At 48.4% G+C, this 141,572-nt stretch overlaps 4 protein-coding genes across 13 annotated transcripts in view; 2 read left to right on the top strand and 2 right to left on the bottom strand.

Moving 5' to 3' along the window:
• The window catches only part of TLE5 (TLE family member 5, transcriptional modulator), a 19,826-nt gene extending 12,177 nt beyond the window's left edge, over positions 1-7,649 (top strand). The window contains exons 6-7 of one of the 6 annotated variants that reach the window (XM_035118090.2): positions 1-100; positions 3,918-7,649. The exon at positions 1-100 is cut by the window's left edge and continues 5 nt beyond it. In XM_035118090.2, coding sequence (XP_034973981.1) covers positions 1-100; positions 3,918-4,136 — 319 coding nt within the window. In that variant the 3' untranslated portion in view covers positions 4,137-7,649. Of the gene's footprint in view, positions 101-3,914 lie in introns of all 6 variants that reach the window. The other 5 variants (XM_035118089.2, XM_035118093.2, XM_035118092.2 and 2 more) reach the window with 5 other exon arrangements.
• Positions 7,650-24,629: 16,980 nt separating this feature from the next.
• On the top strand, positions 24,630-71,952 carry LOC118086461 (transducin-like enhancer protein 2). Of its 4 annotated transcripts, none has more exons than XM_035118086.2 (20): positions 24,630-25,005; positions 28,869-28,954; positions 31,350-31,413; positions 33,799-33,843; positions 38,156-38,218; positions 40,350-40,424; positions 42,302-42,494; positions 45,949-45,965; positions 49,737-49,838; positions 50,638-50,682; positions 53,309-53,449; positions 58,493-58,628; positions 60,265-60,425; positions 62,504-62,580; positions 63,441-63,690; positions 66,152-66,399; positions 67,833-67,980; positions 69,144-69,294; positions 70,179-70,255; positions 71,339-71,952. In XM_035118086.2, exons 1-20 carry the CDS (start codon positions 24,982-24,984, stop codon positions 71,444-71,446), a joined length of 2,211 nt encoding a protein of 736 aa, XP_034973977.2. In that variant the 5' UTR covers positions 24,630-24,981; the 3' UTR covers positions 71,447-71,952. The 4 variants fall into 4 exon arrangements, with proteins under 4 accessions (XP_034973977.2, XP_034973978.2, XP_034973976.2 ...); XM_035118087.2 differs by having other exon boundaries at positions 42,299-42,494; positions 49,737-49,826; XM_035118085.2 differs by having other exon boundaries at positions 42,299-42,494.
• A 1,974-nt stretch (positions 71,953-73,926) lies between these two features.
• Positions 73,927-124,447, bottom strand: LOC118087457 (transducin-like enhancer protein 1). Of its 2 annotated transcripts, none has more exons than XM_035120112.2 (21): positions 124,330-124,447; positions 119,911-120,017; positions 117,835-117,977; positions 115,666-115,729; positions 112,052-112,096; positions 102,175-102,237; positions 100,714-100,788; positions 93,098-93,293; positions 91,774-91,790; positions 88,723-88,827; positions 87,047-87,097; positions 84,887-85,033; positions 84,033-84,168; positions 82,401-82,567; positions 80,839-80,918; positions 79,576-79,825; positions 78,313-78,560; positions 77,788-77,935; positions 76,615-76,765; positions 75,265-75,341; positions 73,927-74,468 (listed from the first exon to the last, which is right to left on the bottom strand). In XM_035120112.2, the coding sequence occupies exons 2-21, from the start codon at positions 119,932-119,934 to the stop codon at positions 74,361-74,363; spliced, it is 2,295 nt and encodes a 764-aa protein (XP_034976003.2). In that variant the 5' UTR covers positions 119,935-120,017; positions 124,330-124,447; the 3' UTR covers positions 73,927-74,360. The 2 variants fall into 2 exon arrangements, with proteins under 2 accessions (XP_034976003.2, XP_034976002.2); XM_035120111.2 differs by having other exon boundaries at positions 100,747-100,788.
• Positions 124,448-138,749: 14,302 nt separating this feature from the next.
• The window catches only part of PLPP2 (phospholipid phosphatase 2), a 23,319-nt gene continuing 20,496 nt past the window's right edge, over positions 138,750-141,572 (bottom strand). The window contains exons 5-6 of the mRNA XM_035120215.2: positions 140,744-140,920; positions 138,750-139,770 (exon numbers count right to left, since the gene is read on the bottom strand). Of these exons, the coding sequence (XP_034976106.1) occupies positions 139,642-139,770; positions 140,744-140,920 (306 nt within the window). The 3' untranslated portion in view covers positions 138,750-139,641. The remainder of the gene's footprint in view (positions 139,771-140,743; positions 140,921-141,572) is intronic.

Raw genomic sequence — 141,572 nt, 5'->3', positions numbered from 1 at the left:
ACAGCAGGTCCTCGGAGCCATTGAGCGAGCCAAGCAAGTGACGGCGCCGGAACTCAACTCTATCATCCGGGTCCGTGGCGTTCCGTACGGGAACTGGGCGGTGGGTAGGCGGGAAGAGAATTGGCGTTCCTTCCGCTGAGAGGGAGGATAGCATAGTGGTTAGCGTTGGGCTAGGACTCGGGGGGGGAGCCTACTTTGATAATTAAAAGGGGGAGGAGCCATGCACTTTGCTTTTTTGCTTCTTGCTGAGAATGTGCAAATGAATCACTATTGATTATTGCTTATTATTATTATTATGATTATTATTATTAGTGCTTTTTTTCTTGGGGGGTGCATACCCCTAAACATCTTGTGAATCTTTGTACTTTTGCCCGTTTACTGTATTTATCTTCCACAATTTGAACTATAAAATGGTGGTTTTCTTGAGTCAAAATGAGAGTACCGCTAAACATTATTTTTTTGAAAGAAAAAAGCACTGGTTATTTTTATCATTAATACCGTGGTACCTCGGTTGTCGAACAGGTCGGCTCCCAAACGCCGCAAACCCAGAAGTGAGTGCTCCGGTTTGCGAACTTTTTTCAGAAGCCGAACGTCCAGCGCGGCTTCCGATTGAGCGCGGGAAGCTCCTGCAGCCAATCGGAAGCCGTGTGTTGATTTTTGGATGGTTCCAGGAGTTGAATGGACTCCCAGAACGGATTAAATTTGACAACCAAGGTACCGCTGTACCTGGATTCCTGTGTTGTAAACTCCAACCTGGAGGGGATATGGGCGGACACCTACAGCCCCCAAGGTTTACTTGTTTAAAGCAAACTTTGCCTCCCAGGGGTTTTGGACTACAGCTCCCATCAGCCCCCAGTTTCATACTGGCTGGAGCGGCTGAGAGTTGTAATCTGAAGCCCTCGATAGTATCCGTCGCCTTCTGAATGAGTCACTGCTCTGGGGAGGCCTCTTCGTTGGATATGGTCCTCACTTTCCTGGGCAGCAAGCGCCATTCGGCTCCGCTTCCGAAGCAGAAGCTGTCCCAACGACTCCGTCATGCTTGGGGCCAAACTCTGAAAAGAGTCTGAAACCGGGGACTCGTGCAGGGAGGCGATAGGCATCCTCGAGGGGGGGTGTCGCCCTGCTGCGCCTCTCACTTGCTCTCGCCGCACTTGATGTGCCGCATGTATCCACTCCTTTAGCGGAGGCAGGCAAGGCAGAACAGTGACTCATTCAGAAGCTCAACGGGCAACCTCTTATGCAGGCGGGTGCATTGAGCTATTTTGAGCTATGGGTTACTTGTCATGTTGTTATCCCGGTTTCTGGGTAGCGGGGCATGGCTCCCAGCCGTTTTATCCTGGTGGCAACCCTGTAGGTCAGAGCTAAGAGGGCTCGCTGGCACCTCCAGGCGGTTGCTGAACTACCTCCCGCCTCAGCAAGCATGCCCAGTGGTCAAGGGTGATGGGGTTTGTAGCCCAACAACCTCTGGGGAGCTACCAGGGTGGGGGCCACCCCTGCTGGGTAGACTGAGAAAAGTAGCAAGCAACTCGGTGTAAACACAGCACGGACTGGGGAATGACACCAACCTTTCGATTGCTTTCTTTTGGCATTCTTGCGCCCCCTGACAACATCAGCAAGGAGCCCTGGGATGCTCAGTTTCCCATGGCACCTAAATTTGAAGTTTGTTAGTATACATGCCTATCGTTCCCCCCCCCCCAACTCTCCCTTTCCCATCTTCCTTTGCCCTCTTTTTAAAAGTACAAGCCACCATGCCCCACCTTGGCTCAGCGAGTCGCGATCCTTGTCTAGTTGCCATCAAAGTCTTCCCTCTCCAGACTGGCCGCCCAGAAGAAGAACTGTTTTGTCTGCCCCACCCAAGAATAGCGCTAACAAAAGCCAGGGTAGATTTGATTTAAATCACTAGTCAGTAAGACTTGATTTAAATCTTTTTTCTTACAGAAAGACTCATTTTTTGCTGGTATAATCTTAATACTTACCACCAGATGAAAATTTCATTTTTAGAATAATAAATTTTCAGAGTAGCTTTTACAGCTTTATCAAAAATGACTGAATTTGGTTATACTATTAGAAATACGTACAGGTGAAACTTGGAAAATTAGAATATCCTCGAAAAGTGCATTTATTTCAGTAATGCAACTTATTATTATTTATTTTTCTTTTAATTTTTACAAATGCTTTCTTTTGGAAATTCCACAGTAATAAAACAAATAATAACAATTACAACAAATAAAGGCTTGGCATATCTTGTTTTGCATGTCATGCATCTACTGTATCTCATATATTGGTTTCACCTTTTAAGTTCCGTTACTGAAATAAATGCACTTTTCGACGATATTCTAATTTTCCGAGTTTCACCTGTAATCCGGGACGGTCTTGGGAGAATTGGCAGCCGGGTGCCAGGCAGAACTGGGCTGGGCCAGCTATTTCGAAGCCCTCGACCGCCCTTGAGTGTGCCATAATTGCAGGATACTTTGCTGTGCTGAGGCGCGCTTCTAATAATAATTATTACTATTTATTATTTATACCCCCCCCAAAAAAAAAATCTGGCTGGGTTTCCCCAGCCTCTCTGGGCGGCTTCCAACAAAATATTAAAATACAGTGGTCTGTTAAACATTAAAAGCTTCCATAAATAGGGCAGCTTAACAGCTCATGTGTGATGGGAGGCAGCTTACGGGGAGCAGAGGTTATAAAAACGGACCAGAGAGGATCTAGTACTGCCATGCCTCGGAAGTCGAATGGATTCTGTTCCCGGAAGTCCGTTCGGCTTCCAGAACGTTTGGAAACCCAAGGCGCGACTTCCGATTGGCTGTAGGAAACCCCTGCAGCCAATCGGAAGCCCTGCCGGACGTCTGGGTTCCAACAGAACGTTTGCAAACCGTAACACTCACTTCCAGGTTTGTGGCGTTCAGGAGCCAAAACATCCTAGTACCAAGGAGTCCGGGAACCAAGATACGACTATATTTCAATCTGCTTTTTCGCCATTTCACATGCTGCTCAGAAAACTCCGAGGTTTTCCAAACTGGATAGGGTTTAGATTTTTTTTTAATTCAAAAAATTGCTGAGGGTAGCAAAGTCTCTCCCTCCTTCCCTGGGGATCTCGGGCCACCGAGCGCTTGGCTCATCGGGGAAATTGTACCTTGGATATTTCCTGGGGCGGCACCCCCCCCTCTGGCGTTTCCAAGTAAAATGTGGCTCCTGTGAACACAAGTTATTGGGGACCACAAGATCTTAAAAGAGGCCTTTTTCCTTTTCCCTGCAGACGGAAGAAACTTTCAGGTGTAGGACCTGCAACAAAGTGTTGCAGTGTAGTTTGTCGCTGTCCGGGATTCTGACCCTTCCCAAGATTCTCCATCCTGTTAACTCCCCCTCTTCCCCCCCCCAATGTTTTCCATTCTCCACCCCACATCAGTTGATGAACATGCCACGACTACTGTGCATGCCCAGGCCTCGTTTCGATGTCTGGTTGGGGGTGCCCTCCTGTTAACTTGCATTTGCAAACTTTTGGGCAAACTTGGGGGTTCCTTCGGAGTCTGCCTACAACTCCCTCTTGGTGGCAGGTGGTGCTGTTCGGGGGTCAAAACTTCGCCATCCCTGATGCTTCACCTGAACCAGGAACAGGGCCCCCCGGGTGTTGTTGTACTACAATTCCCATCACTTGCAACTGGTGCTCATGGAAGATGGACTTTGTAGTCCAGCAAAATTGGGAAGGCCATCCCAGAGCTTTTTTAAAAAAAACGAAGCATGCTCCCTCTGCTGTAAAAATATTGCATTTTGCCCGCATGTAACCAGAAGTGATAATGTGATTGGTTGTTTTTTTTGCAGAGGTGTTTTGCAGGCCGCTCTCTCTTTGCAAGCTCCACTCACCCATCCCTTTGCCCCCTCCCCTCTTTCTCTGCTTTCTCGTTTCCCTACAGCAGCAGCTCCAAGCTCACCAGCTCTCCCAGCTCCAAGCTCTCGCCTTGCCCTTGACCCCACTGCCCGTGGGGCTGCAGCCCCCGTCGCTCCCGGCCGTCAGCGCCAGCAGTGGCCTGCTGTCGCTGTCCGCCCTCGGCTCGCAAGCTCACCTCTCCAAGGAAGACAAGAACGGCCACGACGGTGACACCCACCAGGACGAAGATGGGGAGAAGTCGGATTAGACCCGGTTTGGGCGGGGGTGGGGTGGGGATCCGGGATCCGGGGGGGCGGTGGCACAAAGGGGGAAAGGTCAGTAAAAGTTGTGGTATCCACTCTGGCTAGCGCTCGGTGGACCTGTTGGTGTTGTTTGGTGGAGGGCGTGGTGGGGGAGGAGCTTGCCTGCCCCGCCCACCTCTGCAGCAATAACGTTTTTGGGTCTCTCCCCTTTTGGAATTCCAGCCCCCCCATTGCCGGAGCAATTTTACCCAGAGGCACAATCCTAATCGCTCTGCAAGGAATTGCAGGTGACCGCCACCCTGATTCATTTTTAGTTTCTGCACGGGAATGCTTGCATCGAAACACTAGCTTCCCTCAACAAACCCCCCTCCCCCCGCCAGCGGCTTGCACTCTGTGTATGCTCCAGGGCCACCCATAACCGCTTGCTGTTCCTCGCCTAGCGTGGCAGAAGTCCAAACAGCGGCGTTGGGAGCCTTTGGGGGGCAATGAGTGACCTGGCTTTGTGCAGAAGGGAGGGGGAGATCGTCCCAAGCCGCCGGACGAGAGAGGCTGCTTTTTTTGAGTTTTTACAAAGTGGAGAACAACTGGTCTTGGCAGGTAGCAGGGGGGTGGGAATCAGGCCGTAGGTGGGGAATCATCATGGGGTGGCTAAATGCTTTGTAGTAGATCGGGGAAAGTTTCCGAGTCCTGGTTGTCCCAACAGCGAAAAGGAACCCCAAAAATTTACCCTCTTCACATCTAGTCATTTTGAGACCCACCTGGAAGACCTCCCTGTTTTAGGTGACCGATGGTGCAGTCCTAACTGGGTCTACTCGGAAGCAAATCTTATTCAGGAGGGCTTGCTTCCAGGTAAGGGATTAGGATTCCAGCTTAACAAATTGAATAAACAAGAAGTCCAGGGGGTCACTAGTGCAGCACACACTGTCCCGTCGGGAGCTCTTACGGCACCCACAAAAGGTCTCCGTAAATAGCCCCCTCAAAAAATTGTACTGTGCGATAAACTGTTTGCTCTTCTTGCCCAGTTTGTGCTTCTACGGGTTCGGCTCTGCGGGCAGCCAATTTTTTACTATGCCGCACTCCTTTCCGCAACCCTTTCACGCCCCCAGAATCCATGCTCAAAATGGCTTGCGAGCCCTGCGTTAAATGGCACGGTTCGAATCCCCGCGATGGTGTGAGCTCCCGTTACTCGGTGCTAGCTCCTGCCAATCTAGCAGTTCGAAAGGATGCCAGGGCAAGTAGATAGACTTATAGAGTTGGAAGGGACCACGAGGGCCATCCAGTCCAACCCCCTGCCAAGCAGGAAACACCATCAAAGCATTGTTGACATATGGCTGTCAAGCCTCTGCTTAAAGACCTCCAAAGAAGGAGACTCCACCACACTCCTCGGTAGCAAATAAATAGGTACCGCTGCGGCGGGAAGGTAAACGGCGTTTCCATGCGCTCTGGTTTCCATCACGGTGTCCCGTTGTGCCATAAGCGGTTTAGTCCTGCTGGCCACATGACCCGGAAAGCTGTCTACGGACAAATGCCAGGTCCCTTGGCCTGAAAGCGAGATGAGCGCTGCAATCCCATAGTCGCCTTTGACTGGACCTAACCATCCAGGTGTCCTTTACCTTTACCAAAGTGTTAGGAAATGCGGCCTGCAGGGTGCGGCTTGTGGGGTAGAGACAATCGTTGGCGCTGCTCCCCAAGTTGCATCAGGCTCTGGTCTCCAAGCCCCCCCCCTTTTGCTGCCGCCCTTGAAGTTCTAGTAAGAAAGCAGAAAAAATAGCTCCCATCGGACTCCTGAGCACTAATATTTGCCGCACGTGATGCTCTCCTAACCACCAAACTGGAGAGGAAGTGGCTTGAGGAACGGAGAACTGTGCTTTGATGTTTTGCTAAACCGGGGGTCAGACCTTGTGGGTGGCCAGACTATATTTTTGGGGGGGGGGATGAATGAATTCCTATGCCCCACAAATAACCCAGAGATGCATTTTAAATAAAAGGACACATTCTACTCATATAAAAACACCAGGCAGGCCCCACAAATAACCCAGAGATGCATTTTAAATAAAAGGACACATTCTACTCATGTGAAAACACGCTGATTCCCAGACCGACCGCGGGCCGGATTGAGAAGGCGATTGAGCCGTATCCAGCCCCCAGGCCTTAGTTTGCCTACCCATGTGCTAAACCTTGAGCGTGCATCGCTTCTGCTTAACCTGGGAAGGAAGAACCTTCGGGGGCTGGTGGCGGCCCCTGGGACTTCTTCGTTTGGCCCCCTGGAAGTCTCCCCAACCCGCGATCCTTTGCTGACCCTGTTCCGCCCAATTCTCGAGCCAGTTTGGCCCGGCTGGAAGGTGCCCTCCGATAACACTTCCCGCTTGCCTTGATTGAGAGGGTGGGTGGTGGGTGTCAAAACTAGCCCACTGCCCGCTTGCCCTGTCCAGTTTCGCCTCTGGCCCCGCCCACCAGCAGGTTGCAATCCCGCCCCCAGATGGGAATTGTCCCTCAAGCTGCCAGCAAAGAGAAAAGGTGGGCTGAGCTGATTCCCGAACGCCGCCTCTGTTGTGTGTGGCACTTCGCATGCGCCAACAAGCACCTAGGAAGTTTTTTGCCCACCCTAGCGTTTCTTCCCGCGCTCGCCCCGTTGCCCGTCGAGAACCTCCATTATCCGCAAGACGTCTCTGGTTCGAATTTGATCCATGCGGCAACTCCCCATTGTTTAACTTTCCCACCATTCCTGCGCATAGCGGCTCCCACAAGCGATTTCTTTTTCTCTCTCTCAATGCACATGTTCTTAAGATTCCTTCCCTGCTGGTGCAGTTTTAAGTCAATGAGCACCTTTTTGTCATTTTTAATTTTTAATTTTGCATGTGTCTTGTTTTTAAGGTAGCACAGAATCGAAATTTTTTTATATATATCTATATCTATAAATATATAAATATATTCATCCCATATTCCTCCTTCCGGGTGACTTTTGACGTGGTGTCGGTTTCCCTTCCCCCAAACACCCCCTTCCTTATCTGTGACCCACATTCTTGCAAATCTAGGTTCTTCCCAGTATCCCAGCGGCTGACGTCCTTTTCCTTATTACTTCCACCCCACTCCCCGAAGGTTTGAGTTGTGGGAAAGGGGAGGAGGGTGCTGAGGGGAGAAAAATAAAAACAATTCTCAACCCCCTCCTCACTTTTTAATGTTTTTGTTTTCAACTCCTTGTTGTTGTTTTGAAAAGGATACTGCAACTTCGTCTTCTCTTTCTGTAAGCTAGCTTGACTCTCTGTCCCCACCCCCCATTTAATGAAAGAAATTTTAAGACAAAAAAGAGAGAAATTTTCGTGTTTGTATATATTCCTTTAGAGGAAGAGAGGAGAAAAAAGGAAGAAAGGAAAGGAAAAAAAAAAACTTTGTTTGCTTCATGTGTTTATTAATCACTTGACCTATATATTAAGAGGAACTGAGAGAAATTAATTCTGTATTAAGGGTGTCTTAGCTGTGCCTTTTTCAAATAAAAGAAATCAGATGGTTGGATAAAACGGCAGCCTTTTTTTCTCGTGTCGACTGTTTGTTGCCACCAGAGGGAGCCAAAACCTCACCTCAGGATCCGCTAGAGCTCCTCCTAATGGGCTGATGGTGCTGCTGCAGCTTCTGCCTGGTTGGCTGTCAGGCGTCGGAAATGAGCCAATGGGTGTCCTCCTGGCTGTCAGGTGACAGCAATGAGCCAATGAGTGTTCTTTTGGTCCTATATAGCCTCAGGCTGAATCTTTAGCTCCTGGGCCAGTTATCCCTTGAGAGAAGATGGGCGTAGACTGCCTCCTCTCGTATCAGACAGGAAATCTGGAAACTGGGACGCCCAGAACTCTCAAAGAAAAACAACTTTGGCCCCCCAAAAAGAGCTCACTAACTTTTCCATCCACATTTTCACTTTTTGTCTTCTGCTTTCACACTTCCTATTGGTTCATCCGGTGAAGCAAGACACTTGAGTTAAATAGGTCTTTAGCCTGATTCAGAACCCACACACCCTTGGAGCTCTACTTTATTAATAGGTTGTTAATAAATTGTTAACTTATTAATTTATGTTAATAATAATAATAATAATAATAATATATTGCCCTTCATACAAATATCTCTGGGTGGTTCGCAGAATGGTTTTTACTATTATTATTAATTATTATTAAATTGCCCTTCATGCAAATATCTCTGGGTGTGGCACCCGAACATGTACCGTTTTTTTCTGTGTATAACACCCCTCTGTGTATAAGACACCCCTTATTTTGGGGGACTCAAAATTAAGAAAAATGGGGGGTTGCCCCCATGTATAAGACCACCTCCCCTTTTTAAACATCTTTTTTAAGTAAAAAACAAACAAACCCTAGTCTTATACACGGAAAAGTACAGTTTTTATTTCACAAAATATTTATTTTCCAAACTCTATACACCACTTGATTGGGTTTAAAAACAAACAAACATGCACACATCCAGTTTACAAAATACAAAACAGTGAAATAATAATAATAAAATTTACAGCCCTACTTTAAAACATACAAAAGTTAAAATGCTGAAATGGATTAAAATCTACTCAGACTTTCTAAGCCTCTAGGTAGGCTGGTCTGAAGAAGAATGTTTCTTTGCAGGCAGCAGCGGAGGGTACGCCAAATTCACCTGCTTGATCTCATGAGGCAAGGAGTTCCACAGGGTCGGAGCTTGCACACTGTATGCCACAAACACTGCTTGATTGTAAGGGGGTGGCAGGTGGGGAAGCCAAAGTGGTTTGCGAAAAAGAAAACTATTGCTGAAAAAATTATGTTAGAACATACAGAAAGTCAGAACTACATGGGAATAGACCGGGACAAATCAAAACTTGTACAAACTTTCTAACAGTTTAACCAAGCCCCCTACCCACTCAAGTATCCACTGCCTCAAAAATGCAGTAAATATAAGAAATGATTGTGGAACAGCGGAAATGGGAGGCGGCGTTGCTTTCGTGGGATCAAGTTCATACCTCCAGTGAGGAAGTGCTCCAAAAAAAAACCACAATTCTGTTTCTGCAAAGACTACAAAGCGTGTGATGCAGTGCAACCGCAACGGAAACACCTGTTTGTGAAAACCTTCCCAGATGAGCGAGCAGATGACTACTTCGTACATCCCTAGCACTGAAAATATGACTCCCCAAATTCCTCACCCCCTTAAAATAAACACACAGAGCAGGTTACAGCACTGGAGTTTTTGGCTCAGATGAAAGGCAGGTAACGGAATAGGAGTCTGAAATTGATGCGGCGTGGAGAAAATGAATAGAGAGAAGTTTTTCTTCCAAACACTAGAACTCGTAGCAAGAATCAGGGTGAATAAAAATCTAAAATAAATGTTGGAAATGTAAGGAGAAAGAAGGTTCTTTTTATCATATGTGCTGGTCTTGAAGTAATTGTAAATAGGGACTAGAAACTTAAGGATCTCAAAAAGTTCCGGCTATGGGAAGCTGTTGGGTTATTTCAGCCCCGAGGGCCACATTCCCTTCCGTGGTACCATCCGAGGGCCACATGGCAGTGGTAGGCAAAAGCGGGCGAGGCAACGAATGTTTAACTTAGCACGGTAAGCTGATTTCTACCCGTGCTCTCAAACACCCTCTCTTTTTTTCCTCTGTTCAGACAGTAGAGCCAGTGAATGGGGAAGCCTGGGGAGACTTCTGAGGGCCAGATAGAGAGGAAGGGAGGGCCACATTGACTCATAGGTCTGCAGCTCTCTTCCCCTCCCCCCACAGCTTTTGGTGGAGAAAACAAGTCAGGGTGCATGAAAATAGTCTCTGTGTCCCTGGCTGTCTCCCAGCTGCCCACGTCTTGTGAAGATACCCAAGCTAGAGTATGGTGTTAGGGAATTTTATTGGGGAGGGGGGCACCCAAAGGAGGCTTCATTTGGGAATCAAGATTTGCACAAATGCCCTCAAGGGGACCCCGTCTGATCCTACAACACCACTCTGGTATCGCACCAACACGAACCCCTCGATCGAACCCCTCAAGATGAAGCCCTGTGTAATAAAGGCTCCCTTTCCTACCCTTTCTCTGTTGCCTGAGACTCTATGTAACCATATTTCTTTATGAATGAATACATGTATCTTTATTTCTAAATGAAACCCCCTTTTGCGACTCTGGCAAAGGGCTCTCAGGGATGCAGGGAACAGCCATAATCCTTTAAGCAAGAGGTCAGGTAGCCAGGGTGGTGCTACTCTGCATATCCATAATCCATTCAGGTACCATCTCCTGCCATTCCCGACCCTCCGAAGCCAGAGGCAATACTCACACCTGGACCCATTGTTTTCCCCGCCAGGTACTCAAGGATCCCTTCCCAGATACTTACTGGTACTTGCTTATCAATGTCCTGGGACATCGCACATTGTTACCTTATGCTAATCCTGTTTACCTCCTGTTTACCTGTATGCTAATGTCCCTTGCACCTTCCCCTTTTCTGACGTTTAACCTGTCACAAGTGATGTATGTATGATGCTTTCGATGTGCATTATGGGGTGGTGGTGGGAACTTTTAAAAGTTCTTGCAGCCCTGTTCACGGTGTTCAGTCTGGCATTGAACCTGCTGCGCAGTAATAAACCTTGCTGTTTGCTCTGGATCGTGGCTGGACTCCTTCCTTTTTTATACTCCGCAACGACCACAGGCCCTTGCCTGATGAGCTGCGTGGCTGAGCATTCTCGCACCCAGAATTTTGCCCTAACAATGGAAAGGGTTGTGCTTTAAAACTTCCGAAGACAGAGATTCTTGCATTGCAAGAGGGTTGGTCTAGAGGACCCTCGGGGTCCCTTCCAGCTGTTCTATGATTCTACAGCAAAAGAAAGAAAGAAAGGCTACTGCAATTCTAGGCTGCATCAACAAAAGTGCCCAGATCATGAGAAGTCATAGTGCTGCTCTAAAAAGGCAAAAAGGCAAAGGACCCCTGGACGGTCAAAGGCAACTCTGGGGTTGCAGCGCTCATCTCGCTTTCAGGCCGAGGGAGCCAGCGTTTGTCCACAGGCAGCTTTCCAGGTCATGTGGCCAGCAGGACTAAACTGCTTCTGCACAACGGGACACAGTGACAGAGACGAGAGCGCACAGAAATGCCGTTTACCTTCCCGCCACAGTGGTACCTATTTATCTACTTGCATTGGCATGCTTTCGAACTGCTAGGTTGGCAGGAGCTGGGACAGAGCAAAGGGAGCTCGCCCCGTCATGGGGATTTGTACCGCCGACCTTCCGGAAGCCCAAGAGGCTCAGTGGTTTAAACCACAGCGCCACCCACGTCCCTAGTGCTGCTCTATTCTGCCTTGGTCAGACCAAACCTGGAGCTCTATATCCAGTCCTGGTTTAAGGCTATTGACAAACTGGAAGGCATGCAGAGGAAGCCGACCGGGATGGCTGAGGCTCTGGAAACCAAGCCTGATTAGGAACGGTTGAAGGAGTTGGGGGATGTTTAGCCTGGAGAAGAAGAGGCAGAGAGGTGATAGGCCAGCCATCTTCAAATATCTACACGGAAGTTGGGGGCAAGCTTGTTTTCTCCTGCTCTGGAGGGTAGGACTCGAACCAATGGCTTCAAGTTACAAGAAAGGAGATTCCGACTAAACATCAGGAAGAACCTTCTGACTGCAGGAGATGTTTGGCAGTGGAACAGACTCCCTTGGGAGGTGGTGGACTCTCCTTCCTTGGAGGGTTTTGGGTTTTTTTTAGCAGAGGTTGGGTGCCCCCCAGGCAGGGATGCTTTAGCTGCGATTCCTGCTTTGCAGAGGGTTGGACTAGATGACCCTTGGGTCCCTTCCAACTCTACAGTTCTACAATTCTGGTGGTGCAGCTACCTTCCCTGGGGCTCTGCCTCCTATATAACTGAGAGCTTCTTGCAGAAGGTCACAGCAACTTCCTGCTTCGATAGGGCAACGCCGTCATCACAAAAATGGCCTCTCGCAGCTGCGGTTAAACATTGTCATGTCACAGAGATGCTCCCTGCTGGCAGTACCCGTGTCAGAGATTATCCTGACAGTAAGAGCTGTTCGGCAGTGGAATTTGCTGCCAAGGAGTGTGGTGGAGTCTCCTTCTTTGGAGGTCTTTAAGCAGAGGCTTGACAGCCATATGTCAAGAATGCTTTGATGGTGTTTTCCTGCTTGGCAGGGGATTGGACTAGATGACCCTTGTGGTCTCTTCCAACTCTATGATTCTATGATTCTATGATCTCCGTGCAAGCAAATCCACGGATGAGAGAGGTTATGAGAAAGAGCCTTCCCATTTGCTACGGTTCCAAAGGGCGCAGCTGCAGAGGCCGGCAGAGATGTTGGCAACCTGCTTTGGGGGGGAAACCAGAATCTTGGCAAGGCTTGAAACCTGCCCTGAAATCTTTGTGCTGGCGATGCGGGTATTTGCAGTTCTGTCGAAAACAAATAAATCCTTGTTTTGCAGACATGATCCTTCCTGCGTCCTTGTGGAAGGCCTTACTCCAGAAACAGACGCAATGGCTTTCGACCTTATCCTTCCAGCTCCTGTTTTCACTTACAGCTCCTGAGTGGCGTCTCAATTATTGATGTCCCTCCTTCCTCCCCCCCCCCCCGAGTCAGCTTCTGCATTAGTGATGCTCGGGGAGGCGAAGGCAGGCTGCTCTGCCTTGACAAATCATCCCCCGATCCACCTGCAACGCCAGGCAGTTCACAGGCAATGAAAAGAATAATCTTTTTTTAAAAAAAATGAGAAAAGCAAGATTTGGGCAGGCTTTATCAGTTGATGGGCATAACAGGACCAAATTTTGCAATGGCTCGTTTACCATAGTTAATCCATTTCTATCCTGCCTTTTCTATCAACAACCTCAGATATGCTGATGACACAACCTTGATGGCAGAAAGTGAGGAGGAATTAAAGAACCTTTCAATGAGGGTGAAAGAGGAGAGTGCAAAATATGGTCTGAAGCTCAACATAAAAAAAAACAAGATCATGGCCACTGGTCCCATCACCTCCTGGCAAATAGAAGGGGAAGAAATGGAGGCAGTGAGAGATTTTACTTTCTTGGGTTCCATGATCACTGCAGACGGTGACAGCAGCAGTCACAAAATTAAAAGACGCCTGCTTCTTGGGAGAAAAGCAATGACAAACCTAGACAGCGTCTTAAAAAGCAGAGACATCACCTTGCCGACAAAGGTCCGTGTAGTTAAAGCTATGGTTTTCCCAGTAGTGATGTATGGAAGTGAGAGCTGGACCATAAAGAAGGCTGATCGCTGAAGAATTGATGTTTTTGAATTATGGTGCTGGAGGAGACTCTTGAGAGTCCCATGGACTGCAAGAAGATCAAACCTCTCCATTCTGAAGAAAATCAGCCCTGAGTGCTCACTGAAAGGACAGATCGTGAAGCTGAGGCTCCAAGACTTTGGCCACATCATGAGAAGAGAAGACTCCCTGGAAAAGACCCTGATGTTGGGAAAGATGGAGGGACGACAAAGGACGAGATGGTTGGACAGTGTTCTCGAAGCCACCAACTTGAGTCTGACCAAACTGCGGGAGGCAGTGGAAGACAGGAGTGCCTGGCATGCTCTGGTCCTTAAGTTTCTAGTCAACAGGGAAGGGTGGGCTTTGAATAATATCCGTCGCTGTTCCTAACACCCCAACCCCAACTCAGCGTTCTCGGCCAAGATGGGTACAAGAAAGAAGGATTCCCATCGGATCTTTAAAGCCGGTTGAAGCTCCAGAACCTCTTGACATATAAAGGGGGGGGTTGTTAAGGCGTGTAAGACACCCCCTCTTCCAGACACACGGAGCAATAGCTTTTCCTTCCCACGCCTGTCTCTGATCCAGAGCCGCCACACTTTTTTTTTTTTTGGCAAAAACAGTAAATAGCGTGATTAATAAAAGATTAGGACGAAATGCGACGTATTAAATATTTAGAAGGCGCAGATGCCAGGGAGGGTGGCAGAGGCAAGTAGATCTGGCTCCTGCAATATTTCAGGGGTTGGAGGGGTCCCACATGGGGTGTCGTCTCCCCCTCAACACACCTTGCTGTCCTAATCATTCCAGGCAACAAGCTGATTAATCTCTTCCAGGGGTGAGAAAAGCCTAAGTGAATATTCTTGGCCCGAGTCTACCCTCCTTTGAGCATAGCTCAAGCTGGTAGAGCACTACCTTCTTAATCTCAGGGTCGAGGGTTCGAGCCCCACATTGGGCAAAAGATTCCTGCGTTGCAGGGGGCTGGACTAGATGAAACATGGGGTCCCTTCCAACTCTATGATTCTGTGCCCATTTAGCGCTGCCCCTTCCCCCTTGATGAGCAGGGAGGCACACATGGTCTCTGAGCATGCACAGAGTGCCCCTAGCCCTCCCAGGGATTGCCCGCATGCTCTTTCCTGTTTGCGGCCTTCGTCAGCAACCCTTCAATAATCAGATTCGTAGCGTTCAAAGGGATCCCCTTTATAGTATACAGGTGAAACTCGGAAAATTAGAATATCGTCGAAAAGTGCATTCATTTCATGAATGCAACCTATTATTTTTTCTTTTTCTTTTAATTTTTACAAATGCTTTCTTTTGGAAATTCCACAGTAATAAAACAAATAGTTACAACAATGCAAAAATAAACATCGCTATTACATTTCATTAATTACATTCCATTTAGAATTGACCTGCCTAACGACAAATAATTACAATTATAACAAATAAAGGCTTGACATATCTCGCTTTGCATGTCATGCATCTATCTCATATATTGGTTTCACCTTTTAAGTTGCATTAGTGAAATAAATGCACTTTTCGACAATATTCGAATTTTCCGAGTTTCACCTGTATATAATGTCTGGGTAATATATCCAAACGTTTTTTTTCGTTTGTTTTAAACCGAATTTTCAAGCAGATGGGAGTTTCCTCCAAACTGCAGAAAGATGTGCATGGTCTCTGAGCACAGACAGAGCGCCCCCAGCCTCCCCCAGGGAGAAGCTGAATTCCTGTCCCTTTCCCTCCCTCCCTTGATGGCATATATCCAAACCGGTTTTCTTTTCCTTTGTTCATTTTTAACAAGCCTTTAAATTTCGGAACACTTAGGGAAAGAGGGACATTTTTGCGGCAGAGAAAGTCCCATGGCTCTGCTTCCAATAGGCGCTGGGGCTCAGACAGAAAGCTCTGAGAGGCCACATTTCAAACCCCCAGGCCTTGTCCAGATTCTTTAGAAAACCGCTTTGCACGTGCTCAGAGGCTGTGGCTCCTTTTCCCTGGCGTTTTCCCAAGGCGGGGGAGGCTTTTGGTACGGAAAAGGGGGAGATGGAGAGGAGAGGAGGAGAGGAAGCGAAGCAGATTTTATTTTTATTTTTTTATTGTTGTTGTTTTTTATTGGAAGGCGGCCTTTTGCTGATGGTGGGCGCTGGGGAGGTTTGGCTCCTGATGGCAATCCTGGCTGTTCTTGGAGCTGGAGAAAGAGAGGGAGGGAGCGAGAGAGCGAGAGAGAGGAGCCATCCTTTCTCTCTCCCTCTCCCGCTCTCTCCCTGCCTGCCTCTCCTCTAATGCTTGATTGATAGCCAGCATAAAACCTTGCCAGGGTTAGATCAATGGGTTGCAATTATAGCAGCCAACCACTCAGGAGATGGGAAGGCCGAGGACCCCACGTTACTTTGATTGACAGCACAGAGAGAGAGAGAGAGGGGAGGAGGGAGAAAGGGAGGGAGGGAGAGAAGCGCGGGGGAGTGCTTAGCTATGCACGCAAGGGCTTCTGGGAAATGTAGTTCGCTGCTGCTGGTGGTACCTTACTAGCGAATCAAGTCTCTCTGCTCATCATTAATCGTCTGGCTATCTTGGGGTGGTTTAACCAGCTTCAACCCCCCCATGGGCATAGCCAGGATTCTTGTTAGAACCCCAGTAAAGTATTTTTTTAATTGATTTTTGTTGATTGGGGGAGGGCAGCTGCAAAAATGATGGTTATTACAATCGGTTTATTCACCACCCCTCTAAACAAGAGGGACCCAGGTGGCGCTGTGGTTAAACCACTGAGCCTAGGGCTTGCTGATCAGAAGGTCGGCAGTTCGAATCCCTGTGACGGGGTGAGCTCCCGTTGCTTGGTCCCAGCTCCTGCCAACCTAGCAGTCCGAAAGCACGTCAAAATGCAAGTAGATAAATAGGAACCGCTACAGCGGGAAGGTAAACGGCGTTTCCATGTGCTGCTCTGGTTCGCCAGAAGTGGCTTTGTCATGCTGGCCACATGACTTGGAAGCTATACGCCGGCTCCCTCGGCCAATAATGCGAGATGAGCGCGCAACCCCAGAGTCGGTCACGACTGGACCTAATGGTCAGGGGTCCCTTTACCTTTACCTAAACAAGGAAGCCTGCGTATAAGTAAGAGATTTAGAAACTATTGAAGTCAATATTTTGGGCCACGTGTTGCCCACTTGCTGTCTGTTGGGTTGTACATGCAAAATAGTGGGCCGTTTTGTTTATAGTGAAATTAGATTTATCAGGGGAGGCAAAGCAAAGCAAAGCAAGACAACAACAACAACAACACTGAAACAAACCACAAGCCCCAGCAAATCCATATAAAGCAGGGAGCAAAAATACGTTTAACTGTTTCCGGAAGGTGCATTTATGTTGGGTGCTTGTCATATTTCGATGGCGTGCTATTCCCTGAGAATTTTGGAACAGTGACTGGCTGGCTGTGCAAAGGGCAAGGTGGTCTCTCGGGAAGCCACCTTTGGCGAGAACACCAGGTCCCATCATTCCAGTCCCAGGTACAAGAAGAAATATTCGAAAGAATTAAACCCCTCGTTCAGGCTTCCAACAGAGTACAACGGTTATGGTGGATGGACCCTATGAAAGGGTGTCACTCTGAAAGATGTGGATGTTCAGGATTTCAGCAATGGAAAGTCTTTGTTGACTTAGGGACTCGGGCTATTGTAGTTTCGGCTGTGGTGTTTGCTTTGTATATGGTGTGATGCACACCTGCTACCACACTTTTGGGCTAGGATTTATTCAATTTATTTTATGACCCGGGGTTTTAATTTTGCAGTAACATCGGGGAAGCATCCTGCAACAACCCAGAAATTGGAACGAGGTGTGGACAGTCCAGTTATAAATCCAGAAGAATTAGTTTGCTTGCTTTCCCTATTTCAGGAAGCTTTTAATGTTTGATGTTTTGTTTTTTAACCCCTATACATTTTGTTGGAAGCCCCCCCCCCGCCCCCCCGAGTGGCTGGAGCAACCTGGTCAGATGGGCAGGGGGTCTAAGAATTAATTCTTGTTGTTATTTATGGGGTTGTGGTACTCCTCGCTTTACTGGACAAGGGAGCCAGCGTACAGCTTCTGGGTCATGTGGCCAGCATGACTAAGCCGCTTGTGGCGAACCAGAGCAGCGCACGCAAACGCTGTTTACCTTCCCGCTGGAGCAGTACCTATTTATCTACTTGCACTTTGACGTGCTCTCGAACTGCTAGGTTGGCAGGATCAAGGACCAAGCGACGGGAGCTCACCCCGTCGCGGGGATTCGAACCGCTGACCTTCTGAACGGCAAGCGCTAGGCTCTGTGGTATAGACCACAGCGCCACCCGCACTGATATAGGTTCTTTATTTTCATTTAAAAGAAACCCGGTCCCCCAGCTGTGTAGGCCCAACTCCTTGAAAGGGCGAGAACTGAAACTGGCGGATCTTGTGATCTCTACCTGTGGAAGCATATCCTGTTGAATCAATTGGACAAGTCCTCTTCCCTTATTATTCCATAGAACAGGGCTGGGACAAATTGGGTGGAAATGGCAGATGCAGTGGGACAGATTTTGGCTAAATTTCAGAACCACCCTAAGGGTATGAGCGGTCAGGACAGGCGTAGGGCTGCCTCTACCTTTTCAGGAGGTATCTAAGCAAAGGTGAGGCAGCCCACCTGCCAGAGGTGTCTCAGTTGCATCTCGAACTCATCTCTTTTCGCCATTTCATGTCACCCATCGGCGTGCTGCTGAATGGCAGCCGAGGTCCCGAGGCTGAAAACGAATCAAAAGGATGAGTTTGGTGGTATAGATGAGTCGGAACGGTGTCAACGGGGAGCGGGGCTTGTCTGACCTCAGCTAGAAGGGATCTTCACAAAATCGGTCCCACCCTACTGAACTCGGCACTCAAGCACAGATATGAGGGCTCAGCTTAAAGCAGTGCAGCCAGCGCTTCTTCAACTAGCGTGTGCTTAAACTGTGGAACTCCCTGCCACAAGAGGATGTGACGGCCACCAACCTTTAGGAGAAGGAACTGGCCAGTTCGTGGGAGGGAGCCGTGAAGGCTCTTCATGGCCAGGCAGAGGCCAGGATGCTTCTGAAAACCAGTTGGCAGAAACCACAGGAGGGGAGAGCTGCTCTCGCACTCGAGTCCCGCTTGAGGGTTTCTCGCAGACCTCGGGTCGGCCGCCGTGAGAAAAAGAGGAGGCTGGGCTTTTTGGGTCGCTGGCCCAATCCAGCAGGTTTTTATCGGGTTCTTATCGGATGGAGCAGCAATTCCACACAGAATAAAACACAGAAGCAATGGAAGGGCAATGCAAGCAATTTGACAAACTCCAAGACAGCGAAAGCAACTATATGACCTCTAAAAAATGACAGGGTGGTTTGCTCAGACATAAAAGGAATGTAGGGAACTAGCTCTGAATAGCCTTCGCCCTGCCCTTATACTCCCAATATATTTCTATTTTACTTAATAATAATAAACCATAATTTGTACAGCCCACGTACTCCTGAGCAAACAAGCATATGGTTGCAAATATAAAACTATATGATTACGACAGGACTGGGATTTCCTTCAAACGCTGCCTCTGCAAAGATAGGCTTGATTTCAAAGGCAATTTTTTAACAAGAAATGTTTTTGCAAAAAATAAAATGCAAATTGGTAAAAAGGGAAATGGTGGTTTGTTATCCACCCTTTGTATAATTCCATCATTTCCAACCATCCCTCTAATAATATATAAAGTTATAACTTGTTCCCGTGTAAAAGGTCTGCATTTGCAAAAATAAATGAAATTTTTTGCAGGTTCTTGGACTGGGAGGCTGAAGAGACTACAATACCCAGAATGCACCGCGGAACAACCCTCCCGAGCTCACACACCCCGCCTCTCTCCCAGTCGTTTAAGCATCCTGCCTCTCTCCCTCCTGATTAGTCTCCCCAAGCTCTGACGTCATAGACCCATGTGGGATCCGGCTTCGCTGATTGGCTACTTTGCCTGCCCCGCTGTAGCCAATCAGCGGAAGCCTACAGTAGCAGAAGCTCAGAAAGGCAATTTAAGGTGGAACTGAATTTTCCCTTTCCACTTACCCAGTGCTATTTTAATAAAAAGTATCTCCTGTTATTCCGTGCATAGAAATATATTTTTTAAATAAACTCTTTGCAGACGTTGTGTGGGACAACAGTGGGGTTTTATTTCTTTATTTCGAGAACCCTTCTGATTGTAAAAAAAAAAAAACACCCCCCCCACAAGGCACTTTACCAAAAAGAAGAAAAAGAAGAAAAAGATAGAAAGATAAAGTCATAAAATCACCACTAAGGAAAATGGACAACAATAATTAGAGACACCCGGAAAGTTAAAATAGCAATAGTCTGAGTTACTGTATCACGTGGGATTACAAGAGTCTTTGCCCCCATCTGCTAACAAAACACGCTCCTTCTTTTCAACACGTGAACTTAAAATTATCCCGAAAATATTCTTCCCACTACCAAAGAAGATAACTAAGCCTTCCTCCATCCAGTGCCTTCAAGATGCATAGATGCTGTCGTCCAGCTGAATATTGGAAGATTAAGGAGAGACAAGAGAAAGTTTGTCTGTGGAACTCTCTCCCACACGAGGCAGTGGTGACCGCCAACTTGGGGGGTTGGCTTCAGAAGAGGATTAGACAAAATCATGGCGGACGTGTCTATCATTGGCTACAAGCCACAACAACTCCGCTCTGCTTCCAAGATCAGAGACAGCGATACTTCTGAATTCCAAAATTGCTCTTGGGCTCAGATCCTGGGTTCCACATAAGGGGGATCTAGTCAGCCTCTGTGAGACAAGGCATGCTGAATTAAATGGGCTAACAGCCTGATCCCAGCAGGTTCTTCTTTTGATCTTCTGCTGCTAAGTGTTCAAATAAGTTAGTCAGGGTGTAAAAAGGTAAAGGTAAAGGTAGCCTTGACCATTAGGTCCAGTCACAGACGACTCTGGGGTTGCGTGCTCATCTCGCTCTATAGGCCGAGGGAGCCGGCGTTTGTCCGCAGACAGCTTCCGGGTCATGTGGCCAGCGTGACTAAGCTGCTTCTGGCGAACCAGAGCAGCGCACGGAAACGCCGTTTACCTTCCCGCCAGAGCGGTACCTATTTATCTACTTGCACTTTGATGTGCTTTCGAACTGCTAGGTGGGCAGGAGCTGGGACTGAGCAACGGGAGCTCATCCCGTCGCAGGGATTCGAACTGCCGACCTTCCGATCGGCAAGCCCTAGGCTCTGTGGTTTAGACCACAGCGCCACCCGTGTCCCGTAGTCACGGTGTACATACGGTACCATCAAATCAATTACAATCCTTTTTTAAAACAACAACAATTCCCAGGGATTCGTATTAACCACAGGGGTCTAAACTTTAGAATCTGAAGTAAAATGCTCTAGAGTTAGGCTGCCCTCCTCGCACAGCCTACTTTCAAAGCGAGCGGCTTCCTCAATTTAACCCTGGGAACCGTAGTTTGCCCCCGTTACAGGGCCTGCAATGCACCCTGAGAAAACTGCAGTTCCTTCCCACAGCCCTCCGCCGTGTGCTTTGAATTAATGGTGTGTAAGGAATAGAACTGTAGAAAAGACCATGAGGGCCAGATCTAGCCCAACCAACCCTTTGCAAGGCAGGTATCTTTTGCCCAGCGTGGGACTTGAACCCACAACCCTGGGACTGAGAGTCTCAAGCTCTACCGACTGAGCTATCCCAGCAGTCATCATTGCTTCTTTTTGTAAGCCAGTTCCCGCAATGAAAGACCTACTAAATAAGAGCCTGAAACTGCTCAGAAGTTTCCAGCAGGCTTTTACTTCTGTATCGCAGTGCGATAGAATTTTTGCAGAAGGACTTACCGCTCTAAAACAGCGAGGCGCTGTTTGTCAGCTGGCCTTCAAGAAACCGCTGTCCCTTTATAAGAAGTGCTTGCAGGATCAGGCCAATGCCATGCCTACCTATTGGTTATTGCAGGGGGTTGTACTAGATGGCCCTTGGCTGGGGTGGGGGGCATTTTCCCTTTCAAATCCACAGTTCTGCGACGGCATTTATTTATTGCAATTTGCATTCGCCTCCCACCTTTGTTCTCCAGAGAACTCAAGGTGTCCTACTTTGGCTTTCTGCCCTCCCGGTACTTAATCTCCACAACAACCCTGCAAGGTAGATTACATGCTGAGAGGCAGTGTGACTGACCCCCACCCCACCAGCAAGGCTTCACAGCCAGTTGAGGATTTCCCAGTAGGTCCCAGTCTGGCACTCTAACCACCACACTGCCGTGGTCTGTACCCCAGAATCCAGTTCTCAGGCTGGCCCCCCAGATGCACGACTCAAAACACAAGAGCGACATTTTCCAGCAGCTAGACTGGTGACTGGAAGCGGCCGCCATATAACACCGGTCCTGAAAGACCTATACAGTCATACCTCGGTTTAAATACGCCTCGATTTGAGTACTTTCAGTTTAAGTACTCCGCGGACCCGTCTGGAACGGATTAATCCACTTTCCATTACTTTCAGTGGGAAAGTTGGCTTCAGGTTAAGTACGCTTCAGGTTAAGTACAGATTTCCGGAACCAATTGTGTACTTAAACCGAGGTAACACTGTATTGGCTCCCAGTACATTCCTGAGCAAAATTCAAACAGTTGGTGCTGCTGACCTTTAAAGCCCTAAACGGCCTCGGCCCAGGATACCTGAAGGAGCGTCTCAACCCCCATCGTTCTGCCCGGACACTGAGGTCCAGCTCCGAGGGCCTTCTGGCGGTTCCCTCGCTGCGAGAAGCCAAGTTACAGGGAACCAGGCAGAGGGCCTTCTTGGTAGTGGTACCTGCCCTGTGGAACGCCCTCCCACCAGATGTCAATGAAATAAACAGCTAATCTGACTTTTAGAAGACATCTGAAGGCAGCCCTGTAAAGGGAAGTTTTTAAAAGTTTGATGTTTTATCATGTTTTTAATGTTCTGTTGGGAGCCTCCCAGAGTGACTGGGGAAACCCAGCCAGGTGGACGGGGTATAAATATATTATTATTATTATTATTATTATTATTATTATTATTATTATTATTATTATTTCCCCTCCTGCGGTTTCGAGCAACTGGGCAGAGCCGTCAGGGCACCCAAAGCAGTCCTTCATCTCAGTGGTCCCTCAGCCCATCAACTGTAAATACCATAAGATAATAACACCAGCCTACCTTGCAGGATAGTTGTACGCAGAATTTCCCCGACAGTATCAGGTTGGATATTTCAGCTGGTTAGAGCATGGTGCTGATAACATCAAGGCCTGCAGGTTCGTACAGCTGCATATTCTTGCATATATTGCAGCAGGGGTGGGCTGGATGGTGCTTAGGGTTCCCCCTCGCAACTCTACGATTCCAAGAAACGCAGAATACATCCTAACACGGCAGTTCCTAAAGCGGGTGGTCCGTCAGACTTTGAAAAGCTGGTATCAAGTTGGCCAGCTTTGTTTAATTAACGAAACAGCACGGATTGTATTTTGAACCCCTTCGTGGTCTACGGAAACCGCTGTTATGAATAATGCTTCTCCTAGGGTAGCGGGTGCTGGGGGTGAGTTTGTGGGGCCAAGGGGATGGGCCCACCCCCAAAAAAAGTTTAGGAATCACAGCTCTAAGCCATTGCACTGCTCTGGCGAGGGCAGTGTGCCATAGTGTGACCAGGGTTTGAATCTGCCCTCCCCGCATCTCGCTCAGCCATGAAGTTCACTGGCTGTGACCTTGGGGACCAATCCCAGCCACTCTGGGTGGCTTCCAACAGTTATAAAATCACAGTAAAACATCAAACTTGTAAACAAAGCTGCCTTCAGATGTCTTCTAAAAGTCAGATAGTCATTTATTCCCTTGACATCTGATGGGAGGGCATTCCACAGGGAGGGTGCCACCACCGAGAAGGCCCTCTGCCTGCTTCCCTGTAACTTGGTTTCTCGCAGGGAGGGAACTGCCAGAAAGCCCTCAGAGCTGGACTTCTGTGCCCGGGATGGACAATGGGGGTTGAGACGCTCCTTCAGGCATACAGGCTATATCCAAATATGGGTGTGAGATGCTGACTCCCCTAAATTCCTGTTTCCAGTAGGTGTTAGAATTTACCCTAGGCTTGGGGAGTTAAACTGGATGCCAGATTCCTAATCCCTGTTCAGGAGAGCACCTGGGAGATGGGCCATTAGGAGAACAAAGGAAAGACAACGGGTCATTAAGGACAAGGAGAGGAGGCTCTGCAAAATGTGTGGGACCCATCCTCCATCTCTGAGTTAGAGGACATAAACCACAGTTTAGCATTGAGAGTTGGCTGCAACGCGGCACAGAGGCTGTTAAAGGCGGCAAGCTGGAGAGAGGGCCAGAGCACAATGGCTGATTTCTGTTTGAACCTGAAGCCCCAGCTATGAGAGGAAGAGGTTGCAAGCTGTTAAAGGTGGCAAGCTAGAGAGAGGGCTGGAGCATGATGACTGATTCCTGTTTGAATCCGAGGCTCCGGCTGTGAGGGGAAGAGGTTGCAGGCTGTTAAAGGCGGCAAGCTAGAGAGAGAGAGTGCCGGAGCACGATGGCTGATTTCTGTTTGAACCCGAGGCTCTGGCTGTAGGAGAAGCTAATTACATATATGAGGTCTGACACTTCTGTTTCTAGTGTATCTGAAGAAGTGTGCATGCACACGAAAGCTCATACCAAAATATAAACTTAGTTGAAGGTGCTACTGAAGGAATTTTTAGATAAACCACAGATACTTACGTAGGGCTGTCGTACGTCTGTGAATTTCCCGGACTTTTTAAAATAGATTTTGCAAAGAAAGCTCAACGACTTTTGCATCTAGATTTCCCCTTTTTGAAACACGGCGACCCTACCTTACGACACCCAGTCGCGACTCATTCCTGAAAGGAAACACGGGTCTCCTGGAGTCCGGAGCGACTCGGGAATTGTGCAAAAATACACAAGAGCCCCTTCTACATCTTGCCGGCGACCCGTGAGGTTGCCACATCTGGGAAGCCAGCAAACAGGATCCACGCACCACCCTCCCCTCCTGCGGTCCCCAGCTCTAACCATTAGCCGCTACTGCCTCCCTTCCAGAAAGAGTGATAAGCCACAGCGGTTTGTCCTTCTTCGGGTTGGAAGATCCACCTTAAGCTTCCCGTTTGATAGATCTTCCCCTGGGCTCCCAATAGGCAGCTCCTATTGCAGACAGGGACTGCTGTTGAAATCCGGCCAGATTTTCGCCTGACCTTCTGTTTGCGTTCTCTTCTCCCTCTCCAGCTCCCTCCCTCCCTCCACACTCCCCACCCCGGCCAGCCCCCCCCCCACAAAACCCCCCTAAAACATCTCCTCCCTTTTCTTTCCAGCAATTGCACAAAATCTCCCTTTGCTCCCACCCCACTGAGTCTTCTGACCCCCACATTCCAATGGGGAGAATTTCCTCCTCTGCTACTTCCAGCCTTCGCAAAGGAAATATTGTTTTTGGCACGATTTTCTTTTAAGGGATACAATTCTTTTTAATTGATTAAAAGAAAAACAACAACAACAACAACAACCCTCTACTTAGATCTGGGGAGCTTCGAAACGGGGAGGGGGGGGAGTCTTCTCTCTCTCTCTCTCCCCTCCTTTTGCTTTTCGAGTTATTTTTTCCGGATAATCTGAAAGAAGAAAAAGGAGTTTCTCCTTGGGTGGGGTTTTGTTTTTTGGACGGGGGGGGGGTTATCCCCCAGGATGTATCCACAAGGACGACATGGTGTAAGTATCAATATTTGGATTTTTTGGGGGCGTGTGTGTTGTGGGGGTGGAAAGGCACATGCCAAAATGTCGTGAGAAATCTGGGTTTTGGTGAAAGAATCTGGGTTTTCGTGGGGGTTTTTTTTAAGGGGGGAGGAGGAGGAGGAGGAGGAGGGGGTTTCAATTGTGACAGGATTTTTAACCTTTGCAGGTTAAAAAACAGGTAAACCATTCCCCCGTGCAACCCTAGGCATCTTTACTCAGAAGTAAGGCTGTGTTGAAGGGGGATCCTCGCTCAGGAGACCTGTGCGGAAATGTAGCCTTGCTGTGAGAAGAGGAGTTAGCCCTTGAAATTCTGTCGCTTCTCTGATATAATTACGGATTAATAATATTGTGGTTAGGAGTTGTTGTTTTTTGCACGGTATATATTTTCCACCTTGCTCCAATGGAGTCCTCCCCAAAAGGATCCTGAGGGGTGCTTCAAGTTGCAGTTTAAAATACAAAAAAAGAGGGGGGAGACTTAGCGTTGTTTGGGGGACAGGGTCTGAGGAGCTGTCCCCGCTCATGATGACAAACTTAATGATGCGAGCCGCTAGCTGCAAGGAGCGGCAACTCTCTCAGGGGGTGCAACAGGGAACCTCACCTCCTGGCAGGCATAGTCCTGCTGCCTCATTTGCCTCAGCGGGGATCCCTTGATCTGGGGGCGCCTGGGGAATGGCCATGGCTGAATTAGCTTCTCCCTGCCCAGGCTGGTCGGCAGGAACAGGGACTCGCCAAGAGAAGCGACAGGCAGACGCTCCCGAGGGCAGCTACTAAGGCCGAGTTTGTACTGTGGCACCGGTCAGAACAACTCATGGGCGCAGAAATAAAGTGACCCGAAATGAACTTCTTGGGTTTTGTTCTTATTATGCATTTTGCTTTTTTAAAATCTTGTATTTTTATGTTGCGAACTGCTCCGAGATCTTAATAAAAATAATAAAAAATAAATAAATAAATTGTGCGAAGTGGAACCCCGTATCTCTCAAGTCCTAGCCTGACGCTCTAACCACTGCACAACCACTTCCTCCTTGTCCTAAAGAGAGATGTTTAGGAATCTCTCTCTCACACATACATTGTGGAGTCTTCCTGCCCAATATAACTTTTTGGGGCATCGTAACTTTTTTGGACTTGGTTTTCCAGCCGCCAAGGGGGTGGCACTCTTACCATGCTCAGGGGACCCTGCTCAGGGGCCAGGGGCCGTTCTTCTCCGCAGGTGTCTCCCTGGGAATGGCTTGAGGGGAGGGAAGTGAAGCTGGCCTGGCTTTAATTACCGAAAGGGGTTTCTGCAGCCCCCCCCCCAAAGCCCGCTAACAAGTTGCAGGAAGGTAGATTTCGGTTGAGTGTTAGGGAAAAGTTATTTGGCAATAGGGTCCATGCCCTAGAGAGGTGAGGTTGGGGCCCTCACTCGCTGGGGGAGTTGTAGGAGGCTACAAGCTGTCAGGGAACTGCGAGTTTTTAGCGTTTCCTCCCTTGACCCAGGGTTGGGGTTTGACTAGATGACTCACAAGGGCCCTCTTCCCACTTTTACAACCCTGCTGATATTTCAGAAGGGTCTCCGAGGCTTCTTCCTCAAATGTGAGGAAGGAACCAGGGTGTGGAGTTGTGGGTCCCCAACAAACTAATGTGCCAAGGAGAGAGAGAGAGAGGGAGACCAAGATGGTCTGGAAACCAAGCCGGATGAGGAACAGTTGAAGGAGCTGGGGGTACGTTTAGCCTGGGGACTGAGAGGAGATAGGATAGGTAAAGGTAAAGGTACCCCTGACCATTAGGTCCAGTTGCGGACTACCCTGAGATTGTGGTGCTCATCTCGCTCTCTAGGCCGAGGGAGCCGGCGTTTGTTCGCAGACAGCTTCCAGGTCATGTGGCCAGCATGACAAAGCCGCTTCTGGCAAACCAGAGCAGCGCACGGAAACGCCGTTTACCTTCCCGCCGGAGCGGTACCTATTTATCTACTTGCACTTTGACGTGCTTTCGAACGGCTAGGTTGGCAGGAGCAGGGACCGAGCAACGGGAGCTCGCCCCGTCGCGGGGATTCGAACCGCCAACCTTCTGATCGGCAAGCCCTAGGCTCAGTGGTTTAACCCACAGCGCCACCCACGTCCCTACTGAGAGGAGATAGGATAGGCATCTTCAAATATCTGAAGCGCTACTTCAAATATCGCAGCTACTCCTATGTCATAGATCCACTATCTTGTTACATCACATATGCATTTGTACTACTGATGAAGCCCAGGAGGGCGAAACAAGGTTAATATTCCGGAAATCCTCGTCTTAGACTTTGTGAAAGGATTCTGTGGAACTATAACAACTCTTTGTGTGGATTGCGTGGACCTAATGAACTGTGGAATTGACACTAGCACATGTTTGGAACTGATCCATGAACTGATCGACTGAGTCTTCTGCTTTTGCCGTTGTATTTTATGACTCATTTCTGTTGAAATTCATAATATTGTACAGTGAATAATATACTTTATTTATGCAAGGGTACAGCCGGTTATGTCTCGTGTGGGTTTTGAGTATGTTTTACGTAACCAAAGATTTAATGTTGTTTTGCTAAATGGTTGGGGGTTTCTAAGCAGAGGTTGGATGGCTGCCTGTCAGTCAGGGATGCTTTAGCTGAGATTCCTGCATTGCAGGGGGGGTTGGACTTAGATTAGGGTTTGCCATACAGTGGTACCTTGGTTCTCAAACTTAATCCATTCTGGAAGTCCGTTCCAAAACCAAAGTGTTCCAAAACCAAGGCGCGCTTTCCCATAGAAAGTAATGCGAAACGGATGAATCTGCTCCAGACTTTTAAAAACAACCCCTAAAACAGCAATGTAACATGAATTTTGCTATCGAACGAGACTATCGGTCCATAAAATGAAAGCAATAAACGATGGACTGCAGTCACACAATCAATCCATCAGTAGCTGAACTGGGTTCCACACAGTCACGAAAACAAAACAAAAAAGAGCTATGAATAATAATAATAATAATAATAATAATAATAATAATAATAATAACTTATTATTTATACCCCGCCCATCTGACTGGGTTTCCCCAGCCACTCTGGGTGGCTTCCAACAGAAAAATAAAGTATTTGATTAAACACTAAAAGTCTCGCTAAACAGGGCTGTCTTCAGATGTCTTCTAAAAATCTGGTAGCTGTTTTTCTCTTTGACATCTGATGGAGGGCGCCACCACCGAGAAGGCCCTCTGCCTGGTTCCCTGCAACTTGGCTTCTCGCAACGAGAGAACCTCCAGAAGGCCCTCAGCACTGGACCTCAGTATCCAGGCAGAATGATGGGGTGGGGACGTTCCTTCAGGTATACTGGACCAAGGCCATATAGGGCTTTAAAGGTCAGCACCAACACTTTGAATTGTGCTCGGAAACAAAAACGCAAAATAAATAGCAATACCAGACAGACCTCAGCGTAACACTCAAATCGGAAGCGTAACACTCCGACTTATGGAAAAAGTTTGCAAACTGGACCACTTGCTCCCGGGTTTGCAGTGTTTGGGTTCCAAGTTGTTTGAGTACCAAGGCGTTTGAGAACCGAGGTACCTCTGTATTCCCCAAAGTGAAAATCAAGACATAGAAAATCCAGGGATTTTGCAGATTCAGCAAAAATGGTACCCGGAGGTCATTTTGCTGCCCAAATCCCGGACGTGTCTAGGATAAACCCAGATGCATGGCAGGCCAAGAATAGACGGTCCTTGGTGGTCCATGATTCTATGATTCCAGAGGTCATATCTTGTCTATGTGCAAGGAGGAGGGGACAGTTTCTAATAAGCATTATTTGATCGTTCTTTTCTCCCTATGCTGCCTGGTTCCTGTTCTTTGTTCCCCCCCTCCTGCAAAGTCTGGACAGCCTTTCAAGTTCTCGGTTTTGGAAATCTGCGACCGGATCAAGGAAGAGTTCCAGTTCCTCCAGGCTCAGTATCACAGGTATTTTCAGGAAAGGAAAGGAAAAAGAGGGGGGGCCGCAAGCTGTGCCGGCTAAAGTGGAGCTTCAGAGTTCAGGAGCAGTCTACCTCTGAATGCAACCCTGCGTTTCCGCAGGGCGATTTCGGAAGATCCACCCCCTCCTTCCTTGGAGGTTTTTAAGCAGATGTTGGATGGCCATCTGTCAGGGATGCTTTGGCTGAGATTCCTGCATTGCAGGGGGTTGGACTAGATGACCCTCAGGGGATCCCCCTTCCACCTCTACAATCCGATGATTCTACATGCTTTGCTTTATTATTTATTGGTCTCCGTTTGTAGGTGGGCTGCGTTAGACCGCCCTTTTATGGATCCAAAGGCTTCTAGCCTTTTATCATTCTAGTTTTGAATATATTTATTTTTTGCATTTTGTTGCTTTGAGGTTCTATTTCATTTTAAAAAAACAGCTCACAAGTCCAATTAATCATCATCGTCATCATACTGCCGATCAATATTGGACTTTTTAAAAAATGGCTTCAATTTTTTTCAGGTTTTCCAGCTGCCTTGAACGTCCCACTCTGAGTCAGGAAGGCAGCATTCTGAATCTCCTTTTGTATTCTAACCTTATGTCCCAGTTTTCCTCCAAGGAGATGTTGTTGTTCCACCTGGTTTTAACTCCCAACCACCCTGGGAAGTAGATTAGAACTTGTCATCATCAGCTTGGATCAGGCCACAACCCAGCGGGTTAAACTGAGAGACAGCTTCTAGCCCAGTGAGATTTGTGGCTGAGTGGGAGGATTTGAACCCGGGTCCCAGTCCAATGCTCTAACCCAGTGGGTGCTAGCACCCCCCTGGGGGCAGATTACATGGGGGCGCTTAGAAGGAGGGGAGGTGTAAATAACCACCCGACTTTGTAAAGCTGGTATCCCTGACTCGAGTCCATCCATTTTGCCCAATTAATTAAACCAAATCGTTTTAATTGAACTTTGAATAAATGTGCAATTAATTGCTGGGGCTTTGAATTTCATTGTGTTATTATCTGCCTTTGTGGGTTGTGCAAACTGCTGTTCCAAATAACAGGGCACTGGGGTATACTAGGGAATTGGGCTTGAGTTTATGGAAACCAGGGTGGGCGGTGGCCTCAAATAAAATTGGGAACCACTGCTCTAACCACTAGGCTGCGGAGGTGAAGCAGGTGCAGTCTGCAGTAAAACGTTGCAGCGCATCCTTGTCTCCTAGAGAGCGTGTCTTCAGAGTTCCGGCCAGCCACAACCCTTTCTGGGATACGGAGACATAAGTGTTTTGTTTTTCCCTTTTCAAAAGGCACTCAGAATCCCATGACTATAGAGAAAGCCCTGTTACCATTGAGATTATGCATATATAATCTCCTGCTCTCATTTTTAAAAGTTATTTTTCGTTGTTCCGCAAGCCCCCTGCCCATCTTGGGGATTAGGGGGACCGCTCAATGGAAAATGCAAGAGGCATTTTCCTGTCTCCTCGTGTGTTCCTTTCATTCCTCCCCCCCCCCCGCATCCCCTATATTTTCCTCCTCTTCTCACCGTCCCTCCACCCTGTCTCAATTTCCCATCTCAACGGGGGAAATGTCAAAAACTTGCGTCTCATACCCAGCTTTGGGAAGCCTATGGGCATTTTGTGTGTGGTTGCTTTGGGGGCAACGTGGGGGCCAGGGAGTGAGGGCCTCCCCCCCAAAAAAGAGTGAGAAGGTTAATAATAATAATAATAATAATAATAATAATAATAATAATACCCCACCCATATGGCTGGGTTTCTCCAGCCACTCTGGGCAGACTCCCAACAAAATATTTAAAATACGATAAAACGTCAGACATTAAAAGCTTCCCTAAACAGGGCTGCCTTCAGATGTCTTCTAAAAGTCAGGTAGTTGTTTATTTCCTTGACATCTGATGGAAGGGTGTTCCACAGGGCAGATGCCACCACCGAGAAGGCCCTCTGTCTGGTTTCCTGTAACCTCGCTTCTTGCAGTGAGGGAACCAGCAGAAGACCCCCGGAAGTGGACCTCAGGCTGGACAATGGGGGTGGAGACGCTCCTTCAGGTATACTGGGCCAAGGCTGTTTAGGGCTTTCAAAGTCAGCACCAACACTTTGAATCGTGCTCAGAAACGTACTGGGAGCCAATGGAGGTCTTTCAGGACTGGTGTTATATGGTCTTGGCAGCTGCTCCCAGTCCCCAGTCTAGCTGCTGTATTCTGGATTAGTTGCAGTTTCCGGGTCACCTTCAAAGGCTGCCCCGTGTAGATCGCATGGCAGTAGTCCAAGCAGGTGATAACCAGAGCATGCACCACTCTGGTGAGACAGTCTGCAGGCAGGTAGGGTCTCAGATGGAGCTGGTAGACAGCTGCCCTGGACGCAGAATTGCAAATAACTGTCTCTTTTTCTGCAGCTTGAAGTTGGAATGTGAGAAGCTGGCTAGCGAAAAGACAGAAATGCAGAGGCATTATGTGATGGTAAGCGCTGTTTGTTTGTTTGTTATGCTGTTGGCATCCATCTGTTTTGGAAAATCGCAGCGCCTGCTGTGGCTGCAGAGACCGATATGGGGGAGACATGTTTTGCTGCAGCTGGGGCTGATGAAGGCATCCGGTTGTGCTGCTGCAGATGCGTCAGGGCGATTCTTCTCCCAGCAGAGAGAAAAAATCCCTGCAACAACCCTGCGAGGGACCTCAGTCAGCAGAGCATGAGGCTCTTAACCTCTGGGACTTGGGTTCGAGCCCCACATTGGGCAAAAGATTCATGCATTGCAAGGGGGTTGGGCTTTATGGATCACTTCCGACACTGCCATTCTAGAGAGGCTGAGAGGGAGCAACTGGAGCCCAAGGTCACCCAGCGAATTTCATGGCTGAGTGGGGATTTGAACCAGGTCCTAGTCAGCACCGCCCCCTCTTCCTGGGCTTGTCGTTCTCCAAATGCAAACCTGGGTTGGTTAGCTCATATGATTGTATGACAATAGACTAGACAACGCGGGTGGCGCTGTGGGTTAAACCACAGAGCCTAGGGCTTGCCGATCAGAAGGTCAGCGGTTCAAATCCCCACGACGGAGTGAGCTCCTGTTGTTCTGTCCCTGCTCCTGCCAACCTAGCAGTTCGAAAGCACGTCAAAGTGCAAGTAGATAAATAGGTACCGCTCCGGCGGGAAGGTAAATGGTGTTTCCGTGCGCTGCTCTGGTTTCGCCAGAAAGGGCTTTGTCATGCTGGCCACATGACCTGGAAGCTGTATGCCGTCTCCCTCGGCCAGTAAAGCGAGATGAGCGTGCAACCCCAGAGTTGGTCACAACTGGACCTAGTGGTCAGGGGTCCCTTTAAGTTTACCTTTAGAGAGGCATATAAGCCTTGAATCTGCAGGTATGTGGTACTTAAAAAAATGGCCTGTCTTTGTTTTTTGTTTTTTTTAATCCAAGTTTCTAGACTTTATGGAGAAGATAGGAAGATAGGAAGCAAGCTCAGACTACATTTATTTATTCGTTGCTTTGCTATACTGCTTGCCATCCCCAAAGAACCCACGGCTGCAACATAGCTGCCAAGTTTTCCCTTTTCTCGCGAGGAAGCCTATTCAGCATAAGGGAAAATCCCTTAAAAAATGGGATAACTTGGCAGCTATGGCGGCTGCAAGCAGAAAACCCCATTTTCATATAAAGGCAAAAAATTCCTGATGTGGACGAGAACGTTTTAACTGCAATGAAAAAAGCAGTCTGGGCAATTAGGATTCAAAACAGTGCACCCTCCGATGGTCTCGACATTGGCAGGTGCAAAGATCCGTCGGCCATTAAAATTCATGGGTAAACAGGGGTGCCTTCAAAGTCCTCCTGTCGGTATCTGCAGCATCACATCCAAATCGCAGGGACTGGGGCAAAATTAGGTCCCAGCTCCTGGCTGAGGGTTTCCCCCCCCTAAAGAATTCCTTGCCACATCTTTGGGTTCCCTCAAATGTGATGGCACCTCCCTCCCACTTTTGGCTGAGCAAAGATCCGCTCTCATTTCCGGACATTGGAAGCTAGAATGAATTCTCTATGCCCCTTCCTTCCTTCCTTCCTTCCTTCCTTCCTTCCTTCCTTCCTTCCTTCCTTCCTTCCTTCCTTCCTTCCTTCCTTCCTCCCCCCTCCCCCCTCCCCCCCTCGGGTAGTGATAAAGCGGGATATCAAATCCAAACTCCTCCTCCTCCTCCTCCTCCTCCTCCTCCTCCTCCTCCTCCTCCTCCTCCTCCTCCTCCTCCTCCTCCTCCTCCTCCCCCTCCTCCTCCCCCTCCTCCTCCCCCTCCTCCTCCTCCTCCTCCTCCTCCTCCTCCTCCTCCTCTTCTTCTTCTTCTTCTTCTTCTTCTTCTTCTTCTTCTTCTTCTTCTTCTTCTTCTTCTTCTTCTTCTTCTTCTTCTTCTTCTTCTTCTTCTTCTTCTTCTTCTTCTTCTTCTTCTTCTCCTCCTCCTCCTCCTCCTCTTCCTCCTCCTCCTCCTCCCTCCCTCCCTCCCTCCCTCCCTCCCTCCCTCCCTCCCTCCCTCCTTTCTCATCTTACTTTTCCTTCCTTCCTCCCTCCCCTCCCTCCCCCCCTCCCCCCCCCGGGTAGTGATAAAGCGGGATATCAAATCCAAACTCCTCTCCTCCTCCTCCTCCTCCTCCTCCTCCTCCTCCTCCTCCTCCTCCTCCCTCCCTCCCTCCCTCCCTCCCTCCCTTCTTTCTCATATTTCTTTTCCTTCCTTCCTTCCTTCCTTCCTTCCTTCCTTCCTTCCTTCCTTCCTTCCTTCCTTCCTTCCTTCCTTCCTTCCTTCCTCCCTTTCCTTTCCTTTCCTTTCCTTTCCTTTCCTTTCCTTTCCTTTCCTTACCAGTATTTGTTCTTGATCTGTTGCAGTATTACGAGATGTCTTACGGATTGAACATCGAGATGCATAAGCAGGTATGCGACTTTCGGGTTCCTCTGGCGGAGGAGATGGGAACTGTAGACTCCTAGGGGCAGAGACCTTCTCTCTCTATGTATATGTATATGTAAATAAAAAATGGTGTCACAGACAGAGACGGATGTTTCAAGCTGACTAGTGGCAAGGACTGAGGGCTTGAGAGGAAACAAGGGAGGCGCTGGGTTTCAAAGACCTCAAAATGGGGCTGTCATCATTGATATTTGATATGCATCTTACGGAAAGCGACATGATGGCGTAACAGATTTCCTGCTGGGGGTGTCCCATTGCCTTTCCTTCCACTGTCTGGGTGGCGGCGACCCTGCAAGCGAGGGATTTGCATGCTCAGGAGCACTCTTGCCTATAGCATGGCCTTGCTTATTCTGGAGATGGCTGCGGCAAACACGTGTCAAATCTTCCCGAGAGTAAGATGCTTTCGTATTGTCCGCCCGCATGCTCAGAATTGACGGTTGTGGGGAGGCCTGATCCAGAACATTTGTGGTACAGTGGAACGCCTTGGTTCTCAAACAACTTGGAACCCAAACACTGCAAACCCGGAAGTAAGTGTTCCGGTTTGCGAACTTTTTTTGGAAGCTGAACGTGCTCCGTTTTGAGTGTTACGCTTCCGATTGCATAGAATCATAGAGTTGGAAGAGACCACAAGGGCCATCCAGTCCAACCCCCTGCCAAGCAGGATACAACATCAATGCATTCTTGACATATGGCTGTCAAGCCTGTGCTTAAAGACCGCCATAGAATCACACTTCTGTTATGAGTGCCACACTTCTGTTTGAAGTGTTACGCTGAGGTCTGTCTGTTTTTGCTATTTATTTTGCGTTTTTGTGGCTCTGTTTGTGTGTGTGTGTGTGACTGTGTGGAACCCAGCTCAGCTACTGATTGACTGTGTGACTGCAGTACATAGCTTATCGCTTTCATTTTATGGATCAATGGTCTCGTTCGATAGCAAAATTCATGTTAAATTGCTGTTTTGGGGACTGTTATTAAAAGTCTGGAATGGATTAATCTGTTTTGCATTGCTTCCTATGGGAAAGCGTGCCTTGGTTTTGGAACGCTTTGGTTTTGGAACGGACTTCTGGAACGGATTAAGTTTGAGAACCAAGGTACCACTGTATAAAGAGTTGCGGGGTTCCAAGAAGGAGTTCTGCACCGTTTGGAAAAGGGGTTTGTATCTTCCCAAACACTTCTTGCAGCCGTGGAGGAAAGCAAGATGGTGTTTAACCACTCGGAGACCGTTACGGGGGCAAACCATTGTTTACGGCCGATACAAAGCAATGTCTTGGGAGAGGCCAGGAGCAGGCTGCCTGACCTAACCGCTTTTAGCATGCAGAGATAGCTAATGTTATTGTTGGTTTCTTTCCAGCGAGGGAAGAGGCGGGCAGAGAAAAATATTAAGGCACCGAAATCCGCCAGGCCTCTGTGTTCTGTGTGTTGATCCCTCCGAAGAGGCCAGGAGTCTCTCTCTCTGGTTTCCCCAGATCTCCCCGCCCCACTTGTAATTTGCTTCCTGTCTCTGGGTTTATCAATCCAGGGCATCACGGGGGGGGGGGGGAGAGAGAGCGGCTGTCTGGGAAAACTAGCTTGGCAAGGTGCCCGGGAAAGTGGCAAGCGGGACCGCCAGCCTTCCTGTGCGTGCCAAACCAGCTGCCTCTCCTCCTTTCCATGCCCGTTTGCTTGGGAGAAGACAGGGAGCCTTGGAGCGAGAGTCACTTGTTTGCTTGTCGCTTCCTGGCCAATCTCTCCCCCCCCCTCTTCTCCTTGCAAATCTAGAGAGAGGTATGTTAGGAGGGAAGCTGTTTTTTGCAGTGGCGGCGGCTGGCATCCCTCCGGGTGGTGGGGCCAGAGACAATGAGAGGTGGGGCAACGTGTTACTAGTTTGTTTGTTTTTTAATATTTTATTTTTCATTTTTTAACAATGTTCTATACATTTAAATCATTTCAAAATTTTTGCACATCTGAGATAACTTGAATCATAGAATCATAGAGTTGGAAGAGACCACAAGGGCCATCCAGTCCAACCCCCTGCCGAGCAGGAAACACCATCAAAGCATTCTTGACATATGCCTGTCAAGCCTCTGCTTAAAGACCTCCAAAGGAGGAGACTCCACCACACTCCTTGGTAGCAAATTCCACTGCCGAACAGCTCTTACTGTCAGGAAGTTCTTCCTAATGTTGAGGTGGAATCTTCTTTCTTGAAGTTTGAATCCATTGCTCCGTGTCCGCTTCTCTGGAGCAGCAGAAAACAACCTTTCTCCCTCCTCCATATGACATCCTTTTAAATCCCCGGACTCTGCCCCCCGCCCCCGGTGGTTTCTAATATTTATCTTTTCTTTCTGCTGCATCCAATTACATTTTTAAAATTCATTTTATATCCATTTTTAACTTTCGCCTTATTACATTATAAGTGTTATACCAAGCCTGCTCACGTTTTAAAATATCTACAGTGATCTTTAAGAAACTCTATAAATTCCCCCCACTCTATAAATTCCCCCCACTCTTTGCTGAATTTCTTATCATCTTCGTGTCTGATCTTCACGGTCGTTTTTGCTGTTTTGGCATAGTCCATCATCTTGGTTGTCCATTCTTCTTTACTTGGGACTTTTCCTTCCTCCCATTTCTGGGCTAAAGAGCATTATTGCGGCTTTCGACGCATACACAAAGGATCTTTTCAAATCCTTTGGCATTTCCCCTCCTATTATTCCCAATATACGTGTTAATAATAGTTTTGTCCCTTGGAAGGTGGGAGGAACCAGGGGAAGAAGGCTCAGAGCCAGTGATGGTGGGACAATGACGAGTGGTCAGAGGGAGAAGACTGGGAGGAGGAGGAGGTGTCGGAAGCTGAAGAGGCAACAGGGTTTTGTGAGCGGGGAGAGTCTGTAGCAGAGAGCAGTCCAGACTCAGAGGCAGGAGCTGAAACAGGAGAGGAAAGGAAGCCAAGAGACAGAGAGGAGTCCGGCCTGTGAAAGAGGCACGGGTGTCTCCTTCTCCTGCTATGACAGGCTCCCCTCCTCTCTTGTCTCCCAAAACCAGGAGAGGCATGGTAGATGTGGGATTTGATCTATTGATGCAGTCAAATGCAACATTCCTCATTTCCCTAGCATGGGCACAAGCAGGGGGGGGGGGGACATACAGTCAGTGTAACTTCCTGTTCCGCTGGTCTGGAGCATCCTCCCCCCGCATGTGACCTGGGAGGTGCTTTTTGCTGTTTTTTTTAATCAAGGAGATTGTTTTTAAATTGCAGTGTTTAACCAAGGAGGTGCTTTTTTGCAGTGTTTTATCAGGGAGATTGTTTTTACGGTAAGTTGCAGTGTTTAATCAAAGAGGTGCTTTTTTGCAGTGTTTAATCAAAGAGGTGCTTTTTCTGCAGTGTTTTATCAAAGAGATGCTTTTCCTGTTGTTTCCTTTGGCAGCGTCCCCCCCCCCAAAAAATGTGCCCCTCCTTTAATTTCCTATTTATTTTTGCAGCCATTTATCAACCTTTATTTATTAACCCAGGTGGATCTGTGGTTAAACCACTGAGCCTAGGGCTTGCCGATCAGAAGATTGGCGGTTCGAATCCCTGTGACGGGGTGAGCTCCCGTTGCTCGGTCCCAGCTCCTGCCAACCTAGCAGTTCGAAAGCACGTCAAAATGCAAGTAGATAAATAGGAACCGCTACAGTGGGAAGGTAAACGGCGTTTCCATGTGCTGCTCTGGTTTGCCAGAAGCGGCTTTGTCATGCTGGCCACATGACCTGGAAGCTATACGCCGGCTCCCTCGGCCAATAATGCGAGATGAGCGCGCAACCCCAGAGTCGGTCACGACTGGACCTAATGGTCAGGGGTCCCTTTACCTTTACCTTTATCAACCTTGCACACACTGATGATGCGGAGGGAGGGAGGAAAAAAGTTGTGAATTAACCTGAAAGCTACAAATTCAACTTTAGACGTTCTCTTAGTTAACAAGAACCAAGGGATGGAAGGGGACCCCAGAACAGAACGGAAGAAACCCACATTATTTACTTCCCTAATTATCCGTGCTTCCCCTTCCTTCCTCTCCCCCTCCCCCCGCCCTGGAAAAAAACTTTTTTCCATAATGGGCAAGGCTTCTCTTGCAGTAATGTAACCCACTGAGCTTGAAAGCTTCCCCGCTGACATGGTCTACTAATTTTGGACAAGTCAGAATTCGAACTCCGATCTACCACACTCAACTTAAGCTTGAGCTGACAAATCGAGGGGTCTCCCCCCTTCCTGCTTCTGCCTCGCCTCGGATGTGACTGAGACCCACACCCCACCCCAATCTCTCTTTCTTTTTCCAGGCGGAGATTGTTAAACGGCTCAGCGCTATTTGCGCCCAGATAATCCCCTTCCTGACTCAAGAGGTAAAAGAAATTTATTTGTGTTAGGGTTTCACATGCAACGCATTCTGGGCATTTTTTTTGGGGGGGGGGGGAAAGAGGTTTGCAATGACAAAACCTCGAACTACCCTGGCATGTCTTGCCCCCAGGGCCGGATTTAAGTTGGTTGAGGCCCTAAGCTACTGAAGGTAATGGGGCCCTTTATATGTCCAGCTGTCCTTTGTCAACAACAAATTGTCGCTGTTTTTTGTGTTGAATATATGCTATAATATGGTCATTTATGGACCTCAAAGGTATCTAAAGCCATTTGCCCATGTTGCCATGCAACCAGTCCATGCAGAATGTAGGCACCCTCTATATAGAAAGGAGCAAACCAGTGATATTTTAGGGAGCAGGCTAGCAGGCGGGGCCCATGACTTACATCCTAGGAGCCGAGACAACACAAAGCACTGTTGCTATATGTAGGTTTTATTTTATTTGTTTTTTATATTATATTTTGGAAATGTACATCAAGTTTTTTTATTCTTAATTTTTTTGGGCCCCCCCAAGAGAGTGGGGCCCAAAGCCATTGCTTGTTTAGTTTAGTAAATCTGGCACCGCTCACCCCAAACTCTCAGCCTGGGTCCCCCAGGCTCTCTTGCCACTCAGGACAGACCAAAGTTTGGCTCCTCTTCCGATGACTCGAGGAACTCGGCGAAGCAGCGCCTGGGCAATTTTGAGTTCCACACACTCCGAATTTCCTGCTTAAAAAAATAAAAAATAAAGCCGGACCTCCGTTATAAATGATGAAAAAATGCCGTAAACTGGCGGATTTATTGTTTGGGGAGCCATGGCGGGGGGAATAAGAAGCTGTTTTAGATGCGACGAAGCCTTTTCCCTTCCAATTTTGCACCATCCCTCTAAATTTCTGAGATTTCAGCTGGCATCGCCCACCCCCTGTCCCTACAAATAAGGGGCCCAAAACTCTTCTGTGTCCCCCACCCCCAAACCCCCAGTATGGCTTGTGTTTAGGTTTTGGCAAGTCTGGTTTGATTTCTCTCCCCCACCAGTCCCCCAGCATAGCAATTCCTGTGAGACAGGAGCGTAACACTGCAACACAAAAGGCCAATGTGATTTTCTTAATCTGCATTGCTAGAGCCAGCTTCTGTGAGCCAAGGAAAATTAATAGTTCTACTTTGTTCTGATCTCATAGGATCTAGCCAAAGAGCATAGCCATCGTGCCTAGCAGCCTCCGATAGTCTTGTTGTCCTCCGTGAATTTCTCTAATCTTATTTTAAAGCCATACCCCCACTACCTCCTTTTGTAGTGTGTTCCCTGCAGGGTGGATTTGATTTAAATCAAATAGATATAAATATGATTTAAATCACTAGTCAGTAAGACTTGATTTAAATCTCTCTTTTTTACAGAAAGACTCATTCTTGCTGGTATAATCTTAATACTTACAAACAGATGAAGTTTTCATTTTTGGAATAATAAATTTTCTGAGTAGTTTTTGCAGTTATATCAAAAATGACTGATTTGGTTATACTGTTAGAAAAACATAAGACAGATAATGATGATATTATTGTGAGGTTTAATAAGTTAACTGTTTATATTTGGACTACTTTTCTGCTGTGCTTTATTGGAAGGAGAAAAATGATCATTTCCTTAAAAACAGTATGAACAATTTATTTAACTAAAACAGTAACATTATAAGCATATGTATCCATGTTTGTTAACTGATGTGGTTAAACAATTTAAAAAAAACTTCGACTGAGTTGTAGCACACATGAAAAACTTGAAACAAATCCTTATTTCCTGGTGAATAGCCTTTGGACTATGATGTAACTTAAATAGAAAACTATCTTTAGAAAGGTTTTTCCTACAAAAGCATTTTATTTTAAAAATCTAATTTAAATAAATAAATTTAAAAAGTCCGATTTAAATAAAAAAACCCGATTTAAATAAAAAAATCAATTTTTATTTTTTTTAAAAAAATTCATTGATTTTTATCCACCCTGGTTCCCTAGTTGAACTATGTGCTTGATGAATGAAGTCTTTTCTTTTCTCTGCCCCGAATCTTCCAGCTTCCATGGCTGTCCATGAGCTCTCGTCTTATCGAGAGAGGGAGGAAGACTTCCCTAAATTTCCTGATGTCTTTTCTCTCTCCTTCCAGCACCAACAGCAGGTGTTGCAAGCTATGGATCGGGCAAAGCAGGTGACAATGGGTGAGCTGAACAGCATCATTGGGGTGAGTGGCCAGGTCAGACCAAAGGCCGGCTATTTCCTGTTTGCAATTCATTTGTCCAAGGTCTTTGCTAGGAGTTCTCCTTGGAGCAGCTCCTCTCTTGCAAAGCTCTTCTGGCTGGGCCATCTCATCTCTTGCAAAGCTGATCTTGCTGAGGCGGAAGAGGCAGGGAATAGGCAGGAAGTAAACACAGCCACTGGTGGTGCTGTGGGTTAAACCACTGGGCCTAGGGCTTGCCGATCAGAAGGTTGGCGGTTCGAATCCCCGCGACAGGGTGAGCTCCCGTCGCTCGGTCCCAGCTCCTGCCAACCTAGCAGTTCGAAAGCACGTCAAAGTGTAAGTAGATAAATAGGTACTGCTCCAGCGGGAAGGTAAACCATGTTTCTGTGCACTGCTCTGGTTCGCCAGAAGTGGCTTTGTCATGCTGGCCACATCACCTGGAAGCTGTACGCAGGTTCCCTTGGCCTATAGAGCGAGATGAGCGCCGCAACCCCAGAGTCGTCCGCAACTGGACCTAATGGTCAGGGGTCCCTTTACCTTTAAACATAGCTTATCTATCTGGACGTAAACATAAAGATACCAAGGTGGGGAGCCAGCACACCCGTAATGGGCTAGGAGAGGAATAGCAGTTTCATTTCGTTTATTTATTTCATAAAATACATATATACCACTCGATGGTATGAACAGCCATGAGAAAAGTTAGCAATTTCAAATGTCCAGAAACCAGACTAATTTTTTTAAAATAATAATTTAATAATAATAATTTATTATTTATACCCCGCCCATCTGGCTGGACCCTCCCTGCCACTCTGGGAGACTCCCAACAGAACATTAAAAACACAATAAAACATCATCAAGCATTAAAAACTTCCCTAAACAGGGCTGCCTTCAGGTGTCTTCTAAAAGTCAAATAGTTTTTTATTTCCTTGACATCTGATGGGAGGGCGTTCCACAGGGCAGGCGCCACCACCGAGAAGGCCTTCTGCCTGGTTCCCTGTAACCTCACTTCTCGCAGGGAAGGAACTGCCAGAAGGCCCTCGGAGCTGACCTCAGTGTCCGGGCTGAACGGTGGGGGTGGAGACGCTCCTTCAGGTATACAGGGCCGAGGCCATTTAGGGCTTGAAAGGTCAGCACTAACTCTTTGAATTGTGCTCGGAAACGTCCTGGGAGCCAATGAAGGTCTTTCAGGACCAGTGTTATATGGTCTCAGCAGCCTCTCCGAGTCCCCAGTCTAGCTGCCGCATTCTGGATTAGTTGCAATTTACGGGTCACCTTCAAAGGTTCACCCATGTAGAGTGCATTGTAGTAGTCCAAGCGGGAGATAACCAGAGCATGCACCACTCTGCAGGCAGGGAGGGTCTCATCCTGCGTACCAGATGGAGCTGGCAGACAGCTGCCCTGGACACAGAATTGACCTGCTCCTCCATGGACAGCTGTGGGTCCAAAATGACTCCCAGGCTGCGCACCTGGTCCTTCAGGGACACAGTTGCCCTGTTCAGGACCAGGGCGTCCCCCACACCCACCCACACGATGTCCCCCAAGATTAATGCTTGCACCAACTTTTTGCACATCTGGGTAGGTTGGTCTTTAAAAAGGAATGTTTTTAGCAGGGGCCAGAAAGAGGGTGGTCTGGTTCGTGGGGTCACAAAGAGTCGAGCACGACTAAGATGATTAAACAACAATGACAAAATAGCAGAGGCGCCATCCATCATGATGCAAAAAGCCCTGCTCACCACTGCAGCCACCTGAGCTTCCAGCGACCGAGCTGGGTCCAGGAGAGACCCCAAGCTGCGATTCTGCTCCTTCGGGAACAGCCAGAGTAGGCACTTGGCCGGTTTCTCAGAAGCATCTCCAGGAGTCTCTCCTTTTGTCTCCAGCAGCAGCAGCTACAGAACCTGTCCCACCACGCCCCTCCCATCCCACTGACCCCCCACCCTTCGGGCCCCCAGACCTCCAGCTTAGTCGCAGTCAGCACCACCTCTGGGCTCCTCGCGCTGTCCGGGGTTCTGGCGGCTCAGACGGCGCTGGCGGCGAAGGAGGAAAGGGCATCTCGGGACTCCGAGAACCACCAAGGTAAGCCAGGAGGGTGCGTGCGTTTGAAGCCAGGCTTGCCGGCCACAGCTTGTGCGAGGGTCTCTGGTTCAAGTTCCCCGGGGGGGGGGGGGGCTGGAGGAGGGGGCGTGGGCTGAGCAACTCAGGGGCTGCGCACATGGAAGGCTGCCAATTTAATAGGAGGAGCCTTCTGCATCAGTCCAACGGGGGACAAATCGAGTCCTGTTCTCGCCGTGACACCTTGAAAGAGCGCCATAATAAAAAGAACTGTGCCACCAGTCCTGGCAGAATTCGAACCCAAGAGCACTCTTCCCATTCTGCAATGTTACCCAGGAGCTTAACTTGTCTCCAACTGTGTTACAAGAGAGGGAGGAGAGCTTTCCTCTGTCTGCTCCCTTTGCTACGACGTCTATCATGTCTCCCCTCGTTCGCCTTTTTTCTCGTAAGCTAAAAAAGCCCTGAGTGCTGTTTTCCCCTCTCCTAACAAGGGAAAAACCTCCTCTCTCCCGACTGGCGTCTCACATTAAAAAGCATCAGGTCGGCAGGTGGAAGAAGCCTCTGCCCCAAAGAGCTTACACTCAAAATGTGCTTTGTCTGATGGGGAAGAGGGATGGGAATTAGGTACTTTAAGCTTCTTCTCATTTGCGGTTGAGAGACCTTTGCAGTGGCGTCTCTCTCTGTGTGTGGGGGTCCTCCGACTGCCCACCCCTATCCAATTCCCCTCTTTCCACGCTGCAGCTGTTTCTTCGGGAGGAAACGGCCCAACTAATAATATTATCTTTGCTAATTAAGTCTCCCCAACATGCTGGGGAGACTGGCACTATTTTTGACCCGGGGAACAGCTGCATGGTCAGGTGTGGCTAAAATCCAGCGTGGGCTGTTGATTTCTAAAATGAGAGGCGCAGCCTGAAAGATTAAGGCCGTGATCTGGGAGCTTTGCCAAGCCCCCCCCCCCTGCAAATCCCAGATGCACTGGGCAGGCAAAAGTCCGGGACAGGTTGCGATTACTTAATGGTGAGAGCAGCCCTTTGTACGAGATCAGGGGCACGCTTGTCTTTCTGAAAGCACTTTAAAAAGGGGGGGGGCTACAGCCAGGCAGTGGGGAAAAGGGGCAGAAGTTTTGGGGGTTTCGGTTCTCCGGGTTTTGCCGAACTACATTTCCCAACAAGCCCAGCTGACGTGGTTGATGGGCGTTGTTTAGTGACCCCCCATTCCCACCCCACCCCCCGAGCTACTACAATTCCCAGAGTGGTTTAGCAACCATTTCTTCTTCCTGGGTTGCTCTGGGAGTTGTAATAATAATATAATAATAATTTATTATTTATACCCCGCCCATCTGGCTGGGTTTCCTCAGCCACTCTGGGCAGTTTCCAACAGAATATTAAAATTCAATAATCTATTAAACATTAAAAGCTTCCCTAAACAGGGCTGCCTTCAGATGTCTTCTAAAAGTCTGGCAGTTGTTTTTCTCTTTGACACCTGGTGGGAGGGCGTTCCACAGGGCGGGTGCCACCACCGAGAAGGCCCTCTGCCTAGTTCCCTGTAACTTGGCTTCTTGCGACGAGGGAACTGCCAGAAGGCCCTCAGCGCAGGACCTCACCTCAGTGTACCAGGAGGGGAATATCGAGGCCTCCTAACAACACCCAGTACGCTGCAGTTCCCAGGAGTTTTGGGTGGAAACCTTGTGTTTCAAATCTCCTTTAAATGCGTGAACTGTGACAGGAAGGCACAGGTAGTGTGTTGTGTCGTTCTTGGCGGTGGTGAAAATATATGCAGCGGTACCTTGGTTTCTGAATGGCTTAGTTGACGAGCAATTCGACTCCTGAACGCCACAAACCCAGAAGTAAGTGTTCTGGTTTGCGGACATTTTTCGGAAGCCAAACAGTCGTTTTGGCTGTCAGCATTGTTTCCAGGTCCAATCAGCCAATCAGAAGCTGCGCCCTGGTTTTGGAAGTCGGGCGGACTTCCTGAATGGATTGAGTTCGAGAACCAAGGTGCCACTGTATATATATTTGATGCAAATAAGTTTAGGCATCAGAAGGAGCCCCAAAGCGATTTGCAGGGGCAGTAACACACAAAAGGGATAGCACAGTCAGTAGAGCATGGAACTCCTAATCTCAGGGTCATGTGTTTTTTAGTCCCACTTTTGCAGGGTTTTGCAGGGTGAAACTGCATTGTGTCCCCAATGGCCAATTCCCCCCCCCCCTCCGCATGGCAAGTGGAATAATACATGCCTAGTTTGCATGATTTATGCACGGGGGCGGGGGGGGGGGCGGGGACGCGTAATCCTGCTTCTCTATCCTTGCCCCCACCCCGCAAAGATAGATAGAATATAAAACCTCTGTGTTTACAGCTCAGACAGAAAGCACTTTTAGAGTTGAAGATGAACCTGTCTAGACCGGAGGAGCGATGGGGCAAGCATGTGGAATCTGGAGTCGCCCCAGCTGGCTCTTAGAAGTGTGTGTGGTTGGGGGGGGGAGGGTGGCTTCCTCTCTCTCCCTCGCCCCCCTCTTTTGTTACAAATTGCTTTGCATGCAGGTTGTGATCAAAGCCAAATGTAGCTTAGAAATGCTTCTTGGCAAGCTTGCATTGTGGGATTGGATCCAGCACCTCTTAGAAGCCCCCCCCTTTTGGCAAATTTCCTCTCTGTTCTGGGTGGGTGGGAGGGAATAAAGGCCTTCTCTCTCTCTCTCTCTTTCTCTCTCTTTCTCCCTCCCTCTGCCTAATACATCTGTGTTGATTTCAAAAGCTGCCTGGTCGCCTACGACGAGAGGCTCTTCCGCAGGCAACCACGTTGTCGATGCTTTTATAATAATAATGTTTCCCCAAAAAGCTCGAAAGGCCCAACGAGGCGGTGTTTACATGTGCGGAAGGAGAACGGGCTGCATAACTTCAGAGCATAGGCCGGAGAGATCTGTCCCCCCTTCTGAAAAAGGAGAAAGGGGTGAGCAAGCTCTCCCTGCAAGTAGACACCCAGCATGTCAGGGATATAGGTTCTAGTTGAGCCCATTCTCTTTATTTTACCCATGCAGGGCAAAGTGGGGGCAGGCAAGTTCCAGTCCACCATATATTGCTGGACTCTCGTGTCTTCCAAAGAGGATTAGACAAATTCGGGGTGGGGGATAGTCTATTGATGGCTGCATGCTTTAGTTGGGGTTCCTGCTGGACTAGATGACCCTCGGGGTGGGGGGGTCCCTTCCAACTTTACGATTCTGGGCTCTGCAGCAGTGTCTCTGTTCTCCCCTTTGGAGGGCTCACGTTGAATCAAAACGAAACTCGCATCCAGGTGCTCTCTTGGATTAAGGGTAGCCCTTTCCCCTGTTTCCCATGATCTTCCCTTGCCCGCAACTCCATGCTCTTGTTATCACCGCACGGTGATATTTTTGCTCAGGGAGATCTAACTAAATGTCTTTGTTTCCTTGTGTGTCTCCCTCGGTTATCTGAATGCCTTCCTGGTTGGGCTTGCCTGTACCAGAACATGCTTCAAGCCGGGTAAGCGTTCCTGCGATAGAGATGACTTATCTTTTCACAGCCAAATCTGTATATCCATTTGTACTTTTAAGTGGTTCCTGATCTGGGTGACTCAAGTGTCATAAAATATATTCTTTTACTGGTAAGCTCAAGGTTAGATTACGTTATACGTAGGGCTGCCTCTGAAGACGGTTTGGAAACTTCAGCTGGTGCAGCACTGGGCGGCAAGACGATTTGAGCATATTACACCGATCCTGGTCCAACCACACTGGCTGCCAATCAGTTTCCGGGCCCAGTTCAAAGTGCTGGTTCTGACCTTTAAAGCCTTAAACGGCTCAGGACCGCAAAACCTCAAGGACCGCCTCTTTCCATATGAACCTACCCAGACCCTGAGCTCAAATTCCGAGCCCTCCTTCGTGTGCCTCCTCCTCGAGAGATCCGGAGGGTGGCAAGACGAGAACGGGGCCTTTTCTGCAGTGGCTCCCTGTCTCTGGAATGCTCTTCCCAGGGAAGTTCGCCTGGCGCCTTCATTACACACCTTTTGGTGCCAGGCAAAAACGTTCCTTTTTAACCAGGCCTTTGATCTGATTTACATCCTATGCCCTTTTTAAATAGTTTTTTTTTGGGGGGGAGGGGATGCTATTAGATTGCTGTTTTTATTTTTATTAGGTATTTTGTGGTTTTATATCTTGATTTTATTCTGTGAACCGCCCTGAGAACCCCTGGGTATAGGGCGGTATATAACTTCAATAAATAACAACAACAATACCGTTAAAAATAAATTCATCCGTGAAAAAATACCGAGATATAAAGATGAGGAAAAATAAGATATAGGGAGGAACTGGAATGTGCAGTGGAAAATAAAGTAATGACATGCAGCATGGAATGGGGGGAAGGGAGTTAATATTAACTGGGTTTTTTTAAAATATTGTTATTGTTTCAAGTGTAAAATAAAAATGGGAAGGAAAACGAAATAATTGCATAAATTTGCCAAACGAAACCAAATTTCCTTCTTGGGTTTACAGAAGTCTGCAATATTTATTTTATTTTAAGATGGTTGCTTTATTCAGGGCCGGGGGACCTTTTTGTATCGAGGGCTGCCTCTGCTCGGCGAAATCTCCCGGGGGCCACGTGGGTGGGGCCAATTGGCATTAGCAATGGGTGTGGCTATTGTGGACAGTGGGCGGAGTCACATGTGGCCCAACCCCCGTGTCAATCAGGAGTCCCAGTTCAAAGATCCATCTGTTTTGAAACTTGCACTCGGATTCATCCAGGTCGTGATGCTTTGAGATTTGAGTTTCCCATCCGTTGCATTCTTCCTTTTTTGTTAACGTTTGGCTCTGTTTGGTTTGCTTGTTGACAAACCACATAAAATAGCATAATATATAAATAGGCGGCTTTTAAAAAAATTAAAAAAGACCCATTCTTTTTAAAATGGATCAGGGGTGGCCAACTCCCAAGAGACTGCGATCTACTCACAGAGCTAAAAACTGGCAGTGATCTACCCTCCTTTTTGGGGTTAAGGTCAAAGTTGTTGAGTTTTTTCAGGGAGGAGGTAAAATGTTGAGCTTTTCTTAGGGGAGCCACAGTTGTTCAGCTGCTTTTGGGGGGAGCCAATGATCTACCAGTGATCTACTGCAGACATCCAGTGATCTACCGGTAGATCACGATCTACCTGTTGGACATGCCTGCAATAGATGAACATGCGAGTGGCCTTCCTTATAATTCATAAGCCATCCTGTTTACCATAACGAGCGATATTCCAGCACCAGGTTAAGGCTTGCTTCTGGTGGTGATTTTCCACTCCTGTCATGCTTCATTTTGTCCCCAAAGTGTTTGAAGCTTTCCTTTCAAGTCCAGGGCAGAGCTGCAGAAATTCAGTTTCAGCCTGCTCTGCGAACATTCGCTCTGCTCATTGCACCTGATCTCAGCCTCTCTCTGTTGTCTCTCTCTTGCTCTTTGCCATAATTTAATTTTCATTTATTTTTAAGAGCAGAAATTGCAGCCGGGGGGAGAAATTTGGTTTCGCTGGCCTTTAAAAGGGCAAGCGGCCTCGTTTGCGTTTCCCCAGCCGATTCTCGGAAACTGAAACCGATCCCGGGATGTGTGTTCCTCCGGGTTTTGCGACGCTGCCCCCCCCTCCGTCCGAAACCACCACGGTTATTTATTTAATAAAATGTGCACACCGCTCGGTTTAAAAGAAACAAACAACGCACCTTCCGAGCGGTTTGCAGAAAGAAAAAAAGGATAAAATCGGGAAAGGTTTACAGCCGTGGCTTAAAACATACAAAAAGGGGGGGAAAGAGAGACCCAAAACAGGTTAAAATTCACATCAAGCGGCTGGGTGGGCTTCTCTCAACAAATGTGTTTTTAGCAAGCTCCAAAAAAAAAGTGCAGCAGAGGCACCTGCTTGATATCAATAGGCAGGGAGTTCCAAAGTTATTTTAAATGCAGAACGAGTATTCTTTGGCGCCTACAGTAGTGCCCATTTCGCTGCTCGAGTGGGCAATTGAGGGGTAAGGCGACCTTGCAGGCATGGAAAATAATTGGGGGTAAGTGTGCCTGACCTCAAGTGGAAGGGAGTTCCATAAGATCGGAAGCCCACAATACTGAATGCAGCGTGGCTTCCGGTGGATCTGAGCTGTGCATCTGCAGGGGGCATAACCACAACTCTCCTGAAGCCCCCAGCAATCAGGCAAGGATATCAGGTGGCTTGAGAGGCCCGTTGTGGGGCCTGGCAGCGTAAGGGCAACTGGTGCCAGCATTTGAGCACTGGGCATTCGGTGCCAGCGGTAGTCAGTCCCCATCAACAGCCTAGCCTCAGAGGTCCAGCTCTGAGGGCCTCCTAGCAGTTCCCTCCCTGCGAGAATTTACAGGGAGCTAGGCAGAGGGCCTTCTCGGTGGTGGCGCCCGCCCTGTGGAACACCCTCCCATCAGATGTCAAGGAAATAAACAACTATCTGACTTTTAGAAGACATCTGAAGGCAGCCTTATTTAGGGAAGCTTTTAATGTATTATGTTTTAACGTGTTTTTAATATTCTGTTGGGAGCCCCCCAGAGTGGCTGGGGAAACCCACCCAGATGAGCGGGGTATAAGTAATAAATTGTTGTTGTTGTTGTTGTTGTTGTTGTTGTTGTTGTTGTTGTTGTTACTGTTTTGCACCAGCTGGAGCCTCAGGATCAGGCCCAAGAGCAGCGCCACGGAGAGCAATGCGAGAGGGAACCGTCAGTTACACAGGTGAAACTCGGAAAACTAGAATATCGTCGAAAAGTGCATTTATTTCAGTAATGCAACTTAAAAGGTGAAACTAATATATGAGATAGATGCATGACATGCAAAACATGATATGCCAAGCCTTTATTTGTTGTAATTGTAATTATTTGTCGTTATGGAATGTAATTAATGAAATGTAATAGTGATGTTTATTTTTGTATTATTGTAACTATTTGTTTTATTACTGTGGAATTTCCAAAAGAAAGCATTTGTAAAAATTAAAAGAAAAATAAAAAACAATAAGTTGCATTACTGAAATAAATGCACTTTTCGACGATATTCTAATTTTCCGACTTTCACCTATAATGCATGCATTTGTTGTTTGCAAAAAACGAAAAGCCTACTTTAGGATGAATGCCCGCTAAAAGGTGAATGGGTGTTCTTGAGGACGGGCAGCGTTTTTGATGCCAAAAATACTCTCTTTCTCTCTCATTCCCCCCTCTCGCACCCTGCTCCCTCGGGGACACCCCGTCCTCAATGAATCGTTGAATGTCTCCTTCTCTTCTCCCTCTCCAAAGAGCGACTCGGCCTCCCCTCCCGAGAGCCTGCAAGGCGAGGAGCCGCTGGACAGCGCAGGAGCAAAGCGCAAACAAGAGGGCAAGGAGGAGGTGAGGCTCTACGTAAGTGTCGCTTCTGGATCCGGCCCCAGTGTCCCCACGCCAGGACCCTGGAAAGAGTCTGCGTGGAGGCTGCAGCATTGAACCTGGGGCCACGGAGACCCCGGTTCAGTTCCCCACCCAAGCACGAAGCTCACTGGGTGATCCTTGAGCCAGCCACCCTCTTTCCAACTGACCTGCCTCACAGGGTTGTTGCGAGGGCTAACTCGCAACAAACTGGAACGTGTCCAGAGGAGGGCAACCAAAATGGTCAAAGGCCTGGAAACGATGCCTTATGAGGAACGGCTTAGGGAGCTGGGTATGTTTAGCCTGGAGAAGAGAAGGTTAAGGGGTGATATGATAGCCATGTTCAAATATAGAAAAGGATGTCATATAGAGGAGGGAGAGAGGTTGTTTTCTGCTGCTCCAGAGAAGCGGACACGGAGCAATGGATTCAAACTACAAGAAAGAAGATTCCACCTAAACATTAGGAAGAACTTCCTGACAGTAAGAGCTGTTCGGCAGTGGAATTTTCTGCCAAGGAGTGTGGTGGAGTCTCCTTTTTTGGAGGTCTTTAAACAGAGGCTTGACAGCCATATGTCAAGAATGCTTTGATGGTGTTTCCTGCTTGGCAGGGGGTTGGACTGGATGGCCCTTGTGGTCTCTTCCAACTCTACGATTCTAACTCAGGTCCGATCATTTCAGTGGGTAGACTCTTGAATATAACTTTCTCCGGGTTTTTGGGGGAGCTGGGTTCGAGAGCTGCACTCCACGAGCAATTGAGACGCATAAGGACCCTCCCCCTTTTCTCCTTCTCTTGCAGGAAAGCGATGGGGAGAGAAGCGACTACAATTTGGTCGTGGACGAGGTACGTGGCATCGTGGTTTGCAGAGACGGAGGCTGCTTTCGGCTTCCGGGCTCGAAATCCTTTCCCTGCCTCCCCCCCCCCACCGCCCCCTGCCCCCGGGGAGCAGAATTCAATTATGCAAGACGGCAAACACCAGCAGAGCAAATCTGCATATTTCATGCGGGTCACGGAGTTTATTTTTTCATCTCTCTCTCTCTCTCCCTCCACCCTCTTTGCGCAGGACTGTGCTTTTAAAAAACATATTCATAAAGAATTGAAGCGAGGCAAGGCATGGGTCTTAAACCACAGAGCCTAGGGCTTGGCGATCAGAAGGTTGGCGGTTCGAATCCCTGTGACAGGGTGAGCTCCCGTCGCTCGGTCCCAGCTCCTGCCAACCTAGCAGTTCGAAAGCATGTCAAAGTGCAAGTAGATAAATAGGTACCACTCCGGCGGGAAGGTAAATGGTGTTTCCGTGCGCTGCTCTGGTTCACCAGAAGCAGCTTAATCATGCTGGCCACATGACCTGGAAGCTGTACGCCGGCTCCCTCGGCCTATAGAGCGAGATGAGCGCCGCAACCCCAGAGTCATCCGCGCCTAGACCTAATGGTCAGGGGTCCCTTTACCTTTACCAAGACACGGGGCTTGCCCACCACCCAACATCAAGACGGGCCATTTTCTCAAAGGTTTTTTTAAAAAAATCACTGACGGGACGATCTGAGGGGCGTCTGGGAAAAGAAAGGCCCCCCTCCTTAGATCATGAATCTGTCCAATCCTCTTTTAAAGCCATCCAGATTGGCGGTCTCATCCCTGCCTCCTGAGGCAGGGAGTTCCATTGTTTAACTGCATACAGGATGAAGAGGTCCACAAATTCTACCATTCGCGAGGGAAGGAGGGGATCTTTTCCTTCGTCCAAAGCAGCGCTTATTGCCCATTTATAAGCTGCATGATTTACGCCGCAAGCTGCCCCTGGGTCTTGCACTGAGAGAAAAGCAGGTTCGTCTGGGTGTTTGGTTGCGATTCACTTTTGGGATAGCTCAGGCAGTAGAGCCTGAGACTCTTAATCTCAGGGTTGTGGGTTTGAGCCCCATATTGGGTGAATGATTTCTGTGTTGCAGGCAGGGGGTTGGACTAGATGACCCTTGTGGCCCCTTCCTATTCCACAAATCTTCATGATACCGTGGTTGCCTTGGGCAACATAAGGAGACCATTTTTAAAAAGATAAATAATTTTTTTTATTTTTTTTTTGAAATATTTTGACATAAATACAATCCACTATTTCCCAACAAATATATGTATTTTGACTTTCCCCACTCCTTTTGCGGTTTCTTATATATATATATTTATTTATTTATAACACTGCATCTCCTTCATTACTCCAATTACTCCCTGGTTATCTTTTAACATAAATTTTAACTGTTTAGCTTAAGTTAATCCAGCTAATGAATTTATATGTGTTCAGTAACATTACAGATAAACCACAAATTTCTTTTATAAATGTCTTTCCCCCCTCTTGGTTCTTTATTGCTCCTGTAAGTTTTGCCATTTTTACATAGTCCATTAATTTAGTCTGACATTCCTCCTTGGTTGGTACTGAATCCATTTCTAAGCCTAAATCAGATAGGCTGCGGCCGTAGAATACATAAACAGGTTTTTTTGGGGGGTGGGGGTGGCGTCTTTTGGGAACTCTGTACCAATTGTCCCTAAAAGAAAAGCTTGATTTTTTTATTTTAAACATTTTCTTCTATTCATTACAAATCATTTCCCAGAAAGCATTTACAAGGCCACCACATGTGATTAAAAGTACCTTCTTTCTCCCTATGTTTCCAGCATCCCGCATATATTTGATTTTGATTTACACATTTCTGCTAACTTACTAGGTGGCAAATACCATCTGTATTTCCGAATAGTTTTCTTTCAGCATATAGCCGGCTGTGAATTTCATATCTACATTCCACGCAGCCATTTCAATATTCTATCCTAGATCTCTTGTCCAGTGTATCATCACAGAGACCAACAAATTTAATGAACTAAGGAACGAGCAAACGAAATAATGGGGAGTGGAATCGATCAGTTTTTGTTTTTATTCCTTAAAAGTACAGTGGTTCCTTGGTTCTCAAATGCCTTGGTTCTCAAACAACTTGGAACCCAAACAGTGCAAACCCGGAAGTAAGTGTTCCGGTTTGCGAACTTTTTTTCGGAAGCTGAACGTGCTCCATTTTGAGTGTTACGCTTCCAATTTGAGTGTTACGCTGAGGTCTGTCGGTTTTTGCTATTTATTTTCCATTTTCGCTTTTACGGCCCTTTTTTGTTTTGTTTTTGTGACTGCGTGGAACCCAGTTCAGCTACCGATGGATTGACTGTGTGACTGCAGTACATAGTTTATTGCTTTCATTTTATGGATCAGTGGTCTCGTTGGATGGTAAAAATCATGTTAAATTGCTGTTTAGGGGTTGTTTTTAAAAGTCTGGAACGGATTAATCCGTTTTGCATTACTTTCTATGGGGAAGCGCGCCTTGGTTTTTGGAACGCTTTGGTTTCGGAACAGACTTCCGGAACGGATTAAGTTTGAGAACCAAGGTACCACTGCAATTCATTTGAGTGCTTTTCCCTCTTCCTTTCTGCAATCCTTGCTCTCTTTTTCTCCCAGGACCCTCCTTCCGAACACGGCAGCCCGGCCTGTGCCTCTGCCACGAAGGTCATTCCGGGACGGAGGGATCTCCCTGGAAGCCCTGCCTCTCTGCCGTCAAGTAGGAGCGATACCCCTTTAAAAGCGAAAGAGCAGAGCCCGGTAAGGAAAGCGGGGTGCATATCGCCAGCCAAACCCATCTAGCTGGCTGTTGTCTACCTTGGCTGGCAGCCGTGATCCAGGGTCGGTCTCTTCCATCTAGGGATGGGCAAAGGGGTCAGCACAGTTTCTCATTTCCCACCCACCTGTCAATCTTCTCCGTGTTTGCATAGTTGCAGGTTGTCCCCTCCCCTCTCGAATTTCTGATGAAAACCTACCGGTATCTGCATTTCGATGCAACTTGCTCTGAACATAGGGATTCTCGTCAGCCGTTTCCCCTAACGCACACATTTCTGCAAAGAAGCTTTGCACTATAACAACAACAACAACACACAACAACACAGTTCAAGAAGGATACTGACAAGCTGGAGCGTGTCCAGAAGAGGGCAACCAAAATGGTCAAAGGCCTGGAAACGACGCCTTATGAGGAACGGCTTAGGGAGCTGGGTATGTTTAGCCTGGAGAAGAGAAGGTTAAGGGGTGATATGATAGCCATGTTCAAATATATAAAAGGATGTCATATAGAGGAGGGAGAGAGGTTGTTTTCTGCTGCTCCAGAGAAGCGGACACGGAGCAATGGATTCAAACTACAAGAAAGAAGATTCCACCTAAACATTAGGAAGAACTTCCTGACAGTAAGAGCTGTTCGGCAGTGGAATTTGCTACCAAGGAGTGTGGTGGAGTCTCCTTCTTTGGAGGTCTTTAAGCAGAGGCTTGACAGGCATATGTCAAGAATGCTTTAATGGTGTTTCCTGCTTGGCAGGGGGTTGGACTGGATGGCCCTTGTGGTCTCTCCCAACTCTATGATTCTATGATTATACCCTGCCCATCTGGCTGGGTTTTTTCCAGCCACTCTGGGTGGCTTCCAACAGAATATTAAAAACACAGTAAAACATCACACATTAAAAACTTATCTAAACAGGGCTGCCTTCAGATGTCTTCTAAAAGTCAGGTACAGTGGTGCCTCGCTTAACGAACGCCCTGTAAAACGAAATTTTCACTTAAAGAAAGGATTTTTCTAGTGGAGGTTGCCTCGCTAGACGAATTCATTTTACAAAAAAATTCGTCTAGCGAATCGTGGTTTCCCATAGGAATGCATTGAAATTCAATTAATGCGTTCCTATGGGTAAAAAAATTTTCGAATTTTTTTTCAATGCATTCCTATGGGATTCGCTAGACGAATTTTTCATTATAAGAATAGACCCGTGGAACGAATTAAATTCGTCTAGCGAGGCACCACTGTAGTTGTTTATTTCCTTGACATCTGATGGGAGGGCGTTCCACAGGGCGGACACCACCAACAAGAAGGCCCTCTGCCTGGTTCCCTGTAACCTCACTTCTCGCAGGGAGGGAATCGCCAGAAGGCCCTCGGAGATGGACTTCAGTGTCCGGGAGGAACGATGGGGGTGGAGACGTTCCTTCAGGTTTACTGGGACAAGGCCGTTTGGGGCTTTAAAGGTCAGCACCAACACTTTGAATTGTGCTCGGAAACGTCCTGGGAGCCAATGGAGGTCTTTCAGGACCGGTGTTATGTGGCCTCAGCGGCCACTCCCACTCACCAGTCTAGCTGCCGCATTCTGGATTAATCGTAGTTTCCCGGTCACCTTCAAAGGTAGCCCAACGTAGAGCGCATTGCAGTAGTCCAAGCAAGCGGGAGATAACCAGAGCATGCACCACTCTGGCAAGACAGTCCGCGGGCAGGTAGGGTCTCAGCCTGCATACTAGATGGAGCTAGTAGACATATAAGAAGGTTAAAAATACCCCCCTAGATTGGACCCCCAGGTGTTACTGCGGAATGGTGTCAGGCAGCGAGCTCTGTTTTCCGTAAATAACTGGCTCGTCTAGGCTAAATTATTGCAACTGTGTTAAACGTAGGGCTGCCTCTGAAGGCGGTCTGGAAACTGGTGCAGAATTCAGCAGCCTGGTGGCTCACTAGGGGCAAGACGGTTTGAGCATATTGCACTGATCCTGGCCCGACTGCACCAGCTGCCAATCAGTTTCCCAAGCGCTGGTTCGGACCTATAAAGCCATATATGAACCAACCCGGACCCTGAGATCATCCTCTGAGGCCCTTCTTCGTGTGCCTCCTCCTCAAGAGGTCCGGAGGGTAGCAGCAGGAGAACAGGGCCTTTTCTGTAGTGGCTCCCTGTATGTGAAATGCTCTCCCCAGGGAGGTTTGCCTGGCGCTTTCATTATAGACCTTTAGGTGCCAGGCAAAAGCGTTCCTTTTTGGTCAGGCCTTGGGCTGATTAATATTCTACAGTCTTTTTCGGGGGGTGGGGAGAGTTATTTTTTCGTTTGGTCTATCTAGCTGTGGAGTGTCTGCACTGTTTAGCAGCGGCTGGCCAATAGGAAATATTGGGACTTTCTGATCTGCGTTTGATACAGAAAGGGGCTCACGGTATCATCTAGACTGACCCCCTCCCCCAAACCTACGACATCACGGACCTTTTGGATTTGATAAGCCCACATTCTGATTCGTGGAGGAGAGGGCTATCGGCGGCTGCTAGCCATGACGGCTAAACACTACCTCCGAATTGCTTCCGAATCCCAGTTGCTGGAAACCAACAGAGTTGCCCTTGTGTTCGAATCCTGCTTGTTGGTTTCCCACAAACATCTGTTTGGCCACTGTGAGAACAGGATGCTGGGCTAGATGGGCCTGATCCAGCGGACTCTTCTTATAACCACCCAGCCCCAGGATCCAATTTCCAGCAAAGGAAGAAAACCACCTCTCTTCCTTATGCCCCCCGCCCCACAAAAAAACCCATCCAAAAGTTGTACCGGTTTTGCAATTTTCAGCCCAGCAGATTCGCATCCTCGCCAGAGCCGGATGCCTGGGTTCCATTTTGAGATGTGCCTCTTCGTGCTTCCGAGTAGCGGATCCACCCCCATCCCCTTATTCTCCTCTGGGTGTGTGTGCTTGCCTTCCCCCCCCACTCCCTCCTCCCCAACCAGCCTCCTTCTCAAATGCAGGGGGGGGGAGCACGTGGCTTGGTTAATTAGTGGCCCATGGGGGGCTTTGAGATTCCTCAGAGGATTTTAATGTATAATTAATTGCTATTAGCACCGCCTTGCAGGGAGTGAGGGGCTTGTGGAGGGAGGGTGATTGCAGGGGGGGGGGCCTTGGCATACCATCTGGGTTAGACTGGGAGGAGAGCGTCCCAAACAGAGGTCATTGAAGTGGTGATAATTCTTTTCGTGGAGGGATTTTCCGCCCTCCTTTCTTTCTTTCTTTCTTTCTTTCTTTCTTTCTTTCTTTCTTTCTTTCTTTCTTTCTTTCTTTCTTTCTCGCTCGCAGGGTGCATTTCTGCCTCTCTTCCTCCTTTCCTTGGGTGTACGTGTGTGTGTGTGTGTGTGTGTGTGTGTGTGTGTGTGTGTGTGTTTAAAACACACAGTGCTACAGAGGGAGAGAGAGAGAGAGAGCAAGCAAATCCTATTGATCTCTCTGAAACCTGCCAAGATCTCTGGATTGAATCATCAGGGCAGGAGGGGGACAGCAGCAGCTCGATGGAAGGAAGACAGAATTGATCCTTCTGTCAAATCCTCAAGGCTTCATTTGGCAACCCTGCCCCCCTAACTCCCCAGACAGGCTGGAGGGCAGACTCTCCCCCCCAATGCACAGTGGGTGAATGGCTGAGCTCAATCGGATTAGCACGGTCTCCGCTCCCTGAATAACGACAGCCCTGCTGTGCGGCGAAAAGGCTTTTCCTACCTCCCCCCCACACTCAAAAAAAAAAAAAGCAGAAGGCGAAACAGGCAGAAAGCCCCATTGCGATTCTTCCACATACCACCCCCCCAAGATCCTGGCTACCCACTCATCCCTGATTCCCTGAAAATTTTAGTCTTTTTAAAAATAGGCTCACTACGGAGGTGTCTCGAGGGCGGGGCGACTCTGTGAGCCGTTGGCAGCTAGGTGGAACCTCCGCTGGCAGAAGCAGTCTACCTTGCTTGCCAGGGGTTGAGGACAAAACATTATAATAATAAAAATAAATGGGGTATGTGTGTGTGTGTATATCTCCTTCTATAGCTGACTGGATTGAAGAAATCGGGTCCGTTGTAACTATGATCAAGCTAATTTAGTGCGAAAGAGTACAAATAAGCCAGCCTAACATCACCTTGCCGACAAAGGTCTGTATAGTTAAAGCTATGGTTTTCCCAGTAGTGATGTATGGCAGTGGGAGCTGGACCATAAAGAAGCCTGATCGCTGAAGAATGGATGCTTTTGAACTATGGTGCTGGAGGAGACTCAAACCTATCCATTCTTAAGGAAATCAGCCCTGAGTGCTCACTGGAAGGGCAGATCGTGAAGCTGATGCTCCAATACTTTGGCCACCTCATGAGAAGAGAAGAATCCTTGGAAAAGACCCTGATGTTGGGAAAGATTGAGGGCACTAGGAGAAGGGGACGACAGAGGACAAGATGGTTGGACAGTGTTCTCGAAGCTACGAACATGAGTTTGACCAAACTGCGGGAGGCAGTGCAAGACAGGAGTGCCTGGCGTGCTATGGTCCATGGGGTCACGAAGAGTCGGACACGACTAAACGGCTAAACAACAACAAATAAGTTTTAAATTATTGCAGCTAATTCTTTTTGCTGGTCATTTTATTGTCCCATCTTTTTTCGGTAACTCCCTCTAAGGTTTTTTTCTTCTTTTTTCTTTGCAATCAAGTGGTGTATAAATAAATACCTAGGTCGGGACCCCCTGCTTTATGTACTTCACCCTGAAAAGTTTAATGAGTTTCTTACGCAGAATTCAAATTTGCAGCTTTCCTGGGAAACACAGATTTGCAACAAAGGTAAAGTTTGCTGTGCGTTCCTGCAGTGGTTGTTTTTGCTTTTCTCTCATGCGAGGAACATAATTTGAAATGCAAGGAAACAGCAGCAGCAGCAGCTAGGTTTGTTGTTCCTTGAAAAAGAAGCATAACGGCAGCTTAAAATATGAACCGGTACTTTAGAACAAGTTCGTGACGTGTATTGAGAGGCGTCTCGGAAGCTGGCGCCTCGTTCCTTAAAATGGGCACCCCCTTTTTTTCTTTCCCCCCACAGAATGACGACAACACTGCCACGTGCAAATCCGCCAGCCTCTCTCCCCCCCACGAATCCCTAACCCCTGGCCTCGGCCCCAGCTGTGCCCCTCAACTCCAACAGGTCTCCACTAAGCCATCCACCACAGATGCCATCAGTAAGTGGTTTGTGCAATTCTTTTATTATTATTATTATTATACTTTATTTCCAATAGAGTGGGAAAAGGTGGAGAGAAGTCTCCCAAGTCCTGGTCTGACGCTCTAACCCCAAACTTCGGCCCTCCAGATGTTTTGGACTACAATTCCCATCTTCCCTAACCACTGGTCCTGTTAGCTAGGGATCATGGGAGTTGTAGGCCAAAACATCTGCGGTTTGGGGGATGCCTGCTCTAACCAGAGCACCACTGTTGATGCTTTAAGGCAGGCTTCCTCAACCTTGGCCCTTCAGATGTTTTTGGCCTACAACTCCCATGATCCCTAGTTAACAGGACCAGTGGTCAGGGATGATGGGAATTGTAGTCCAAAACATCCGGAGGGCCGAAGTTTGGGGATGCCTGCTTTAAGGGATGCCCTTTTTGGCAGGAACGCAGAGAGTTGTTTGGATTGGAATACAGTGGTACCTTACTTCTCAAATGCCTTGGTTCCCAAAACAAGCGTTCTGGTTTTCGAACTTTTTTCGGAAGCCGGATGTCTGATGCGGCTGTCGCCTATTGTTTCCGCGGCGCCTGCACCAATCAGAAACCGCGCCTTGGTTTTTGAACATTTCGGAAGTCAGACGGACTTCCGGAACGGATTAAGTTTGGCACTTTTGTGTTTGCTACTTATTTTGCGTTTTTGTTTCTGAGGCTTTTACGGTTAATTTGTTTTTGTGACTGGGTGGAACCCAGTTCAGCTGATAGATTGATAGCGTGACTGCGGAAATGGATAAAAGTTCCCCCCTCCAAACAATGACTATCATCAGAGCAAGTAAGAAGAAAAAAAGTAATTTTAATTTTCATCATCTACAATACAATATTTATTTTATAGTACAGTACATTGATTATCGCTTTCATTTTATGGCTCAACGGTCTCTTTAGAGAGTAAAATCCATGTTAAACTGCTGTTTCAGGGCTTGTTTTTAAAAATCTGGAACGGATTAAACCGTTTTGCATTGCTTTCCATGGGAAAGCACGCCTTGGTTTTGGGCTGCTTTGGTTTTGGAACAGACTTCCGGAGGTTTGAGAACCAAGGTACCACTGTACCTTGGAAATGGTTTGCGTTAATTTTGCACCCACATTTATATTTGTATTTGCACAGATCTGCTTCTCCTTTGCGAGTTTGCCCCAGAAGCCTGTTTTGCATATAAATAAAACAGCAGCATATGGGACCCAGGTGGCGCTGTGGTTAAACCACTGAGCCTAGGGCTTGCTGATCAGAAGGTCGGCGGTTTGAATCCCTGTGACAGGGTGAGCTCCCGTTGCTTGGTCCCAGCTCCTGCCAACCTAGCAGTTCGAAAGCATGTCAAAGTGCAAGTAGATAAATAGGTACCGCTCCGGCGGGAAGGTAAACAGCGTTTCCATGCGCTGCTCTGGTTCGCCAGAAGCGGCTTAGTCATGCTGGCCACATGACCCGGAAGCTGTACGCCGGCTCCCTCGGCCAATAAAGCGAGATGAGCACCGCAACCCCAGAGTTGGTCACGACTGGACCTAATGGTCAGGGGTCCCTTTACCTTACCTTTAAAACAGCAGCATTATGTAATCAATTTGGCTTTATGGAGTCTCCTCTCTCCCCCTCCCACCTTTCTTTTCTTCCTAGCCCTCCGAAGCCCCCTGAGCATGGCCAGTTCATATGCTTCGTCCTTCGGGCTAATGCCCCAAGCCACGCTCAACGGCGATCTCACTGCTCCACGGTCGTACGTCAGCATACACCTCTCCCCGCAAATTAGCGGGACAGTTCTGTACGGACGTTCCCCCATGGTAAGCTGAGAGGCTGTTTTTACACCCTGCAAGTAAATATATAGAAAGATCGCAGAGGGTTGGACCAGCGCCGGAGTTACGTCTAAGCTAAACAAGCTATAGTTTAGGGCCCCACTCTCTTGGGGGCTCCCAAAAAAATTAAAGGAAAAAAGTGTTTGCATTATTATTTGTTATGAATGAAAAAATCATTTTAAGTTAGAACTTAATAATTATTTCACTATTAATCAACTGAATCTTTACACCATGTTATGTTTATCTGCCCTATGTACAGTTCGGCTCGTGCTAGTATATTAAACTCCATAATCCAGCCTATGGCTGACAATCCAGTTGAACTTCAGCTAGCCTGGGTTCTTCAAGATGTGGACCCTTATATTACTCTACAGGTTGCTAAATTCCTAACAGCCGTCTTCTCGTACAAGAGACGGAATGGAATGTTAGCTGATTATTGATAGTTATAAGAATTTTTTTAAAAAAATGACATCAGATATTGATTTTAGTTAGGCGCCTAAATTTTTAATCTTAATCTTAAACCTTCAAGATATGTTTTTTGAATTGTTAATATTTGTCCTTGTGAGCTGTGAATTGTGTTATATTATCTGTGGTTTGTACGAGTCTGCGGTTTTTATTTGATTTGTTGTGTTGTGTTGTGTTTTATGATGGGCGTACAGCCGAATAAACATCTTTGCTTTGCTATTTCACTATTAATATACTTCTTCTTAATTGTATTTCAGTTCAACAATTACTTTGATAAAATACATATTTTGTTATGTGCAAATGGGTTTAGATGCCTGTTACGTCCATAAATTACCATATAGCATATATTCAACACAAAAAACAGCAGCAATTTGTTGTTGACAAAGGACAGCTGGACATAGAAAGGGCCCCATTACCTTCAGTAGCTGAGGGCCTCATCAAACCTAAATCTGGCCCTGGGTTGGACTAGATCTGGGCTGTTTTCAGCCAGAACTCAGTTCTGTGCCACTAAGCCTCTTGGGCTTGCCGATCAGAAGGTTGGCGGTTCAAATCCCCGCGACGGGGTGAGCTCCCGTTGCTCTGTTCCAGCTCCTGCCAACCTAGCAGTTCGAAAGCACGCCAGGGCAACTACTGTAGATAAATTGGTACCGCTACAGCGGGAAGGTAAACAGCGTTTCCTTGCACTCTGGTTTCCGTCACGGTGTCCCGTTGCGCCAGAAGCTGTTTAGTCCTGCTGGACACGTGACTGAACGCCGGCTCCCTCGGTCTGAAAGTGAGATGAGTGCCGCAACCTTTGACCGGACTTAACCTTCAACTTTATTTTAAGAAAATGAGGGAGGTGTTCACGATGAGTCCCAGCACCTCTTTTTCTAGAAAAATACCACTGGTCTAGATGAACGCTCAGCTGAGCATTTGTGACCATTCATGTTAAAAATGCGGCAATGGAGAAATTTCTGTGCTGCCCCTTTCCCTTAATGCACATGCTTATTATTTGAGAGCATGGGGTTGTTACGTACCCTGTTTTTGAGCTGGAGACCCACATTGTGAGCTTCAGCAAAAGAGCAAGTTCGAAAAGGGTATCTTGATCCACTGATTATTCTGGTAGGTTTCCATTAAAATGCAAAGGGGACAATTCCATCCATCCACCCACCCCTCTCTTTTTTTTGAAAAAGCAAGACCCTGGTCCTCATGGTTTGAATAAAGTCTGATCAAAACAGGGATATTATTCCTCCACAAAATCTAATATTCTGCTTGTTTGTTTGTTTCTAAACAAAAGCCTCAAAGCAGTTTACAAAAAATGATGAAACGATAAGAAAAGTCAACAGCGATAATCTAGGGTTAAAACGAGAGGCGAGAAGCAGATGAAAGCTTGTGGAAGCTTCCTAAACTTATGTGACCAAGAATTTGAGTCGGCGTCAGAAAGAGTGCAGTGAGGGAAACCTCTCAAGTAGCAGGGAGTTCCAAAGGGCAGACGCTGCTTTTTGCTGTTCTTTAGCCGCAGATCCCAAAGGTTGAGCCCGGGTTTGTGTGCCAAGCAGGTGCTCTAACCACTCAGCAACAGCCTCTCCCTGTTGACAGCGCCTCTTCTTGCTTCCTGTCCACAGGTAGCCTTTGAATCTCACCCCCACTTACGAGCTTCGACCGCCGCGGCTTCCCTGCCTTCCGTTCCGGGTGGCAAACCGTAAGTAACAGGCCGGCCTGTGCCCCTATGGGGAGAGGGTGCTTCATCGGGGCTGGAATGGAGCAGGCTGAGCCTCGAAAGCAAAGGAACAACAATAAACAGTGTCTAAAAATCTCCCCTTTTTGCGTTCCCGTGTCTGAGCCTCTGAAGCTAACAGACAGCAAAAATAATAGATTGAGAATTTCCATCTGCTTTTTCATTCCCCTGCTTTCTTTGGAAGACCATTGGACGCTGCTGGCTTCGAAATGCAAACTGTTTAGCCTTAAATGAATAAATCTTGGTTCACAACAGCCCCACGAAGTAGGTTAGGGAGAGCGGGAGAGGGACCGGCTTAAGGTCGACCTGTGACTTTCCTGGCCGATGGTCAAACGCGGACATTCTTGTCTTCTAGTCTGATGATTTTCAGATTGCAGCTCCCATCACCGCTGAGTGATGGAGGCAAGGGGTTCCCAAACGTCTCGTGAACAATGGCATGGAGAGTCCTTGAGAAGAGCACACAGGTTCCACTTGTGTGGACAGTTCTGTGTTTGGGGTTGTTTTTTGGGGGGTGGCAGAGAGGACTTGAACGGAGTTTATGGGAAAAGTGCTTGGCTGGCAGGGCAGGAGAGGCCCACACCGCAACAGCGTTTTGCAAGGTCTCCCTTGTTTGGTGCAGACCTCCAAGGAACTTTTCTTTAAGTCATGCAGTTATTTAGTTCAATCCCGGCAAAGATTATAGGGGAATGGCAGTTCACGGCAGCTTCCTTGGCTCTCGGGGGGGGGGGGCCCTCACCCCACAGGGAATCACGGTCTGTGGTCTTTTTGTGAAGCCCAGGGGGCCATTCCATTTCCACAAAGCGTGCTCTCCGCTTCCCCTGCAGAGCGTACTCCTTCCACGTCAGCTCCGACGGGCAGATGCAGCCGGTGCCCTTCCCGCCCGACGCCCTCATCGGCTCGGGCATCCCTCGCCACGCCCGCCAGCTCCACACGCTGACGCACGGGGAGGTGGTCTGCGCCGTCACCATCAGCAATTCCACGCAGCACGTCTACACGGGGGGCAAAGGCTGCGTGAAGGTGTGGGACGTGGCCCAGCCGGGTGCCAAGACCCCCGTGGCACAGCTGGATTGCCTGGTACGTACGAGGACGCGGGTGCGCGCGTTGGTTTGCGTGACTCGGTTTCCCATGCGCATCCCTAGAGTCTCCCAGGACTTGGGTGCTCTCGTGGGCCTCGCAAGATGGTTTCGTACTGCGGCTCCCAATTTTATTGCTTCCTGTCTTTTAAAAGAAATGAGTATATCGTCCTTCCTTCTAGCACCGATCTTCGGGGGTGAGCGCCAATCATTTCTCACTTTCCATGTGCAAGAGTGGGGGGGAAACCCAAAGGGGCAACCCGCTAAAAATTAATCAGTTAATGAGGGACGGGCCTAGAATTTTCACTTCCTGTTTGGGGTCGGGTGGGGGAAAGAGGACACGGAATGGAGTCTCTGACAAAGGAAGTGGCTGGCAGGCTGGAGCCCTGAGCAGGATGACTCCACCTGCAATTTTATAATGTAACCTGGAGTTAACTTTAAGCTGCTTTAAGGCTGGAATGGTCCTCCATTGCTAGGCTTCATTGTCTCTAACTGTTAGGCATGCTGGCTGGAGCTGACGGGAAGTGGAGTTCCGTATGATCTGGAATACACCACCTTTGCTTGCAAAAATGATAGTAGTTTGAGCTGTTGTCCCTGTCTCCATGACTGTTAAGTTATCAATGCCCAGGGCAGGCTGACAATCTGTGGATGCCGAAAGGAAAAATAGCATGGGATTTACTGGGTGTGAAATTAATCCCACAAGTCCCAAATTCCTAGCCTCATGGTTGTTGTATTATCATTCCTATACAGTGGTGCCTCGCTAGACGAAATTAATTCGTTCCACGGGTCTTTTCTTATAGTGAAAAATTCGTCTAGCGAATCCCATAGGAATGCATTGAATTTTTTTTAAAATTTTTTTTTTGCCCATAGGAACACATTAATTGAATTTCAATGCATTCCTATGGGAAACCGCGATTCGCTAGACGAATTTTTCGTAAAACGCATTCGTCTAGCGAGGTAACCTCCGCTCGAAAAATCCTTTCGTTAAGCGGAAATTTCGTTAAGCAGGGCATTCGTTAAGTGAGGCACCACTGTATTTCCAAAAATTAATATACAGCTTGATTGCAAGGTGGAGGGGGGGGAGGGACCCAGAAAAACGGTTTATGAGAAAACCTATTAAAACAAAAAACAGTTGAAAACATTTAAAGAATCATTAAGAACCATGCCAAATTGAAAATAAAAGAAGTTCAAATCACACCATAGCTGGGTACAAAAAAATGTTTTCAGCAAGCGGTTGCAAAGATGAGGCTTGGAAGTGCATGAGCGGGAAATCTGAGGTCATCCGCTGAGCTGAAGGGCTAAGTTCCTAGTTCTCATGGCAGTGTGAAGAGGCTGCTTTAAAGTGCACGAGCAAAGCTTGCGGAGATGTTTGATGAATAATAATAATAATAATAATAATAATAATAATAATAATAAATTTATTTCATAAAATACATATATACCACTCGATGGTATGAACAGCCATGAGAAAAGTTAACAAACAGAAATTTCAAATGTTCAGAAACCAGACTAATTTTTTTTAAAAAATAATTTAGTAATAATAATAATATATTATTTATACCCCGCCCATCCGGCTGGGTTTCCCCAGCCACCCTGGGTGGCTTCCAACAGAATCTTAAAAACACAATAAAACATCAAACATTAAAAACTTCCCTAAACGGAGCTGCCTTTAGATGCCTTCTAAAAGTCAGATAGCTGTTTATCTCCTTGACATCTGATGGGAAGGCATTCCACAGGGCGGGCGCCACCACCGAGAAGGCCCTCTGCCTGGTTCCCTGTAACCTCGCTTCTCGCAGGGAGGGAACCGCCAGAAGGCCCTCAGAGTTGGACCCCAGTGGATGATGGGGGTGGAGACACTCCTTCAGGTCTGCTGGGCCGAGGCTGTTTAGGGCTTGAAAGGTCAGCACCAACCCTTTGAATGGCGCTCAGAAACGTACTGGGAGCCAATGTAGGTCTTTCAAGACGGGTGTTATGTGGTCTTGGTGGCCACTCCCAGTCCCCAGTCTAGCTGCCGCATTTTGGATTATATGTAGTTTCCGGGTGACCTTCCAAGGTAGCCCCACAGAGAGCGCATGGCAGTAGTCTAAGAGGGAGATAACCAGAGCATGCACCACTCTGGCGATACAGTCTGCGGGCAGGGAGGGTCTCATCCTGCGTACCAGATGGAGCTGGTAGACAGCTGCCCTGAACACAGAATTGACCTGCGCTTCCATAGACAGCTGTGGGTTCAAAAAGACCCCAAGGCTGCGCACCTGGTCCTTCAGGGGTACAGTGACCCCATTCGGGACCAGGGAGTCCCCGACACCCGCCCGCCCCCTGTCCTCCCAAAATAGTACTTCTGTCTTATCAGGATTCAGCCTCAATCTGTTAGCCGCCATCCATCCTCCAATGAGCGATCCTCGTGGTTGGCAGGTGGTCTCCTGCTTTCAAGTCATTCTTTCGCCCCTTGTCTCCCCGCCCAGAACCGGGACAACTACATCCGGTCGTGCAAGCTCCTCCCAGATGGGCGGAGCCTGATTGTGGGCGGGGAGGCCAGCACCCTCTCTATCTGGGACCTGGCGGCTCCGACTCCCCGGATCAAAGCGGAACTGACGTCCTCTGCCCCAGCCTGCTACGCCCTCGCCATCAGCCCCGATGCCAAGGTCTGCTTTTCCTGCTGCAGTGATGGCAACATTGTGGTCTGGGACCTGCAGAACCAGACGATGGTCAGGTGAGATTTATTGGCAAAGGAGGTTTGATCCACGGTCATCCATGGAATGCCCTTCCATCCTCAACAACCGGATAAACGGCGCACACTCGGAGAAACCCTCCAATAATTATTCTACAGTGGTACCTTGGTTCTCAGACTTAATCCATTCCGGAAGTCTGTTCCAAAACCAAAGCGTTCCAAAACCAAGGCGTGCTTTCCCATAGAAAGTAATGCAAAATGGATTAATCCGCTCCAGACTTTTAAAAACAACCCCTAAAACAGCCATTTAACCATACCTGCCAAGTTGCTGTCAGAGAAATAAGGGACCGGGCCGGAAATAGCAGACCTTTTGGAACTGGGCGGAGCATGCTCAGAAGTGACTTTTGATGCTGCTTTGCCCAGTTCCAAAATGGCCGCCACGCCAGAATAAACCGGGGGGAAACAAAAAAATCCATTTTTTCAGCTAGGAACAGCTGGAAAAACGGGGATTTCCCGGGGAAAACGGGAGACTTGGCAGCTATGCATTTAACATGAATTTTACTACGGTATCTAACGAGACCATTGATCCATAAAATGAAAGCAATAAACATTGTACTACAGTCAATCCATCAGTAGCTGAACTGGGTTTCACACACACACAAAAAAGAACCGCAAAAACAAAAATGTAAAATAAATAACAAAAACAGGCAGACCTCAGCGTAACACTCAGAACGGAAGCATAACACTCAAAACAGAGCACGTCCGGCTTCTGAAAAAAGTTCGCAAACTGGAAAACTTATTTCAGGGTTTGCAGTGTTCCAAGTTGTTTCAGTATCAAGGCGTTTGAGAACCAAGGTACCACTGTATCTATTTATTTCATGAGATTTCTATGCCGTTTCAGGAGTGTCAATTTGGCCCTGCCACTGTGGGTGCCCGGGGCTGCGGGTGCCATTTGGCGTGCATGCCCCTGGTGCTGAAATTTTTGGGTGTCTGGCCTCTTCATGGGGAATTTTGTGGGTGCACAGTTGTAGGGTGGGGGGAATCCTCAAAGCAGTTTGCAATATAAAAATAATAGAATCATCAAATCAAATTCACAGGCAACCCCTGGAGAACTCTGAGCGCAGCCTCCCTCCCTCCCTCCCTCCTTCCCTTCCCTTTCCGAAAATACCACAGTGCTTTGAAGGCCCAAAGTTCAGCTGTCTATTGGGGCTTCCAAGCACCAGCTCTGTGCAAGACCCAGCCCATTCTTCTGTGATGCAGGGGAGACCCGTAAGTCAGAACTGCTTAATTTGCCAGTAAGGGGTTCTGAATGCTTTCAGAAAATAGTACATGGTGCTTTGAAGGCTCAGAGTTCAGCTATCTATTGGGGCTTCAAAGCACCAGCTCTGTGTGAGACTCAGTGGATCGCTTATTCCAACGTGTCTAGTCTGTCATTCCTGGGATATAGAATGACTCCCTTCTTCCTTCCTTTCCAGGCAGTTCCAGGGCCACACGGACGGCGCCAGTTGCATAGACATCTCCAATTACGGCACCAAGCTTTGGACTGGGGGCCTGGACAACACCGTACGGTGCTGGGACCTCCGGGAAGGACGCCAGCTTCAACAGCACGACTTCAGCTCTCAGGTCAGCTTTGGGGGGGAGGGGGACGACTGGGTGTGTGACATACACAACACACTTGTTTAAAATCACCCCTTTTGCTTGGCACATCCCGGAAGTGGTTAAATGGAAAACGTTTCTTCCCTGCTTTGCAGCGCTCAACAAGGCTGACGAGAATGGTTTCCCTCACCTGCAATAGAGCCTCCAGGCTAAGGAGCAGTATACCTGATTCTGTGTACAGCAGAATCACAAAGTTGGAAGGGACCCCTGTGGGCCATCTTGTCCAGCCTCCTGCAATGCAGGAATCTGAACTAGATCAGACACGCAACCTTGCCCTTATCGGTGTCGGGGCATGGGGAGCTCAGCCGACTGAAATAACTGGGGCAGGTGATCCGGGGTGTGCAATATGGGATTCAGGATTCAGCGCTGCAAAGATCCGCAGTGAACGTTGCTGGTTTTTTAAAAAATAAATCTTTTATTATTTTTATATTTCATTTATTATATATACAGTGGACGCTCGGGTTTTTGGTATAGCTTCACCTACTATACCCAGTAGGGACCCAGGTGGCGCTGTGGGTTAAACCACTGAGCCTAGGGCTTGCTGATCAGAAGGTCAGCAGTTCGAATCCCTGTGACGGGGTGAGCTCCCGTTGCTCGGTCCCAGCTCCTGCCAACCTAGCAGTTCGAAAGCACGTCAAAATGCAAGTAGATGAATAGGTACCGCTACAGTGGGAAGGTAAACGGCGTTTCCATGTGCTGCTCTGGTTCCCCAGAAGCGGCTTTGTCATGTTGGCCACATGACCCGGAAGCTGTATGCCAGCTCCCTCGGCCAATAATGCGAGATGAGCGCGCAACCCCAGAGTCTGTCACAACTGGACCTAATGGTCAGGGGTCCCTTTACCTTTACTATACCCAGTAAAAAGGCTTCTGGTTATTTTTTAAAACAAAAGTTTTTTAAAAACATTTCATTTAACTTGTTATATATCATTTCCCAGAAAGCCTTTGCCTCTTGACAAGTCCACCACATAGGGTAAAAGATACCTTCCTTTCCTTTACATTTCCAACACTCGCTAGATCTTGTCCTATACATCTTAGCAAGTTTTGATGGTGTTAAACACCATCCACGCATGATTCCCATCACATTTTCTTTGAGTGCACTGAACTGACACAGACCACTCTCTCGCCTGCAGATTTTCTCCCTGGGCTACTGCCCCACGGGGGACTGGCTGGCGGTTGGCATGGAAAGCAGCCACGTCGAGATCCTTCACGTGACCAAGTCGGAGAAGTACCAGCTCCACCTTCACGAGAGCTGCGTCCTCTCCCTCAAGTTTGCCTCCTGTGGTAGGTGTGTGAGCCGTCTCCCTGCCCTAAGTTAGGGTGCCAGCTTAGCTTAAGCCCGCAGGTGTGGTGATCCAGGGTTACGGTGAGTCGGGAGACATTCCCTCCGATTTCCGCTACCGCGTCCCCATCTCCACCGTCCTGGACCCCCACTCAGTCAGCAGGAAAAAGGGAGCTTTTCTGCCGCCACTGGGAATTATAGCGCTGCGAGGAGTAAGCTACAATTCCCAGGATTCTTGGGGGGAGTGGGGCGCTTTGAACTTTCTTCAATCGTCCACAGGCGAGAGCCATTGCTGCACCCATTTTGGCCTCTGGATGTGCCCCCACCCCGAAGAAAATGTGGTGCCACAGACCATACAGTCATAGAAGCTTAAGTGTCAGAAGGTCTCCAAGGGTCATCTAGTCCAACCCCCTGCAATGCACGACTCTTGTCACCCATCCAGTTTGAAACCATAGCAGACCCTGCTTAGCTTTGCAAATGCGCCAGCAGTTTTATTGCTATAAAAAGACCCACTTGACAGTACTCTCTGCAGCAACGACACCGCCTTGGCCTGAAGATCTGCTCAGCCTAGTCCTGCAAAGCTTGCAGTTTTATTTTTCTTGAGGAGGAATGAGCTCTATGGGCAAGGATAGCAAAGTGGAGCCCCCCAGCCCCAGGAGCAGTCTACCTGCAAATCCCAGCCACTGGGGGACTAGCAGAAGAGTTCCGGGGTCGGTTTGTTGACCAACCGTTTCCTTTTCAAGAAAGTGGAGCTCCCCAGCCCAGGAGCAGTCTACCTGCAAATCCCAGCAGCAGAGTTCCGGGGTTAGCTTCCTTTTTAAGGGGAAGGAAGATCCCTTCTGGCCTGCAAACCCGGCGATGTCTCCCCCTTTCTCTCTCCCTACAGGAAAATGGTTTATCAGCACAGGGAAAGATAATCTCCTCAACGCCTGGCGGACACCTTACGGTGCAAGCATATTCCAGGTATGGTGGGGGCTGGAGCTATCCGTGGGGTTCGGGGGGGGGGCTGATTTCTATATTACCTTTATACCCCAACTCCCTTCTCTTGTTTTATCCTCATAACAAATCTGTGGGGTAGCTAGTGCAAGAGGCGGCCCCAAGTGAGCTTCATGGCTCAAGTGGGGATTTGAACCCAGGATCTCGCAGGTGGGACCCGTCTGGTCCAGCACCCTGTTTGCACAGAGGGTCCCTCTCAACCCTGCCAACCACACCCCTGAGTAGTTTGCTCACATGTAGAAGGGAGTTTTCCATGCTTTTTTTTTTTTTTAAAAAAAAATCTGAGTTGCTACAAGTTGCAATCCTTGGTTTGCCCTACGCAATGTCCAGGGCCGGATTTAGATTTGATGAGGCCCTAAGCTACTGGAGGTAATGGGGCCCTTTCTACGTCCAGCTGTCCTTTGTCAACAACAAATTGTCGCTGTTTTTTTGTGCTGAATATATCCTATATGGCAATTGATGGACCTAATAGGTATCTCAAGCCATTTGCACATGCAGAATGTAGGCACCCTATATATAGAAAGGAGCAAACCAGTGATACCTATTTTAGTGAGCAGGTGAGCAGACGGGGCCCATGACTTACATCAGGCATAGAAAAACTCGGCCCTCCAGGTGTTTTGGGACTAAAACTCCCATCATCCCTAGCTAGCAGGACCAGCGGTCAGGAGTGATGGGAATTGTAGTCCCTAAACATCTGTAGGGCCGAGTTTGCCGATGCCTGACTTACATCATAGGAGCCTACACAACACAAAACACTGTTGCTGTATGTAGGTTTTACTTTATTTGTTTTTTATCTTATATTTTGGAAAGGTACATCCAGGTGTTTTTCTTTCCCTTTAATTTTTTGGGGGCTCCCAAGAGAGGGGGCCCTAAGCTATAGCTTGTTTAGCGTATACGTAAATCCGTCATTGGTAATGTCTGTTTGTAGGAGGCACACGGCCGTCCTCCATTGGAAACGCAATGCTGGGTCAAAAACGGTCCAATCGAGGCAGGCCGCTCGTGTTTCCGAAATGCGAAATTAAGAATTCTCCATTTGTTTTCTTTCTGCAGTCCAAAGAGTCGTCTTCAGTGCTGAGCTGCGATATCTCGGCCAACGACAAATTCATTGTGACAGGATCGGGAGATAAGAAAGCCACCGTTTATGAACTGGTGTACTGAGAAGCAGGAGGAAGGAAGGAAGGAAGAGGGCTTGGTTGTCCTTGAAATTTTCTTCTTCTTCTTTTTTTGGACCCCACCTCCCTCCACGCATTGATGAAGGAACATGAACTTGACGGACGGAGACTCGGCCCCGGCCATCCCTCCAGGAAATCCTATCCAGCGATCTACCCTTTTGACGCTGCTTGCCACCTCATGAGGACTAGGAACCTCCCTTTTTAAATTAAAAGCAGCGGCGAACATTCTCAGGAAGCTGCCCTGGAATCGCAGTTTTGCTCACCCAGAGGTGTCTCCCTGCCACACACACCTCAACATGAACAATGGAGATTCTCCCCTTCCCCACACTCTTATCGGCAAGCAAGAGAGACCAGCCTCTGCCCTTCTCTACATCTCCTGCCAGCCCCTTCCGACCAAACACGGACGTTTAAAAGCACCGCCGACTTTTTGCTCTGGTGTGTGCTAAAGAAACCGGCCGTCTTAAATAGCCCAATTAAATGTGTTGGAAAACAGCGGCTAGATCTGTGTGTCCGCATGGGGTGGGTGGAGGGAGAAGCAATCACAGAACGGATATCAGAGTCAGGTGGGACCCCCAGAGCTCATCCAGATCAACCCCTTGCACGCTGCTAAATAAATCCCTGACCCGATCGGCCGTGGAAGCAGAAGCCGCCGTTCATTAACTGGAAGGACCAACTCAAAAGCCACAGAGAGGCGAGGAAGTTTTCCGGCCTAACGAAGGCTGCCTTCGTTAGGCCGGAAGGGGAGAGGTGGAAAAGGCACAGTGAGGGGTCTTGTTTGACCTGCGGTGCCCTTTTCCCCAAACCCCACCCAGTTCCTTCAAACTTCACCAGGGCTGCTGCGCCACGGTTCCCAGAATTCCCTGCGAGAAAGGATTGACTAACCCCTTCAAGTAGCGTAGCACCCTACACTTCCCAGGTCTCTTTTGGGTGGGGGGGGGGGGAGGGATGACTGTTCAAATTGAGAAAAACCACAGGTTAAAGGGCCTTCTCCCCCTCTCGGTAAAAACTTGCTGTAGGTAAGGAATGGGGAACAGGCATTGAGCAGCTCACCTGGGTCAGCCGGCCGTTACTCACTCTGCTGTCGAATTGCAGTGTGACGACGACATTACATTTTCATGTATATAGGCAGATAATGAGGTTTGGTCCCTCTCAAGTCTTTCCTTTTTTGAGTTTTTCTCCGCCATCCAATTTGTTTATTCGATGAGGACAATTAAGTATCAACGGAATTTTCTGGTTTTGTGCAAACCTGAGGGATATATATATATATATATATATATATATATATATATATATATATATATATCAGCTCCTCAACACCCCCCCCCCGGTCTTGCTAATAGACTGGAAACTAAACGGAAGGGACTCCCAAGAGTTATCTAGACCAACCCTGCTGCCATGCAGATTCTTGCCTGATATATCCGGTGCAGATTTTTTTAAAAAGTGGTTTGCTTTGTGCAGTTTTCTGGGTTTGGGGAAATCCGAGGGGTCAAAAGGGGTTGGGAGGGAGGGAAAACACATCCCTCCATTCTGCACTGGGCAGAGTTATGAGCCCAGCCAAAAAAAGAAGCGTTCAAGTGTTGGGGAAGCAGCAGGTCTACAAAGAAGCGACGCTTGATCCATGCGCCCAAAAAACACTGAATAATCGGCAACCCCATGTGGCGTGGTATGGAACCGCATTTCCCCCCAAATTTATCGGGTTGTCCCCATATTGTGTAAACCTGAATTTACAAGGCGAAGCATCAAGATTGAGAGTAACGCTATGTGAATTTACAGAAATTATACAGGAACGGAAATGGCTGCCTGCACACTGGGAACTCTGGCATGGGCAATCCCTCTGTCGACTGTCAGCAGGTCATTTGGAGTTTCAACCGGAAGCCTTTCCCTTCCCTATGTCGGAGATTTGAACCCGCGACCTTCCACATGCTCTCTGTCTCAGACCGCGAGAGCCAAGCCGAGCCTACAAGGGGCCTCGACTGCTGTAGATGACATCCACTTCGGCAATCTCACCCTGAAGGGGACTGCAGTAAAATCCATTCTCATTTCCACAGGGTGCTATAAGCAGGGGTGGGGGGAAAGCGGAGGGCCGGAGGGCCACAGATCACTCTTGTCTGGCCCTTGGGGACTGTCCCCCAGGCCACATGCCCCAGCTATGCTCCTTGAATGTCTTTGCCCGTCTGGAAGAGAACCTTGAGCCACAATATAAGGTCTCTTGCTTGCGTGGGAAGGTGGCATTCATTGACAGCGCAGAAAATTCTGGGATTAAAGGTAAGTCGCATCCCATCGTTCGGAAAACTGCCTTCAGACCTGCCCCTCTCCCTGGAAGCTCCATGAGGAAGGAAGGAAGGAGACAGAAAAGCAGAAAGAGAGAAAGATACACAGAGAAGAGGAGGGAAAGTAAGAAAGAGACGAAGACGGGCAGAGAGAAATCTCCCAAACAAAAGAAACGAGGCCAAGTAGTGCCACAAAACGACCCATCCCGTTTTTATTTTATTTTAAAGATTCTTTTAAAAAAAAGATCAAAACACACAAGAAACAGTTCCAAGGAGTTTAGATTTGAACACACAATTAAGGAGAGAGATTTTTTGGGGGGAGAGGCAACCCTACTCCCTCTTGACCCCACCAAAAAATAAAAATAAAAATTGGATCGGGGAGAATTAAAAGCAGCAGCAGAGTCCTTTTTTTCTGCAAATTCGCGTCTTTTCCCCCTTTCCCTTTTACAAACGCAGGCACACACAGAAACCCTCATCCGCAAAAGGAAGGTGCTTAGCAGGAGAGAGAAAGGGGGTCCAACTTTGCTCTCCGGGGCTAAGTTTGTTTTAAGTGTATTCTTTGGCTGGGGGAAAAAAACACCAGGGGGCTCATCGGCCCCTCTCTCTTTCGGCGAGGAGGCTGGTTTGTCCTCAATACATCACTTCATAGACGGACGCCTTCTTGTCCCCGGAACCAGTGACGATGAACTGGTCGTCGGTGGAAACATCACAGCTGAGGACCGAGGAAGACTCCTTGGACTGAAAGTGTTGTTTTTTTTATTAAAAAAAGGGGGGGGGGAGAGAAAGGATGAATGTTGAAAGGAGGCCAGGTTTGGTTTTCACGAGAGCAGGAGGTCACCGTTCTCGCCCCGAACCTGAGAGCGGCTCAGGAAACAAAACCTTAAAAGTAAAATCCTCCAACAGATGCTAGAAAAGTCGTAATGAACCCAAAGATCATCCATCCCAACCCCCTGCAATGCAGGAATCTCGGCTAAAGCATCCATCGAACCTCTGCTTAGAAGCCTCCAAGGAAGGACAGTGTCCCCCCACCTCCCGAGGGAGTCCGTTTTCCCCGTGCTGAAAATTTATTCCTAATATTGAGTTGGAATTGTCACTGAAAGCAGTGGGTTCGAGTCCTACGCTCCAAAGCAGGAGATAACAAGTTTTCTCCATCCCTCCACATGGCAGCCCTGGAGATATTTGAAGGCGGTTCTCATTATCTCCTCTTTCCCAGGCTAAACATACCCAGCTCCTTCAACCGTTCCACATCAGGCTCGGTCTCTGGAACCTTGACCGTACTCTAGAAAAAGCAACAACTCTCTAATTGTGAACACGGGTGGTACGTGTTGGCATGTCCCCAATACAAAATCTGCCGGGGGCAGGGCGGGGGGGACAGCAGTAAAGGCCAGACAACTTATTTGATCGGAGAAAGGGATATGGGTTAGGGAAGCTAGACAAAACTACCACCAATTCTTAAATGAATTGTTGGCCCACAGCCGCTCTGCATAGGTCCCCTCTCTCACCCACCAGCGGCCTGATCCTGCCTCTCACTTACCTGGAATATGCTGGCCCCGTAGGGTGTTCGCCAAGCGTTCAACAAGTTGTCCTTCCCCGTGCTTACGAACCATTTCCCTGTAAGGGGGGGGGGAGAGAAAACAGCAAGCTGTTTGCCGCCTCTCAATAATCCCATCTGACTCAAGAGAGACACACCTTCCCCACAAACAGCCCAGGAAGGAGCGGGTTTTTGCCAGCAGAAATGTTCATTCCTTTTATTTCTGATGCTCAGGCAAGGCGTGCCAATGTCTTTTTTTAAAAACAAAGAAACCCAAATACTGTACCGCCCACCAATAAGGAGGGGACAACAAAGAAAAGGGGGGAAGGAAAAGAGGCAGAGCCAAACTTGAGTGTGCTGAAAGGACAGGCTGACTGATGGGGACAAGAAATGGAAAACTGGTGGCGGCCGTGGAATGGAGTGTCCTGCAAGAGGACAATCCAAACTGCGACATTTTGCACCCTGCGTTCTCCTGTGAGTTGGGAGGTTGTTGCCTCTGGCTTGCCTGGAAGGAGAGCTGTGTGGCATAGAAACAGTCTCCACTGACCTTTCTCGCAAGGAAACAGAACCCTGAGTTAAGTGTTCAGGCTTTGTGGTGGTGTGCAACACTGGTGTTAGAAGTGGGTGTTAGAAGTGGGATTCGAGATCCCTGGAACGGCAAGCAAGGATGCTCAGCAACGCTCCTGGAACAATCCAAAGATGCCAGCTAATGGGGCACACTGGAATGGGCCTTATCCTGCAGAAGCACCCATCGGTCTGCCTACTGTTTATTATTGTTGTTGTTTATTACTTATACCCCGCCCATCTGGCTGGGTTTTCCCCGCCACTCTGGGCGGCTTCCAACAAATAACAAAATACCAGTACATTAAAATATCACAGATTAAAAACTTCCCTAAACAGGGCTGCCTTTAGGTGTTTTCTAAATGTCAGGTAGTTGTTCATCTCCTTGACCTCCAATGGGAGGGCGTTCCACAGGGCGGGCGCCACTACCAAGAAGGCCCTCTGCCTGGTTCCCTGTAGCTTTGCTTCTGGCAGTGAGGGAACCGCCAGAAGGCCCTCAGCACTGGATCTCAGTGTCCGGGCTGAACAATGGGGGTGGAGACGGGGGTGGAGACGCTCCTTCAGGTATATAGGACCGAGGCCGTTTAGGGCTTTACCTCTGGTGTGGCCAACCGGGTTGGAGAAGGGTCGTCCTCCCCCGATTTAAAGGTTGCACTTGGCAATTTGAGCTGTTCAGAGTACAAAAAACGATGTCTCTTGCGTAGTTTTATTCCGTGTACCGCACTAAGTTCCTATGATGAAGGGCAGTATATAAATCAACAATAATAATTTTAGGAGAAAGCCCAGGCTTACCGCAGGAGGCGAACTTGAGGGAGAGGACGCAGCTCTCGTGGAGATGGAGCTGGTACTTCTCCGGCTTCGAGACGTGAAGGATCTCGACGTGGCTGCTTTCCATACCGACTGCCAACCACTCCCCTGTGGGGCAGTAACCCAGGGAAAATATCTGGAAGGGAAAAGGGGGGTGGGGACAGGGGAGGCTGAGCCATTAGGGCGAACGGAGCAGTGCAAAACCCATTTCCAGCCTGACTTCTCACTTCAACCTGTCACGAAGTGGCTTTGTCTGCCATTGGCTATAGCGCCACCTACTGGTCAGCTCCCTGCCTCCCGCCCAATCAGGGCTTCAATGAGCACCAGCCATCACTGATGGGGACAGAGGGAAGAGATCTGAAACAGGGCATGGGCCAGAGTTGGGGCCGAGCGGTGGCCACAGTCCCGTGGGTTCCGCAAGCCTCTGCATTAATTTCAGCACCCAACAAGTTTCTAGTCCTCATTCTAGTTGCAACATGGATGGAGGCGAGAACCGAAAATGGAAAGTGGGCCCGAAGGGGGGGTGGGGTGCTGGGCGGATGGTGTAATTATTCCGGTTGTCTGGGATGCAGCGGTTTCTCTCACACGTGCACCCAAGTTTCTAGTCCTTGTTATTATTGACTGGGAACAACCTGCTGAAATCTCCGAGAAACCAGAGTGGATGGAAAGAAGATTCCAGGAGTTTGGGGGTGGGAGTGGGAGTGTAGCACCCCTCTCTGCTCCTCACATTTCTGAATTTTTTTAAGCTAAAGAAAATACTGCAGAAAATCTCCAGGGGGATTTAGCACCTCCCCGTGCCAAAAAGTATTTGGTTTTTTTTTTTGGGGGGGGAGGAATTTATATTTTTTTAAAATGATGTGATATGTATAAAGTTATGCCCAGTGCCAGTAGAAGAGAGAAAGCTTTTTCTCGCTTGTTCATAAATCTAGAAATTGGTAAAACAGTCAGGGAAGTCCTTGATCACACAAAGACTTGTTGACGTATACAGCTCACAGCCACAAGAAAGCGATAGATGCTAACACAGAGGTCTTTTTCAAGAGGGTTGTGGGAGGCTGTGTCTATCATTGGCAACTGTTAATGGCTGCCCAGAGGCCACACCCACTTCAACCAGGTGAGTCTCCTCCCCCTTCTGCCCACTCCTTTGCCCCCCCCCCATGCCTGTGAGGTGAAGTCGTGCTGTTGTAGCTGCCGTCCTTCCCGGAGGTCCCAGCACCGCACGGTGTTGTCCAGGCCTCCTGTCCAAAGCTTGGTGCCGTCGTTTGAGATGTCGATGCAACTGGCGCCGTCCGTGTGGCCCTGGAACTGCCTGGAAAGGAAGGGGGTAAAAGGAGAAGTGATTCACCCAATATTCCAGGAATGACAGGTTAGACACGTTGGAATAAGCGAGCCGCTGGGTCTCGCACAGCGCTGGTGCTTTGAAGCCCCAATAGACAGCTGAACTTCGGGCCTTCAAAGCACCATGTGCTATTTTCTGAAAGCACTCAGAACCCCTGACTGGCAAATTAAGTAGTTATTACTTAATGAGGGTGAAAGAGGAGAGCGCGAAATATGGTCTGAAGCTCAACATCAAAAGACTAAGATCATGGCCACTGGTCCCATCACCTCCTGGCAAATAGAAGGGGAAGAAATGGAGGCAGTTTCTCTACACCAGAAGGAGACAGACTGCCAGCAGGCAACGCTCACCTAACAAGAGTCTGGTTCTGAAGGTCCCAGACCACAATGTTGCCATCGCTGCAGCAGGAAAAGCAGACCTTGGCATCGGGGCTGATGGCCAGGGCATAGCAGGCCGGGGCAGAGGACGTCAGCTCCGCCTTGATCCGGGGAGTTGGAGCCGCCAGGTCCCAGATGGAGAGGGTGCTGGCCTCCCCACCCACAATCAGACTCCTGCTGTCAGGGAGAAGCTTGCACGACCGGATGTAGTTGTCTCGGTTCTGTAGCAAGGGAGGAAAAGGCTTAAGCAAGCGGCCGGCACCGTTTGGAATGGCAAAAACGGTCAGCGCTAACCCTTGAAGATCGCTAATACAGTCGTACCTCGGAAGTCGAATGGAATCCGTTCCAGAAATCCGTTTCGGACTTCCAAAACGTTCGGAAACCAAAGTGCGGCTTCCGATTGGCCGCTGGAAGCTCCTGCGGCCAATCGGAAGCCCCGTCGGACGTTCCAAAGAATGTTCGCAAACCGAAACAGTCACCTCCGGGTTTGCGGCGTTCGGGAGCCAAAACGTTTGACTTGCAAGGCGTTCAGCATCCAAGGTAGAGGGAATGGCGATATTCCCAGTTTCTTTCATAAGGCAGTAAGCGATAGAAATAGCACACACCGCACAGAACAATCCCACAAGTCTGAATAGGCAAAAGGTTTATTAAATCATGCTTGGAAAATAAAATTGCAGGTGGAGTCATCCTGCTCAGGGCTGGAGCCTGCCAGCCACAACCATTCCATGTCTGCTCCCCCCCCCCCCGGCCATCTGACCCCATTCCAGATACTTCCCATTCCAGCCTTTAAGCAGCTTAAAGTTAACTCCAGGTTACATTATAAAATTCTTAATGGAGTGATTCTGCTGAGGGCTCCAGCCTGCCAGCCACATCCTTTGTCAGAGACTCCATTCCGTGTCCTCTTTCCCCCACCCGACCCCAAACAGAAAGTGAAAATTCTAGGCCCATCCCTCATTAACTGATTAATTTTTAGCGGGTTGCCCCTTCGGGTTTCCCCCCCCCCTCTTGCACATGGAAAGTGAGAAATGATTGGCGCTCACGCCCGAAGATAGGTGCTAGAAGGAAGGACGATATACTCATTTCTTTTAAAAGACAGGAAGCAATAAAATTGGGAGCCGCAGTACGAAACCATCTTGCAAGGACCATGAGAGCACCCAAGTCCTGGGAGACTCTAGGGATGCACCTGGGAAACCGAGTCACGCAAACCAACGCGCGCACCCCCGTCCTCGTACGTACCAGGCAATCCAGCTGTGCCACGGGGGTCTTGGCACCCGGCTGGGCCACGTCCCACACCTTCACGCAGCCTTTGCCCCCCGTGTAGACGTGCTGCGTGGAATTGCTGATGGTGACGGCGCAGACCACCTCCCCGTGCGTCAGCGTGTGGAGCTGGCGGGCGTGGCGAGGGATGCCCGAGCCGATGAGGGCGTCGGGCGGGAAGGGCACCGGTTGCATCTGCCCGTCGGAGCTGACGTGGAAGGAGTACGCTCTGCAGGGGAAGAGGAGAGCAAGCTTTGTGGAAATGGAACGGCCCCCTGTAGGGTGAGGCCCCCCCCCCCCGAGAGCCAAGGAAGCTGCCGTGAACTGCCATCCCCCTATAATCTTTTCCGGGATTGAACTAAATAACTGCAAGACTTTAAGAAAAGCTCCTTGGAGGTCTGCACCAAACAAGGGAGACCTTGCAAAACGCTGTTGCGGTGTGGGCCTCTCCTGCCCTGCCAGCCAAGCACTTTTCCCATAAACTCCGTTCAAGTCCTCTCTGCCACCCCCCCCCCAAAAAACCAAACACAGAACTGTCCACACAAGTGGAACCTGTGTGCTCTTCTCAAGGACTCTCCATGTCATTGTTCATGAGACGTTTGGGAACCCCTCACCTCCATCACTCAGCGGTGATGGGAGCTGCAATCTGAAAATCATCAGACTAGAAGAGAAGAACGTTCGGGTTTGCCCATCGGCCAAGAAAGTCACAGGGCGACCTTAAGCCGGTCCCTCTCCCGCTCTCCCTAACCTACTTCGGGAGCTGTTGTGAACCACCATTTATTTAAGGCTAAACAGTTTGCATTTTGAAGCCAGCAGCCCCCAATGATCTTCCGAAGAAAGCAGGGGAACGAAAAAGCAGATGGAAATTCTCAACCTATTATTGTCGCTGTCTGTTAGCTTCAGAGGCTCAGACACGGGAACGCAAAAGGGGGAGATTTTTAGACACTGTTTATTGTTGTTCCTTTGCTTTCGAGGCTCAGCCTGCTCCATTCCAGCCCCGATGAAGCACCCTCTCCCCATAGGGGCACAGGCCGGCCTGTTACTTACGGTTTGCCACCCGGAACAGTTTGCATTTTGAAGCCAGCAGCCCCCAATGATCTTCCGAAGAAGGTGAGGTTTTTAGACATGGTTTATTGCCATCATTGCTTCACTTTCGAGACTCAGCCCTGGGACACCACCCTCCTCAATTCCCAAATTTGGCCCTTGCTGCGCACACAGACCCCCCCCCACGCCATCACTTACGGCTTTGCTGAAGGTACACCTGCCTGCATCCCTGCTGACAATCCCGGGACCCGCAGGTGAGAGTGAGGGTCGTAGGCAACCTGGTCAGACCAGAGGAGAGGATTTGCTTTGGTTAATAGGCAGCAACGTGAGTTTCACAGAGCCAGCTGGCACTGAATCACTCCGTTCAAAGTGGGAGCTAACTCTTCATTAGCAAAAACGCAGACTTGGCAGAGTGTCATGCCTAATGAGCGGAGCAGCTAATCTCTGGCACGTCTTTCTCCATGGAAATCAGTCAGCAGGGCTGGAAACACCCATCTCCCCACAGTCCCCTCCTTTCCAGGGTTTTTGCCAAGCAATCAGAGACTGCGCCTGCGTGCAGCCAACCTCTCCTCTGCTCTTTTCATGCCTCTTCTGGTTCTGGGAGACCAGCAGGGAAGGGAGCTTGTCGCAGCGACAGTTAAAACAACTATTTGAAAGATCTAGATAATAATTTGAATCAACAACCCAGCAGGGCAGGATTCCTGCGTTGCAGGCGGTTGGGCTAGATGATGATGATGATAATTATTATTATTTATTATTTGTACCCCACCCATCTGGCTGGCTTCCAACAAAGATTTCAAATACATTAAAATGTCACACATTAAAAACTTCCCTAAATAGGGCTGCCTTCAGATATTTTCTAAATGTCAGGTAGTTGTTTATCTCCTTGACCTCCGATGGGAGGGCGTTCCACAGGGAGGGTGCCACTACTGAGAAGGCCCATTGCCTGGTTCCCTATAGCTTTGCTTCTGGCAGTGAGGGAACTGCCAGAAGGCCCTCAGCACTGGACCTAGGTGGGGTCCCTTCCAACTCTACAATTCTATGATAAGCTACAAAAACAGATTGAAACGCAGGCCAATATTCTACATATCTGGTTTGGGCCTGAACACGCGAAAAAATGTTTTCAGCTGGTGTCGAAATAAGCAGGGAGTTTCAAAGTGCTGCCATGCCAAAAGGTCAGTTTCTTACAAATGCAGGATAACGAAAAATGCATCTTCCCAGGGAGAAATGGCTATTTGCCACTTCTCAAGAAGTCATCCCTTATGATGCTACTTCAATCCACCCTCAATTTCACAACCATGAAGACTAGACGCTTTTCAGTTTTAGGTGAAAGGTTTTAATTCAGTGGCAGAATGCTAGTCTTCAACTGGTCCCGGGTGCAATTCCCTGGCATCTCCAGGTTCGGCTAAGCCTGGCACCTGAAAACTTGGAGAGCTGCTGCCAGCCAGTGTATGCAGCACTGGTCTAGATGGGCTTCAACTCGGGTATGACTTTTCAGCTCGGGTATGACTTAGCTTTCGTTCAGAATCATGAGGACTGGAACCTTGCATTTAGCTTTGAGGAAGCGCTGTGGCTCATTGGCAGTCTTGGCTCAACCCGCAGCATCTACAGGCTGGGCTGAGCACGTCCCCCCTGCTCGAAATGCTGGAGAGATGCTGCCAGCCAGTGTAGGCAGCACTGAGCTAGATGGAGCAAGGATCTGGCTCAGCATAGGGCAGCCCCCTCTCGTTCCCCTAAGCCGCAATGGCCAAAACACTCACCAGAGGGGAGCGCCCGTAGCTAGCCGCCCCATTGAGCTGGGGGGTTACCAGGTGCAGCCCCGCGTAGGCCCCTGCGCTCGCCATGTCGCCGTTGACAGACGCGTGTGCCACGTTGAAGGCGGCTTGGTAAGAGCTCTGGACGGTGAGTGGATTTCGCAGGCTCAGGGCTGCGAAAGTGGAAGAAAAGGATCAAGGAATAGATCAGGCATCCCCAAACCTCGACCCTCCAGGTGTTTTGGACTACAATTCCCATCTTCCCTGATCACTGGTCCTGTTAGCTAGGGATCATGGGAGCTGTAGGTCAAAACATCTGGAGAGCCGCAGTTTGGGGATGCCTGGAATAGATAGACAGACAGACAGACAGACAGACAGATGGATAGACAGACAGATCCAGCAGCTACGATATGTGACTCTGTTGCTCAATTTGACCCTTTTCACGCTTTCCAAACACTCAGCTCCATGAAAATTCACTTATCCAAACACGAAGCATTAGTACCACAGCCTTGCTATATACATGGCAGATTCCGATATCCAAACGGGACATTTCTTTAAACTTATTTGCTTGCCTTTTGCTGATCGGCTGAGGAATGGAGGGAGGGAGTGTAAACAGATAAATCAGAGGAAATTTCCTCAGGGGGTGTTCTTGGGGGGTCATGTGTGTGTGTGTGTGTGTGTGTCTCAACATTCCATGGTCAGGAACGGATTAGAATTTTCCCCATAGGGATCAATGGAAATCGTCGACTCATGATTCAAACTACAAGAAAGAAGATTCCACCTAAACATTAGGAAGAACTTCCTGACAGTAAGAGCTGTTCGGCAGTGGAATTTGCTGCCAAGGAGTGTGGTGGAGTCTCCTGCTTTGGAGGTCTTTAAGCGGAGGCTTGACAGGCACATGTCAAGAATGCTTTGATGGTGTTTTCTGCTCGGCAGGGGGTTGGACTGGATGGCCCTTGTGGTCTCTTCCAACTCTATGATTCTATGATGCGAACGCTCATGCAATGAACAATTTCCAGGGAACACATTGCATTCGGATACCAGGACATGGTTTCTGCAACCAATTGTGGTGTTTTACGTATTGCAACCTTGCTGTTAGTTTTGTCGATGGTAGCTTAGTAAGGATTTGTGGCAATTGTTAGGAGTGAATTGTCTGTTCAGTTAGTATTTGCTGGTATCTTGAGAGTTGATTTCACAGCGCCTTCTTATATTCTAATGGATTATTAGGATATAATAATAAGCACTCCATTAAACACATCCACAGCGAGGTTTAATTGGGCGAGTGCTTCACACAGCAGTTTAGCAAGCTGTTCTTGTGGAGATCTTTTGCTGCTCTGTGAAGCACACAGCGGCTTTGCAAACTTCACAGTGCCTCTGCCTCCGTTAAAAAGTTCGCCTGGGCTCCCTGCCCTGCTTGCTTTCTCTCTCTCTTTCCTGCCTGCTGCTCGTCACACTGGAGTTGGGGTGGCCCCCTACTGGTCGGCCGCAGGAACTGCAGCATGATGACAGCCTTACATCCTTATGTCTATAGGAAGAAAAAGCCAAAAGGACTCGAAGGCCAGTTTGACAGCAGTTCACATACCTCCCCACTCTTCCCTGCCCAAATCACAGACCCGCTTCCGACCCCCCCCCAATTACCGAGAGATTCCACCGTCTGCTTTGCGACCCCTGGACGGAGCTGCGGCGTGCTGCTGCTTGAGGATCCCGGCGCCGTCCCTTCGCCTTGGGAAGTCGGGGTGCTGGACTTCAAACCGGGTGTGCCCGCTTTCTCTACCTGGAAGGTATTACTGCTTTAATTTCATTTATTTTCACCTCTGCCCCATCCCTTTCTCAGAGAAGCTCGGGGAGAGCGGACAAAGTCCTTCCCACTCTTAAAAGAAGAAAAAATCATGACGACAACTGAGGTCTAGCTCGGTGTGTGTGTATGTATGTTCTAGTGGTTGTCTCTCTGCGAGATGTGAGGTGGCAGGGCCTTCTCGGTAGTGGCACCCTCCCATCAGATGTCAAGGAAATAAACAATGGTGCAGGCTTTTAGAAGACATCTGAAGGCAGCCTTGTACAGGGAAGTTTTTAAGGTTTGATGCTTTACTGTGGCTTCATAATTTGATGGAAGCAAATTTATCATATTATAAATATAATGTAATAATTAGCTGGAGGCACCAAACATGATGAGATTCAAACATCTGAAGATCCGTCTGTTCCGACCAGCTCTGCTGGATTCTTACGGTGCTTTCAAAGTTCAAGGTGTCACTATAAGAGTGTAAAGCCCTTCGCAACTCGGGACCACTTTACCTGCGAGGTTATTTTCCTACTCTAAGCAGCATATAAACGTACGAAATCTTTCAAGCAAAACAAAAGCCCAAGCGTTCGTGGAAACAGTACGAGAATGGGCTGCTCTGTGCCTCAATTGTCGGGGCTCACCCTCCCCCAAAATGATCCCTGGATCCCCTGAACGCAGGAAGGACATAGATCCCCCGAAATTACACACGTACCGTGACCACCTCCTTGGTGATCCGGGGTGGGGAGGAGCTGCAAGATGCGGGGCTCAGCTGTATAGCGTCCTTCCTCTGCAGGGAGATTTTATCGACCCCGTTTTCCCGGGAGGAGAAGGAGTTGACGCTGTGGGGGGAGGAGGGATCCTGGTATGGGGAAAACAGAAACAGACACACAAGAGAGAGAGAGAGAGAGAGAGAGAGAGAGAGAGAGAGAGAGAGAGAGAGAGAGAGAGAGAGATGTATCAGAGGTTCTTTCCAACTCCATAATTCCTGCTCAGAGAATAGCTATCCACATTCTGCAGCCCTCAAACAAAGTTCTCAGCAGCCAATATCGGTGCATCGAACGAGCAAAACGGACTTCGGCTTGTGAAGCAGGGCTAACCCGGCTTCTGGTTTCGGCCTGCGGCTCCCACTCCCCAAAATTTGCTCCAGAGGATCAGGGTTCCTCCAAGAAGACATGGAGGCCGGGGGACACGGGGATGCTGTAGGGTGGAAGAGAACCCGTTTGGTTATCACAATTCCTGCCCCATCCTTCCTTCAAGGCTGAGTAAGCAGTTCCCCGCTCCTTCCCAGTTTAATCCTCACACAACCCTGCAAGGGAGGCAATGCTGAAAAGCAAAAGGTCCACGCTTTTGGGGCACCCACTACTTAGGCTGGTGGGAGAACTTCGGGGCAGAGAAGGGGGCAAATTTTGCACATGGACCTCAGGTTCCTTGTTGTCTTCCAGCTCATCACTCCACCAAGAAGCAGTGCCATTCTGGGTTTTGGGGTGTGTGGCGGGGTGTGTGTATGTGTGTAGAGAACGGCACCCTGCCTTTTATCGAAAGGGCATTCGAAAAAAGTTTTTGCATGTTTGATTCCTTGTTTATTTGCAGGTGCTTTACTTCACGATTTCCCCCTTGCTCCACAACAATTTTTTTGGACGCTTCTCGATCATCAGTATCTGAACTGCGATTTTTAATATATATATTTTGGCCTTAGATAATTGGCTATCGGGCAAGCTTTTCTTCAAGGGTGCAGAAGCGTGCCTGAACACAGGAAACGCCCGCGAAGATCATAGCTTACTGTCATTTAAGTAACTTGGAAATATCGATACGTGCAATTATTTGATGAAGATATATGAGGTCCAGCTCTGAGGACCTTCTGGCGGTTCCCTCACTGTGAGATGTGAAGTTACAGGGAACCAGGCAGAGGGCCTTCTCAGTGGTGGCGCCCGCCCTGTGGAATGCCCTCCCATCAGATGTCAAGGAAATAAACAACTATCTGACGTTTAGAAGACACCTGAAGGCAGCCCTGTTTAGGGAAGTTTTTAATGACTGATGTTTTAATGTACAGTATTTTTAATCTTTTGTTGGAAGCTGCCCAGAGTGGCTGGGGAAACCCAGTCAGATGGGCGTGGTATAAAGAATATATTTATTATTATTATTATTATTATTATTATTATTATTGGAAAGCCTCATGGTGTGTGATTTCATTTCCAGAGTTACGAAAGCCATCATTGAAGCTGCGAGCCCGGAAAGGGACAGCTTAAAGCGATAGAAAGAACACTTTTAAAGTAGCTTGAACTTCATTTAAAGCATTCGAAAACATGTAGCTCACAACGAGACAAGATAGAAATCATGATGTATTATTGTTAAGAGGCAACTCCGCTTGTGAAGAAGGTTCAAAACAAGTTACAAACCTGGGGAACTTGCCGCAGAAGCAGCTGCAAATAAACAAGGAATCGAACAAGCAAAGACTTAATCTTTTTTAATGCAGTTTTTTGGGCATGTGTTCTGCAGCGAATAGTGCATTTACCTCTTTTTTGTATAATTGCTTTTATGGAAAGGGGGCAAAATGGGGGTTGGGCTGGAAGGAAGGAAACAGTTGCTGTCTCGATAAAGAGCTGCTGTGCCGTTATATCTGCCATTTCCTAAAAAGACGAAATGAGACAGAAGCGGACCCCCTCCATCCCAGGGCAGTCCCCACCCATCCAGCCTGGGTGCTGACGGCGCCAAGTTTGCAGGTTCGATCCCCTGCGAATTCCTGCATTGCGAGGGGTTGGACTAGATGCCTCTCGGGGTCCCCCTCAACTCCACAATTCTATCTCTGCTGCCCTTTTTCTTATCTCTCTCGCACCCTAGCCCAGAGTTTGCCCACAAGAAGCTCTATACGCACGCAAAGCTCGTCAACCACCAAATTTTCTTCGCTCTTGTCTCCGTCGCTGCCCTGTAATGCAAAGGGGGAAATGAAGGCTGTGGGAGGCTCCCCCCAAAACCAGCTCTGTGAATTCGTTACACTAAATAGTTTCAATAAATGTGCGATTACAGTGGTACCTTAGTTCTCAAACGCCTTGGTTCCCAAACGCCGAAAACCTGGAAGTGTTCCAGTTTCCTAACGTTTTTCGGGAGCCGATCGTCCGATGCGGCTGTCGGCTATTGTTTCCGGGGCGCCTGCACCAATCAGAAGCTGCGCCTTGGATTTCGAACATTTCAGAAGTCAAATGGACTTCTGGAAAGGATTAAGTTTGGCGCTTTTGTTTTTGCTATTTATTTTTTGTTTTGCGTTTTTGCGGCTTTTTCAGTGTTTTCGTGGCTGTGTGGAACCCAGTTCAGCTACTGATAGATAGATAGACTGTGTGTCTGCGGAAATGGATAAAAGCCCCCCCCCCCACTCCAAACAATGACTATCATCATTGCAGGTAAGAAAAAAAATAATCATTTTAATTTTTATCATCTACAATACTGTCTTATTTATTTTATAGTACAGTACATTGATTACTGCTTTCATTTTAGGGATCAATGGTCTTGTTAAGATAGTAAAAATCATGTTAAATTGCTGTTTTAGGGCTTGTTTTTAGAAGTCTGGAAGGATTAATCCGTTTTGCATTGCTTTCCATGGGAAAGCACGCCTTGGTTTTGGAACGCTTTGGTTTTGGAACGGATTAAGTTTGAGAACCAAGGTACCGCTGTAATTGTCACTGTTATGCAATTCATGCCTTCCTGAGAGCATGTTGTGCAAACCGCTATTCTGAACAAGGCTTTTTGTAGGTTAGGGGGCAAGGGGGAACCAAGGGGGCAGGGTGTCCCCCCAAAAAAAGTTCAGGAACCACTGGGCTAGAAGACCCCGTCACCCACCTGGTTCCCATATAGAGGCTTTGTAAAACTACAATCCAGCTCCGGTCCTCAGCAAGGTCAAAACATTTGGCCTAAAAGCACCCTGCCAAATTTGAAAAACTGTTTTTCCTCAACTCCAGATGCGTAGAAGCAGGGCGGGGGTTCCTCAGTACCAGGGGGGGGGGTCACTGCACATGCCCAGAAGCACCCGTTTAATGTAAACAGTGTTTTTTTTAATTATCACTATTCTTCTTTCCTCGTAGAAATTTAAATCCATGCATGAGACCAAGCTGCCCCTGATCGGGGAGCCCCTTCCGTCTTCCTCTAGGCAGGCAACTTATTGTTTTAGATTATTATGTAACGGCACAAAGGGTCAGTAACAGCGTCTAGCTGTTAACCAGAAGGTTGGTGGTTCGAGCCCATGCAAGTTGTGGGCGGGACTTCCCTTCAAACTCGACAGCTCCATGATTCTATTAACATGGGTTCCCCAGCTCCCTCCCCCTTTTATCCTCACAACAAGATTGAGCTGAGACAGAGTAACCGGCCCAACGTCGCACCCAGTGAACTTCGTGGCTGGGTGGGGATTTGAACCCAGGGCCTCGTCAAACACTCTTAATGGTTATGCCACACTAGCATATTTGGTGCCATGGTATGCCATTCCGCCCCGCCCCCCAGGAGCACACTGTGGTGTGTGCCTAGTTTTCCATTCCCCAAGCCCCCAAACCCAGCCCGGCGTACGTAGTCTGTGGCATATTCCTTCTCCTCCGTTTTCCTCTTTTTGCTGCTGTTCAAATACTCCGAAATGGCTCGCATTCGTTCCCCGTTGGACAGCGCTAAGGAACTCTGGGGAAGGAGGGAAGAGAAGCAGGCGTCTGTTTTAGTATTTCAGTTGTCGCACCTGCCCCCCCCCCCCCGTGAAAAGCCCCCGCATCAGACGTCAAGGAAATAAACGTCTATCCGGGTGTTTTAATACTTTGGTGGAATCTACGTATGTATAAAAAAACCGCTGTGAAAATACTTTGAAAAAAACGTTTGAAAAATATATATTGCATTTCCCATTAGCTCGTCACCGCCATCTACTGTCACATTCGTATAATGCTCTTAAAACTTTGCATTTACAGCTGTATAGCCGAGTGCCCCTGTTGAAAGCTGCGCAGAGTGGCTGGGGCAACCCAGTCAGAGGCGCGGCACATAAAAAACAAAAGCATTACTATTATTATTTCTTTTTATGTTTTATACCAGACTTTTAGAAGACACCTGAAGGTTCAGTTCTTGCTGTCATTTCCAGGCGACACTGGGAATGTATTCTGGTATGAAAAGCCAGAATTAAGATTGCCGGAAGAAATATCAACAACCTCAGATATGCTGATGACACAACCTTGATGGCAGAAAGTGAGGAGGAATTAAAGAACCTTTTAATGAGGGTGAAAGAGGAGAGCGCAAAATATGGTCTGAAGCTCAACATCAAAAAAACTAAGATCATGGCCACTGGTCCCATCACCTCCTAGCAAATAGAAGGGGAAGAAATGGAGGCAGTGAGAGATTTTCCTTTCTTGGGTTCCATGATCACTGCAGATGGTGACAGCAGTCACGAAATTAAAAGATGCCTGCTTCTTGGGAGAAAAGCAATGACAGGCCTAGACAGCATCTTAAAAAGCAGAGACATCACCTTGCCTACAAAGGTCCGTATAGTTAAAGCTATGGTTTTCCCAGTAGTGATGTATGGAAGTGAGAGCTGGACCATAAAGAAGGCTGATTGCCAAAGAATTGATGCTTTTGAATTATGGTGCTGGAGGAGACTCTTGAGAGTCCCATAGACTGCAAGAAGATCAAACCTCTCCATTCTGAAGGAAGCCAGCCCTGAGTGCTCACTGGAAGGACAGATCCTGAAGCTGAGGCTCCAATACTTGGGCCACCTCATGAGAAGAGAAGACTCCCTGGAAAAGACCCTGATGTTGGGAAAGATGGAGGGCACTAGGAGAAGGGGATGACAGAGGACGAGATGGTTGGACAGTGTTCTCGAAGCTACGAACATGAGTTTGACCAAACAGCGGGAGGCAGTGGAAGACAGGAGTGCCTGGCGTGCTCTGGTCCATGGGGTCACCAAGAGTCGGACACAACTACCGTGTTTCTCATATTATAAGACATGTCTTATATTTATTTTTTCCTCAAAAAAACACACTATGGCTTATTTTCAAGGGATGTCTTATTTTTTTCCTCCTCCTCCTGCCGCGTCCGGCATTGCTGCTGCGCCTATCACTATGTCTTATTTTCGGGGTATGGCTTATATTCCTTGAATGCTTAAAAATCCTGCTATGGCTTATTTTATGGGCATGTCTTAAAATATGAGAAACAGGGTAAATGACTAAACAACAACAACAAGGGAAGCTGTGACCATCCCAGATGTAGTTAGACCAGCGTTTCTCAACCGCTGTTCCGCTGGCTGGTGTGCCGCGACGTGCGGCGATGAGAAGGGCGATTTGCATTGTCACGTGCCTGGCGGCCGCCAATAAACAACACTGACCCGCCGGAAAGCAATATTTCTCCTCCTCTTTCCCAAAGCTCAGTGCAAACGAGCCTGGCGGCCGCCAATACACAACCCTAACCCGCCGGAAAGCAATATTTGGCAAGTGTTTCTTACAGTCATAATTATAATATAGGGCGGCACAGAGTTAAATTTTTTAACCTTTTTAATGGTGGTGTGCCTCGTGATTTTTTTCACGGAACAAGTGTGCCGTGGCCCAAAAAAGGTTGAGAAACACTGAGTTAGACTCCAGATCCCATGAGTCTCAGCCAGCGAGCTCAGTGGTGAGAGATGATGGGAGCTGTAGTATATCAGCTTCTGGAGAGCAGCAGGTTACACACGCCCCCCTCCCCAAATTTCACAATGTATATAAAACAGGCGGAACAATTATAAGAACAGACAAACATTAAAAGCTGAAAAACGAAACTATGAAGAAGGCACGTAGAATGTGTACCGTGGCACTTGGGTTAAAATAACAAAGCCCAAGTTAGGGCGATCAACAGTATTAGATTATAGCTCCAGATTTGCCAGAGGTGGCGAGGGTTGCTTGAAGCAACTAGCATTTGAAAGCGTCGCTGCCTCCAGCCATGGACGCAGAGCAAAGCTTTCGTTCATCCTCTTTCCTCCCTGAATCTGCCTAATCCTTTTTTGAAAGCCATGCAATCTGGCGGCCCACCCATGGCTCCTGCAGCAGTGAGTTCCATAGTTCAACCGCGCAAAGAATGACTTTCTTTTTTCTGTCCTGATACTTTGGCAGCAGCACCCCCTCCCCCAAATATATATATATATATATATATATATATATATATATATATATATATGAAACCCAAATAGGATGGGGCAACAAGATTTGCATGCCCCCACCCAACAAGAAGGGGGGTTGTCACGTGCTCAATGCCCCCCCTCCCGGGAAAAAAACAAGGGAGGGGGAAACAACGTTTTCAAAAGCGCAAATTGGCTGCCTCCCAAACCCTTACAGCAAATGTTTTGTTCAATGGGCTTTTCCCACTGATTCTTCTCCATCTCTCCCTCCCCCCCCCCAGCTCCAAACACATACAGAGCTTTAAAAATAAAATAAAGGGGGGGACCCCAGACGCTCTCCAAAACGCACGACGCCCCCCCCAAATTATTCATCTCTCTGTTTAGAAGTGATTTCTCGAGCAAAGGGGGGAAAGAAAGGGGCGTCTCTACAGCTAAACAATTGCGGGGAGCGCGAAGGATTGAAGAATGGAAGGGAAGGGGGAGCAGGGGGGAAAGAGACTTACGGGACCTGGGTCTCTCTCTGTCGCCATGGCAACATGGATCAGCAACAGCGAAGGATGGAGAGAGAGAGAGAGAGAGAGAGAGAGAGAGATTTCAGTATCTCAAAAACAGCCACAATTGTGCAGGCATGCACACACAAAAATAACAGCAGAATTGATACAGGTGAAACTTGGGAAATTAGAATATCGTCGAAAAGTGCATTTATTTCAGTAATGCAACTTATTTTGTTATTTTTTAAAATTTGTTAACAAATGCTTTCTTTTGGAAATTCCACAGTAATAAAACAAATAATTACAAAAATACAAAAATAAACATCGCTGTTACATTTCATTAATTACATTCCATTTATAATTGACACCCCCCCAACGACAAATAATTACAATTACAACAAATAAAGGCTTGGGCATATCTTGTTTTGCATGTCATGCATCTATTGGTTTCACCTTTTAAGTTGCATTACTGAAATAAATGCACTTTTCGACGATATTCTAATTTCCCGAGTTTCACCTGTACAGTATTTGGGGGCAAAATTGTTAAAATAATATTATATATATCAGCCTCACTGTTTCTAAATGGCTAACAGGATTTTTGGGGTGTGTGTGTTATTGAAAAGCACATTTCTCCATTCCACCATTCCATGAAATAAAAAAAGTTACGTAACCGCTGCTTGTTGTCGTTGTCGCCTCAGGGTGACCCCAGGCAACCAGCTGGCTTGCAAAAAGCAGGTTACTCCCCTAGGCTGTGAACCGACTAAGCATGGGGAACTAGCGACCAGTTACTTACTTCTGACTTAACAAACATGAGCCGGTCTGAGGTTATCGGCAAGGCTGCTATCTGCGCGACCTTTATTTTAATATATATATTTCCATCAAAAAAATATTTTTTCACCAAAGCAATAAAGTATATTTGTTCCATCGAACAGGGTAGATTTGTTGAGATTTTTCTTCTCCTTCCCCCAAGGATTGACAACAAAATATTATCATTCCCCCCCCCCGAATATTTGCAATATTCATCACTTGCCTGGGGAGTATTATGCACACAAAATGTATATGCCTGCATATACATTTGAAATGTTTGGGGACGGGCCAGTTACACTCCAAGTTGTTGTTGTTGTTGTTGTTGTTATTATTATTAACACAAGGTCACGCAGGAAATATTAACATTCGTAAGTCGAAAAATTCGGTTGTCGAGTCGTTTGTAAGTCGAGGTACCACTGTATATTAACAGCTCGATGGCGTTCTGGGCTGTCCTCTGTTGGAGACAGCGCACTGGGCCATGGAGCCGCCAAAGAGAAACCGCGCCAAAGGAAAGGTTAGACTTTGGTACCTCTGTGATCCGTGTCGAGAAGCCCTCGGTCATCCTTGGCGAGGAGCTGGGCTTGGGCGCCCAGCACTCCAGACAATGCCAGCAGGCCAGAAGCGCTGCCAAGGGTGGCCAGGCTGGCCGGCTGCATACCGGACGGGTGAGGGGTCAGTGGGATGGGCGGCGCGTGGTGCGAGAGGTGCTGAGCTTGGAGCTGGTGCTGGCAGGAGACAGAAGAGGATTTATAGAAGAGGGGGGGGGAAACCAAAGGTGGAATCATAGAACTGGGGAGCTGGAATGGGTACCCCAGCGGTCATCTAGTCCAACCCCCTGCAATGAAGGAATCTCAGCGAAAGCATCCATGAGAGACGGCCATCCAACCTCTGCTTAAAAACCTCCAAGGAAGGAAGAAATGTAAATTTTATTTGAAAAAAAGTATTGTAATATCTGATAATTTGGAGTTTTTTTGGAAGTTGATATAGGCTTTCGGAGTAGAAGTAGGAATTTGTATTAGTGTAATAAGATGTTAATAAGATGGGACCCAGGTGGCGCTGTGGGCTAAACCACTGAGCCTAGGGCTTGCTGATCAGAAGGTCGGCGGTTCGAATCCCTGTTGACGGGGTGAGCTCCCGTTGCTCAGTCCCAGCTCCTGCCAACCTAGCAGTTCGAAAGCACGTCAAAATGCAAGTAGATAAATAGGAACCGCTCTGGTGGGAAGGTAAACGGCGTTTCCATGTGCTGCTCTGGTTCGCCAGAAGCAGCTTAGTCATGCTGGCCACATGACCCGGAAGCTGTCTGCGGACAAACGCCGGCTCCCTCGGCCTATAGAGCGAGATGAGCGCCGCAACCCCAGAGTCGGACACGACTGGACCTGATGGTCAGGGGCCCCTTTACCTTTAATAAGAGTTTAGAATGAGAGAAATTTTGGATAAGGATATAGTGATTAGTGTGGTGTAATTTTTTAATACTGGTAACTGCCAAAGATGATTAAAATTGAAATTCAGAAAGGGGGGGGGGGACTCGAGGAAGTCACCTAAAGAGGTGAAGGAAAATGATGAAACGATAATAATTTTATTTGTATTGTATTGTTTTGTTGTTGTATTGTAGTGTGTTTAGATGTTCTTATATAACTGTGTTGTTATAAAATGAATAATATTTTTTTAGAAAAATAAAGCGAGATGAGCGCCACAACCCCCAGGACCTAATGGTCAGGGGTCCCTTTATCCTTTTACCATAAATTTCAGCAGGCCCACTCTGCAGCAAAAATAATAATAATTAGCTGAATACAACCAGACGTCTCTCTGAGGGACGGCCACGTAGAGGGAGCAAGTCGGAGATAAATAAAACAGGTTTTTTTAAAAAATAAATAAATAATAGGCATGTAAATAATAGATTGGGACCCAGGTGGCGCTGTGGGTTAAACCACTGAGCCTAGGGCTTGCTGATCAGAAGGTCAGCGGTTCGAATCCCTGTGACGGGGTGAGCTCCTGTTGCTCGGTCCCAGCTCCTGCCAAGGTAAACGGCGTTTCCATGTGCTGCTCTGGTTTGCCAGAAGCGGCTTTGTCATGCTGGCCACATGACCTGGAAGCTATACGCCGGCTCCCTCGGCCAATAATGCGAGATGAGCGCGCAACCCCAGAGTCGGTCACGACTGGACCTAATGGTCAGGGGTCCCTTTACCTTTACCTAAATAATAGATAATAGATTTTTTTAAACCCCACTAGAGCCTTGACTAGGAAAATACACTTGCAGTTTCTGTTTATTGGAGAATCATAGAATTGCAGAGTTGGAAAGGACCCTAAGGATTATGATGATGATATTATTATTAATTGATATGATTTATATAAATAATAATAATAATCAGGATTATCTAATAATAATAATTTTTTATTTATACCCCGCCCTCCCTTAATTAAAATACAGTGGTGCCTCGCTTAACGAATGCCCTGCGTAACGAAATTTCCGCTTAACGAAAGGATTTTTCGAGCGGAGGTTGCCTCGCTAGACGAATTCATTTTATGAAAAATTTGTCTAGCGAATCGCGGTTTCCCATAGGAAAGCATTGAAATTCAATTAATATGTTCCTATGGGCAAATAAAAATAAAAAAATCAATGCAATCCTATGGGATTCGCTAGACGAATTTTTCGTTATAAGAAAAGACCCGTGGAAAGAATTAAGTTCGTCTAGTGAGGCACCACTGTACAGGTTAAAATACAATTTACATTTAAAATTTTAAATGCAGCCTCATTTTTAAAAAGGCCCAAGTCAAAACCATAAAGGAGGAAAACATAGGGGTCAGACTGAGTCCAGGCCAAGGGCCAGGCGGAACAGCTCCGTCTTGCAGGCCCTGCAGAACGATGTCAAATCCCGCAACCCCCTGCAATGCAGGAATATTCAACTGCCCCATGTGGGGATTCGAACCTGCAATCTTGGTCTTATTGGAACCAGGCTCTAAGCAACCGAGCTCATAATTATCACTCCACTTTTTCCCCTCCAAGGAGCTCAAAGGGGAGTGCACATTATTCCCCACCACCACCTTCCTCATTGGCTGTGGGCAGGATTCTTGCATTGCAGGGGGCTGGACTAGATGGCCCTTGAGGTACCTTCTGACTCTACAATTCTTTGATTCAGTTCCCAAAGCAACCCTGCGAGGTAGGCTCATGCTGAGAGGCAGGTTACTGGCCCCATGCCAAGGCTTGCGAGCTTCACGGCCGTGTGGGGATTCAAACCCTGGGTCTCCCAGGTCATATCCGGCACTCCAACCACTAGGCAGCACTGCCTCCCAGGAGGAGGAGGGGTGTGGGGAGGAGAGTTTGCTCATCTCCTCCGCTCCTTAACTCCCTCCTCGTCAAAAAAAACATGCGTGCTCAAGAAACTGGGTCAGCTTTCCCTTTCTCGAGTCTTTTAAATTAAATATGGCCCATTCGTTCTGTTATAAAGAAAACACTTTTTTTTAAAAAAAGAGGAACCAATAGGAACGGCTCCCTCACTGGTTAACCACGTTACCGCAAACCAATTCCCCGCTCGGGATTTCTGCCTTCTCCCTTTCTGCACTCGGAGCTGTTTCCATTCTCTCACTCACTGTCTTTCAATGCATCGAAGAATAATTATAATGATTTTATTATTTGTGCCCTGCCTGGGTTGCCCCAGCCACTCAAACAGACACCCTTAAAAGAAAACTCTTTTCCATGATTTATCCATAACTCTGGTACACTCTGAATACTAAGCAGAGAGGGACGCTGTCCTTTGTACTGTGTGATAGTAGAGTTTTCCTCTTCCCTCCCTGTTCCTTTTCCCTTGTGTGTCGAAGGCACAGGTTGTTGTTGTATTTAATCATAAGTCTGCAGGTATCTTGTTCCGCTCTGAGAGACTTTCCTGGCCAGAGAGCAGTGAGGAAACGCTCCAAATAAATAACAGAGCATGGGATCGACCTCAGCTGTTATCAACTGTTTCCATTTAGAAGGAGAAATAAGAAAAAAAGGAGTCAAGTGTCTAGTCCTCAAGATGAAACAGCCCACAGACTCTGCTTCCATGACTATGTGGTCTTGCGTCCCCTCATCTTCCACTGCCCTGGGACACATAAATAACTCATCAGAGGCCTTATATCTGTTGGGAGGGGGTTGGAACGGAGTGTCTTGGAAAAGGGCAAGGCTGGCTGGCACCCTGAAATGGCGTTTGGGGAAAGGGCATGGCTGGTTGGTACCCTGAAATGGTGCCTGGGGAAAGGGCATGACTGGCTGGCACCCTGGAAATGGTGCCTGGGGAAAGGGCGTGGCTGGCTGGCACCTTGAAAATGGTGCTTGGGGAAAGGGCATGACTGGCTGGCACCCTGAAAATGGTGCTTGGGGAAAGGGCATGGCTGGCTGGCACCCTGAAAATGGAGTGCTTTGGAAAGGGCACAGCTGGCTGGCTGGCACCCTGAAAATGGAGTGCTTTGGAAAGGGTGTGGCTGGCTGGCACCTTGAAAATGGTGCTTGGGGAAAGGGCATGACTGGCTGGCGCCCTGAAAATAGTGCTTGGGGAAAGGGCATGGCTGGCTGGCACCCTGAAAATCGAGTGCTTTGCAAAGGGCATGGCTGGCTGGCACCCTGGAAATGGTGCTTGGGGAAAGGGCATGGCTGGCTGGCACCCTGAAAATGGAGTGCTTTGGAAAGGGCACAGCTGGCTGGCTGGCACCTGGAAATGGTGCTTGGGGAAAGGGTGTGGCTGGCTGGCACCCTGAAAATGGTGCTTGGGGAAAGGGTATGGCTGGCTGGCACCCTGAAATGGTGTTTGGGGAAAGGGCATGGCTGGCTGGCACCCTAAAAATCGAGTGCTTTGCAAAGGGCACAGCTGGCTGGCACCCTGAAAATGGTGCTTGGGGAAAGGGCATGGCTGGCTGGCACCCTGAAAATGCAGTGCCTTTGAAGAGAGATACTTGGGGAAAGGGCCGGCTGGCTGGCACTCGGAACGCGCATATACCTTACGCGGCCAAGTCCTTCTCGGCAGATACAAACTTGCCATCCTTTCCTAGAGCTCGCCAGCTCCAGTTTCAGTCGTTTCGCCGCTGTGTGTGATCACGTGCCCTTTTTTTCGTTCCAGACGTCCCACTCAGGACTCCCCAGCCTCTTGCGCTAAATCCAATTACCCACAGCCATTATCATTATCGCGTCCCTCCGGTTAGAGCCTTTTCTAATCCGCTCATTAACCGTGGCAATGGAGCGATCTGCCGTCCCTGCCAACACACACCTCTAAAAGGGGGCCCCTCCCTCCCTACCGTAAGATGCAGTGTGGCAGGCATGCTGAGCTCTCGTGAGCGAGAAGCACAAGGGGACCCGGGAGAAATCAGATTCGGTTTGCATTTAAAGGCCAGCCTAGGAAACCTGCGCTTCCCGGAACAAATTGCACGCCGACATGCAGAACCACCTCTCGAAATTTGCACCATCCCCAAATTCTGCATCGCTTGTTCAAGCAACCAAATCTTCTACACACACACACACAAAAAAGCACGCTTTAGGAGAGCGCGTTAAAACACATTTACACACGCACACATATGTGAAATTAACGTGCAAATCAAGCATTGCATTATGAAAACTCCCAAGGGTTTCCAACTGCTTTTAGGGAGTTGTGGCTGGGTTTCCGCTTTTTGTTTCGTTTTACAATCTGGAAGTATATGCTTGTTAACAAATTTTGCTCTGGAAAACTGTATACGAAGCAGAACTAGATACAAAAGCAGTGTTCATCGGTGGTGCCGGCGGCGTATTTCTTTATACAAATACAGTGGAAAACCTTGTTTTTTGAGCATCTCGGAAGCCGAACATTTCAGTTTTCGAACGCCGGGAACCCGGAAGTAATTGCTTCCATTTTCAAACGTTTTTCAGAAGTCGAACAGTTTCCGTTGCGTTGTCCCCCCCCCCCTGCAATTTCCCCCAATGACTTTGCCGGCCGCCCTTTGCGCCTCGGTTGTCGAACGTTTCGAAAGTCGAATGGTCTTCCGGAACAGATTGCGTTCAACAACCAAGGTACCACTGTATTGACATAATCCGTAATGTATCTGAAAGGCCGTTAAAGGTAAATGTAAAGGGACCCCTGACCATTAGGTCCAGTTGTGACCGACTCTGGGGTTGCGGCGCTCAACTGGCATTATTGGCCGAGGGAGCCGGCGTACAGCTTCCAGGTCATGTGGCCAGCATGACAAAGCCACTTCTGGCAAACCAGAGCAGCACATGGAAACGCCGTTTACCTTCCCGCTATAGCGGTTCCTATTTATCTACTTGCATTTTGATGTGCTTTCGAACTGATAGGTTGGCATGAGCTGGGACCAAGCAACGGGAGCTCACCCCGCCACAGGGATTCGAACCGCCGACCTTCTGATCAGCAAGCCCTAGGCTCTGTGGTTTAACCCACAGCGCCGCGGATGATAATAAAGACCAGTTGGACAGCTGCCTTGGGAGGTGATGCTGGAAGTATTTAAGACATGTGTCTGCTCCAGGTCAAGAGAATGCTTGTATGGCTAGTGTCAAGGTGACTCGTTCTCCTGGAGAGCCGAAAGGGGGGCAGCTTTCTTAGACTGGGAGCGGGAGGAGCTTTGCGTGCCCGCCCCCCCAATGTTGCTGAGCTACAAATCTCACCAGTCCTTTAAGAACCATAGAAACTCCAGAGGAGCCTCTTGGATCAGGCCAGCATCCTTTCCCGCAAGACCCAAATGGAAGACCTCACTTTCCCTCTCCTGTGCTCTCCCGAAAATGGGATTCTGGAAGCCGTCCCGGCTCCAACTGCGGAGGCAGCCATCGAAAATCCCCTGCTCCGCAAATTTGCCTAATCCTCTTTTAAAATCATCCAAGTTGGCGACTGTCACTGCCTTGTGACAAAGCGAGTTCCCACGGTCTACCTTTTAAGCCAAAGGAAGAACTGGCTTTCTTTTCTCTGCCCTGAATCGTCCAACGGTCAGTTGCCTTGGATGTCCCTCAGTCCTAGCTTTTCTCTAGCCGGTGGTTTTCGACCAGTGTGCCTCGAAGGATGGTCAGGGGTGCGGAGGGCAACACTGGCCTCCGTCCCTCTTTCCTTCCCTCCCTCCTCTGATGCCCTCTGGCACCTCTGCCTCCCAAAGGCTTGCATGGCTGTTTGTTGCAGCAGCCCTGGCTGCAAGCTCCGCAGGCGAATGGTGCCTCTGGGGCTGGCCAGGGGGTGCTGGGTGCCAGGGGCTGAGGTGGCCTCGGAGTAAGCAAGCAAGTGGGCGAGGGAGCCCAGCCAGCCCGCCAGCCCTTGCTGTTGGGAATGGGCAGGCAAGTCCCAGGCCCCTGTGGGGCAGTGTGTGGAGGCACCTCTCTATGGGGCAGGAGGGCCAGGTCAGAGACCAGGGACGGCGGCAGCGGCTGGGGAAACGCTCCACAAAGGAGGGTGTACGAAAAAGAGTGAGGAGCTGCCAGCTCTGCAGAAAAAGGGGGCATAACTGGGCTCCTGAGCCCCACAGTAATAATAATAATATAATAATAATTTATTATTTATACCCCGCCCATCTGGCCGGGTTCCCCCAGCCACTCTGGGCGGCTTCCAACAAAACATTAAAATACAGAAACATTAAAAGCTTCCCTAAACAGGGCTGCCTTGAGATGCCTTCTAAAGGTCTGGTAATTGTTGTTCTCTTTGACCTCTGGTGGGAGGGCGTTCCACAGGGTGGGTGCCACTACCGAGAAGGCCCTCTGCCTGGTTCCCTGTAACTTGTCTTCTCGCAGTGAGGGAACCGCCAGAAGGCCCTCGGTGCTGGACCTCAGTGTCCGGGCAGAACAGGGGTGCCATGCAGAAAAAACATAGCTGGTCAAGGGAGCCGTGGACCCCCAAAGGTTGAAAACCTCTGCTCTATCCACCATGCATAATATTTTATAAACCTAAATGCCCCCCCCAACGCGGCAGAGGAATCGTTCGTTTCCTGAACCGTTTTTTTTTCCATTTTCCTGAACCGTTTTTTTTTTCATTTCAAGGTAAGGCCAAGGGATCGGGATAAGGGTGGGATTTATAGTTCAGCAACACCCAGAAGCTCAAAGCCACCCCTCCTGAGCTGCTCTAGGTAGTTAAAGGGTTTGGGGTGGGGTGGGGAGGGGAGGAGAGGAAGGCTTTGGGCTCCCCCAAGAGCATGGGAGGGAAGGGGGGGTCCACATACCCCGATTGCAACATTCACTTCTTCCATAGTCACCTGCTTGGCTCGTTCAACTGCCTGTACGACTTGCTGTTGATGCTGTAGGGAAAAAAAGGGAGGGAAAGGATAATTTAGCGAGTGCATCAGAAAAGAAAAAGGAAGCCCGGGGGGGGGGGGCCTCCATCAAGGCTGGATCAAGGCTGGCGGGCAGGTGTGGGGGACTCCCTGGTCCTGAATGGGGTAACTGTGCCCCTGAAGGACCAGGTGCACAGCCTGGGAGTCATTTTGGACTCACAGCTGTCCATGGAGGCGCAGGTCAATTCAGTGTCCAGGGCAGTTGTCTACCAGCTTCTTCTTCTTTTTAAATTTCTTTTTTTATTTCAAATTTTGTAACAATGTTAAATGTATGTTTGCTGTACGTTCAATTTTAAAAACAAACTAATAAAGACTATTTTAAAAAAAGCAAAGGTGGAGTTAGATCAAAACAAACATTTCTGTCAAAAAAGTCCAGCCCTTATTGATCTCTCCAGTATACAGTGGACGCTCAGGTTGCGAACGTGATCTGTGCGGGAGGCGTGTTCGCAACCCGCAGCGCCGCACCTGCGCACGCGAGGGTCGCGATTTGATGCTTCTGCACATGCGCAAATTGCGATTTAGTAACCAGAGGTAACCTGTTCCGGGAATTCCGGGTTTGGCGCGGTGCGCAACCCGAAACTCTGGAGATTAAGGGACTCATGCTGTACCAACTGAGCTACCCGCCAGGTACCAGAAGTAACAGGTAAAAGAGGCAGTGCAAAATTCAAATTTGAGATCCTAAAGAGGACTGCGCATGTTTCAGCAGCTATGGAATGCTGAGTGCCTCTTGCAGGGGACAGGAAACTGGGACGGAGCGGGGTGGAATGGAGTGCCCTCTGGAAGGGCATGGCTGGCTGGCTGGCATCCAGAGAAAGAGCTACAAATTCCAGGTGAGTGTCTCACTTCAACAGTCTACACATCCTGCCACTAATAATATAAAGCCCTCGCATCTTCAGGACGCTGAGCACCTGCTGTAGGGGCACGGAAAACCAGGAAGGAGAGGGAATGGAGTCAACTGCGAAGGGGCATGGCTGGCATCCCGAGCCCAGAGCACCCTGTGCCGCAAAGTTCAGTTTGAAGGCTTCGCTTGTAACAACAGCCACACTAATAAATGCTCTGGCTAGCAGCCCCCTGGCATCTATTGTAGAGGAAGATAAACTGGGAAGAAGGAATGGAGTCGACTGCGAAAGGGCATGGCTGGCATCCCGAGAGGCAACGCCCCGTGCTGCCAAGTTCAGTTTGAAGGCTTCGCTTGTAACAACAGCAACACTAATGCATGTTCTGGCTAGCAGTCCCCCCTTGCATCTGTTGTAGGAGGATGGAAAAGCAGGAAGGAGAAGGAATGGAGTCAACGGCGAAAGGGCATGGCTGGCATATTTAGAACAGTGTGTGTGAAGGCAAGACACTCACCTCCTGGGACAAAAACGGAATGAGCTGAGCACAGATGACGTTGAGTCGCTTGGCAATCTCCGTCTGCAAAGGCAAGGAAGAGAGACAAGAGAGGAAGTGGAGGATTGGGGGGGGGGGGACAGGGCAGGCTTAGACAGAAAACAGAGCTTTGCATTGACACTTCTCGGCTGGAGGCAAAGAGTTAAATCAGGGGCCGTATAAATCCCCTTAACGGCTTGGGATCAGTAGAGACCTTCTCTCCCCATAAATTCCCAACTGGCCACTTCGATCTGTGGCAGGTTAACACCTGCTCTGAATTTGCAAGAATTTGCATGTGCCTTTGGAACTCATTGCCTCTTGACGACAAGCGGGCACCGTCGCCGTACTCTTCTGCGGCCCCTGCTAAAAACATTCTTCCTGAGGCAAGCCCCCCCCCCCCAGATGCTCAGTTTTAATCTGTTCTTCATCAATTGTTACCTTTAAAAAAAAAACCTTGTAGGTAATGTTCCTTAGTGGATAATTTTATTGTTTTCTCCTTTGTTTATTTTTTGAATGTTTTCTTTGTGGAGTATACACTTAGATGATGATGATGATGATGATGATGATAATAATAATAATAATAATAATAATAATAATAATACGGTCAAAGACCAGCTCGCATTACACTTAGATAAATACAGAGCAACCAGCCTCGTCCCCCCCCCCCCCGTTTTCCTCACGCAACCACTGGGCGCCACTACCTTCCCACCTGTGGCAGAGGCACCTTCATTCAGAGTAGGGAACGAGGAGCCTCGTGTGGCCCCTGCCCGACGCTTTCAACTGGCCCTCGTGATTCCCCCCCCCCAGGCCACAGACCCCCCTAGTCCGGCTGCACCCTCCTATAAACACACAGGTGCTTAGAAGTCCCCGTTTCTACGCTGCTTTGCGGGGAAATGAAAGCTTCGCGCCAGAGAGACCAGATGCTCGATCGCACATCCGCCAAAAACGGGGGAGGGGGAGGCACGGGGGGGGGGACAGAGGCAGGAATAGAGGAATCGAGGCATCGCCAGCAGGTACTTTCTGGGAAAGATTTAATTCTCTCCTGGGGTTGGCAGTAATGGATTCTCCTTCCTTAATGCACCGATGGGCAGGGCTGGCTCCTGGGGGACGAGCCAGCCTCCAATTCACTCGCGCTCGTTAATGTTCAATTTAGTGGCACTTTAACGCTCGGGGTATGAAAAATGATCAGGCCTGACTTGGCAGGCTTTCCCCCACCCCCTCCCCCTCCCCTGCTTCTCCGCAGCCCCCACAGCTTCCTCTCCCCAAGACCTCCCCCCTTTTCTGCAGGGAAAATATATTTATCGACAGCCTGCTTCGGCACACAGAAATCACTCTCCTGCCTTCCCCCGAAAGGCAAGAGCGTTTAACCGGAGTTTGGCTTTTTTGCAAAACCACAGCAAAGTGTTTCATTGCACCCCCTGTCCAAAATAAAATAATAATAATAATAATAATAATAATAATAATAATAATAATAATTACCTAGGCTACGGGTAAAATTAATCTGCAGACCAGAAACTGGGAAATCGGGGCTTGGGCTTGGTTTGTGTGAAGCCGCATTGGCAAGCTCTGATGTCCACAGTAGGATGGGAAAAGGGCGGCCTTCTCGGGTAAAAGTCCTGCCTGAATTTAGCCCCTGCTGCCGCCGGATTAAAAGATAATAATATTGGAGATGTCAGGGCACAAAGTCAGGAGTCTCGGTGTGCAAAGGAGGGTTATGTACCCCCATGGCATTTCTAAAGGTGCAGCTATCTGACCACGCTGAGTGGGGCTTGCTGGAATTTGAACCCAGAAACTCACACTTCCTAAGTAACAACAACAACAATTTATTGCTTATACCCCGCCCATCTGGCTGGGTTTCCCCAGCCACTCTGGGTGGCTCCCAACAGAACATTAAAAACGATAAAACATCAAACATTAAAAAAAATTCCCTAAACAAGGCTGCCTTCAGAGGTCTTCTAAAAGTCAGATAGTTGTTTGTTTCCTTGACATCTGATGGGAGGGCATTCCATAGGGTGGGCGCCAACACCGAGAAGGCCCTCTGCCTGGTTCCCTGTAACCTCACTTCTCACAAGGAGGGAACCGCCAGAAGACCCTCGGAGCTGGACCTCAGTGTCCGGCCTGAATGATGGGGTTGGAGACACTCCTTCAGGTATCCTGAGCTGAGACCGTTTAGGGCTTTCAAGGTCAGCACCAACCCTTTGAATTGTGCTCGGAAACGTACTGGGAGCCAATGAAGGTCTTTCAGGACCGGTGTTATATGATGTCTCGGTGGCCGCTCCCAGTCCCCAGTCTAGCTGCCGCATTCTGCATTAGTTGTAGTTTCCGAGTTACCTTCCAAGGTAGCCTCACGTAGAGCGCATTGCAGTAGTCCAAGCGGGAGATAACCAGAGCATGCACCACTCTGGCGAGACAGTCGGCAGGAACCATAAACTCCAGAGCAGCAACTCAAGAGCAGGCCTGGTTCTTGGAGAGTCAAAACTGTACGAACTTCAGACCACTGTTGGGCTCATACATCTCTGATACAAATCCCTGCGCACACAGAAGACGGGCCTATCCCAGCCTGAATATGTACTGGGAACGAAATTGTTCTCATATCATAGAATCGTAGACTGGGGAGTCACAACCAGGGCTCAAGGATCCCTGAGAGATGGCTATCCAACCTCCAATGAAAGAGCAGCCCAGAGCCTCTCAAGAGAGTCCGTTCCACTGTCGAACCGCACTTACCATTGGAACGTCCTTCCTAAGATTTAGCCAGAATCTCCTTTTCTTGTAACCCTGAATCTGTTGGTTCTGGTCCTACCCTCCAGAGCAGGAGAAAACAAGCTCGCTCCCTCTTCCATGGGGCAGCCGTTGAGATATTTGAAGACGGCTCCCCTCTCTCCTCTTTTCCAGGCTAAAACATACCCAGGTCCTTCAACCGTTCCTCATAAGGCAGGGTTTTCGCTGGCCATCTTGGTTGCCTGCCTCTGCACGCTTACCGAATTGCCAAATGGCGGCGGCCCAGAACTGGAAACAGGACTCCAGTTGGGGTCTGACCAAGGCAAATATAGGACGGTCCTATTACTTCCCTTGATCTGGACACAATATATATATATATGTATATCTGTAGATGCAGCCTAGAATAGCATTAGCCTTTTTTGCTGCTGCATTACACTGTGGACCCATGCTCAGCTTGTAGCACCTTTTTATGTGCCATGTGTCTGCTGCCAGTACGGCTTATGGGAGGTTCGGCTCCTACTTACTAACACATCTATTTCGACTGCCCGGCAGCTCGAAGCAGGTAGCAAAAGGCAAAGAGTGCGAATCCGTGCTCCTGAACCTGGGATAGCTCAGTCGGCAGATCCCCAAGACTCTTAATCCCAGGGTTGTGGGTTCGAGTCCCACACTGGGCAAAAGATTCCTGCATTGCAGGGGGTTGGACTGGATGACCCTTGGGGGTCCCTTCCGACTCTACAATTGCAGGATTCTATGAACCCCTCAGCTTTGCAGTGTGGGGAGGAAAATTGAATCTCTGTGGGGGAAGGTGGAAATTATTTGCATAGGCCTCACAACCCCGTTGAACCCTCCGAGTTGAACCCTCATCCAGTTTCTGGGTCCGTAGCTCAGTGGTGGAACATCTGTATTACATGCTGAAGATCCCGGGTTCAATTTTCAGCACTCCCTGTGTAAAAACCCGAAGAGATGCTGCCAGCCAGTGTTGCTGCTTCTCATTTGGCAATCCTTCGTAGCCGAGTAAGATTGCCTTCCATGAACACGGTTTTAACACTGAGTTCATAAGTGACTGTGGAGGCCAATTCTGGATCCACACGTCCTTCCACAGTGGGGACATTGGTTTCTGGGCAGGAGTTGATCCCGGTGAAGGTTTGCCAAGCGTGCCTTCCTCTTAGCACATTTCTCCCTTGCGTCCTGAGTTCAAGCATCTTCAAAGCCCACGACACCTTTGGGAAAGGCTGTTCTCCAACTCGAGCGCTCGCAGGCCAGTGTTTCCCAGTTGTCGGTGTTTATACTACATTTTTAAAGATTTGCCTTGAGACGGTCTTTGGACCTCTTTTGTTGACCACCAGCATCACGCTTTCCATTTTTAAGTTGGGAATGGAGTAGTTGCTTTGGAAGATGATAATCAGGCATCCGCACAACATGAACAGTCCAGCGAAGTTAATGACGAAGAATCCTTGCTTCGACACAGGTGATCTTTGCTTCTTCCAGTACACTGACATTAGTTTGCCTGTCTTCCCATGCGATGTGTAAAAACTTTCAGAGACACCGTTGATGGAGTTGGATTTCAAGGAGTTGGAGAGGGCGTTTATAAGTGGTCCACGTTTCACAAGCGCGCACTAAGGTTGGTAGTACAATAGCTTTACAAACAAGCGTTTTGGTTTCCCTGCCAATTTCCTGGGACACTTCAGTCGTGAGAAAGCTGCACTTGCAGAGCTCAGGCGATGCCAAATTTTGGCATCAATGTTGGCTGTCATAGGCTAGGTGCATATTGACTCAGTAAAAGCTTTCCAGTTCCCTGCTCAGCCCATCCCTCGATTCGGTATCATGAGGTCTAGCACCTTGCTTTATTTTTAGGGAAAGACCAATAGGTCAGCGTCAGGACACCTGCTCTGCATGCAGAAGGCCCAATCCCAGCTGCCATCTCCAGGCCAGCCTAGGAGGGACCCCCTTTCTCAATTCCAGGAGAGGCACCGCTGCCTGCCTGAGCTCAGCACACCAAGGATCTCACTCGCCATAAGAACCTGCCCATCAGTGATGGGGAAAAAAACTGCTTTGGGTGTACCTCCAAGGCTCGGCTCGGCGCATGACACCTTCTATAGCCTGAAGCCCGCAACTGGGGGAAGATGGGCTGCATTTAAGGAGAGGCACCCATGCAGACGTTTGCGGGGTGGAGCTGAGCAAGAAGGATCCATTGCCACGGCCAAGGCGATAACTCTAAAAGCAGCCCCCCCCCCAAAAGCCCAGCTCCTATTTGTCATGCAGGGGCTGTCAAGAGTCCAGAGTTACGAGCCCTCGTTAAAAGGTGAGGGGTGGGGGGAAGAGAGAGAAGGGGGGGGAACCCCAAGGAGCGCAGACAGGCTTCTGGCAGCCGGCCAGCGGCACCTGAAGTCAGCTGTAAATCCTGCCAGAGGAAATGAGCTAGGGGGGGCAGCGGTTGTGGGGTGTGTGTGTGTGTGCGCGCGCGTAGAGCTGGCAGCCGTGGCAGGAGAATTCCAAGAGGGAGCAAAATTAAAGAGAGAAAGGGTGGGGGGGACGACAAGTCGGAGAAAGGACCAGATGGAGGCTCTACCAGGAAACCTGCTTCCATATGGTGCCGAGCCATAAATAGGCTTCTGCCCGATCGGATGGGGGGTCTTCCTACCCCCTCCCCCACCCTGGGCAGGCAGCAGATGCCAGGGCAGAGCAAGGTGGTTTAAGAGCTACGGCCCGGGGGCCGGATCCAGCCCAATCGCCTTCTCAATCCGGCCCACAGACGGTCTGGGAATCAGCGTGTTTTCACATGAGTAGAATGTGCCCTTTGATTTAAAATGCACCTCTGGGTTATTTGTGGGGCACAGGAATTCGTTCATTTTTTTCCCCCTTCCAAAATATAGTCCGGCCCCCCGCAAGGTCTGAGGAACATTGGACCGGCCCCCTGCTGGAAAAGTTTGCTGAGCCCTGTTTAAGAGTGTCGGGGGGCTGGGGAGCAGGGTTCGAATCCTAGCCCGCTCAGCCCCTTGTGCGTGGCCTTACGGGGCCAATGGCTGACTCTCTCTCTCTCGCTGACTCTTTACCTGGCAGGGCTGTTGTTAGGATAAAATTGCAAGGGGGGGGCGGGGAGAGGTGTGGACGTCACCCGGGGCTCCTTGGAGGTGGGTTACAAATGCAACAGATTAATGCCTCTGGGAAAGGTTGGAAGAGGAGCGTTCAGAGGCAATCTCTGCCTCCCAACACAGCCATTGCTTGTAGCCTCGTCCTCCCAGAATTTGCCTAAACTTGTTTTGCAGCTGTTCGAGGCCACCAAAAGCCCAGCAAGGAGGGAGCCAGTCTTAACCTCTCTCGGGAAGGAATGCCGCAATCTGGGAGCAGCCACAGAAAAGACCCTGTTCTCTCTCGCACAACACCCGCCGCGCTTCTGCGGTTGGCAGGGCCGAGAAAATTTGTAAACAGCTTAAAACGCTAGCAGGAGTGGATTTAAAACGAGCAGCCAAATCATAATTTGAATTGAGTGGAAAAGGACAAATAATAAATACCGGTAGATTTAAATCGGATATGCGGCAATATCGGGCATAAGCAACTGCAGATAATGCACTCCCACTTTCAAGTGTTCTCAAGGTTGTGAGGCTCAAAAGCAGACGCCAGAAATTGCTATTCTCAGCAAGGCTCACTTCCTGTCTAGATTGGAAGATCTTTGGGGCAGAGACCCAGTATGATTTTGCTTCCCCCTACACCTGGAGGGAAGCAAAATCATACTGGGTCTCTGCCCCAAAGATCTTCCAATCTAGACAGGAAGTGAGCCTTGCTGAGAATAGCAATTTCTGGCGTCTGCTTTTGAGCCTCACAACCTTGAGAACACCTGGAGGGCCCCTTCATGGATCAATGCCTTGTCGTGGCGAAGGGGCTTGAATAACTCAGAGAAGCTATGAGCTATGCCATGCAGGGCCACCCAAGATGGACAGGTCATAGTGGAGAGTTTTGACTAAACGTGATCCACCTGGAGAAGGAACTGGCAAGCCACTCCAGTATCCCTGCCAAGAAAACTCCATGGACAAAGACAACAGGCATATAAAAGTTATGACGCTGGAAGATGAGCCCCTCAGGTCGGAAGGCGTCCAACATGCTACTGAGGAAGAGCGGAGGACAAGTACAAGTAGATTCAGAGCTGATGAAGCGGCTGGGCCAAAGCCGAAAGGACGCTCAGTTGCGGATATGCCTGGAAGCGAAAGGAAAGTCCGATGCTGTAAAGAAAAATATTGCATAGGAACCTGGAATGTAAGAACCATGAGTGGAGGTAAGCTGGATGTGGTCAAAAATGAGATGACAAGAATAAATATCGACATCCTGGGCATCAGTGAACTAAAATGGAAGGGAATGGGCGAATTCAGTTCGGGTGACTATCATATCTACTACTGTGGGCAAGAATCCTGTAGCAGAAATGGAGTGGCCCTCATAGTCAACAAAAGAGTGGCAAAAGCTGTAATGGGATGCAATCTCAAAAATGACAGAATGATCTCGATACGAATCCAAGGCAGACCTTTTAACATCACAGTAATCCAAGTTTATGCACCAACTACTGGTGCTGAAGAAAGTGAAATTGACCAATTCTATGAAGACCTACAACAACTTCTAGAAATGACACCAAAGAAGGATGTTCTTCTCATTACAGGGGATTGGAATGCTAAAGTAGGGAATCAAGAGATAAAAGGAACAACTGGCAAGTTTGGCCTTGGAGTTCAAAATGAAGCAGGGCAAAGGCTAATAGAGTTCTGTCAAGAGAACAAGCTGGTCATCACAAACACTCTCTTCCAACAACACAAGAGACGACTCTACACATGGATATCACCAAATGGGCAGCATCGAAATCAGATTGATTATATTCTCTGCAGCCAAAGATGGAGAAGCTCTATACAGTCAGCAAAAACAAGACCTGGAGCTGACTGTAACTCAGATCATCAGCTTCTTATAGCAAAATTCCAGCTTAAACTGAAGAAAGTAGGAAAAACCACTGGGCCAGTAAGATACAATCTGAATCAAATCCCTTATGAATACACAGTGGAAGTGAGGAACAGGTTTAAGGATTTAGATTTGGTGGACAGAGTGCCTGAAGAACTATGGATGGAGGCTCGTAACATCATACAGGAGGCAGCAACGAAAACCATCCCAAGGAAAAGGAAATGCAAGAAAGCAAAATGGCTGTCCAACGAGGCCTTACAAATAGCGGAGGAGAGGAGGCAAGCAAAATGCAAGGGAGATAGGGAAAGATACAGGAAACTGAATGCAGATTTCCAAAAAACAGCAAGGAGAGACAAGAGGGTCTTCTTAAATGAGCAATGCAAAGAAATAGAGGAAAACAATAGAATGGGGAAAACCAGAGATCTGTTCAAGAAAATTGGAGATATGAAAGGAACATTTCGTACAAAGATTACCATAATCAAGGACAAAAGTGGTAAGGACCTAACAGAAGCAGAAGACATCAAGAAGAGGTGGCAAGAATACACAGAGGAATTATACCAGAAAGATATGGAGGTCTCATACACCCCAGGTAGTGTGGTTGCTGACCTTGAGCCAGACATCTTGGAGAGTGAAGTCAAATGGGCCTTAGAAAGCATTGCTAATAACAAGGCCAGTGGAAGTGATGATATTCCAGCTGAACTATTTAAAATTTTAAAAGATGATGCTGTTAAGGTGCTACACCCAATATGCCAGCAAGTTTGGAAAACTCAGCAATGGCCAGAGGATTGGAAAAGATCAGTCTACATCCCGATTCCAAAGAAGGGCAGTGCCAAAGAATGCTCCAACTACCGCACAATTGCACTCATTTCACACGCTAGCAAGGTTATGCTTAAAATTCTACAAGGCAGGCTTAGGCAGTATGTGGACCGAGAACTCCCAGAAGTGCAAGCTGGATTTCGAAAGGGCAGAGGAACCAGAGACCAAATAGCAAACATGCGCTGGATTATGGAGAAAGCTAGAGAGTTCCAGAAAAACGTCTACTTCTGCTTCATTGACTATGCAAAAGCCTTTGACTGTGTCGACCACAGCAAACTATGGCAAGTTCTTAAAGAAATGGGAGTGCCTGATCACCTCATCTGTCTCCTGAGAAATCTCTATGTGGGACAAGAAGCTACAGTTAGAACTGGATATGGAACAACTGATTGGTTCAAAATTGGGAAAGGAGTACGACAAGGTTGTATATTGTCTCCCTGCTTATTTAACTTATATGCAGAATTCATCATGCGAAAGGCTGGACTAGATGAATCCCAAGCCGGAATTAAGATTGCCGGAAGAAATATCAACAACCTCAGATATGCAGATGACACAACCTTGATGGCAGAAAGCGAGGAGGAATTAAAGAACCTTTTAATGAGGGTGAAAGAGGAGAGCGCAAAATATGGTCTGAAGCTCAACATCAAAAAAACCAAGATCATGGCCACTGGTCCCATCACCTCCTGGCAAATAGAAGGGGAAGAAATGGAGGCAGTGAGAGATTTTACTTTCTTGGGCTCCTTGATCACTGCAGATGGTGACAGCAGTCACGAAATTAAAAGACGCCTGCTTCTTGGGAGAAAAGCAATGACAAACCTAGACAGCATCTTAAAAAGCAGAGACATCACTTTGCCGACAAAGGTCCGTATAGTTAAAGCTATGGTTTTCCCAGTAGCGATGTATGGAAGTGAGAGCTGGACCATAAAGAAGGCTGATCGTCGAAGAATTGACGCTTTTGAATTATGGTGCTGGAGGAGACTCTTGAGAGTCCCATGGACTGCTAGAAGATCAAACCTATCCATTCTTAAGGGAATCAGCCCTGAGTGCTCCCTGGAAGGACAGATCGTGAAGCTGAGGCTCCAATACTTTGGCCACCTCATGAGAAGAGAAGAATCCTTGGAAAAGACCCTGATGTTGGGAAAGATTGAGGGCACTAGGAGAAGGGGACGACAGAGGACAAGATGGTTGGACAGTGTTCTCGAAACTACGAACATGAGTTTGACCAAACTGCGGGAGGCAGTGCAAGACAGGAGTGCCTGGCGTGCTATGGTCCATGGGGTCACGAAGAGTCGGACACGACTAAACGACTAAACAACAACAACACCTGGAGGGCCCTATCAGATCAGAGCCAAACACATCTATAGATACACACAAACACATCTATAAATAAATGTACCTGTTTGTGCATTTCGATGTTCAAACCGTAGGACATTTCGTAGTACTGCAAAACAAAGTTTTTTAAAAAAGATTATTACTATTTTTTAAAAGGGAGAAAGGATCCTGTGCATATAAGCGGCTAACACAGTCAGTCTCTCTTGGCCTCAGTCTCCCGTCCACATTAATGGGCGCACAGCAAAATGTCCCTCCAAATGTTGCCAAATTGCAGCTCCCATTAGCTTCAGCAAACATGGCCTGTGTTCTACGGAAGATGGGAATTTTAATCGTAGGTGATGGGGTTTTAACTTGGTTGTGTGTGTGTGTTGTTTTATTTGGGTGGGGTTGCTATAACTTCTTTTTAAATGCTATATGTTAATCTGGATTTTTGTATTTATACTTGTGGCTTGGGGCTTTTGTTGGGCAGCGCATTTTTTAAATTAGTTTGTATAGCATTGGTAATTTGTTTTAACTGTTTTTTATGATGCGTTTTGCCCTTTGAGATTGCAACTTGGCATTGCGAACCGCCCCAAGACCTACGGGTATAGGGCGGTGCAAAAAATAATAATAAATAATAATAATATTTTAAATTCAGAAACATCTGGAGGGCCAAAGGGTCCTCACATTTAGATTAAAGGTAAAGGACCCCTGGATGGTTAAGTCCAGTCAAAGGCGACTGTGGGGTTGCGACGCTCATCTCACTTTCAGGCCGAGGGAGCCGGCCTCTGTCTGCAGACAGTTATTCCGGGTCATGTGGCCAGCAGGACTAAACCGCTTCTGGAGCAACGGGACACCATGACGGAAACCAGAGCGCACGGAAACACCTGCTACTTTCCTGCCCCCCTATTTATCTACTTGCGCTGGCGTGCTTTTGAACTGCTAGGTTGGCAGGGGCTGGGACACAGCAACGGGAGCTCACTCCATCGCGGGGATTCAAACCGCCGACCTTCTGATCGGCAAGCCCAAGAGGCTCAGTGGTTTCGACCACAGCGCCGCCCGCTTTTACCTTGCATTTAGATTACAAGCTCTTGAAAGCATAACACAGATGCTATCATCATCATTAATTCCTCTCCCTGCAACCTGGAGTGAATAACTGTTACCCTCCACTCCCTCCCCAAAAAGAACCCCCCCACCACAAATTAACCGTGTGCCATAATTCCTTTCCCTCCCTGCTGAATGAGAAGCTACCCCCCCCCCCCACACACACACTGAGACTGGCTGGGCAGAAAATGTATCGCCCCTAACACCTCTTCTGCCGTGAATTACCTTACTATTCCATGTATAAGACTAGGTTTTTTCCTTTAAAAATCATGCTTAAAAGTGGGGGTCATCTTATACGGGTGAAAGCTCGATTGGCTGCTTCCACGGCTGTCAGCGGATATTGTGGGTGTTAAAACGGCCTCGGTCCAGTATACCTGACGGAGCGTCTCCACCCCCATCATTCTGCCCGGACACTGAGGTCCAGAGCCGAGGGCCTTCTGGCAGTTCCCTCCCTGCAAGAAGTGAGATTAACAAGGAACCAGGCAGAGGGCCTTCTCGGTGGTGGCGCCCATCCTGTGGAACGCCCTCCCACCAGAGGTCAAAGAGAACAACAATTACCAGACCTTTAGAAAGCATCTCAAGGCAGCCCTGTTTAGGGAAGCTTTTAATGTTTGATGGATTTCTGTATTTTAATATTTTGTTGGAAGCCGCCCAGAGTGGCTGGGGGAACCCGGCCAGATGGGCGGGGTATAAATAATAAATTATTATTGTTGTTGTTGTTTAGTCGTTTAGTCGTGTCCGACTCTTCGTGACCCCATGGACCAGAGCACGCCAGGCACTCCTGTCTTGCACTGCCTCACGCAGTTTGGTCAAACTCATGTTCGTAGCTTCGAGAACACTGTCCAACCAATTATTATTATTATTATTATTATTATTATTATTATTATTATTATTATAATTTATTATTTATACCCCGCCCATCTGGCCGGGTTCCCCCAGCCACTCTGGGCGGCTTCCAACAAAACAGAAATTCTAAAATACAGAGATCCATCAAGCATTAAAATACAGAAATCCATCAAACATTAAAAGCTTCCCTAAACAGGGCTGCCTTGAGATGCCTTCTAAAGGTCTGGTAATTGTTGTTCTCTTTGACCTCTAGTGGGAGCGCATTCCAAAGGGTGGGTGCCACTACCGAGAAGGCCCTCTGCCTGGTTCCCTGTAACTTGGCTTCTCGTAGTGAGGGAACCGCCAGAAGGCCCTCGGAGCTGGACCTCAGTGTCCGGGCAGAACGATGGGGGTGGAGACGCTCCTTCAGGTATACCGGACCGAGGCCGTTTAGGGCTTTAAAGGTCAACACCAACACTTTGAATTGTGCTCGGAAACGTACTGGGAGCCAATGTAGGTCTTTCAGGACCGGTGTTATGTGGTCTCGGCGGCCGCTCCCAGTCACCAGTCTAGCTGCCGCATTCTGGATTAGTTGTAGTTTCCGGGTCACCTTCAAAGGTAGCCCCACGTAGAGCGCATTGCAGTAGTCCAAGCGAGAGATAACTAGAGCATGCACCACTCTGGAGAGACAGTCAGTGGGCAGGTAGGGACTCAGCCTGCGTACCAGATGGAGCTGATAAACAGCTGTCTTGGACACAGAGTTGACCTGTGCCTCCATGGACAGCTGTGAGTCTAAGATGACTCCCAGGCTGCGCACCTGGTCTTTCAGGGGCACAGTTACCCCATTCAGGACCAGGGAGTCCTCCACACCCGCCCGCCTCCTGTCCCCCACAAACAGTACTTCTGTCTTGTCAGGATTCAATCTCAATCTGTTAGCCGCCATCCATCCTCCAACCGCCTCCAAGCACTCACACAGGACCTTCACTGCCTTCACTGGTTCTGATTTAAAAGAGAGGTAGAGCTGGGTATCATCAGCATACTGATGGACACCCAGCCCAAACCCCCTGATGATCTCTCCCAGCGGCTGCATATAGATGTTAAAAAGCATGGGGGAGAGGACAGAACCCTGAGGCACCCCACAAGTGAGAGCCCAGGGGTCTGAACACTCATCCCCCACCACCACTTTCTGAACACGGCCCAGGAGGAAGGAGCGGAACCACTGCATGACAGTGCCCCCAGCTCCCAAGCCCTCTAGACGGTCCAGAAGGATGTTATGGTCGATGGTGTCAAAAGCCGCTGAGAGATCCAGCAGAACAAGGAAACAGCTCTTACCTTTGTCCCTAGCCCGCCGGAGATCATCGACCAGTGCGACCAAGGCAGTTTCAGTCCCATGATGAGGCCTGAATCCTGACTGGAAGGGATCCAAATGGTCCGCTTATTATTATTATTATTATTATTATTGGTTGCTGCGTCAAGGGCCGGTGCTGATTGGCTGGCGCTGCTGCAATTGGGCGGGTGATTGGCAGCTGGAGAAGGGACACAGGAAGTGGATTTGATTTTGCGCCGCGTACAGGTGAGCAATTTTCTCTGAGCCATCTTCCCCCATTTTCTTAAATCTGAGTTCCCCAAAATCAGATGCGTCTTATACATGGGGGCGTGTTATACACGGGAAAGTACAGTAAGTCACGGCTTAGCGGCCCTCTTTCCACCATCATCCAGGCCTTCCCCCTGCCCCCAGAAAACCCACATGTTCCCCAGTACGGCGCTTACCATGACATAATGCCTCTGGATTTCTGTTTTTTCCGTGGCGAGTTTCTCACATTCCAGTTTCAAGCTGCAAAGAGAAGGGAATGGAGAGAGGAGCTCCCACGCAATCCCTCGCACTTTTGCACGGGAAGATTCACACAATCTTTGCCCGCTTCCAGGTTGCAAAAATGCGCCCTGCGTAGGATTATGGGACTTGGAGAATTTAACTTACCAGATCCAGACTCTCCAGATTTGTACACTGATTGGGGGTTTGCGTTTGCTAGCCTGTATACGTTATGCAAATTGGGTCAAATCGTCTGCATAATTCATTCGACGTACAGTGGTACCTTGGTTCTCAAACGCCTTGGTACTCAAACAACTTTGAACCCAAACACTGCAAACCCGGAAGTAAGTTTGCAAACTTTTTTGGCAGTCAAACGTGCTCTGTTTTGAGTGCCACACTTCCGATTTGAGCATTATGCTGAGGTCTGTCTGTTTTTGCTATTTATTTTGCGTTTTTGTTTTTGCGGCTCTTTTTTTGTTTTGTTTTTGTGACTGTGTGGAACCCAGTTCAGCTACTGATGGATTGATTGTGTGACAGCAGTACGTTGTTTATTGCTTTCATTTTATAGATCAACGGTCTCGCTAGATAGTAAAATTCATGTTCAATTCCTGTTTTAGGGGTTGTTTTTAAAAGTCCGGACGGATTAATCCGTTTTGCATTACTTTCTATGGGAAAGCGCGCCTCGGTTTTGGAACGCTTTGGTTTTGGAACGGATTTCCAAAACAGATTAAGTTTGAGAACCAAGGTACCACTGTATAATCTACAGTGGTACCTCGGGTTACGAACACAATCCGTTCTGGGAAGCAGTTTGTAACCCAAAATGGTCGTAACCCGAAGCGCCATTTTGCGCATGCGCAAAGTGCAATTTCTGCGATTTTCACGCTTTGTGCATGCACAAACTGCGTGCGCCGCTTCTGTGTATGCGCAGAACGCACGCGTGGCAAAAACACTTCCGGGTTTGCGGAGTTTGTAACCCGAACCGAGGTGTTCGTAACCCGAGGTACAACTGTATTTGGAATTTGGGCCGGTGATGCCAATTCAGGAAGCAGAAAGACTCAAGCCAACTTTCGGACTTCCGAGATTTTAAGCAAAGGAGCCGCCACGTGTATTCCCAGAACAGCTAGGCAATCATGAGGTCTGGAAACATAGTTTTGCTGTTTTAATTGTGGTAAAATAAAACAAAGCAGGAGATCCTTAGGGATGCCATATTTTGCAGCTTCTCCAAGGTCCTCACAGCCTTGTATTTTTATGAATGGGAAAGCCCCCCCCCCTAGGCAATGCCTCAAAAGGTTAACTGCAAAACCAGAGGATCTCTTGCTCCCCGGTCAACAACTTGGTTTTGAAATTTGCATTGGTCGAGGCGGCTTTTGATTTCCTGAAACAGCAGCAGTCCCCGCTCAAGGAGGGAGAAGGGGCTTGGGCGCAGACGCAGAGCACCTGCTTGGCATGCAGAATAGTTTGATCCAGGGTGGGTTTGATTTAAATCAAATCAATTTAAATCACAATTTAAATCGTTAGTCAGTAAGACTTGATTTAAATCTTTTCTTTTCTTTTTACAGAAAGATTCATTCTTGCTGGTATAATCATAATATTTACAACCGGATGAAGGTTTCCTTTTTGGAGTAATAAATTTTCAGAGTAGATTTTTACAGTTATAGCTGATTTAGTTATACCAGGGGGGTCAGCAATCTAAGGCCCGTGGGCTGGAAATGGCCCACAGAGGCCATTTAACCGGCCCTCGAGCCGCTCCTGAACTGAGCCCCTGCTCGGCGAGTCCCCGCGTGCTGTGTTAAACCGGCAAGGCGCAGGGACTCTCTTCCGTGGCTCTGGAAATCGCTTCTGCACATGCCCAGATGCCGGAAATTGTGTCTGCGCATGTCCGTGGCACTGGAATTCGCTTCTGCACATGCCCAGACGCCAGGAATCGCTTCTGCGCAGGCGTGGTTTTCGGCATCTGGGCATGCGAAGACGCGGTTTCTGGCGCCACGCTGCGCCGGTTCGGATCTCTGCGGGAGTGATCCGGCCCATGCCTGGTAAGCCTTGCCAACCCCTGGGTTATACTATTAGAAATACATAGACAGATAATTACGAGCCCCACCCACCCCCAAAAAAGAACCTGGCCATTTTACCTGTGGTACTGGTTTTGCAAGAACTGAAATTCCTCCTTGATCCGGTCCAAAATCTCCGGGTAAGTCAGCTTCAAGGACTGGGGGGCTGTCGAGACGACGCTGGTCGCGGCAGACGTGACCACGGGTGCCGCTTGTAGGTGACCCTGGGAGAGACGGGAAGGGAAAAGGCCAATCGCCACCAGCTTCGGACAGGGGCTAACCGAGGCCGTTGCCTCCCGCCGGGTCTTAGGAGTGCTCATCGTGCAGCGGAGCCGGAGGGACCCCCAGAGGACATCCAGACCACCCCCGCCACAACAAGCGGTCGCCCAACCTCAGACAGAGATTGGCGCAGCCTGAATCTCAGGTTGTCAAATAAAGGTTATTTATGTATGCCGCTACTGCGGCCCCGTGTTTCGTTAGCCACAAAAAATTGTAAAACGATCGAGGTCCCAGCTAAAGAAGAATGGCAACTTTGGGGAAATAATTGTGTACAGCTGAAAACGCTGGCAGCCTTAAGATAAATTCAACAGTGGAAATAGGTTTTGATGGATGCAATGATGGAATACTCGAATGGTATAGTTTTTGTAAAATATGCAGGGGTTTATGATATGCGAAATGAACCGTGGAAAGAGAAGAAGGGAAGTCATTGGTATCTTAAGGATATGAAAATTATGTTGCGAAAATTAAGGCGCGCATTTACATTCGCCAGTTAATACTTTTTTTGTTTTCAAGGTTCTGAAAGTCGGGGTGCGCCTTACGATTCGATGGCGCATTAGACTCAAGTAAAGACAGCCGTACCTTGGTTCTCGAACAGAATGGGTTCCGGGAGTCTGTTCGAATCCTGGAACCATTCGAAAACCAAGGCGCAGCTTCCGATTGGCTGCAGGAGTGTCCTGCAGCCAATAGGAAGCCGCGCCGGACATTCGGCTTCTGAAAAACGTTTGAAAACCGGAACACTCACTTCCGGGTTTCAGTTGTTCAGGAGCCAATTTATCCGGGAGCCAAGGCTTTTGAGAACCAAGGTACGACTGTGCGGTAGTCCCAGGTGACGTTTTGTTGCCTGATAACCTAGAGCTAAAAATCACAGCAACCTGGGACCTAGCTCTACCTGATGAACTACGGCCTGGCTGCTTCAGGGAAAGAGAGAAAGGGAGGGGGCAGAAACTTTGGGATGCGGGCCCACGCCAGACTTAACTCCTCTGGGAAGACGGCCCTCTTTACTTGCAGGGAGAAGATTGATCGCTTGATTGATATAAAGCAGGGGTGGCCAAGAGACAGCGATCTACTCACAGAGTTAAAAACTGGCAGTGATCTACCCCCTTTTTGGGGTTCAGGTCAAAGTTGATGAGCTTTTTTTTAGGAAGGAGGAAGACCCATTGGGGGGGGGGTTCAGGTTGAAATTGTTGAACTTTTTATAGGGAGGGAGGGGAAAGCCACGTTTTTTAGGGGTCCAGGGCAAAAACGTTGAGCTTTTTTGGGGGGAGCCAAACTTGTTGAGCTTCTTGGGGGCCCCCAGTGATCTACCACAGATGTCGAGTGATCTACCGGTAGATCACGAACTACCTGTTGGACATGCCTGATATAAAGCATTCTGAGGTTTTCTGGCAAAGAATTAAGAAAACATGCTGTTTGCAGCTTGAAGTAGTTTTGTTTATAGATCAAAGTATTTCTAAACCAACAACTCCTTTATATACAACAACAAAAAATCATAAAACACAGGACCGATGACCAACACTTGTTTATTTTTATCTCTTTTTTTAGGGGGGTGGGGTGGGCAGAAATATATAGATATATTAAACAACAGAGCAAAAATAGATCTATTAAAAAATGAATATCCCTGGTTTGATCAAAAGGGTGGGGGGAAAGGACAGTCCAAAACAGGCCTTTACAAAACCTCCCCTCACCACACACACACACACACAAAAGCAGTTAACTGTGCAAGTTTGCAGCATGTGAGATTTGTGGGTGGAAAGCATTTAGAAAGGCGAAAATCAGTTCGAAACAGACCATGTTTAAAACGGGTTGGCGCCTCCCCTCTTTCCAAAGAATTAGGAAACAGACATTTCCACGGGACCTTTAAATCGGGGATAAACTCACCGGTGGCCGGTTTTGAGGGAACATCCTTCGAGCAAAACCATAGGAATGTTGTTTCTGCAATATTGCTTTCGATCCTGTTTTTCTGCTATGAACCAACCCCTGGTAACCTGTTGAGAAGCAAATGTTGAACTGAGAATCGATGGGCTGCATCGGATCAAGCCTTACTCAAGAGTAGACCCGCTGAAATCCAGGTTTGGCTTAGGCTGCCACCAGCAATGTGCATTTGAAGCAGGATCGTCCCACTTTAAACAATCCTGGCTCCCCTCCCCCCCAAAAATCCTGGGTGCCGAGAGTTGTTAGGTGCCGAGAGATGTTAGGAGACACACACCCAATCCTTCCTCATAGCGCTGCAGTTCCCAAAGCGTTTTAATAGTCTGCCCCTCTTCCCAGGTAACAGGGGACTTTCCTGGTCACCTATGGCGAACAAGAATGAACAGCAAGGGATCACACAGTGCAGATGTTGCTGTTTTTTGTGGGTTTTTTGTCGTTTTAAATCTGCAAGTGCAGAGGAAGAAAGTAAAATTAAAAAGTAGAAATTAAAGCTGCCATTAGCTGGTAGTGATTAAATCAGGCTGGGAACTTTTGGAGATGTGTAGAGCATGGGTAGGCAAACCAAGGCCCGGGAGCCCAATCGCCTTCTAAATCCGGTGCGCGGACGGTCCGGAAATCAGCTTGTTTTTACATGAGTAGAATGTGTCCTTTGATTTAAAATGCATCTCTGGGTTATTTGTGGGGCCTGCCTGGTGTTTTTACATGAGTAAAAATGCATCTCAGGGTTATTTGTGGGGCAGAGGAATTCATTCATTTTTATTTTTATTTTCAAAATATAGTCCGGCCCCCCACAAGGTCTGAGGGACAGTGGACCGGCCCCCTGCTGAAAAAGGTTTGCTGACCATGTTTCACCCAGAAGTAAATCCCTGTTTGTCACGGGAGCATTTATGCTCAAGGTGAGCATAGATAGAATCTCAGCCTAAATTACCACTTTATATAAGAGTGCGTCAAACGCATTGCCTTGCTCTTATCCTACAAGCGCCACCCTTGCGGGGTAGGCCGGCATTATTAACCCCATACTGAGCGGGTGCCGCTGAAATAACGGTTTGCTTTGCAAATTGTCCGTCAAGAGCTTCGCCTCCATCTTGCAAGGCGCACTAATTTCCCCTCCTATCCATGTGGGGTTTTTTTTCTGCAGAAAGGGGGTTAGGTCTGAATCAGAGTCAGGGCTCCAATCCCAGAATTTGTTCTCTCCGTGCATTAAAAAAAACCCCGCACCTCAGTTAAAATATTTTAATACGACAGGAGTGCCTTCAGGCATGTAAAGTGTATCTTTCCTCAAGCCTGGGAGGGCCAGATCAGCAAGGCAGACTCCATGCAAGTTAAATTGGGCATTTGGGAGCCCACATTTTTGGGACAGGTGCCCCCCCCTCCAATCCAAATCCTGCAGTTTAATTGTTTCCTTCAGAATGAGCAAAGGAACGGCGCAAGCAAGCACCCACCAAATCACAGCACCAAAAAAGCATGCCAATTCCACCCCCTTGGGTTTAGTGCGTGGTGCTGATGTTGCCAAGGTTGTGGGTTCGAGACCCCCAGTAGTAGCAGTAGAAATAAATAAATAATTTATACCCTGCCCACTCTGGGTGGCTCCCAACATTATCCAGTTTCCAACCGAGGGAGAAAGCTGCCCTCACTGGTTGTTTCCCCTCTCTTGCCACCAGATGGTATATGAAGATAGACTGCCTCTGAAGGTAGGTGTTCTACTCAAGAGGGAACTCCTCTCTGCAGAAGCATGCTGGATGTGGAATACAGTACAGTATTCTTTTCGTTACCCCTGCACAGCGGTGTCTGGGGCTGAGAGAGGGAGGAGGAGAGTATTTTGCTGGCTGGCTTTTTAGCAAAAACCCCTCCTGTGCCTTCAGTGGTGCTCACTCCCTAGTAAACAGGGTGCAGGATTGCAGCCAGACCAAAGCCAACACCACACAGTAGGCGTTTGAATTCCGGGTTTCAGAAGGGGTGGGGGATTTGAACTCAGGACTCCCAGCCCAAGGCAGCTCGGCAGGAAGAGGGCTGCCTCAGACAAAGGACTCGGGATGCCGAAAGTAGGGCCCTTGGTCCATATAGCACAGTATTGCCTATTCTGGCTTGCAGGGGCGCCACAGGGAATTGAATCTGGGAGCTCCTGTCTCCAAAGCACTGAGGCCACGGTCCTTCTCCTAAATATTATGTAAGGTTCCAGTCCTCATTGTTAAAAAAGAGAGGCCAATATCATATAAAAACACAACAAACATTAAAAACTTTCCTCAACAGGGCTGCCTTCAGATGTCTTCTAAAAGATTGTTGTTTATTTCCTTGACATCTGATGGGAGGGTGTTCCACAGGGCGGGTGCCGCCACCAAGAAGGCCCTCTGCCTGGTTCCCTGTAACCTCACTTCTTGCAGGGAGGGAACCGCCAGAAGGCCTTTGGAGCGGGACCTCAGTTTCCGGGGTGGACAATGGGGGTGGAGACGCTCCTTCAGGTATACTGGGCCATTGAGGGCTTTCAAGGTCAGCACCAACACTTTGAATGGTGCTCGGAAACTTACTGGGAGCCAATGTAGGTCTTTCAGGAGCGGTGTTATGTGGTCTCAGCGGTGGCCCCCAGTCCCCACTCTAGCTGCCGCTAGAGAATGGATTAATTGTAGTTTCCAGGTCACCTACAAAGGCAGCCCCACGGACATCGCATGGCAGTAGCCCAAGAGGGAGATAACCAGAGCATGCACCACTCTGGAGAGACAGTCTGCAGGCAGGGAGGGTCTCATCCTGCATACCAGATGGAGCTGCTAGACAGCTGCCCTGGACCCAGAATTGCAACCTCACCGGACCTTGCTTGGCTTTGCAAGGAGTGGGAATGGCGGGGAAAGCACAGATAAGACCATAAAATGAAAGGTGGATCAGGCCCTGTATTGGAGAAATGGGGCGCCCAAAGAGGAAGAGACGCTTCGGGGCACTGGATCGTCTTGTCGATCTCATACAACAGGCCTCCCCAAACTGTGGCCCTCCAGGTGTTTTGGCCTACAACTCCCATGATCCCTAGCTAACAGCGCCAGTGGTCAGGGATGATGGGAACTGTAGTCCAAAACATCTGGAGGGCCAAAGTTTGGGGATGCCTGTCATACAACTTAGATCAGTGTACCTGGATTCCCAGGCATCTTCAACCCGACTTGGGATTTTTAGTGAAATTTGTGGGGGGCACCTCTCTAAAATAACCCCATTATGCTCCCAAGCAACCAGTTGTGTTGCCTGGTGCCCAGTTGGGACTGTCCCATTGACCCTAATTTACCCCCAGATATATACACCCCAATAGCCACCCAGATTTGCACATTTGCTGTGTTTTTTATTCCCAATAAGTCTTTTCCCAATGGAGGGTGGAGGCAGGAATATGCATCTGTGTCCCTTACCTGCAACCTTGGCGTTATCAGCACCGAGCTCTAACCAACTGAGCAATTTTTCATTGCGGCTCATGCACTTCAGCGGGTTGGACTAAATGACCCTTGAGGGCCCCCATTCCCACTCAAAAATAGTATCAGATCTCCAACCAGGGGAAATGCCCCCTTTGACACTTCCTTCCCTCTAACAGCATGGGATGCTGGAGTGATGGGAATGCACTTTGCACATGCTCAAGGGCATCCTCTTAATTCCTTGGGCTGGGGAGGGGGCAGCAAGGAAGGAAGGAAGGAGGTTAAGCAGAAGTTTAAACCCTGAGTAGCGGTTGGCAGTGGTTGGTTGGGGGGGGGTGGCTCCAAAGATAAAATGAGCGCCCCCCCCCCCGCAACTAGGTGGTCCTCACCGTCAGGGAAATACAGGTGACTTGGCAGGTGGGGGTAGAGAAGAGGGGGAAATGAAATAGATGCAAATGGGTATGTGGTTTTTTGGGGGAAGGGGGAGGCAGAAACCAGGATAAGGCCCTAGGGAAGGACAATTAGACCACAACTACCAGTGAGAAAACTTCTCCCCCCTCACCAACCCCCCCTGCTCTGCTTAAACTAACCCCCCCCAACCCCAACAAGTCCTCCCCACCACACTAGATGCCAGTTTTTAGTGCTCTCTCTTTTAAACTCCCCAATAAACTCTCACTTACACCCCCCCCCCGCAAAAAAGAAAAAGAAGAATAGATCCATAGATCCCATTACCTCCTCTGGTGGCTTGCAGTCCTCACTCTAACCGCCCCCCCCCGCCAAATTCCACCCCACCCCGTCCTCATTTATAATCTCCCAGGCCAAACAAAAGGGTCTCCTTCTTTTTCTAGCAGGTAGGAAGAGACACACAGAGAGAGAGGGGAATCAGACAGCAGGAAAAGGCCCCTCCTGCCTTCTTCCTCTCGGCTCACTCCCCCCCCCCACCCATAATCAAGCCTCAGCCCCCCCCCCCCCAAATAAAGGCACTCACCAAACCACTGCAAGCCAGGATCGGGCCCCCAGGAGCTTCCAAACAAGGAAGGTGGGTGCGTGCGTGGGTGGGTGGGTGGGACACAGGCCCGTTTCCTTGAATGGGTGTGATGACCCCCCCTCCCTTCTCTCTCTCTCTCTTCCTCTCTCTCCCACCCCCCCACCCCCCACACAGCAGCCTTGCGGGGGAGGGCGATCAATGAACGAGCGCCAGCTCCACGTGGGGTCTGGCTCCTTCTCTTTTGCTACAGTCCAGCGCGCCGCAGCCAATCAGGAGGCAAGGATGGGGGGAACGGGAGGGAGGGGAGAAGGGGGAAAAGAGCGCTCGGTCCCCACGTGGGGTTGGGAGCCACAAGGCGGAGAGGGGGCTTCCGATTGGTCCGAGGCGGCCGCCCGTAGAAAATGTGTCAATCTGTAGGACGCGATGTAGCCAAGAGGCGCGGGGCGAGGGGGGGGAGTGTTGAGAGAGAGAGAGAGGGAGAGAGAGGTTTTTTTGTTAACCCTTTCGGAGGACTTGGAGCGACGGGAGAGAAGAAAATTGGATTAACCCATAAAGGCCTGGAGGGGAAAAGGTGGAAATGGGTTTAACCCTTCAAAGGGCCAAAGGAGGAGGAGAGGGAGATTTTTCCCTTAACCCTCTGGGGAGGGGTAACAGGGGGAGAATGAGTTTTAACCCTTAAAAGGGCCAGAGGGTGTCGCTTAACCCTTAAAGGTCTGGAGTAGAAGAGGTGAGAATTAGTTTAACCCTTAAAAGCTTGGGCAGAAGGGAGGGAATGGTTCAACACAATAGCGTTACCCCTTGAAAATGCGGTGTTGTGTTGCTTGACCCTCAAACGGCCTGGAAGGAGGGAGAGAATTAACCCTTAAAAGGGCCAGAGAAGACAGGAGGAGAGGGGTCGCTTAACCCTTCAAGGCCCGAAGGGGAGAGGGGGGAATTAGTTCAACCCTTAGAATAGCCTAAGAAGAGGGTGTTGTTTAACCCTTGAAGGCCCGGAGGGGTGGGTTGATTTTAATGTGTTTGCAAAAACTGGGTTAACCCTTGACAGGACAAGAGCGGTACAATTAGCTAACGTCTTAAAAACATACACCACGCATTAGAAAATTCAGAAGGAATTTGGATTAAGGTCTGAAACTGGGGGGTTGGATTAACCCTTACAGCTCTGGAGCGCTGGCAGAATGGTAATGGACTTAGTCCTTTAAAATCTTGCAGTGCTGTGGGGGGTGTCAGTGTGGGGGGGAATTGGTGGGACCTTCAAAGGTCTGGATGGGGGCGGGGAAAATAATCCTTAAAAGGTCTGGAGAGCAGGGAGAGGAGAGATTAACCTTAACCGTTAAAGGGCTGGAGGGAGGGAAAAGGCTAACCATCAAAAGAATTACAGCTCTGAAGAAAGGGGGGGGGGTTGAGACGTTAACCCTTTAAAGGAAGCAAACTGAGAGGAAGGAGAGGTTGTGATTAGGTTAGTCGACTTGGGTGGCACACCTGCCTTTAAAACAACTCCAACCAAAGGCAGGAAATCAACAGGTAACACTCTCTGCCATTCCAAGTGTTGTTGCAGGAAACGCCTCACCTGTTGAAGTTGTGCCTGGTTTTTGCAGGTCGTCATAAGGAGATTCAACATTAGGAAGAACTTCCTGACAGTAAGAACTGCTCGACAGGTCTCTCCTTCCTTGGAGGTTTTTGAAGCAGAGGTTGGATGGCCACCTGTGATTCCTCCATTGCAGGGGGTTGGACTGGATGACCCTTGGGGGTCTCTGCCATTCCAACTCCATGATTCTATGATAAGGACACCTGGTGTGGCTCATTGAGGGACATATTCACCAACACAGCGCAGAGCATTTTGTTTTACCTCCATACTTTACTGCTGGTGTTTCACAGACCAACTTAAGTAGAAAGGTCTCTGCCCCGTCAAAGTCTATATGAGGGCAGCCAGCAGAATAAAAACAGAGGGGGCAATTCACACCATTCATCACCTTTCATAGGAACGGAGAAAGCTACTTTATGGTGAGCCAGACCCTTGGTCTATCTTGCTCAATACTGCCTACACTGGCCGGCAGCAACCATTCAAGGTTTCCGCATGCTCAGACCTTATTGTGACCTTCCTGGGGACATCTGATTGGCTGCTGTGGAGAGAACCACATGCTAGTCTAGACGGGCCATTGGCCTGATCTTCTTATGCTATATCCATCAGTCAGCAGAATGCTTCTGAAAAATCCCAGAAATTTGGCAGCCCCATTTGCCTCTGAAAAGCTGGTATTCCGAGGTAGACTGTTCCTGCACCTGGAGGTTCTGTTCAACTCCTTGTAGCTATTTTGTTAGCTGTCGACAGACCTCTTTCCCTCCCATGTTTATTTGTTTTTTTAACCCCAAATTTCTGCTTTTGCAAACCTTTGGTTCCCCGCATGGGAGGGGTGATTATTGGTTTTGTTCTTTTTTTTTATCATGTGGGTTTTGTTTTTTTAAAAAAACCATTGTAATCGTATGTTGTGAACCATGCTGAGATCCATGGCTAAAGGGCAGTGTACAAATAATATTAATAATAATTATTATTTGTCCCATGTCTAGGGTTGTGGAAGCTGCATCTCCTGAGAGGCTTTTGAAGGATGTCTCTCATCACCCCTGTAACTATTAGGCATGCTGGCTGGAACAGGGTGGGGGTGAGGAGGCTGGTGGGAACTGGAATCCAACAACATCTGAAAGGTCAAAGAGTCACCTGTACCTTGTCCAACCCCTCTGGAAAGCCAGCAGCATGTTGGACGAGCCATCACCGATTTGTCCAATATTCTTCCAAAGCTGGTGGCCATCACTCCCGCGGCAGCAAGTTCCACAGTTCAACTCTGTGCTGCACAAAGTTTTTCCTACTCCCTGCTCTGCTGCAATTCTTTCCCACGACTTCTCCTTGTGCTACAAACGAATGTCCCGGTCCTCAAACAACTCTGGGGTAAAGTTGCACTCGCAGAGCTCAGGCGATGCTGGATTTCGGCATCCATGTCGGCCCTTGTGGAAAGATAACTGCCCAGGTGGGAGAATGTTTGAGGGACCGGGACATTCGCAGGGAAACCAAAATGCTTGTTTACATTGTACTACCAACCTTACTGTATACTTGTGAAACATGGACCACTTATAAACATCATCTCCAACTCCTCGAAAGATTCCATCAATGGTGTCTCTGAAAATGTTTACACATCACCTGGAAAGACAGGCAAACTGATGCCAGTGTACTGGAAGAAGCAAAGATCACCAGCAATGATTCTTCAACATCAGCTTTGTTGGACTGGTCATGTTGTGCAGATGCCTGATGATCGTCTTCCAAAGCAACTCCTCTATTCCCAACTTAAAAATGGAAAGCGTAAAGACCCTCTCAAGGCAAATCTTTAAAAATGTAGTATAAACACCGACACCTGGGAAACACTGGCCTGCGAGCGCTCCAGTTGGAGAACAGCCTTTCCCAAAGGTGCCATGGGCTTTGAAGACGCTTGAACTCAGGACGAAAGGGAGAAACGTGCTAAGAGGAAGGCAGACTTGGCAAACCCTCACCGTGATCAACTCCCGCCCGGTAACCTATGTCCCCACTGTGGAAGGACATGTGGATCCAGAATTGGCCTCCACAGTCACTTACGGACCCATTGTTAAAATTGTGTTCATGGAAGACAACAAGGAGAAATGTAAAGTACTACACTTGGGCAAAAAAAATGAAAGGCACAAATACAGGATAGGAGACACCTGGCTTGAGAGCAGAACATGTGAAAACGATCTAGGAGTTCTGGTAGACCACAAACTTGACATGAGTCAACAGTGTGATGCAGCAGCTAAAAAAGCCAATGCAATTCTGGGCTGCATCAATAGGAGTATAGCGTCTAGATCAAGGGAAGTAATAGTACCACTGTATTCTGCTCTGGTCAGACCTCACCTGGAGTACTGTGTCCAGTTCTGGGCACCACAGTTCAAGAAGGATACTGACAAGCTGGAACGTGTCCAGAAGAGGGCAACCAAAATGGTTAAAGGCATGGAAACGATGCCTTATGAGGAACGGCTTAGGGAGCTGGGTATGTTTAGCCTGGAGAAGAGAAGGTTAAGGGGTGATATGATAGCCATGTTCAAATATATAAAAGGATGTCATATAGAAGAGGGAGAAAGGTTGTTTTCTGCTGCTCCAGAGAAGCGGACACGGAGCAATGGATTCAAACTACAAGAAAGAAGATTCCACCTAAACATTAAGGAAGAACTTCCTGACAGTAAGAGCTGTTCGGCAGTGGAATTTGCTACCAAGGAGTGTGGTGGAGTCTCCTTCTTTGGAGGTCTTTAAGCAGAGGCTTGACAGGCATATGTCAAGAATGCTTTCATGCCAAGCAGGGGGTTGGACTGGATGGCCCTTGTGGTCTCTTCCGACTCTTATGATTCTACAAGACAATCTTACTCAGCTACGAGGGAGTGCTAAAGAAGAAGAAGAAGAAGAAGAAGAAGAAGAAGAAGAAGAAGAAGAAGAAGAAGAAGAAGAAGAAGAAGAGCAGCTACAAGAAAGAGAGAACAAAATAAAAAAATCCTTCCAGTAGCACCTTAGAGACCAACTAAGTTTGTCATAGGTATGAGCTTTCGTGTGCATGCACTGAAGAGAGTTAGAATATATATATATATATATATATATATATATATATATATATATATATATATTTTCCTGCAGGGTTTTCTCCCCTGCAATCAAATCCCCTCCCCACAACATCCCTCCTCCCCACATCTCTGAGAACAGATGTAGGTCACTTCTTGTGGTGTGGTTTTTTGTTTTTTGCATTTGCTCAAAACAGCAGCCAGCCTTCCCCCCCCCCCTCTTTAGAAGTCAGCGATGGCCTCTGTTGCACTTGACTCCCACTGGGAAACACGCAAGCGCCCCCCCCCGCACCCAGGGATAAGGAAAATCTGTCTAGCCTCTCCCCCTCGCCCTCTCCGCCATGTGTCAGAACCAATCTTTTCAAATCTGCTTCCATGAGCATGGATGAGTTTTGGTGTGAGCCGGATTTAAAACTGAAGGGGGGTGGGAGAGAGGATTAAAATTAAAAGGGAGGTCTTGTCATTTAAATGGGGAGGGTGCGAGGCAGGGCAGTTCCATTCTAGGTCTGCCCTGGGTTTTAAACCTGCAAAGCAAGAAGGGCGGTGGGGTAGGTTTGACGAGAAATCGAAGGGATTTCTTTTGCAAATGCCAAATGTGCGGTGACTTCCTTGCAGAAATGGGAGAAACGTGGTTTTTGTTTCGTTTTGTTTTTGCAGGGGGCAACCCAAGGTTTGCAAAAGCAGAAAATTGGGATGATTAATAAAAAATCTGATGAGAGGGGAAGGACTCCACACACACACACACACACACACACACACACACACACACACACACACACCTCAAAAGACCAATGAGCATGTTTGATGTGCATAAACTGCCGTTGATCGTTGAGGATAAAAAGAAAATGGGAGAGAGGGATGAAATAGAGTGTGGTGAAAATGGGCGTGGCTGGCAGGTAACCTGTACAGGAAGCCTCCTCAACTGAGCAAAATTTATCTTCTGGCTTCCACTTAGCACTAAATGGGACCAGAAGACCCCTTTCTGAAAGCGGCTCTCCAAATACTCAGAACCAGGTGGCAAATCCGTTTATAATAATACTTTCCAGGCACGCTGGCAAATTCTTCCCAACCAAAATTCAGACCAAGCTATTTATTCATTTAGGGAGAGGGAGGGTCCCTTTGGAGTTTGATTTTGTTCTGCTGCATTTCCTTTTGAAATTTAATGCCTCCTGCCCTGCCCCGCCCCCCAAAAAAACCCATAGTTTGAAAGCATCATCAGAACAGCTTCTAGCCTAGAAATGCGGATAAGAATGTTATGATCAATAAAATAGGAGAGATTATAAAAAAATCAGGACGGTTGAACTAAGTCGATTAAAAAACTAAATCCTAAACCCCTCCGACATCATCACATATAGTCACCAAATCCTTGATACACCTTGAGGACTTGAAGCTTAGAACTGATGTGGAACAAGACAAACGACTAGCTTCCCTATGCGGTTATGGGGGTTTAGGAGGGTTAGAAGTAACAGGGGGGTGGCAATGTTTTTTTCTCTCCCTCCTTCCCAAAAATGCACCTGGAAGGACACGTGTGGTATGCTTAGATGCAGAGATATTGTGGGATGCAATTGTGGGATAACCAGCAGCATGTTTAAATCTAATTAACACAGCAAGGGGTTAATACCATAGAGTAAGCTGTTCCCCCCAGGTTACCTGAGAAGCTCAGCATGTGAAGAAGGTCGAACTGGTCAGCCGCAAGGCTCTCACAAGCCATTCTTGAGTTCCAATACCAATAATTTAGGAACTTTCACCACTTTGGAAGTGAACTAGGTCCTACTGCCTGTGCAACTTTCTGCAGCACAGGAGTCTGACCTTTGGAAAGTTGGTAAGTAAACCATTTTTTAACTTACCAAATGTGTGGCAGAAGGTGGAAACTTTGGAAAGAAACTTTTCAAGGGGAACTCTTGGAACTCACTCAGAAGGGCATATTTTAAAGGTCTTTACAGCCTATATTTACATGCGGCAGGAGTCCCATCACGGCCTTTCCTTGGTAGCAAAACAGATACAGTGGTACCTTGGTTCTCAAACACTTTGGTTCCCAAAGAACTCAAACCCGAAAGTGTTCTGGTTTTCGAACGTTTTTTGGAAGCTGAATGTCTGATGCGGTTGTCAGCTATTGTTTCCGGGGCGCCTGCACCAATCAGAAGCCGCGCCTTGGTTTTTGAACATTTCAATAGTCAAACGGATTAAGTTTGGCGCTTTTGTTTTTGCTACTTATTTTGCGTTTTTGAGGCTTTTTGGGTTCATTTGTTTTTGTGACTGTGTGGAACCCAGTTCAGCTACTGATGGATTGATTGTGGGACTGCGGAAATGGATAAAAGCCCCCCATCTAAACAGTGACTGTCATCAGTGCAGGTATGAAAATAATAATAATTTTGTCATCTACAATACTGCCTTGTTTATTTTATAGTACAGTGCATTGTTTATTGCTTTCATTTTACGGATCAGTGGTCTCGTTAGATTGTAAAATTCATGTTCAATTGCTGTTTTAGGGGTTGTTTTTAAAAGTCTGGAAAGGATTAATCTGTTTTGCCTTACATTCTATGGGAAAACACGCCTTGGTTTTGGAACGCCTTGGTTTTGGAATGGACTCCTGGAACGGATTAAGTTTGAGAACCAAGGTACCAGTGTATCTTCCTATATGCATAAATGTGTAATGCTGTCATCATGCGGCTCCCATTGGAGGATTTGTAGTGCTGCATCACAATTGTGGATTACCATGAAGAAAATAAATGGGGAAAGAAACAAAAGTGGACATTGGATGGGGAGGGAAGCTCTGGGGGTTGGTGTGTTGGGGGGGGGGAATGGCAGCGGGGTTGGCGAGCAGAGTGAGTGTGTGTATTTATTATTATTAATTTCATTTACACCCACCTAGTGCATAGTTCTCCTCCTCGAATTCCCTCTTGAGGTAGTTGACCGGTCCTCAGTCACCCAATAGGTTGTATGCCCAAGTGGAGGATTTGAACCCAGACCTTGAAGTCCAGCACTCTAAGCACTATGCCACACTGGAGTGAAAGACAAGCACCTGCTACTATCAAGTACAAACAAAAATCCCTGAATGCTGCCCTCTTGAACTTGCAGGGCGACCAAACAGAGGCTTTTTGACCTAAGGCCATGAATGCTTTGGCCATGAATGCTGGCTGAAGTGAGGACATCTTTGGCTAAGATAAGGAATATGCCACAAGACATAAACCTCAGAAAACTCTGGCTGTTGGCAGGAAAAATAACCCAGAAATTGTGTCTTTCTAAGGGATGCGGGTGGCGTTGTGGGTTAAACCACAGAGCCTAGGGCTTGCTGATCAGAAGGTCGGTGGTTTGAATCCCCGCAACGGGGTGAGCTCCCATTGCTTGGTCCCCAGCTCCTGCCAACCTAGCAGTTCGAAAGCACCTCAAAGTTACCTTACCAGCAGGAAGGTAAACGGCATTTCCGTGTACTGCTTTGGTTCGCCAGAAGCGGCTTAGTCATGCTGGCCACATGACCCGGAAGCTGTCTGCGGACAAACGCTGGCTCCCTCGGCCTATAGAGTGAGATGAGCGCCACAACCCCAGAGTCGTCCGCGACTGGACCTAATGGTCCCTTTACCTTTACCTAAGGGTAAGGAAGACCTGGTACACTTCTGCACTTCATTCTTTCCGTGTCAATTCCAGATATGTACAAAATTCTCTCTCCCCCAGCAAACAGCGGGATGTAGCTGAAATCTAATTAACACATGCATTTTGCTGGTTTTATTATGCTGCTGGGTTGTTGTTCTGGTTTTTTGCTGCCACGTTTATTGCAATTTTGAAGGTGCTTTTCCTCATTTGCGCTTTTGATTTTACAGTTATAGTGTAATCTTTCTTTCTTTTTTAAATAAAGCAAAAAGCAAAAGCAAAAAAACAAAACAACCACGCTGAAATCTGGGAGATTTTGGCTTCCCAGCCCTGCTGCTGGCAGGAAGTCCCATTGCACCTGGTGGGCCTTACTTCCGAGTAGACGCCTACAGGGCTGCCTTGGCAATGCACGTCTTTGATTAGAAATTTGGGCAAAGCTGCCTTTCGTGGATATGATCCTGCCTTTGACAATTCCCCCACTTTCCTTCTGGAGACAGGTGGGACCTGGTTGCTACATTCTTGACCCACCATCACCTGCCTTGCGACAGGTTCCTGGTTAAGGGACGGGGCTCCAGGGAAGAACAACTTCGCCCCCTCCATCTGAACAGGAGCTGGCATCCTCCATTTGAGTCTTAAGGAGCAGCAGGAATTCTCTCTAGGTAGATAGATTTTTTTTCCCCATCTGTCTTCTCTTATGGAGCTATTTTAGCAGTGGTCACACTGCCCTCTACTGTCCTTGTTAGGAATAGCGGGTGGTTCCTTGTGCTGTTGGTACCTTGGTTCTCAAACTTAATCCGTTCCAGAAGTCCGCTCCAAAACCAAAGCGTTCCAAAACCAAGGTGCACTTTCCCATAGAAAGTAATGCGAAATGGATTAATCCGTTCCAGACTTTAAAAACAACCCCTAAAACAGCAAACTGAACATGAATTTTACTATCTAACGAGACCAGTGGTCCATAAAATGAAAGCAATAAACTATGTACTGCTGTCACACAATCAATCCATCAGCAGCTGAACTGGGTTCCACACAGTCACAAAAACAAAATGAAAGAGCCCACAAAAATGCAAAATAAATTGCAAAAACAGGCAGACCTCAGCGTAACACTCGAAACGGAAGTCTGGCACTCAAAACAGAAGCGTAACACTCAAAAAGGAGCACGTTTGGCTTCCGGAAAAAGTTTGCAAATTGGAACACTTACTTCCGGGTTTGCAGTGTTTGGGTTCCAAGTTGTTTGGGTTCCAAGTTGTTTGAGTACCAAGGCGTTTGAGAACCAAAGTACCATTGTATTTTGGCATTTTCAACACATCTTCTAAAAAGGGACATTTTGTGTTAAAAGGGACAATTATGATAGGGCTGCCATACGACCGGAATTTCCAGGACATGTCTGGTATTTAACCGGCGAAAATAGCGTCCAGGGGGAATTTCGGGAAACCGGCAAAATGTCTGGGACCTCCCCACCCACCCCCCCCCAAAGCACAAAAATATCTTTTGTGTCCTGAATTTTACTTCCAGAAATATGGCAACCCTAAATTATGATAGAACGGCTGATGTATAATGAATTGAAAAATAAGGTTGAAGGTAACTTTTATTTAAAAACAACAACCCAGAAGCCTTTCTTTTAGGGTTATTAGGACAAAGGTCCATATAGTTCAAGCTATGGTTTTCCCAGTAGTGATGTATGGAAGTGAGAGCTGGACGATAAAGAAGGGTGATCACCAAAGAATTGATGCTTTTGAATTCTGGTGCTGGAGGAGACTCTTGAGAGTCCCATGGACTGCAAGAAGATCAAACCTATCCATTCTTAAGGAAATCAGCCCTGAGTGCTCACTGGAAGGACAGATCCTGAAGCTGAGGCTCCAATACTTTGGCCACCTCATGAGAAGAGAAGACTCCCTGGAAAAGACCCTGATGTTGGGAAAGATGGAGGGCACAAGGAGAAGGGGACGACAGAGGACGGGATGGTTGGACAGTGTTCTTGAAGCTACAAACATGAGTTTGACCAAACTGTGGGAGGCAGTGCAAGACAGGAGTGCCTGGCATGCTCTGGTCCATGGGGTCATGAAGAGTCGGACACGACTAAACGACTAAAAAACAACAGGATATACTGAAAGACCAGGGAAAAAAATTGTTTATGTATTTGATCACGGATGCCAGCATGCTTTTTGCAAAGAGATGGAAAGGATAAATTTTCTCAACAAGGGAAGAATGGCAAGCAAAGTTAATGGGCTATGCAGAAATGGCAAAACTTATGGGAAGATTGAGAAACCAAGAAGAAAGAATGTTTAGCAAAGAATGGGGGGAGATACTATCTAAAAAAAAATGCAAACAACTAAACCTGCAGGACTAATTTAAATTCGAGCAGTTAAAATGTGCCTTTGGAAGGAATGAAAGGAGTTAAGGGGGAGATGGAAGGGGAGAAGGAACCAAGGAAGGGGAGGAGGGAAGTAAAAAAAAAGTATTTATGTAACTGCAATTGACAATTATTATTGTTAAATTGAAAAATCAAAATAAAATTCATTTTAAAAAAAGAACGTCTGTAGCATTTGGGACTTTTAAGCTTAGAGAAAAGGCTGCATGAGAGAAGTTCGTAACTTTATACACAGCGTGGGGAAAGAGGGCAGAGAAAATATTTCCTCTCTGTCTTGTAACAGCACAGTGGAGTTGGAAGGTACCCTGAGGGTCATCCAGTCTGACCCGTTGCGATGCAGGAATCTTTTGCCCAACGCAAGGCTCGGACCCAAGACCCTGAGATCAAGAGTCCCACGCTCTACTGACTTGAGGCATCCGGTGAACGGGGGGGGGGGAAAGAGATTTAGAAGGTCCTCCTTCATGCAGGGCACAAACTATGGAACTCACTGCCACAAGAATTGTGGGCACCAACTTGGATGCTTTTAAAAGAGGGTTAGGCAAATTCATGGAGTGGGCGGCTATCGCTGGCTACTCATCAGAGGCAGGAATGCTTCTGAAGACCAGTTGCTGGAAGCCACAGGAGGGGAAAGCTGGTCTTGTGTTCAAATCCTGCTTGCTGGTTTCCCATGAAAGAAGGCCGGAGAGGGGTTTTGGATTCGACCCTGCAGCTAATCTCTCCCCTAAGGGGAGGCCCCAGCTTACAAATGCACATCACTGTATCGCCGCCAGCTGAAAGGAGCCCAGAAAGGAGAGTTTTTTTGGTGGGGGGGGGGACGTCTTCACGCAGAGAATTCTTGGTTCCGTTTGGATACCGGCAGTGATCAGTGTCAGACTGGAACCCGGGAGAGACTTGGGTTCGAATCCCCGCCAGCTCGGCCATGAAACACGCAAGGCGACCTTGGGGGCTAATTGCTACCTTTCAGTCTAACCCACCTCACAGGGTTGTTGTGAGTGATAAAGTTTGGGGGGGGGATCATGTTCTCCACCTCGAGCTCCTTGAAGGAAAACATATAACGTTTGGAAACATAATACTATATAACATTATATAAATAGTGTACAAGGCATATTTCAGTCCAAGGGCCCCATTTCCTCCCAGACAGCCTTCTGGGGGCCGCATCCTATTGTGTGGGTGGGGCTTGTGTCAAAAGGGGGCGAAGCAATGGATGCTAATTTTAAGCCTTGCCAATCAGGCGACATTCCAGACCTGCAGATGTCACAGAGACACAGCCAGCTCCATCATTTACCCAGGCAAGCGAGAGGACACAGTGCAGACGAGCACACAAGGAGGGCGTGGTCTGTGGGAGAGGGCGTGGCCTGTGGGAGGGGGTGTGGCTTGGGGAAAGTACCACGGGCCATGCAGATAGGCTTAGGGGCTATCCTAAGCATCCGGGGCTGAGACTTGCCACCCCTGGCTATGGGAGAAAGTTGCTGACAATTAGGGATGACTTGAGAATTTGCATTACAGGGGGTTGGGCTAGATGGCCTTTGGGAGACCCATCCAACTCGAAAGTTCATTTCAGCCGGATTTTCCAGATCCCTTATCTCACGTCTCAAGTGTTGGCGCCAACGCCATGGGTTTAAAATCCCTGCTTCCTGCAAGCCACGTCCCAGTGCGATTATCTGCCGCTCTTTAGGAATATGTCATGACCAAAATATCTGTGTTAATGGAGCGGTTGCTATAAAGCCATCGAGGGAAAGTAATTCACGGGTTTTCCCTCCAGGCCGCCGGCAAAAGGGCTGGAATCAGCCATTCCTTAAGGGTGATGTGGATTTTTTTAAAAAAACGGGAGAAGTTGGAAAGAGATGCTGAAGAAGAAATGAACAGCTCTGGGGCAGAATGTGACTGCTCAAAAAATACAGTGATACCTCGGGTTAAGAACTTAATTCATTCCAGAGGTCCGTTCTTAACCTGAAAGGATTCTTAACCTGAGGCGCGCTTTCGCTAATGGGGCCTCCTGCTGCTGCACGATTTCCATTCTTCTCCTGGGGCAAAGTTCTTAACCTGGAGCAACCCCTTCCTGGTTAGTGGAGTCTGTAACCCAAAGCGTCTGTAACCCGAGGTACCACTGTTTTCCACATTTGGTAGTGTTTTGACTGCTCCTTTAGCTACCAATTGTGTGTGTCTATGCACCTGTGGTGTTTTTTTTTTTGTGTGTGTGTGTACATGTGAGGATAGGATAGGGGACGCGGGTGGCCCTGTGGTCTAAACCACCGAGCCTAGGGCTTGCCGATCAGAAGTTTGGCGGTTCGAATACCTGTGACGGGGTGAGCTCCCGTTGCTCGGTCCCTGCTCCTTCCAACCTAGCAGTTCGAAAGCACCTCAAAGTGCAAGTAGATAAATAGGAACCGCTCCAGCGGGAAGGTAAACGGCGTTTCCATGTGCTGCTCTGGTTTGCCAGAAGCGGCTTTGTCATGCTGGCCACATGACCTGGAAGCTGTCCGCCGGCTCCCTCGGCCAATAATGCGAGATGAGCGCGCAACCCCAGAGTCGGTCACGACTGGACCTAATGGTCAGGGGTCCCTTTACCTTTACCTTACACATGAGGATAGCCAAATCTGTGCATTTCAGTTTCATTTTCTTGTTTCCTTCCAGTCGCCCCATTGAGATTTGTGTGTGTGTTTTTAAAGTTAGTAAGAAGTGCCCCCCTGGATCCAGCTATCCCAGCACCCTGTCTTTGCAGTGTCCGAATACCCCTGAGAACACAGGAATCTGGATAGACTGCCTCGGCATTTGGAGGTTCCATGAGAACATAAGAACAGCCTGCTGGTATCAGGCCAGTGGCCCATCTAGTCCAAAATCCTGTTCTCGCAGCAGCCAAACAGATACCTCAACAGGGAAAACCCACAATCAGGATTCGAACCCAAGAGCAACTCTCCCCTCCAGGGGCATTCACAAGCGTTGTCGCCTCCGACCGCGAAGTCAGAACACAACCACTGTGTGTTAGTAACTACCGAGGGGCAGCTTTCTGGGCTTGGCAATTATAGCCATGATTATTCAATTCACAACGCCCCATTCTTCTGAAAGCAATGAAACGATAAAAACCGTATTAAAAGCAATTCCGGTCTAAGTGCAGTTTGGGGGAGATTTTGGTGGGAAAAAGCCTGTCGAAAGAGGAAGGTCTGAAAAGAAAACAGGAAGGTGCCTATCCAATATCCAGAGGCAGAGAGTTCTGAAGGTGAGGTGCCACAACTCTAAAGGCCCAGTCCTGAGCTCTATCTGCGTGGCCAGTGGCCCAGCAAGGGGTCTTAGGACCAGGCAGAGAAGCCTCGGTTCCATCTGGGAGCTCACAGAATCGGACTGGGTTTAAATAAAATTTTAAAAAATGGGGGTCAGGGGGAGAAGGAGAGAGGAGCATCACCAGCCTTGCAGCAGATCACCAAGAGCCTTGCTCTCTCCATCTTTCGGAAGAGGTGCAATTTCACTTCATCGCAGACTTGCAAGGGCACCCCAAAGGACATCTAGCTCAACCCCATGCGACATTAGACGGTAAGGAACTGTTTGACAGGCCTCTCCTCCCTTGGAGGTTTTTGAATGGGGTGGCATGTCCCGTCCCACCGCCTAAGGCAAAACGGGAAGTTGCCCCCCTTGTGGTTGTGCCCCCCCGCTTGCCCGAAGCGATGACACATTCCGACAAAGTCTCGCCGGAAGCAGGTGCCGCTGCCCGTGTTTCGGGGCCTCGTGTGCGGGAAATGGACAAATCTGCTTAGAACACACACACCCCGGCAAGGAAGGAGAGCCCACCAGTTTCTCATTTAATGTTTTGGGCAGTTCTGATTGGAGCAGAGGTACTTCAGAAAATAAACAAACAAGGGTCCTTAGCTCAGGTTCGCTGCAAGATTTTCCTCCTCTTTATTGAATTCTCCTCTTATTTCGTCGGGTGGCGGAAACCCCGGGCTTGGAATTTGAAGTTTCTCCAAGCCGTCATGGGCTAAAAAGAGATTCCCCCCCTCCAATACCCCCTTTACCTGTTGCCAAACTTGTTCCCTGAACATGGGCACCTCTCTCCACCCGCTTGCATGCCAGCCTGCCAGCCTTTTTCTTCTTCTTCAGATAATGGGCCCCGATCCGGTTACTCATAATCTCTGTGCCAAAACCTCCCTGTGTGTAGGTAGGGAGGAGGAGAGCCTTAAGGGAATGGTGGGGTGTTTTGTTTTTGTTTTTTGCCAGCCTGGACCCTATCGCTCTGCTGCCAGGATATTTGGGTTGCCAACTTAGCAGGAGGGAGAGAATTTTTAAATGGCTACCCAGGTCTGCTGACAAACTTCCGCATAGCTCGGGAAACCTCCCCCCCCGCCCCCGCTAAAAAACTGCAGGCCAGGCTCCTGTTAACGGCACAAGAGTGCGAACAATTCACAGAGGGGACGGGGGCAACTTCAATGCAACCGAGATTCCGAGATTCCCGCGACGAAAGAACTAAAAAAAGCAGCACACACTTCTGCAAGAAGTTATGAGTCCGTCTCCTGCCTTTCCTTGATTCGTTTTTTTCTTTCGGGTGCAATCTAGAGGTGCAAAATACATCGTGCAGTTATAACGGGCATCGTGGCTTCCGAGCAAACGGTAAAAAATAAAAATAATCCGGCCGTTCCCAATTATCTCCATCGCGAAAGTTCAAAAGCAAAACGCTTTTCGGAAAGGAGCTTTTTCGGATGAGCGGCGCAGACGAGTCTTTCTGCCTGCCCCCCAGAAAAAGAGACACAACTTCGGGCAAGAGTTCAGGCCGCGTCCTCGTAGGTGTAATGGTTCCTGTCCGGCTCGCTGAGGGGGACGTTGGGCTTGTGTGTGGGGTCTTCGGGACATAGGGACGGGGGCCGGTGCTTGAAGAAGTCAGAGACGTATCGGACCTGGAGAGGCAGGAAATAAAGTGTGGCGTTTCGAGTGTAACTCCCGGTGCTGGCCCTCCCATGAGGCAGAGCTAGGCGGCTGCCTCAGGCGGCAAATATTGAGGGGCCGAGAGCGAAAAGGGACTGGGAGGAGGCAACGAAACCCCTGGGCGAATCCTTCCCACCAGCCCCCGGACAGAGGGCGCATTCAGACATGGGGAATATTGCCTCACAGGTTACAATGCTAGTCGTCAGCAGAGAACTCCAGTGCTTAGAGGTCTGCAATGGTTGCTGATCTGCGGCTGGGCCGAGTTCAAGGTGTTACTATATAACCCCGCCTAACCACTTGGGACCACTTTACCTGTGGGATTTGCCTTGCCCCACAGGAAACCACTTAAATCGCTTTGGTTGGTGGAATTGCCCCTGCTAAACGTGCCTCGTATAAGCCCTGTTCCACATTTGTAAGAACTTGGCTTTGGAACTCCCTGCCTGTAGACATCAAGCAGCTGGCTGCCTTTGCTAGACTCGTTTCGGCGCCTGCTAACATAAACCGCCCCGTTTCGGCAAGCTGACTCTGATGATGTTTAGAAAGTAGAGGCAATTTTAATCCATTTTAATATTTCTGCATGTTTCCTCGTTTTATCTTTCTTTAAAAAACTTTGAGGTTCTCTCTCTCTCTCTCTCTCTCTCTCTCTCTGTGTGTGTGTGTGTGTTTTGTTGGTTTTTTTTTACAATCAAACAATGTATAAATCTTATGAAATGAAGACCACGAACAGTGACATCACGGAATGTTCGCAGGCATTCCAGCCAATCAGAAGCAGGAAGAGAACCGCAAGGGAATTGGTTTAGGAGCTGTGTGTGTTAGGGAGAGAGGATGGGGGAAGGGAGGAGGGCAACTCGGTTCTCTGCACCCCCATCCTGGCAGGGCCCCGGGGGCCCCCGATGTACTATGCCCCCTTCCCACCTCAGCCCCCCCCCCCCACCACAGACTTACGATGAGGACAGCAATCAGCATTCCTTGCAGGAGCCCCGCCAACACGTCACTCCAGTGATGTTTATAGTCCGAGACCCGGGTGTAGCCCACAAAGATGGCAAAGGAGATGAGGAAGAACTGGATGGTAGGCCGAACCAGGCGTGCCCATCGCCCCACCAGGCGTGCTTGGACGTAGAGCTGGAAAGAAAGAGAGAGAGAGAGAGAGAGAGAGAGAGAGAGAGGGGAGGGATTGGTTTCAGAGCAGATTTCTGACCTGCAGAAAGGGTCGGCTGCCTTGCATGCAGAAGGTTCCTGGTTTAGTCTCAAGGTAGGCCTGAAAGGCTGGAGAGTTAGCTGACAGCGAGTGCGGGTTATCCCGAGCTAGACTCAGCAGCAAGCAGCTTTCTGTGCGCCTCTTCAAACCACCCCTTTATTCCTAACAATGAGGACTAGAACCTTGCTTCGTTTTAAAAAGGTCGTTGCCGGGAGGCAGAGCCCACCTACTTTTGCACTCAGAAAGGTCCCAGGCTCAGTTCCCAAGGGCTTGCCTGAAACTCTGGAGAGCCACCATTGGTCAGTGCAATCATTACACGGGGAGGACTAGAACCTTGCTTATCACTTAGGGGAAAAGGACCATAGCTCACTGGCCAAGCTATTTCGCATGCAAAAGGTCCCACTTTCAATCCTCGGTGCCTCCAGGTAGGGCTAACTTAGGGTAAGGCACCTTCCTATTGGAATTCACCCTTTCGTTAAAACTATGAAGACTAGAGTCTGACTGTTTTTAAGAGGGGGAGTGTAGCTCAGTGGGTACAACAGCAAATGCAAATTTTACCCGGGTGCAGTCAGCTGG

Source organism: Zootoca vivipara, chromosome 6 (genome assembly GCF_963506605.1).
Source record: "Zootoca vivipara chromosome 6, rZooViv1.1, whole genome shotgun sequence".
Classification (NCBI taxonomy): Eukaryota; Metazoa; Chordata; class Lepidosauria; order Squamata; family Lacertidae; genus Zootoca; species Zootoca vivipara.
This window is presented reverse-complemented; position numbering and strand designations above follow the sequence as displayed.

Bases quoted from the DNA above. Each gene is read 5' to 3' on its own strand.
- LOC118086461 (XM_035118085.2), top strand. From the start codon at position 24,982: ATGTATCCACAAGGACGACATGGT. The intron at 40,425-42,298 runs GTGAGTGGCCAG...TTTTGTCTCCAG, and splicing joins AGCTGAACAGCATCATTGGG to CAGCAGCAGCTACAGAACCT. The intron at 69,295-70,178 runs GTAGGTGTGTGA...CTCTCCCTACAG, and splicing joins CCTCAAGTTTGCCTCCTGTG to GAAAATGGTTTATCAGCACA.
- LOC118087457 (XM_035120112.2), bottom strand. From the start codon at position 119,934: ATGTTCCCTCAAAACCGGCCACCG. The intron at 115,730-117,834 runs GTAAAATGGCCA...TTCTCTTTGCAG, and splicing joins TTGCAAAACCAGTACCACAG to CTTGAAACTGGAATGTGAGA. The intron at 87,098-88,722 runs GTACGCCGGGCT...TTTGCATTACAG, and splicing joins AGGAATATGCCACAGACTAC to GGCAGCGACGGAGACAAGAG.